Source organism: Pinus tabuliformis, chromosome 9 (assembly GCF_031772625.1).
Source record: "Pinus tabuliformis cultivar Carrire ecotype Pingquan chromosome 9, CPIR1, whole genome shotgun sequence".
Lineage (NCBI taxonomy): Eukaryota > Viridiplantae > Streptophyta > Pinopsida > Pinales > Pinaceae > Pinus > Pinus tabuliformis.
In genome coordinates, this window is record NC_142307.1 from 900,871,379 (window position 1) to 901,015,557 (window position 144,179).

Below are 144,179 nucleotides of genomic sequence, written 5' to 3' on the forward strand. Positions count from 1 at the left end.
TTGTTGGGGTATAGGAGGATCTGGGTAATTTGCGGAGCGAAGCTGGTGTGGTACTATGGTCAGAACAGTACCTAACAGGGCAAAACCAAGGATGAGGGATTTCAACAAGGAAAATCGAGACTCAGAGGGAGTCGAACCAAGAACTTCCAGACGAGAAGTTGAGACACTCAACGGAAGTCGAACAGAGGACTTCCCGGAGGGAAGTAGAGAGACACGGAGGAGTCGAAAGAAGAGCAGCATAATCGCTGTGAATGGACTGAGAGATCAGGATAGGTTGGACGAAGCATCCAACTTCGTGGTCTGGAAGGCCAGGATCTCGTCCATTCTAGACATATATCGCATCAAGGACTTCACCTTGAAAACAATAGTGATCCTAGTTGACCCAGCTAAAAATGAGAAGTGCGAGGAGGCAATGGCCAGAGCGAAGTGCATCATCCTTGATGGGGTCAAGGATCATGTGGTGCTGCATATTGCCGAAAAGGATACGACAAATGAGATGTGGGAGGCCCTGAAGAAATTATACCAACATCTTCGGTGCAGAGGAAGATGTTACTTGAAAATCAGTTGCAGTCATACCAGATGCAGAAGGGAGAGCAGATAGATGTCTTCCTCGGTCGATTGAAGGAGATCTGTGACCAGCTAACTTCCATAGGGGCCACGCCAGATCAGGAATTGATGGTAAGGACTACACTGAACATTGTCAAAGGATTGGGAGGTATTTGTCCAGAGCATACTGGGCAGGACGAGCCTTCCAGATTGGTAGGAACTGTGGGTGGCTCTTCGTCAAGAAGAGATCAAACAGGTGACCAAGGCAGGGATTAATGGAAAATGAGTCAGAATCAAGGAGGAGGAAGAAGAGGATGCAGCTCTATCATCTGCGGGAAAGCAGGAGGAAGAAATACGAAGGACCTCTCTAAGGTCAAATGCTTCCACTGTGGGGAATTGGATCATTTTGCGAACAAGTGTCCTAGGAAGAAGAGTAAGGGAGAGGCTTCTGAGACTAACGCAGTGCCAGCAAGGGTGGAGAAAGAAGTCAAGGAGGATGACGATTGTGCCATGAGTGCTCATGTGCCACTTAAGAAGTGGGGAGACATCGAGCTGTAGTCAAACGAACTACAGGTGATGAGGGGCAAGATCCTTGAGGTACCCAACCTCTTGGATAATACTTTGCTACGGGAGCCTCGAAGAGGAGTAGCAGGACTGACGGATGTCGATAGATACGGATGTGGATGGAGTGGCAGAGAGTGTTACAGTGCAGGAATCCTGGGACAGCACAAGGCTAGCAGGCTACAACAGTTCGAGAGGCACGGGAGTGTTGCACCAGTTCAGGATGGCACAGAGAGGTGTGCAACGGTGTGAAATGCAGGGAGTTGTTGCAGCAACGCAGAGGTCAGTAGAGGGAGCACTTGTTAGTGACAGAGGGAGCTTCAACATCGAGAGTGTCTCTAGCCTGACAGGGATGTCAGAGTTGGGTGGATCAGTTACTTACTTCTCAGTAACTAAGTTGCAGTGCAACAGTTAGCCGTGGCAGTGCTATGGGCAGCACGATGCAACATGATGAGAAGGGATGCAGTGCAGATGCAATGCTGGGAGGATGGACCAGTAGCAGTGCAGATGTAGTGCTGGGAGGATGGACCAGTAGTAGCACGGATGCAGAGGGAGTTGTCGTACAGATGCAGTAGTGGTAGTGGCAAGGCCATGGGTAGCAGTACAGGATGCGGCAGTGCAGAGGATGTTGGGTGGAGAGGCCTAGCATCAACACAGGGACCGATGCTGGATAATCAGAGTGATGCTCAGTGTGGAGTATTACTAGAGCACAGTCCTCGCTAAGAGTGTTGATTTGGGGTAGCATCAGATGTGCTCTAGCCATGAAAATTGGTGGAGAGGCTAAAGCACATGAGATCTCCAAGACCCAGAAATGGTTTGGGCAAATTCTAACCGACTTGGGAGATATTAAAATAATTAATATTTTTAATGGACTTCCTAAATCTAAACTTAGGAAAAATGAAATATTAATGGGTATTAATATAAAACTGGGTTAGAAGGTTCCAAAAGTCATGGATCAAGCCAAATCTAATCTTAGCCATTGATTATAAATTTAATCTCGGTTGTTGATGGACCAACGAGAAAAGTATAAGAGGAGGTTTGAGGGTCAGTTGGAGAATACACAAGAGTGATCAATGATTCTATTCTCTAGAGCGGGGTTTGCTAAGAGAGATAAAATCAGTGATCAGCAGCGAGGGGCAGTGAATACATAGGAGAGAGGCAGAGCTGGTACCAGAGAGACAGCGCAAAGCCTGGAGAGGTTGATGCAGAGGCAGCTAGGAGCTGCGCAGAGCCAGGAGAGGCCAGGGTGTGAGACGCAGAGGGTCTAGGGGCTGACGCAAAAGCTCCAGAAGCTGACACAGAGGCTAGCAGAGCCGACGCAGGGCCAAGAGGCAGTGCTAGAAGGATTTCATGGGACAAACTGGGTGCTAGTGAGCCGAGTAGGGTGACGCAGTCCCTATCAGAATGACGCAGAGCAGTGCGAGCTGCAATTGTTGCTGTGGGATTGTTCATCCAATGATTAATCAGCCGAAATATCTGTCTCCAAGGAGAGGTACTATTGCCAAGGGCATTCTCTGTTGGGTGAGCCATTTCTGACACCCTAGTTTTATTCTAAAAATTGCATAATAATAAAACCCTCTGAATAGCTGCATTGGTTTTCCCACATTGGGTTTTTTCGAGGACATTGGTCCAAAAAATAACGGTGTCACTTGTGTGTTTGTCTTCTTTCAGTTGATAATTTGTAGATGTTGATACTGTACTTGTGTTTATTTTCAGTATTTACATGGTAAATAACTTGTTAAGTAATTAAACAAGTAGGAAGAAATAAACCAGATAGTACAGGAAGAATTTCTAACGGGTTAAACTTAGAAATTCCAACAAGAGAATCTTGGAAGTTGGTGCTTCCTATTGATGCAATCTTTAAGACATATAAAGTGTTATATGGTTTTCTCCCGTTTGGATTTCCATGTAAAAATCTCATGTATTGTGTATGATGTTATGCATTGTTGAATGGTGTTGTTAATCTTTAATGTTTAATTGATATGATTAAAATGTTAAAAGGTGCCCAATATTGATTCACCCCCTCTCAATATTGGTGATTATTCCAACAGTGAAAATAATAGTCTAAATACAAGTGAAAATAATAGTATGTAAGAAGGGTAAACCCTAGAAAAGAGTGAAGCATTACCCAACACAAGAAGTAAAGGCAGATATAGACAAGGAAGTGGATCTATCCCTGTCACCCCCCTCTCAATATTGGTGATTATTCCAACAGTGAAAATAATAGTATGTAAGAAGGGTACACCCTAGAAAAGAGTGAAGCACTACTCAACACAAGAATAAAGGTAGATATAGACAAGGGAGTGGATCTATCCCTGTCAGGATCAATAGCTTTGAAGGTACCAATGAAAAGCCTAATAATGTCTTTTGGGAGTGCCTAGGGCTGAGTGGGCCTGCTTGGATGATCCTAGAGGAGCACAGGAGCAGTCAGCAGGTGGTCTCCCAATAGTAGAAGAACTTGTGCAGTTAGAACTTAGTATGCAATAAAATTACCACTAGCTTTGAGCATTAAGAAACGGAATTTTAGTGCATGAATCCCTGTATGCAAGCTGCATTCTAAGTTCTAACTTCCAGTGTTTTCCAGCCTGGGAACCAGTATGTTCTAAACAGGGAAAAAACTTGAAAATTGTTAAGTTGCCTGCCTTATCCATTTGACATTGGAGATAAAGGCACGAAATGAAAAATTGAACATCTCAACCATTAGCATATCTCCCAAACCGGTACTCCATGTGCTTTATTGAGACTAATGTCTTTAAAATTTCTAAACATTCATGATGTCCAGTGGAGATTAAAGGATAAAAAGTAACTACAAGCACATACAATCAGCCTATTCAAGTTAAAGTGAACTTCACAATATACGGTGCATAACATTCCCTATATATTTTAAAGATATTCACCTGCACAAATTGTTTTGCGTCTAGAAAATATTGTCATATGTTTCTGAGAGTTACACAATACATTTCCATTTAACCATGCTCAAATATATCACCAAGAAGTACGGTGCTCATTGGAAGAAAACAAAATTTCAAATCTACCTACAAATATATGAAATCTAATGAACCAGTCTCAATCTTTTCTGTTAGTCATCCTGGTTGGCTCAGAATTGTTTAGAGGAAAACTCAGGTATTGTTGTCAGCATTGTAGTAGCTCCACTAGTGACTAAAGCAATTCAAAATAGATCTTTCTCAGCTGGAAAATACATTTTGGTCACCAAATGTTTCATCTCTTGTACATAAGACACTCCATATCATTCACTATAATCAAGGTATATCTCATATTCCAGGCTAGGCTTTCTATCAGAATTTCTTCTCCCTGATCTTCTTTTTAACACAATCCTCTTTGACTTTCCTTCCTCTTTAATTTGCCTCTCAATATGGACTTTGAATATATGATTGACTGCATCTTCCAACTCAAAGATGCAAGCATCTCCTATATTAAGCTCATTATCTTTCGCAAAATATTTCCACCCTGGTCCCAGACCACATGATCTACGATCTCCTACAAATGTCACCGGCCACTTGCCACTCTGGCACGATAGCAGCACTCCTACTCTTCCCTGGGGAAACCAACATCTGCCAAAACTTTTTGGCCAGCCCTGGAACAAATCCAAGTTAATGAGGACTATGCTAATGTGTCTGCTAATCATAAATTATTGAAAAGAATAAACAGAAAACTAGAGTTATGCACAACATTTTTACAGTCTTGTTTTAACCTTAGTGTTAGATGTAGAAAATTTCTCCGTGCATTTCTGTGCCAATGTTTTGGGCTTGTCAGAACACCTAAAACAAGAGTGATAACAATCTCACCTGGAAGAGATTTAGTCCGCACTACGAAATTTTAAGCAAATTTGAGAGACTTGCTGGCTGTCTAACATATTAATCTGAAAATCACAAAAAGATATGGAGCTTTGTCTTCAAACTTAATATATGGCAATGATTTGTCAAAACAAATTGTTTATGACTGATAAAAACCTAGTTCTCATTTAAAGAGTGGACAAACTTCCGATTTATCGGGGATATAATATATCTAGTTCTCATCTTAAGTTTGGGCAAAGTTCTGATTTATCAGGGATGTAGCATATCTATAGGCCCAATAACATAATATGGAGGCCAGAAATCTAACATAAAAGACAATCATGGATGGCAGCTAAAGGATTTACCTCGACTCATTGTCACCAATCGTTGAGCTTTTGGCTAGTTCCATGCTAGCAGGTGCAGGCTTTGAATCCCTATGATTGAAACTCACTAGTCTACACCAATGGATTTACTAGGGATGCCATCCATAAATGTGGAGAAGTATCAATTGAGTTTCCCCATGAGGTTTTCCTTGAAATATAAAAAATAAAAAACACTCATGATCTTCAATAAGGACAACGAAAAGTATTAAATGAAAGAGTTCCTTCTATAAAAATCAGACTAGCAAACAAAGCCAAGATGAACTGTTCGAGGATCTCAAGTGAATGCATTCAAAACAATTCAAATGCAATCAAAAGATGGAAATCCTAGACAATATGATAAACCATAGAGGTGATAAAGAGTCAAGACCATAAAAATTGAAGTGGTTAACCCTTTTACCGCTCAAACTAGCAGGGGTCCTAGGAGGGGTTCCTATAGAGCAACTACTAGGTCAAGTGGCAACAATGGAGCAATAGCCCACTATCACTTCAGCTAAGGCCCCCTACTCTTTACAGACTTTCATCGATGGGAGGAGTCCCGATATAGAGGAAATCACTAAGAATGGTATTCAATGAAAAGGATGTAGTGATTTCAATAGCCTATTCAAGGAGATACTCTAGTGAAAGGGCTTACTTGCTCAAGAAGCAAAAAGATGAATGGTTCTCCAAGAAGGGCTAAAGGGAAACTAGACATAGGGATGAGGAGTATTTCTTGACGTAACGCACCCTAGACCTAAGAATCCTAAGAGAATAGGGTTCTCTAAGCAATCCTTGTGAAATTGGAGTGACAAGGTTGCGGGACCACAAAGAAACCCTAGCGGGCCCAAACAAGGTCAAGGGCTTACAGTGAAACTTCAAACAAAAGGTCTTGACCAAGTGAGGGAGAAGAAAGGATCAAAGAGATTAGATTTGACTTGATATTTTAATGCAATGATCCTTAATGGAGCCGCAAACCAAAGGAAAACTAGGTAGAATGGTTCTTGAGCAAGGGCTTGGCGAAACTTGAGATTCAACTGTTGGAATGGCTTCAAATTTGGAGGACCTATCAAGGACCCACCAACGTAGCGCTAGACCATATTTCATCAAGTTTGGATGGCTACAGTTGATTTTGTATGATGCCCTAGGAGACACCAGGGTTAGGGCTTAGAAAGAGAAAGAGAAAAGATGAAAAGATTTTTCATTTAGGTGATCACCAAGCATTAGACCAGTGCTTAGTCTATTGGGAGAATGGAGTCAATGAGATTTTAATGATTAGAGTTTCTTTTACCCAATCAAGGAGTTCCCCAGTAACTTCGCTTAGCCCTAAAGGCAACAATTAGGTTACTAGGAAAATTTATACTTCTTGATGCTGCAATTGATGACTTATCAAGGTAATTATGAAGATCATATACCCCTAGGAACATTCATTCACTATACCAAGCACGAAACATATGAAAAACCCTCACAAAACCTAGATTCAACAAATTCACATTTCGATTGGGCCAGCAACTCCAGCTTAAAGAGAGAAAATTTCATACATTTTTCATATGACATGAAATAGAAAATAGATCATGAAAATGACACTTACAAGTATAGCGAATATATCCAATCATCATTAGAGACAAAAAAATCGAATCTCTATGACCAAGAAAAGGTTCCCAAACATCAAAATGCATCATAGATATCCAATTCGTTCTCCAATAGCTATAGCGAAATTCTCAAGAAGAGATAAAGATCCAAATCCAAGTGATGATAAGAATCAAATGACCTCCCATCAATTTATATCATCCTCTAAGGTTTTGATTTTCCTAGTTAGGCCTAATGATGCCCCAACTAATAAAATAATGTGCAAAAATAACATTGCTTGGAGACAAGCCCACAAAGATAGCTCCATAATATAAAAATAAGCCTCTTAAGAGGTCAAAATGATAGATACAATAGGTCGAAGGGCCATTGAAGAGGAATGGTGGAGTCCAATATGTGCCACAATGATGGATGGGCTCCAAACATAGTGATAAAGGGAGTGGCCCCTTGATATCCAAGCAATTGACCAGTGGTGCCTCCAAGTGGCTGTGGGGGCACAAAACATCCTCATGGGTCTCCAAATCGATCGAAAAAGCATGTATCCCATATGTAAGGGCTGGAAGAATGATGCAAGCCCTCCCTTTGTCTCTCGTGGTGAGACACATCCTCATCTGGGCCCTGGATCAGTTGTCAAGTGTGTGGTGCAAGAGTGTAGCCAATTGGGCAAGGTGGTCTAGGTGCATCATCATTACCAAATAAATGGAACACGAGCAAGCATTTGAAGGATCCCATGATGTGGCAATCTACCCTTTGCTATGATGGAGGCCCATGGCTCTCAACGCTCACCCTGCAAATGCCAATCGGACCCTCTGCAGGACTTGGACCTCGTATAGAGAGACCAAACCCACGATGAAGACCCACATGCAATCCTATATAAGATCCAATGCATCCCATCACCTTCAAGTACAACAAATCATTAGTGCAATTGAGTAAATAAGCTTACAAATCATGGAATCAAGTGGACACTTCATAGTGGCATGCCCTTCCATAATGGTCCTTAGAATGTAAAAGTGTCTCCAAGTTCAAGAAGAAGGTTAACCAAGGACCCTATTAGGTGGTTTCAACCTCCAAGGGGAGTGACATGTCCATGATACATCAATCAAATGGTAGGTGGTATGTGATATATAAATGGAACGGAGTGGGGCATCAAGGGAAGGCTCCAAACCACATGCCACAGTACAAGGGCAGCTATAATGAAGGAAACCCACACTTGGGTGTATGAATGTATGAGGGAGCAATTGTGGTACATGAGTTACCAAAGGCCTTTTTTTTTCAACCCTTCTTCATATGCCCTTTCCCTTTTATTGATTTTTCTTTTTGTAATTGCTCGGGGCTCTAGGGGATGATAGCATGAAGTGCATGATGTAGCAGTGAATAGCCTCCTTAAGGTTGGGCAGTTCATCGCCCACCAGGGGTTGGGACAACCATGGGTTGCTTAGTGATGTAGGGAGCTCATATAGGGTCCCTAGGAACCAGGGTGATGGCCATAATGATAGGGGGTAGAGCTCATGTTGCCTTTTGCCCACATGTTAAATTTGTATGTCCAGGCCATCTTTTGCATTTTGTGGTACATTTCCTGTTCATAGTGGCCAAATTATATTTTTTAATTTCTTTTTAGCTGCATCAACCTCCAGGGCATCATTCCAGTCTTGACCCAGAGTGTGGGAAAAGGGAGGGGGAGTCTAACTCCTTATGGACCCAATGGACAAATGTGTTGATTTTTGGGTAGCATCGGATGTGCTCTAGCTTCAAAATTTTGTGGAGGGGCTAAAACACATGAGATCTCCAAGACCCATAAATCGCTTGGTGAAATTCCACCTGGATTGTATTTTATTAAAATAATTAATATTTTTAATGGGGTTCCTAAGACTAAACTTAGGAAAATTAAAATATTAATGGGTATTAATGAAAATATGGGTGAGAAACTTCTAAGAGACGAGGATCAAATCTAAATTAATCTTAGCCGTTGATTAGAGATTAGATCACGATCGTTGATATCTCAACAAGAAAAGTATAAATGAAGACTTGAGAGTCATTTGGAGACACATCGGGCAAATACTCAGTAACCCGAGGGAAATCGATTCTCAAGAAGTAAGAGTTCGTTTTCAAAGGGAAAGTTGCAGGGTGAAGGAAGAGGAGGGTATCAGCATCGGTCGAAGACTGAGGAGGAAGCGACGCAGTGCATCAGAGGGACAGTGTAGAGGGATAGCTCAGAGAGGCAAACCAGCAAGATACGCAGTCCTCACGCAAAGATGATGCAGAGGTGACGTAGTGAAGGCTGGAGGGTCTCTTGGGTGTCAGAATTTCTCCAAAGGGTGGAGGAAAATTATCTCAAGTGTTTTCAGAAAGGTGTCTCTATGTTCTGCAAATCATTCCTTGTAAAGAGATTGTCGCTGAAGAATAATAAATAAACCCTCATCTGCTGCACCTGTTTTCCCACATTGGGTTTTTCTAGGGACTATTGTCCAAAAACAACTGCGTTGATGTGATTAATTCTTGTGATTGTATTTCACTGTTCTTTTCTCTATGCTATTATGTGACAACTGTTGTTAGGATATTCCGACACATAGGAAATAGTTAAGTATAACTTGGTCTAGTGTAGAGTTAGGTAAAGTGTGTTTCTTTACTATGTACATTTGTAACTTACAGTCCGACGGTCACGATATGTTCTAGACATGAAGTGATCCGATGGTTCATTCTCTCCTCGATATTACCGACACTTGATCCGTGGCTTAACACCCAATTGGTCCATGATCTCTATTTAAAGAGCATGGAGAGTCATTTGTAGGGTGACCGTTCATGAGAGAAGCTTATGTAAATTTTCTTTCTTTTATTAATAAACTGCCTGAAGTGGCCGCGTTGGCTCAAGCCGTGGACTGTTTCACTCTCTGAGTGTTTTAACCATGTCAAGAATATTGGTGTATTGATCTGTGATCTGTTTGTGAGCAGTGTCCTTTGGTGTTCTATCTGAGGAACTTACCCTGTAAATTCCTACATGCCTTTTATGTCAGCTTAAGAAATCCCTTTATGGTCTCAAGCAAGCCCCTCGAGCTTGGTATGCCAAAATGGATAGCTTTCTTTTAGATACTGGCTTTTCTAGGTGTCATTCTGACAATATTGTCTACACCAAGAAAGTAGGTAAGTCTCTTATCATTCTTGTTCTTATGTTGATGATCTTATCCTTACTGGTAGTGATCCCAACCTTATAAACCATGTGAAGTCCAGGCTTAAAAAGAAGTTTGAAATGACAGACTTAGGACACTTGCATTATTTTCTTGGTCTTCAAGTCTTGCAATCCAAGGAAGGTATTTCCCTTTCCCAGTCCAGGTATGCCTGTGATCTTTTATGCCACTTTCACATGGAAGAATGTAAGCTAGCCCCTTCTCCCTTTCAGTCTGGAGCCAAACTTTCAGTCACTTGTACTTCCTCTGAAGTTGATGCTACCTTATACTGTCAGCTTGTAGGAAAACTTTTGTATCTGACCCATCCCTGTCCTGACCTTTCCTTTGTTGTTGGCCTTATTGCTCGGTTTATGCAAAACCCACATGAAAGTCATTGGAAAGCAGCTAAAAGAATACTTCGTTAAGTTCGAGGTATAGTTCAGTTTAGGATTCATTACAGTGCAGAAGAATCTCCTCTATTGGTTGGTTTCACTGATTCCGATTGGGCTGGTGACCCTGATGATCGGAAGCCTACTGCAGGTTACGTCTTCACTCTTGGTTTTGGACCTATTACATGGGCTTGCAAGAAACAAAGTGCCATTTCTCTTTCTTCAGCAGAAGCAAAGTATCGTGGCGTCATAGAAGCTAGTAAGGAAGCCTTTCGCTTCGTCAGATCCTTTCAGAGTTTGGCTTTCAGTAGCAACATCCGACTACACTTTGGTGTGATAATCAAAGTGCCATTCAACTATGCAAAGATCCAGTCCAACATCAGTGCAGCAAACACATTGAACTACACATGCACTTCATCAGAAAGCTCATTCATGACCATGTTCTTGAAGTGCAATATTGTTCAACTAATGATCAAGTTGTAGACATCTTTACAAAGGGTCTCACAGAGGTGAAGTTTACTACACTTTGATTTATTGTTGGAGTTCAGGAAGTTGTCACTAAGGGGGGATAGACTCTAATGCCTCCTTCCTTCTCCTATTGTGTCATATTTGTACATCCTTCAATCCTATCCCAAGTTGTTTTTAAGGGGGGATGTTAGGATATTCCGACACATAGGAAATAGTTAAGTATAACTGGGTCTAGTGTAGAGTTAGGTAAAGTGTGTTTCTTTACTATGTACATTTGCAACTTACAATCCGACGGTCACGATATGTTCTAGACATGAAGTGATCCGACGGTTCATTCTCTCCTCAGTATTACTGACATTTGATCCGTGGCTTAACACCCGATTGGTCCATGATTTCTATTTAAAGAGCATGGAGGGTCATTTGTAGGGTGACCGTTCATGAGAGAAGCTTCTGTAAATTTTCTTTCTTTTATTAATAAATTGCTTGAAGTGGTCGCATTGGCTCAGGCCGTGGACTATTTCCCTCTTTGAGGGTTTTAACCACGTTAAGAATACAAGTGTATTGATCTGTGATCTGTTTGTGAGCAGTGTCCTTTGGTGTTCTATCTGAGGAACTTACCCTGTAAATTCCTACAATGTAGTAGAATTTACTTTGATGTTTACTAAAGGGTTTTGTAAATAACTTATTGTGGAAAATAAGTAGGAAAAATAAATCAGTTACTATAGTAGAATTTCATGTTAGAGATTTTCACATGGTATCAGAGTTGAGATCGGACAACAGGATTAGAGAATCTGCAATGGGTCGTGAACATGATGCTAGAGCAACAACTCAAAAGGACTCACGCAGTTCTCCCGAAAGAGAGGAAAGAATGAAGAATATAATGGATCACAAAAATTCTGTGTTGGCTTCCACACTGGAAGAAGAAGTCACTTGCTTGTCAAGTTTTGTTTCCTCTAAGGTTTGGTATATTGATAGCGGGGCTTCTGCGCACATGATAGGAATATGAGAATGTTTCTCGAGCTATCAAGAAGAACAGATGAACTTCCAAATCACCATGGGAAATAAGTCAAAATGTACCCCCGTAGGAAGAGGTGCTATAGTTTTTCAAATAGAAGCAGGGGATCGGCTTCGAGCTACAAATGTGTTGCATGTACCTGGATTGGGGATGAACTTACTCTTTGTATCTCAGTTACAAAACAAGGGCTATGATGTTTACTTCATTGGGAAGAAAGTATATGTCAAACATCCAAGTTGGAAGAAGAAGGCCCAAATTGGAGTCAGAAGTAACAGACTGTATAAGTTACAGCTAGAATCTCCAATGGCACTGATAAGCAGCAGTGGTGAAACAGATTTAAATGAACTATGGCACAGAAGGATGGGGCACTTACACCATGGGGCTCTAAGAATTCTCAGAAGAACCGCCACAGGAGTTCCAGAATTCTGTATGCAGAGGTTGTGTATTGGGCAAGTACGCCAAAGCAACTTATTCTTGAAGTAACAATAGGGAAAAGAGTGTTCTGGGATTGATACACTCAGATATCTGTGGACCCATGTCCTCAAAAGCTCTTAGTGGTGTCGAATACTTCGTCATCTTCATTGATGACCATTCCAGGAAGACTTGGATCTACTTTCTAAAAAACAAGGATGAGGTTTTTGATCGATTCAAAGAGTTTAAAGCTCTGGTTTGAGAATCTGATAGGGAAAAGGATAAAATTGTTGCACTAAGACAATAGTGGAGAATATATTGATAAAGACTTCACTGAGTTCTGTGCAAGGGAAGGCATCAAGAGAGAATGGACAACATATAATCCGAAGCAAAATGGAGTAGCAGAGAGGAAGAACAAAACTATTGTTGAAGCAGTGAGGGCAATGTTGTATGATCAGGATATGCCCAAATTTTTATAGGCAAAAGCATGCAGCACAGCAGTATATGTTCAAAACAGGCCTTTTCACAGGGCATTAGGTAAGATTACTCTGGAGAGTGTCTTCACCGGTAAGAAGCCTGAAGTGAGTCATTTCAGAATATTTGGGAGCTTGGCATACTGCCATATACCTGAAGAAAAAGGATATCTTGTGGGATATAGCGAGAATGCTAAGGCGTATAGAATCTACCTTCCAGGCAATAGAAAGATCGTAGTACGACATGATGTAAAGTTCATGGAGGACAAAGCTTTTAGGAAATCCCGAGAAATGCCTTCTGAAGAGCAGTGAAAGGATGATCCATTGGTCCATCCACTTCGACCAGCAAAAACTAGCCCAATATTTCTCCAAAGGACAAAAATCCAAATGTATCACAGTGGGTGGAATCTCAGGAGGAGGAGCAAATAGATCCATCCACTACCAATGGAAGAACGAGCCAGGGACTTCGACAGATACTACGGGATGCAGAGGATTTCATTGGAGCTCCTAGGAACGAGAAAAGGGAGTGTAGACAACCAAATAGATACCAAGCTTTGGCGGCACAGGTTGGAGAATCCTCTAGTTTTGAGGAGGTTGTTCAGCATCAAATATGGGTAGATGCTATGGTGGAGGAATACAGTTCCATAACGATCAATGATGTCTGGGAAGTGGTACCTAGGCCTCAGTACAGATCAGTTGTAGGTTCGGGATGGATCTACAAGGTCAAATATGTTGCAGATGGTAGCGTGGAAAAATACAAAGCCAGGTTCATGGCTAAACGGTATGCTTGGAAGGAAGGGATAGACTACGAAGAAACCTTCGCCCCAGTAGCAAGGTATACTTCTATTAGATCTGTGATATCCCTTGCAGCACATCTGAGGTGGGAGATTCACCAAATGGACATCAAGACTACGTTCTTGAACGGGGTGATAGAAGAAGAAGTATAAATTGAACAACCAGAGGGTTTTGAGACACATGAGAAGAAAAATCAAGTATGTAGGCTGAAGAAAGCCTTGTATGGGCTTAAACAAGCACCTAGAGCATGGTACTCTCGAATTGATGGTTACTTGCAGAAGATGGGATTCGTCAAGAGTGACACAGATCCCAACCTCTACTATCTGATTGTAGAGAATGAGCCTCTAATTCTGGCGTTATATGTGGATGACCTTTTCCTGACGGGTACATCTAGGCTCATCAACGATTGCAACGAAAACCTAGCTACAGAATTTGACATGAAGGATTTGGGACGGATGCATTATTTTCTGGGGTTGGAAGTTTGGTCGCAGAAGGGTGGAATTTTCCTTGGACAAGGGAGATATGCTACAGAAATTTTAAAAGGGCTCAAAATGCAGGAATGTAAACCCATGGCTACTCCAATGATTACCAACTGGAAGAAGATTAATGCGACTGAAGATAAAGAAGTAGATCCCACCTTGTATAGGCAGCTCATAGGGTCCCTGATCTATCTATTCAATACCAGGTCAGACATTTGTTACGCTGTCAACGCCCTCAATCAATTCATGGTGGAACTGAAAAGGGCACACTGGGCAGCAACCAAGCATGTTCTCAGATATATACGAGGAATAGTCGAGCATGGATTAATGTACACCTGAGGCAATGATATCAGGCTGAGTGGGTTCACTGACGCAGATTGGGCTAGAAGTTCAGTAGATCGGAAAGTACCACTGGGTACTGTTTCAACATTGGATGAGGAATGACCTCCTGGTGTAGTAGGAAACAAAAGACTGTAGCTCTGAGCTCAGCTGAAGCTGAATATATGCCAGCTAGCACAGCATCGTGTGAATCCATATGGATTAGAAAGTTACATGTAAATCTATTCAGGAGAAGGATGGAAGCGACCAACATCTTGTGTGATAATCAAGGTTGCACAAGCTCTATGAGAATCCAGTTTTTCACGATCGGTTGAAGCACATTGACATCAGGTGTCACTTTATTAGAGACTGTGTCCAGCGAGGTGCAATATAGTTACAGTACACTCCGATAGGAGAAGAGGTGTTAGACATTCTCACCAAGGCTCTAGGAAGAACAAAGTTTGTTTATTTCAGGGAGAAGATGGGGATGATTGAGAATCTGTTTCAGTAGCAGAAATAAATAGTGCAGTTCTTAAGAGGGAGCTGCAGTACATATTCAACAGTGACAGTGGTAGTGTCATGGGCACCAGGACAGGTTGCAGCAGCGCAGTGGATGAAGGGCAGTAGGCCGAGCATCAGCAGCGCAGTGGATGAAGGGCAGTAGGCCGAGCATCAGCAGCACAGAGTACCGATATCGTAGATCAGTGTGATACTTTTGTTGGGAAGTATTGCTAGAGTACATTCCTCGCTAAGAGGGAGTGTTGATTTTTGGGTAGCATCGGATGTGTTCTAGCTCCGAAATTTTGTGGAGGGGCTAGAACACATGAGATCTCCAAGACCCAGAAATTGTTTGGTGAAATTCCACCTGGATTGTACTTTATTAAAATAATTAATATTTTTAATGGGGTTCCTAAGTCTAAACTTAGGAAAATTAAAATATTAATGGTATTAATGAAAATATGGGTGAGCAGCTTCTAAGAGACGACGATCAAGTCTAAATTAATCTTAGCCATTGATTAGAGATTAGATCACGGTTGTTGATATCTCAACAGGAAAAGTATAAATGAAGACTTGAGAGTCATTTGGAGACACACCGGGCAAATACTCAGTAACCCAAGGCAAATCAATTCTCAAGAAGTAAGAGTTCGCTTTCAGAGGGAGAGTTGCAGGGTGAAGGAAGAGGAGGGTATTAGCATCAATCAGATACTGAGGAGGAGGGGGCGCAGTGCACTAGAGGGACAGTGCAGAGGGATAGCTTAGAGAGGCAACGCAATGCACTAGAGGGACAATGCAGAGGGATAGCTTAGAGAGGCAACGCAACAAGGGACACAGTCCTCACGCAAAGATGACGCAGAGGTGACGCAACGAAGGCTGGAGGGTCCCTTGGGTGTCAGAATTTCTCCAAATGGTGGAGGAAAATTATCTCAAGGGTTTTCAGAAAGGTTTCTCTTTGTTCTGCAAATCATTCCTTGTAAAGAGATTGTTGCTAAAGAATAACAAATAAACCCTCATCTGCTGCACTAGTTTTCCCTCATTGGGTTTTTCCGAGGACTATTGTCCAAAAACAACCGCGTTGATGTGATTGATTCTTGTGCTTGTATTTCATTGTTCTTTTCTCTATGCTATTATGTGACCACTGTAGTAGACTTTACTTTGATGTTTACTGAAGACTTTTGTAAATAACTTATTGTGGAAAATAAGTAGGAGAAATAAATCAGTTACTGTAGTGGAATTTCATGTTAGAAATTTTCACAAAATGTGGACCCGGATGGGAAATATGTGAAAAGGGGTTATAATGAGCGGAGGGGAGTGATGTATGTGGTGTCGGGAAACATGACCACGCAACCAAAATCGGGATTTCCCATGTAGTGGCACTCCTAAAGCTAGTAACCAGTAAAGGAGATCCCACAGGACTAGGATACAAGGTTAACCACCAAATCGGACAAAGAGACAAGAGTGCAAACCAAGCCCATTCTTTCCACCAACTCCCCCCACTAACCCATGTTCAAAAGTGTCCATGACAAGTAAGCAAAAATACGCAACTACATAATGAAAGCCATACATTTGGGGTTGGAAGGCAGACCATCAAACATACGACAATAACAGATGGGCAACAAATCATAATAGTTGCTCAAGTGGCAGAGATGGTGGCACATCGAGCAATCTGGTGGCTGTGAGAGGGTGTTGGATGTCGACTGAGGACCATCTGGAGAAACATTTCTCCTATTGATGTCACCCATAGGTGGTGGGTAACATCTGGCTCCAACTGGGACATGATCTCTTAGAAGAGTGCATGAACGTACTCGAACGGGGACGTCATGAGAACACAAACAATCTCTTAGGAACGCAAACTTGTTACCTTTTATTTTTTGTAGCATTGGATGGTGTTCTAGTCTCAAAATTTTGTGGAGAGGCTAAAACACATGAGTTATCCAAAACCCAGAAATTGTTTCTAGAAATTCCACCTAGAGATGGCTCAATTAAATTAATTGACCATAATTAAAAATTTCATAAGTCTAACTTAGGAAAAATGGTTAATTAATAGTAATTAAATGAGAAAGTTGAGAATTCTCTAGAAACTCACACGGATCGACTTGGAAATGATCTCAATGATCGATTAAGTTTTAAACATGGCCTTTGGAGTCCCAACTAAAGATTATAAGAAGAGGTCGATGGGTAGATGCAGGATACACAAGTGCAGATACTCAGTTGCCCAAGCAGGTCAAATTCCCAGTATCGGGAGTGATTTAGTAGTGGAAGTCGAGCCAATGGGTGAGTAGTAGGTGGCAAGAGAGGTTGAGCGTATCCGGAGGAAGATTTTCCTGTTCCAAAGAGTAAGATTGAGGGAGTGCAAGTTTGCCCAGAAGCAACAGAAGCAATGCAGTTCAATCTAGCTAGAGGAGCAGTCGATTCAATAGTTAGTGGCCAAGATTTTGATCAAAGGGTCTAGTGAATAAGTTCCAAAGTTAAAGAGAAGCAGAGCTGCAGATTTCAAGAGTTTCCACGAGCAGCAGCAGGAAGGCCTGCGCAAGAACTACGCAGAGCCTAACGCAAAAGGAAGTGAAAATTATTGTGGGGCCATTTCTGGGAGCTGAAATCAGTTGTGGGGTGAGGAAAAATCCTCACAATAATTTTGCCATTGATTCTCTCATATTGGATTTCTAGGATTGGCATCCAAATTATTGTACTCAAATTTTCTGCTGCAAATAATAATATAAACCCTCAGTTGTTGCAACTAGTTTTCCCGCATTGGGTTTTTCCAGGGACTTTTGTCCAAAAGTAACGGTGTCATTTTTATGTGTGTGAAACCATTTCTTAGTTTCCATTTTCCACATAATTTTATTTGTGAAGATTGCAGTGTGATTAATTCGTTGTCGTCATACCAATAAACTGCATAATTAATTTACAGTTAGAAGAATTAATTCCAGTTGCTGTAATAGAATTTTCCTAGAAATTTTCACATTACCTACACATCACAAAGACCAAGCACATGGGGTAGCATGTTTTCGTGGTGTTTTATGATCACCCATGCTTAACATTAGGCCATAAAATCAACAAGAAATAAAATTTACTCTAGATGTAATTTTAATCTGAATGTAATTAATCTAGCATGATAATATCATGACATTAGTTCTAATGCGAAAATCAGCATGCAATGCAACCTATCCTAACATGCATGTTACATTATGCAAATTCTAAGTGTAATCATATAGCCAATGCAACTAGCATATTATTAAATCAATATAAAAGCATTTTCCCTTCTGAACCATCATGAGGCAAGGGACCCAAATCTCACTTCTTCCATTGCAAGATTTGCTCGATGAATGGTAAGGGTTGGGGACAGGAACATTTGAAGACCATGCATAAAGGGTCATGGATGAGGAGGGGAAAAGAAGAATCCACTCGTGTAACATTTCTTGTAACGAGAATATGGAGAACTCAACGACCAAGCTCATAAATTTTCAATGAATAGCATGCTCGGTTATATCCTCCTCATGGCACGAAGATATAGATGACTCACACAAGTCCACAATCACATCATCTTGATTATCGAGGAAGGAGCAAAGTGGACTAAAATCATTGTATCTTGCGAAGAACCACAACCCCATTTCAAGGCATTGGGAAAACTCCTCAATGTCGTGGCTCCCAAGAGATTCATTCAGAGGGGTGTCAAACTCCTCTTGGCTACTAATGACATCATGATCATTGGATCGAGGATCATTGTCTTGAAACATATAAAATAGGCCTCTCCAATGATCCATTTATTTCCATGCAAATTTTCATAAGATTTTAGATATGGAGTTGCCAGGGTGAACTGGAAATGCCTAGAGAGATGCTTGCTTCACCCTACAAGCATTGACCTTAAAGTTCAATGAAGAACTAGGGCTCCATTCTTCCAATGGAGTCACCAAAAGGATATGTCAATAATGTCATAAGGGAAAAAGACACACATCTCATGTCCCTGACAACGGCAACAAAAAAGTTACTGCTCAATCTAGCAGGGGTTCGAGGAGGGATTCCTATAGAGAAACTACTAGGTCAAGTGGAAACAATGGAGCAATAGCCCATAGTCACCTCAGCTAAACCTCCCTTCTCTTTACGGTCTTTCATCGATGGGAGGAGACGCGGTATAGGGGAAATGACTAAAAATGGTATTCAATGAATAGGACGTAGTGATTTCAATAGCCTATTCAAAGGAGAGACTCTAGTGAAAGGGCTTACTGTCTCAAGAAGTAAGATGAATGGCTCTCCAAGAAGGGCTAAAGGGAAACTAGACCTAGGGATGAGGAGTATTTCTTGATGTAAAGTTCCCTAGACCTAACAATCCTAAGAGAATAGGGTTCTCTAAGCAATCCTTGTGAAATTGAAGTGACAAGGTTGCAGGACCACAAAGAGACCCTATCGAGCCCAAACAAGGTCAAGGGCTTAGAGTGAAACTTCAAACAAAATCTCTTGACCGAGTGAGGGAGAAGAAAGGATCAAAGAGATTAGATTTGACTTGGGATTTTAATGCAATGATAATTAATGGAGCTGCTAACCAAAGGAAAACTAGGGAGAATGGTTCTTGAGCTAGGGCTTGACGAAACTTGAGATTCATACATTGGAATGGATTAAAAATTGGAAGACCTCTCAAGGACCCACCAGCGCAGCTATAGACCAGATTTCATCAAGTTTGGATGGCTACAATTGATTTCGTATGATGCCCTAGGAGACACTAGGGTTAGGGCTTAGAAAGAGAAAGAGAAAAGATGAAAAGATTTTTCGCTTAGGTGATCACCAAGGATTAAACCAATGCCTAGTCTATTGGGAGAATGGAGTCAATGAGATTTTAATGTTTGGAGCAGTGTTGCGGGGGAGCGCCCCCCCCCCCTTCGAACCCGCTCCCGAAGCGTGCTCCGGGCGGGAGCGGGTCGGGAGCGCGCTCCCAAAATCGCTCCCGGACGGGAGCGATTTTCGGGAGCGCGCTCCAGTAAAAAAATTTGCGCTCCCTGGTCTGTGAGGGAGCGATCGCTCCCGCGCTCCCGGAGCGTTTTTTAATGCCCGGGAGCGATTAAAAAACGCTCCGGGAGCGATTTTAGACGGGCCGGGAGCGGTTCGGCGGAAAAAAAAATCCGCCGGACCCGAAATTTCTAAAAATTTTAGAAATTTTTTTTTATTTTATAAGCCCAATGGGCCAAAAAAAATTCATTTCAACTTCATTGAGCAAGAGATTGAGAGCTGGAGCAAGAGCAAAGGAGCAAGGAGCAAGAGCTGAGGAGCAAGGAGCCAGAGCTGAGGAGCAAGGAGCCAGAGCTGAGGAGCGAGGAGCAAGCCTGCAGAGGTAAGTAACTTAATCATTTAGTTAGTTTAGCTGGTTAGGTAGTTAATTTGGTTAGTTTAATTTACCTGTTTGAGTTTAAAGATCATGTATTTAAATTAAATTAATAAATTAAATGAATTAATCCCAATAAACTAAATTAATTTGCAGATTCAAGACTCAAACCCTACAAACATCAAACACCATGGACCTGGGGATATTTATTGGCATTTTCCTCTTCCTGGTCCCTTTTATGGTTATTATGGTGGTGGAGAGTAGGAAACGGAGGGGGCCTGAAACTGAAGAGGTGGATGAAGAAGCCGGAGGAAGTAAAATGGGTGAAAACCCCAGTGAGGAGGAGGTGGAGGAGGGTGAACATGACCCTCAAAAAACTAAACAAGACCAAACTCCATTGTGGAAATATGTTCACAGGGCTGAAACAGGGAGAGGGGGTGGAACCACTAAATTTCATTTCCCCCATTGCAACACTGATTACACAGGCTCATACACCCGTGCTAGAAGACACCTCTACGGGAAAAGGCCATGGGATGGAGAGAAACAAATAGGAATCAAAACTTGTGCAGCGGTGTCAACAGCAGATAGAGCCAAATACATAAAGGAAGAGGAGGACGCCCAATACAGAACAAAAAGATCAAGGGGTTTCTTTGAACCAATCTCACCATCACAAAGAACTCCTTCAGCATCCTCCCAAGGCAGTGGATATGGACATGGAGGCACAGGGTCATCATCTTTAAGGCGTAGAACCATATCAGATTTCCTTGATGAGGGGTGTAGGAATGATGTGGATTCAAAAGTTTACAGGTTCCTCTATGCATGTGGGATACCATTCAATGTTCTACGCTCACCTTATTGGCACGAAATGGTTTCTGCCATAAATGATGCCCCTAAAGGATACAAGAGCCCTGGGTATGACAAGGCAAGAACTGTTGGCCTTGATCATGAAAAAGCAAAAATATCACATTCTTTGAATAAAATGACAAGTTCTTGGACTGACAATGGGGTGTCCATTGTATCTGATGGATGGACAAATGTAAAAGGCAAGCCATTGATAAGTGTTCTTGCTGTGTCCCGAAGTGGTCCCATCTTTCTAGCTGCACATGATTACTCAGACAAGTTCAAGACCGCTATCAACATTGCAGAAGCATTGCTTGAAACAATTGAGCGTATTGGCCCATACAATGTCATCCAAGTCATCACTGATAATGCTCCTAATTGTAAGGCAGCGGGAGCAATTACTGAGGATAAATACCCGAACATATTTTGGTCTGGATGTTTGGTTCACACATTGAACCTTCTGTTGCATGATATTGTCAAAAACAAAAATGAACAATACCAATGGATTGGTGATTTGTACAAGAAAGGAAAAAAAATGATAAAATTTATTACAAATCATAGCAATACCCATGGCCTTTTCCGCAGTCACTCGAGATTGGAGTTGCTGAAGATTGCGAGGACTAGATTTGGTAGCTATTACCTCACCTTCAGGCGCCTTTTGAAGGTAAGAGAGGCATTAGCTAGCATGGTATCAAGTCCACATTGGCAGGTGTTAAAGGAAAGGGCTACAAATGTAGCTGACATGGCAGGTTTTGAAACGGTGGAGGAGGCCGCTCTTGATGGGCAGTTTTGGACAACTGTGAGACAGGTATTGGATTTCACCAAGCCAATTTATAACATGATTCGGTTTGCAGATACAGACAAACCAGTGATTGGCGAGGTGTATGAGCAAATGGATACCATGTTGGAGGAAATAAAAGACATTGTTCATAATAAAGATCCCAACTTGTACAAACTGATTCATGATTGTGTGTGTGAACGGTGGAATAGGCTTAACCTTCCACTACATTGCTTGGCGTATATCCTTACGCCAAAATACTACTCAGAATCTTGGTTGGGCAAACCTGCAGCAGGGGGTGGTGTTAGGACCAAACCCCATTTAGATCAAGAGGTAACTAGAGGATATCTGGAAGCATTAGAAAAGTTGGTGCCTGACAGGGAGGAATGTGCAGCTGTGCGCCTTGAAATAGGCAGATACTTCAGTGGCAGTGGTTTGTATGGTAACTTCCATGCAATGGACGACAAAGATAAATTTGATTATCTCACATGGTGGGAAACATATGGCGGCCACGGAATTTTGCCAAAATTGGCAAAAAAAGTTCTTTCACAGGTTGTAAATTCTTCTTCTGCAGAGAGGTGTTGGAGCACCTACAGTTATATACATAATGTGAAAAGAAACAGGCTCAACGAAAACCGAGCAGAAAGCTTGGTTTATGTGCACTACAACTTGAGGTTGTTGAGCCATTACTGTGATCGGGCTAATGAAGATCCCACATATAAAATTTGGGACAATCACCCTGAGGACGACAATTTGGAGGATGGCATTGTACATATGGAAGAACTAGAAGAGGAGCTTGTACGGGATGAAAATGAAGCAGCTGCAGCAGCCATGCCACCTCCACCTCCACCATCCAGTAGCAGTTCTCGGGGCCCGAGTCTTGTTCCATTGCTGTCGCCACCTCCATCGACACCCTCGCGTGGAGGCTCTAGTTCTGGTCGTCGGTCTGTGCGGGAGACTCCTAGAAGACCACCACGACCTACTTATACTCCTGGAGACTCTCGTGGCAAGGGCCACTTGTAGATTTACAGTTTACTTGTCTTTTTTAGTTTCTATTAGACTTTAGTTTTCATAATTGTTGAGTTTTGAGTCCTTGACTCTTGACTCTTGACTCTTTCATATCATTATGACATTATGATATTTTTTGTAAACATTATATCACTGTGACAATGAAAATTTGAAGTTTGAAGTTGGGCCTTGGCAATTATAACTCATTGGTAATGATTGTGAATTATGAATATGATGCTTTGTGAAAGACTAAAGTTGTTTCATTTCATCTCATTATTCATGTTTCATTTTATAAATTTTTAACATTTTATATCATGTTAACAGTTAGAAGTTAGGACTTAGAAATATCTTCGATATTACTTCTTGTAATGGTTAAACTTGGCTTACAAGTACAACTTTGGTGATCAATGATGATAAATGTTATTGAATTTTCAATTCTGAAAGCTTGAAGTTGAAACTTTAATATTGAATTTGATGAATCATGATTTATAAGACTCAATATGTTGTAGTTGTAATATGTATTTTACTAACTTGTGGACATGGTTGATGACGATTATAATTTCTAGATGATTGATGTGATATGGTTCAATGATCAATTTATGTTTTTTTATGTTTTTTATGTCTATTTCATCATTCTACATGTTTTTGTTGACATATATGTATCAAAAATTAAAAATATAAAAATATATATATATTTTTAAAAAATCGCTCCCCGATTCGCTCCCAAACCGGGAGCTTCTGAAAATGGTCGCTCCCGCTCCCGCTTCCGCTCCCGCTCCCAAGTAACATTGGTTTGGAGTTTCATTTACCCAATCAAGGAGTTCCCCAGCAACGTCGCATAGCTCTAAAGGCAACAATTAGGTTAACAGGAAAATTTATACCTCTTGATGTTGCAATTGATGACTTATAAAGGTAATTATGAAGATCATATACCCCTAGGAACATTCATTCACTATACCAAGCATTAAACATATGAAAAACCCTCACAAAATCAGATTCAACAAATTTGAATTTCCATTGAGGCAGCAACTCCAGCTTCAAGAGTGGAAATTTCTGTAATGATCCTTAATAGGAATACAAGTGACAACAAGCAAATAATACATGCAGCAAATTACAAAAATGAAATATTCAGCAAACACCCATATAAAAGCTGCAAATGGAGAACTTCTGAGCCATTTTATTATATTTCTGCATGTCAAATACAATAGATGATGGAATAATGCACCTGGGCTTGTCTTAAAGGACAAGCAAGACCAAACCTAGGTAGGAAAATGGCTGAGCTGAAGCCTGCCCAGCTACTACACCAATCTGCAGTGCGTTGCCCAGACACTGCTGCTTTACTGAAGTTCGAACAGCTGGAAGGTGCACTGAAACTGCCTAGAAATTTATATGCTTTTAACCCCGGACTCCTTGGCCAAAACCCACAAAAACCAAGAAATGGTTTGGCCCGATTTGGACTTCCCAAAATAGACCCCCAAAGGCACTATTCAATTCCCAATAATTCTACATGTCTGTTACAGCTTAAAACCCCACCTCCGGTGCTCAGAAAATTATGAAACTTTATATTTGGGATCCTTATCAAAAACCCGGAAAGGATTTTGGCTGGTTTAGACTTATGATTTTCGACCCCCTTGTAGCCTTACCTCAGCTCTAGCTGCCAATTTCGACTCGTTGGAAACTGCTTGTAAATCCACTTGAAAACTTCTCCAAAATGTTGAGTTCACCCGTGTTATCCAATCCCTGACTCCCCGGATGATCTCTTGGCCAACTTAGTTGCTCCCAAGTAGCATGAAATCCTGTTGTGTGGACTACCCCAACCCAATAGTTCGAATTCCTGGAATGTTGGCTCAGCTGGCTGTAAAACGTAGCAAGAATGTTGGTCCAATGCTGCTACCTCAGCTCCACAACTCCTGGACAAGCGATCAGATATCTGCTTGCCTCAATTTCCCTCTACGTGTTTCCTGGCTGCCCAGAAATATGCACTCCTTGTTTTGCACTGGTTGGTGGTGCTATGTCACTGCCCCGGAACTCATGAAATCCTTGTAGAACTGCCTCCGAGGGTGGGCATGGATAGTGCCCCGAAGTAGAGGTTGAATCTCCCGCTTGAGAGATTCGTGGCTAAACAGTCGGTTGACTCAGCTAAACAGCAGAGTGAACAATCAAGTGATTTTGTTTGCAAGATGTATGAATCCCAAAATGAGAGTTGCTCCCTCCTTATAACTCCTTGGGCCTCACTTGCCTCATGTGGGCCCCTCCATCCACCTATTCGACTTTCCCTCCAAGCTATTCGAATGGGCCACTTCGAATTCCCATGTGGGTGGCCCCCACATTCCACTAGCAACCAAATTCAGTCGAATTGCCTCCTAAGTCCCTAAATCGAAAATGATGGGTTCTCTTCCTTAGCCAAAATTGTGCAAAATTGTGTAGCAGCACCCTGTTACGAATGTGTTTGAGAATGGACATCACAGTCCTACCCTCCCAAATGTTGCTTTCCCTCAAGCAACCTCAAAGATGGGTGCTCCAATATGTGCTCACCCTCCCAGGTGGCATCCTCATCTGGCAAGTTCTTCCAACGCTCCAAAAATCGCTTGTCCTCAAGCAATGCCTGAACGAGCATCCTCTCTAACTGTTGCTCCCCACTGTCACTACAACATGTGTCAGGGTCCCAGATGTGCCACTGAATCGTCCCTGACCTCAGCACTGTCTTGATATGAAAGAATCCTTCAATACCAGGATCCCAGGCCATCCTGTCCAACATGAAGCTCCCCTCGCTCCACTCACTATCCTGCTCGGTGCAAGTACCAGAAGTCCCTTGCTCCATCAGTGACTCGCTAAAGCCCAATGGAAGATATGTATGATCTCCCACTGCAGTAGCCGGCACATCCCTAAAGGTTATTGAGTTGTGAAGAGTTGTGACACCCCAGTTCCCTGCTAGTCCCAGAGTGGCGCTAGCATGCTGAAGCTGCGCTACTCTGATTATGTCATACTCCCCATCGTGCGCAGACAATATCTTCCTCTCCTGGAACTCGATGGTGGAATACTGAAAGAGGCGAGACACATCCTACTTGGGCATCTCCATGGCACTAAGGCCTACCCATCCAAATCTAACTTCGAACCTGTGCAGCAATAGAGAATGTATGCCTCCCCATATGATGAAACCCTCTGTGAACCCCCATGTGTCGTCCCAAGAGCGAACTATATCACTCTCTACCACGACTCCGCTCATCACGAGTGATCTATTGTTCAACTGAATCCCTGCATCCCATAGGCAGACCTGCTACGGCATAGCCCTGACAACCGATGGAATCCCTTTGGCCCTCATCTCTTGTCCCTGCATGCCACCCATATATAGGTTCCATACATCATGAACTAATCTAAGGCATGCTAAACTCTCTAGTGCCTGCCACTGTGTAGCACTGATGACCACTGGAAACCACGTGTGCCAAATAGCTACCCCTTGAATGCAACCAATAGATGGGTATCTAATACGTGTAATTGAATCAATGTATCAATGTTGCACGAAGCGGGGGCGAAGCGGAAGCGTTTTTTGGAAGCGGGGACGCGAAAGCGTCATTTTCCAAAAATCAAGGAAGCGAAGCGTTTGCTATATATATATATATGTTTGCATTTATACTCAAAACAAACATCCCAAATAGCAAATTAATTGTAGAAGACATGAAAACATGCATATTTTTGCATAAATCAAGATAGATATGGCATCCATGATTCCATTGTAGTTACTAGTATGTACAACAATCATCTATATTCTAGCTATTACAAACATACATCAAATTTTTAAGCATATTATAAAACATAAAACATAGAGCATATTATGATTTATCTAGCAAGTGAGCAATTGTCAACATTTGTCATGTCCAAAATTCAAATAATAATGTTTACAAAATATGTCACTTGGTCACTGCCAAGACAAAAAAGGTTCAAAATTCAAATTCACAAGCCTACAAGTCTAATGAGTAATCTATGACAAAAAGTAGTAGATTGTGAATATATCTACTAATCTCTCCTTCCACCACTATGAGAACATGTCGGCGGGCCTCCACGTGGTGGCAATAAAGAAGATGGTGCATGTGGAAGTTGTGGCACTGAAACTGATGAAGAAGAACCCCCTGTTGTTGGTGTTGAACCATGGAACCTAGGAACCAAGGGACCAGATGGGGGTGGGGGTGCCATATCAACACGATCATCATCATCCTGGAATCGCTCAAAAAATTCATGCAAAAAAAAAAACACTAGTTAACAAAAAAATTAAAAACATGAATTAGATAAATGCTTTATAAGAAAAAATTGGAAAATTCATACCACAATGGACATACCTGGATAAGTGCATCCTCTAATTGCTCTAATCGCAACACTCCATCCTCCAAATTGGGCTCCTCTAGATTCTTGTCCCAAATCAACAGGTCTTTATTAGACTTTGCATCTTCACAGTAATGGGACAACAATCGCAAGTTGTAATGAACATAAACCAAGCTCTCTGCCCGATCTAAACTCAACCTATTCTTTTTAACACTATGGATGAAAGAATAAGAGCTCCAACACCTCTCTGCAGAAGAAGTGTTTACCACCTGTGATAGCACCCGCAATGCCAAAGCCTGTAGAAGTTGAGTACCCCCTCCATGCATGTTCCACCACTCAAGAGAAGAAAAAGTCTCTCGATCTTTAATTGCATGCATGCTCCCAAATGGACCAGTGTTAAGCGTATAGTTGCTCACCTGTCTCCGTACCAATGCAACCTCCTCCTCATCAGGGATTAATTTACTCAATGCAGCCATATATTTTCTGTGAACCTCTTGATCTTGGTGTGGTTTTCTCCTGCTCCCCCCCCCCCAGGTGCTGGTGTTGAAAGCCATGATGGATGATAGTATTTAGGTGTCAAAACATATGCTAATGCATGCAATGGAACATTTAGCATTTCCCATCGGTTTTGCACCTCTACACGAATATAATTGTACAAGGTGGTATCTCTAGGCTCAACAATGTCTTTAATTTGCCCCAACATGCTATCCATTTGCTCATACACCTCCCCAATTACTGGTCGATCTGAATCTGCAAACTTGATCATGTAATAAATTGGTTTGGTGAATTGCAAAACATATTTAACTTGTGCCCAAAAGTAACTGTCAAGAATAGTGTCCTTGACTGCATTAGCACCATCTATGTCAGTGTTAATTTCATCCCATGTTTCAGCACACACCAGATTAGTTAAAGCTTGTCTCACCTTCACTAGCCGCCTAAAGGTGAGGTAATAACTAGCAAATCTTGTCTTTGCAATTTTAAGCAACTGCAACTTGGAGTAAGTGCCATAGAAGTAGTTTACCCTTGTATGCCCTGTGATGAATTTAATGAGTTGCTTCCCTCTCCTGTAAAGCTCAGTAATCCACCCACATTCTTTGTGCTTCACAATATCATGCATCAAAAGGTTCAATGTGTGAACCAGGCACCCAGACCAAAAGATGTGTGGATGAGTACGCTCAATAATTTTTCCTGCTGCCTTACAATTTGCTGCATTATCTGTGATCACTTGAACCACATTATTTGGACCAACATCTTTGATTGATTTCAATAGGAGATCTGCAATGTTTTGTGCAGATGCAGTGATGGAGGAGGAATCATGACATTTAATAAATACTGCACTACTAGAAGAAACACCAAGAACATTTATCAAATGTTGGTTTCTAATATTTGTCCACCCATCTGATACAATGGATACCCCAGAATCTACCCACTCATTTGTAAAACGTGTCAAAGCTCCTTGAAGTTTGAACCTTAGCTTTTTCGCTTTCTAATAACACTGTTCTAGCTTTCTCATAGTTGGGGGCCTTGTATCCTTTTGGGGCTTCATTGATGGCCTTTACCATTTCATGCCAATAGGAGAGCGAAGCACATTGAATGGTACACCGCAAGCACAAAGAAAACGGACTATCTTTCCATCCACATCATCCCTCCCAGCAACATTAAGGAAATCCCCTATTGTTCTTCTACCTCCAGAGCTTGCAGAAGTACCATGAGGAGATGAGCAGCTACCAAATTTAGAGGTTGCACTTGATTCAGAATGAGTTCTTTGTTTCTTGTTTTTTTGTTGTGCAGCCATCTCCATTTGGATGTCTTTTCTTCTTTCTTCAGTTGAAATGTTTGGGCAAATTTGTACCCCCACAGGACCCTTTTTTTCATCACTGTCCAGCACCCCACAAAGATGCCTCCTCAGACGGGTATATGAACCACAATATGGTTTTCCTTCATGACAACCACGAGGGCACACAAATTTGTAAGATCCACCACCCTTTCCCCCATCAAGTTTGGTCACATAGTTCCACAAGGGTGTTGATGTAGCTTTCCCATCTTGTGTTTCAGTGTCCCCTTCAGGTTCATCCCCTTCCTCTTCAAACCCTTCCTCCTCATCATACATTGGGTCACTCATATTGGGACCACTGTCCTCTTGTGTTTCTTCCCTTCTATTCCTATTCCCCTTTTCCATCATTAAAACCAAGAGTGGAATGATACATAGAAGCCAAAAGAACACCATCTTGGAATATGGATATAGGTGGTGGACAACCTGTAAGTAAAGGAGCAAGTAGAAACAATGGGAAAGAGTAGGAGAGGGAGGAGAAAAATAAATAAAAAATTGTCAAAAAAATAAGGGAGTTTGGGGTTTGAACTTACCTCTTTAGCTCTTGTAGATGAAGTCCTCCAAGCTCCTCCTCCTTCTCCTAGCTCCTCCTCCTTCACTCCTCCAAGCTCTCCTCTCTTCTCCTCTCCTTTCCTCTCTTCTCTTCTCCAACTCTCATAAACTCAAAGTGAGAAAATGAGGAATGAATGGGGGCTTTATTCTTTTCATTCCTAACCTTAACCTCACTCTAACCTCACCCCAACCCACCCCCTTTATGCTAAGTTAACATAAATTAAAAAAAAAAAAATGTTTTTTTGCCTTGCGCGCAGCCTCTTTCCCGAAGCGTATGAAAGCGTACGCTTCCTCCTCCAAAGCGTCGTACGAAGCGCGCTTCGGAGGCCTGGAAGCGGCGCTTCCGTACTGCACTTCCAAATTTCCAGGAAGCAGCAAAAAATGTCGAAGCAGCGCTTCCGAATTCGGAAGCGCCGCTTCGGGCCAAGCTTCCTAGGCGCTTCCGTACGGGACGCGCTTCGAGGCTTGGAACCAGCCGGGGGGGCGCTTCATGCAACATTGCAATGTATGCAAATCCATCATGCATCTGCCAACCATCGCCACTGGTTCGGCTACCCACCCCCTGGAGAATGTGTCGATACAATGTCGAGAACCTGGATACATACTGGACAACGATCTCAGCCGTACACGATATCCTCTACTCATGCATGGTCCGGACATGCCCTATGGAAAGAGTGAAACATGTCTCCCATGTGAGCAGCTCCCCAGGCATAGGATCAGTGATGAATGATATGTCATCCCTATCGGTGATCACCTCATCCCTCGACCTGTGGTTGTCAACTCGTGCACCGACTCAATGCCTCCGTTGAGAAGTCTCCCCTCTATTACACCAAGTGTCATCCAAATATCTTGGGTGAGCTCCCCGTCCCCTGCTGCTTGTGTCCAGAGTGTCAAAGGACAACAACCAGATCACCCGTTCCTATAAGTGACGTAGAAGAGGGTCAAGAGTGTGAGTCCCTGTGGATACCATCAAGTATCGCTCATCTGTGTCCCCATCGACCCTGGGTGAACTACACCCAAAGGTATGCCTGGTATCTCCGTCCATGGGTGTCCCTGGAGGCAAAAATCCAAAAACCTCATTGTGCAGCACCATACACCTCTGCCTACCACCAATCATCCCAGTACTCTTCGACATGCAACTGTACACCGCGCCTACCCCTGTACACTGTTGGATACCCTCAGCTACAACTATGCCATCCTGTACCATCATGCTTCCTACCTGTCACTGCACCTCTCACTCCCCACATGTACTCACTGCAATGTGAGACACTCCCACTCCGCAACGCAGTTCAACACACTATAACACACCACCATGCATCTCCATGCCCACCTATAAACCACTGCTCAACGCTAGATGCCCCCACACATTCCTGGATATGATGGCCTCGACCTATGTCTCTACGTGTCAGGCCACACCCGATCAGTATCATCACCTCCACCATCGCATCATTATCCCTGTTAATGAATGGATCTTCCCTCCAAATCCCCCCTGAGGGATCCGAGAAGTGACTTTCCCTATGTGTCAACAGTGATGCCACCACTGCTCCGCTCCTATGCGTCCTCTGTGCCCCGCACAAAATTGAAGATCCCCCAGCTCCATACGAGGCACCGTCTGGTAGCCAGCCAATGCCACCTCCTCCGACAAACTCCTGCCAGAGTATGTTGATCACCTAGTGATCTCGTGTACAAATGCCATACCAAGAAAACCAAAAGGGTTTGTCCATAAACTGGTCGACCACTGGTGCTGACCAAGACTCCCCTAGCGAACGTGCATGCTTAAATGCTAGGCCAACTGCACCATCCCTGTTGTAGTCAACCGACATACATGGGGAATGATAGGTGGTCCCTCCCAGATCCCAATTCCAGTCGGGGCTCCCAGCATCCCTAGTGCCTGGAAACTCCTGCTGAGCTCCACCTGGGTCCACTACCATCTCCATATTCCACTCCACCGGGTACCAACTCAGAATCTCTCGTCACCCAACCCCAAGAGAGGGATCGAATGCACGAACTCCCGCACATAGAACAACCCCAGCATGCGGGTGTTGCACCCTGTGCAACTCAGGTCGTCTCATCTCGCTATCCTGGTCAATACATACAATCTGACTAGGTAGCTTTGTCTCCCTCTGTCCAATGGGCCAAGGTAACCTAACAGTGCTGCCAGCCTTGTCTATGTATGCCCGAAGAGGGCTGCTCTCATGCTCCAACGTGCACTCTAGCTACACTAGTAGGGAATCCAGCTACTCCCCAACGTGAGTCAATTTGGTCGTGGACTTGGCACAAACCGCTCTTATGCCCTCCAGCTCCTCGTTCCGCTATAGAATTGCCTCTCGCACTAATGCGGCCTTCCTTTTTAATGCTAGAAGGTTGGCTTGGAACTGATAGAACTATCGTGGGCATCTATCACATGTAAACTCGGTCACGGCTCCAGATACCTCAACAACTGTTGGAATCTTGTCCAGGGATGGCACCCCCTCAACAAATGGCTCTATGCGAGTAGGCTTTATCCTCTCCACCAAGGTGTCAACAGGGGCTATCAAAGAAGTCTCTAATATAGGTGACTCCTGCGCCACACCAAGTATATCGATGTGCTCCTCACCATCCTGTGGGCTGTGAGCATCATGCTCAACCTCCTCCTCAGGCTTCTGATATCTAAAGCTAGGTCTCCACCAGCAAAAGCGCCCCCTGGTCTCACCCGCTAACTGTCTTTGTCCTGACTGCTCCTTTTCAGGAAATCTGGTGCCCTGATCTCGTCGACTTTCCACACACGATGTAGATGGCCCCACCCCCACGGCCTGCTAACCTCTAACGTGTTTGTTGTAAGGGTGAGGATGGATTTGGTCTATAACCTTCCTCAATTGGGCCAACCTCTCATCATCCCAATGAATTCTACCCCAGAATTTTTGCATACTGGATTTTCCTTGAGCCATGGGTTTGTCTCCGGTTTCACCCATCACTGTGCACTCATACCCAAAGTTTCCATCATCTTCTGGCTAATTTCCCACAGCTAGGCCAAGTTCATGCTCCAATACCATTGTAATGATCCTTAATAGGAATACAAGTGATAACAAGCAAATAATACATGCAGCAAATTACAAAAATGAAATATTCAGCGAACACCCATATAAAAGCTGCAAATGGAGAACTTCTGAGCCATTTTATTATATTTCTACAAGTCAAATACAATAGATGATGGAAGAGTGTACCTGGGCTTGTCTGAAAGGACAAGCAAGACCAAAACTAGGTAGGAAAATGGCTGAGTTGAAAGCTGCCCAGCTACTGCACCAATCTGCACTGCATTGCCTAGAAATTGTTGTTCTGCTGAAGTTCGAATGGCTGGAAGGGGCACTAAAACTTCCTAGAAATTTATATGCTTTTAACCCCAAACTCCTTGGCCAAAACCGACAAAAACCCAGAAATGGTTTGGCCCAATTTGGACTTCCCAAAATCGATCCCCAAAGGCACTATTCAATTCCCAATAATTCTACATTGTCTGCTGCAAATATACGGCTTAAAACCCCACCTCCGGTGCTCAAAAAATTATGAAACTTTATACTTGGGATCCTTATCAAAAACCCAGAAAAACACAGAAAGGATTTTGGCTGGTTTAGAATTATGATTTTTGACCCCCTTGGAGCCTCACCTCAGCTCTAGCTACCAATTATGACTCGCTGGAAACTGCCTGTAAATCCACCTGAAAAATTCTCCAAAATGTTGAGTTCACATGTGCTATCCAATCCCTACCTCCCCGGATGATCTCTTGGCCCAACTCAACTACTCCCAAGTACCACAAAAATCTGTTGTGTGGCTTATGCGCTGTCCCCCAGCCCAACAGTTAGAATTGCTGGAATGTTGGCTGAGCTGGCTGTAAAACCCAGCAAGAACATTGGTCTAGTGCTGCTACCTCAGCTCTCCAACTCCTGGACAAGCAATCAGATCTTTGCTTGCCTCAATCTCCCTCTGCGTGTTTCTTGGCTGCCCAGAAATACACACTCCTTGCTCTGCTCTGGTTGGTAGTGCTATGTCACTGCCTCGGAACTCCTGAAATCCTTGTAGAACTGCCTCTCTAGGGTGGGCACAGATGGTCCCCTGAAGTAGAGGTTGAATCTCCCGCTTGAGAGATTCGTGGCTAAACATCCGGTTGACTCAACTAAATAGCAAAATGAACAGTCAAGTGATTTTGTTTGCAAGATGTATGAATCAATCCCAAAATGAGAGTTGCTCCCTCCTTATAACTCCTTGGGCCTCCCTTGCCTTATATGGGCCCCTCCATCCACCTATTCGACTTTCCCTCTAAGCTATTCAAATGGGCCAATTCAAATTGCCATGTGGATGGCCCCCACATTCCACTAGCAACCAAATTAAGTTGAATTGCCTCTTAAGTCCGTAAGTCGAAAACGATGGGTTCTCTTCCTTAGCCAAAATTTTGCAAAATTGTGTAGCAACACCCTGTTACAAATGTGTTTGAGAAGGGACATGATAATTTCATACATTATACATGACATGAAATAGAAATGAGATCATGAAAATGACACTTACAAGTATGTCGAACATACCCAATCATCAATAGAGACAAAAAAATTGAAGCTCCAAGACCAAGACAAGATTCCCAAACATCAAAATGCATCATAGATATCCAATTCGTTCTCCAATAGTTATAGTGAAATTCTCAAGAAGCGATAAAGATCCAAATCCACGTGATGATAAGAATCAAATGACCTCTCATCAACTTATATCATCCTCTAAGGGTTCGATTTTCCTAATTAAGCCTAATGATGCCCCAACTAATAAAATAATGTGCAAAAATAACATTACTTGGTGACAAGCCCACCAAGATAGCTCCATAATATAAAAACAAACCTCTCAAGAGGGCAAAATGATAGATACAATAGGTTGAAGGGCCATTGAAGAGGCATGGTGGAGTCTAATATGTGTCACAATGAATGGATGGGCTCCAAACATAGTAATAAAGGGGGTGGCCACTTCATATCCAAGCAAATGACCAGTGGTGCCTCCAAGTGGCTATGGGAGCACAAAACATCCTCATGGGCCTCCAAATGGATAGAAAAAGCATGTATCCCATCTGTAAGGGCTGGAAGAATGATGCAAGCTCTCCCTTTGTCTCCCATGGTGAGACACATCTTCATATGGGCCCTGGATCAACTGCCAAGTTTGTGGTGCAAGACTTGGAGCACTTGGACCCCATATATGGAGACCAAACCCACGTCAAGACCCACCTGCAATCCTATATAAGATCCAATGCCTCCCCTCACCTTCAAGTACAACAAATCATCAATGCAATTGAGTAAATGAGTTTACAAATCATGGAATCAAGTGGACACTTCAAAGTGACATGCCCTTCCATAATGGGTTTTAGAATGTACAACTATCTCCAAGTTCAAGAAGAAGGTTAACCAAGGACCCTATTAGGTGGTTTCAACCTCCAAGGGGAGTGACATGTCCATGGTACATTCATCAAATGGCAGGTGGCATGTGATATAATGATGGAACGGAATGGGGCATCAGGGGAAGGCTCCAAGCCACATGTCACAGTACAAGGGTAGCTATAATGAAGGAAACCCACACTTGGGTGTATGAATGTAGGAGGGAGCAATCGTGGTACATGAGTTACCGCGACCTTTGTTTTTCCACCCTTCTTCATATGCATTGTGCCTTTTATTGATTTTTGTTTTTGTAACTGCTCGGGGTTCTAGGGTATGTGAGCATGAAGTTCATGATATAGCAATGAATACCCCCTTAAGGTTGGGGAGTTCATCTCCCACCAGGGGTTGGGACAACCATGGGTTCCTTAGTGATATAGGGGGCTCATATAGGGGCCCTAGGAACTAGGATGATGGCCATAATGATAGGGGGTAGAGCCTATGTTGGCTTTTGCCCACGCGGTAAATTTGTATGTCTCGTCCATCTTTTCCATTTTGTGGTACATTTCTTGTTGATAGTGGCCAAATTATGCTTTTTAATTTCTTTTTAGGTGCATCAACCTCCGAGGTGTTGACAACAGAAGTTCCACCTAAAATTTTTTAAGACTCCATGCCCGAAGATATGTCAAAGGCTTCATGTACCATCAAAGTTTTTAACTCTAACTTCTTCTCATCTTCTTCTATGTTGTACTAAGATTCCTCAGGTCCTACGGGGATGATGTAAAGTGATGCTAGTGTAATGAATTGAGTCATGTAACAGGCCTAGGTAACTTGGGACATTATCATTAAGTGAGTTTACTCTGGGAGGTTTTCTTTACTTGGTTAATCACTAGGTACTTTCGTGCACTTAATAATTAATTGAGTTTTTTCCTCCAAGCATAATCCTAAAGCTAGAGTGTGGCTTGATGTCAAGGCTTTGGGTGAGTCCTAGTGTCTAGAGTCATTGTATATTACCATACTAGATCACTCGTAAAGTTTCACGGAATTTGATTAGGTATAGGGGTCAGTTTTTAATTTTTTAAATTTCCCATAGGGCAGAAATTTTAATAAATTCTAATTGTAAAATGTAATAAATGATGTCTAGAGAAGTTGTATAGGGTATGTGTGTTGAAAAATCTAGGGCATGGATAGTTAAAAGATTTCTTTGCTTGATAATTGCTTGTGATATACTTTTACTTCTTAGCTTATAGTCTTTTCTTCATTATGTTATTATTGTGTTCTTTTCATCAAGACAATTACCAATATGCACAATAAAAGACAAGTGACATAGTATGTAGGCTTGTCAGCCAGGGCCAAAACCTCTCACCTCTTGAGAGGAAAACGTGATCAAAATTCTTCTTCTAGATCTTCAATTGATGAGTACCAAGACCATGACATAGTCCCTTGACTCTAGAATCCTCCCAAGAACCTTGTCACTATCCTTGATGCTCTTCCTCTTCCCTTTGACTTCCTTCTTGATCTGGAACTGCTCTCCTCGACTCCTTCTAGAGAAACTCGGTCTCTATCCTTCACACTGCTTCTTCTCGACTATTTCTAGAGAATCTCTGTCTCTAGGCTTTCACTGGTCTCCTCTAGAGAAGCTCGGTCTCTAGATCTCTATCTCGATCACCAGAAGAATACTTCTTTTACTACCCCAGAAGAAACTCTCCTTCTCTTGCCCAGAAGAAACCTCTTCTTTGCTTGCCCAGAAGAAACTCTTCTTCCTTGCCCCAAAAGAAACCGCTCTTCGTTGATCCCAGAAGAAACCTCTTCTTCACTGCCCCAAAAGAATCTCTCCTCATTGATACCAGAAGAAACCCTACTTCGCAATACCCAGAAGAATCTCCTTCGCTATACCTTCTCCGTACTTCTTTTCTGGACTCTACTTCGCACTTCTTCTAGATCGAATGCTTGTTGAGTTTCTTACTTTCAAGTGAGGCCGAGTTAGGATTTATATACACCTCATCTCATGTCCTTTAGGCCGACATGATCACTAGAGGTTAGGCCAACTTCTTCTAGCATGTTCTTCCATCGTTATAGGTCGACTTGAAGCGGATAAGTGACAAGTTCTTGGAGGATATTTTACATAGACAAGATTGACCTTTTACAAAGTGTAACATGACTTCATTACATGACAATGACTCTAACATTCTATGACTAGATGACAAATAAATCCTAAAGACTCTCAATGGGAATCTTGACTCAAAACTAAAATCTCATGCTCATGAAACCCATGAAGCAAGTCAATACAATAATTTTATTTTTCTTCTCTACATCTCATTACATAAAATCATAATTACATGTCATTATGAAGATCGAAACAAGTTACACTTTTCAACACTCCCTCTTAACTAGGGAGGTATTCATAATGGTACTTGGACTTTCTCAATCTAAAAAGTTTCTCATAAAAAGAATTCGGATTGGTAACTCATTTGTATAGCATCATATCAACCAGCATTGTTACATAGCAAGGCCTTGACTAACAGTTCCTTATCTCCAAAAGATCTGAACTCAATGCTGGCGAGACCAATGATTTATAGACACCTTCATCATTGTCTCTCTCAGAACATCCATGCCCGAGTACTCAGGGTGTGTTCCATGAGGACTATTCTTATCTTGGACTCCCAAGTCCTCAAAGAATATCGGTCCTCCATGACTACTCTTCCATTGGATGCCCTATCTCATCCCCAAAGAGTATCGGATGCCAAATGATTACCCAATCCTCCATTTTGTCTTCCCAGGTGAAGACCAGAATGACATGTCTATCTCTCCCTCTCAAATAGGGAGTTCATATTCCAATAAGGAATGTACTCATTCCTACAAAAGGAATGTACCTAAGCTCCCTCTTGGCTTAGGAATTTTCCATGTTTCTTCCAAGTAAGAAACTTCTTTTTTCGGCTCCCTCTTAACTAGGGACTTACAGTAGCTCCTCATGTGGAACAACCAGTTGCTTGAAGAACTCTTCTTTTTTTCGATGTCATCAAATTCTTTTCTCATGGAGTCTTCAACTTTTGGGGACTTCTTCATAGGGCACAGACCATCCATCACTTTCATCCATGAGTTAGTCATGTCCTCATTTTATCAGAAAGTGATCCATGAATTTTCTATCTGCCTTTGCTTCATGTCATTCTGCTTTCATGCCATATTTTCGGAAAGGATCTTACATCCTTCAATATGGTCCTCTTAAAAGTCATCCACATATCTTCCCTTTGGAAATCCTACATAAGCCCATCCAAATCTTAGTTCAAAAAATAAGAGATGAACACTTAAATCAAAATTACCTTTGTGATGGTCTTCCATCGTGACATCTTCTTGTAGGTATCAGCATCCTACATGCAGATTGACACATTTCCCAAAGATATCCATTGTCAAGGGTCTCCATTTTTTTCCGACTCCTATCAGAGTCTTCATATCTTTCTGAGAGATATTCTAGTCAAATCTTCTTGGACTTCGGATGTTGAATGCCTTCTACCTTTGTTGCATATTTTACGATCTCTTCCTTTCTTTTCACACTTCATTCCCAGGAGCTTTCAATCAGAGTTCCTCAATTGTAGTCAGCTTCCTCATGATTCATATGAGAACATATTATGTTGATTTCATCTAGTGTGACTTGTGTTTTTCTGCAATCTTTCAGAGGAGATCCTTTCTTCTTTTGATCATATTTTCCAAGATGGAAATAGTGATCCATATTGTCTACAACCATATGACATGACTTCCATAATAGCCTATGTAAGCATACATACGTCATCTTTTCTTTCAGTCATCCAGACTTCCTGTAGCAACTTCATTTGAACGAAAGAACTTTAACCTTTAGACCTGCTTTCTTGTGATGTCATCATACCATCATCCCTTGAATCCCACAAGTTGGAATTCCTGATGAAACTCTTTCTTCCTTTCTAAATCAGTGAATCCTTTGATAAGGAATCCATCAGAGAAACTTGAGGATCTTTCATATCCTCACCCGGCAGATGTTTCTTTATTATTTATTGTATGATGATCCTAGTCGATGATGACCTCTACTACTTTCTGTAAGTATCACTGGAGGTTTCCAAGAGCTCTCATTCTTTGTAAACAGTAGAATTTATTTCAAACATTCTTTTTCCTTCCCATGTCACAAGCTCTTACTTCCAATGCTTCTATCACAATGCTATTTTCTAATCTGATGCATCCTATCTTGCTTCTTATCTATAGATTACAAGTAGAAAGTACCTACTTGAAGAAGATCATCTCAGTGGTAGTAGAGAAATTTTTGCTTCTTCTTTCTTAAGCTTCTTTGTCTCAGGTTCTTTCACTTCCTTAGTAATATGGGCTTCTTCCCTATCCCTCTTGCGTTTAGGACAATCTCTTCTATAGTGCCCAAGTTTATGACAACCATAGCATCTTTCCTTAGCCATGTTCTTCTTTTTCTTTGGAGGATCAAACTTTCCAAATTTCCCTTTTCTTCTTGTTACTAATTGATCCCTTCTATTTGATCTTTTGTCACTTTCTTTCTTCAACCTGTCTTCTTCTACCTTGCAGAGAGACCATAATTTGATGAATGGGATAGCTTCATCTTCACTAGTAGATATGAGGTTACCTTGCTCATCAGTCAATGTATTTAGAATAACGAAGATCATTTCGTTGTCAGATACCATCTCTCCTAGATCCTGCAATTGACCTTTTATTTGAGATTCTTTTGAAAGGCATGACGATATCCCTTCATCCTTTTACACCTTCAATTTATATAGATCAGATCTAAGTGATATGATCTTTTCTATCGTGCTTTTAGAGAAAACTTCTCCCAGCTTCTCATATATTTCTTTAGATGTCCCCAACTCGGCTACATAGGAAATGAGAGGATCTCTGATAGACTCCTTAAGAATCTTTTGAGCCTTAAGATCCTCTTCCATGAATTCAGATAATGCTTGCTTTTCAGATGACTTGGAGACCTTTCCATAGACATGATCAATGACTTCATTTACTTCGAAGACTATGTCTATCCTTCTTTTCCATACAAGGAAGTTTGATATCCCAGCCAACTTTTGGTTCTCCTTGAAACATAAAGTCATTTTTACTAGAATAAGGAAAATGTATTTTCTTGTGAAGATAGAATCTTCTACTTGATAATGATGTTGCTTCAGATGATCCTTTCTTCAATAGAGAGAAGATTGCCTTTCAATCTAACCTTTCTTAGATTTGAAAAGCTTCCACTTTTTTGGTGATGTATGAGTGATGATCTATGAAGTGCTTCTTGGGTTTCGGTCTTTCTTCCTGCATCCTTCTTGAAGATAATTTCAAGGCTCTTGTTGGTGTAGATTTCTTCGATCTAGGGTTTTGAAGATATTGCCCTTGGTAGCCCTTGGATTTTCTACGATCCTTCTTTGAAGCTTGATTCTCATGTGTCTACTTGCTTGAATGCCCTTTCTTGACTTCAGCGCCTAAGCTCTGATTCCATGTTGAGAAATCTAGGGCATGGATAGTTAAAAGATTTCTCTGCTTGATAATTGCTTGTGATATACTTTTACTTCTTAGCTTATAGTCCTTTCTTCATTATGTTATTATTGTGTTCTTTTCATCAAGACAATTACCAATATGCACAATAAAAGACAAGCAACACGGTATGTAGGCTTGTTAGCCAGGGCCAAAGCCTCTCACCCCTTGACAGGAAAACGCGATCAAAATTCTTCTTCTAGATCTTCAATTGATGAGTATCAAGACCATGACACAGACCCTTGACTCTAGTATCCTCCCAAGAACCTTGTCACTATCCTTGATGTTCTTCCTCTTCCCTTTGACTTCCTTCTTGATCTGGAAATACTCTCCTCGGCTCCTTCAGAGAAACTCGGTCTCTATCGTTCACACTGCTTCTTCTCGACTTTTTCTAGAGAATCTTGGTCTCTAGGCTTTCACTGGTCTCTCCTAGAGAAACTAGCTCTCTAGATCTCTATCTCGGTCACCAGAAGAATTCTTCTTTTATTGCCCTAGAAGAAACCTCTCCTTCGCTCACCCAGAAGAAACCTCTTCTTCGCTTGCCCAGAAGAAACTCTTCTTCCCTGCCCAAGAAGAAACCTCTCTTCGTTGATCCCAAAAGAAACCTCTTCTTCGTTGCCCCAGAAGAATCTCTCCTCATTGATCCCAGAAGAAAACCTACTTCGCAATACCCAAAAGAATCTCCTTCACTATACCTTCTTCGTACTTCTTTTCTAGACTCTATTTCGCACTTCTTCTAGATTGAATGCTTGTCGATTTTCTTGCTTTCAAGTGAGGCCGAGTTAGGCTTTATATACACCTCATCTCATGTCCTTTAGGCCGACATGATCACTTGAGGTTAGGCCGACTCTTCTAGCATATTCTTCCATCGTTGTAGATCGACTTGAAGAGGATAAGTGACAAGCTCTTAGAGGATATTTTACATAGACAAGATTGACCTTTTACAAAGTGTAACATGACTGCATTACATGACAATGACTCTAACATTTTATGACTAGATGACAAATATATCCTAAAGACTCTTAATGGGAGTCTTGACTCAAAAATAAAATCTCTTGCTCATGAAACCCCTGAAGCAAGTCAATACAATAATTTTATTTTTTTTCTTTACATCTCATTACATAAAATCATAATTACATGTCATTATGAAGACCGAACCTAGTTACACTTTTCGACAATGTGTGCTCAAGGTTACACCTCTCACCCTCAACTTTCTGCTAAGACGGACTTTGAAGGGTAAAAAATAAGTTCTAGACCCTCAAAACCCACTTTTCCTAATTTTAGTGGAAAATGTGGCAATAAAATAGCCCATAAATAAATTAAATGTAGAAAAATAAATAACTCTGTGTGACAAAATGACATGGAAATGACTTGAAAATTATCTAAAGTCAAGAGTCAAGTCAAAGCACAAGTGGAAGATGATTTGGCACATGATATCATTAAGGCATTGAGCACATGCCGAAATTGATTTCCTTGCTACAAAAGAGGAATTTGATTTGGTGACTTGGCAAATCGAATTTTTTGGAGATAAATTCATATTGGAGAATATCTTAAGGAATATTTCGATGGAGAGATTAGTGGAGCTTTGTCTCCACTCCCACTACACTTAGCTCCTACACATGGCAAGGAACTCCACTCCAAGCCCCACGCAGTATCTAAGGAAGGACCACACATTTCTTGTTGGAGGTTCAACGCATGGCAAGAGGAGATGTGTCAATCATTCGATTTGGTGGTTGAGTTAACATGAGAGGTAACTCTCTCTTGTTTCACACTCGGCATTTCTTCGCTTCACACATGAGAAGTTCTTCCTTCTTGGAGCATGGTATGATCTTGTGTTTATTTTGTTGAAGAATGTAACTAGGTTCGGTCTTCATAAATTGTACTCGAGTCAAAATGTAATATATTTGTCAAAAGAAAAGCAAAAAGAATTTTATTATTATTGAATTGACTTGTTAAAGCATGGGTTTCATGCTTGGGTCATTTGTCATAGGTAAAGCCTCCATTGTAGGCTTTAGGATTATTTATTTGGGTCAAAGTCATTTTGTTGATCGGCCAAAAATTCCTCCATCAAGTGTCCTTTTGTCAACATCAAATAGACCATCATCAAGTCGGCTACGTTCAAGTGAAGTCGTGTCGGCCTAACCTTAAATGAAGACACAGCTGTTCATGAAGTCATGTCGGCCTATTTCAAGAAGAAACCACTATAAATACAAGCCTAAGGTCTTCGCTCAAATACAAGTTCGGACAATAATTTCAGAGACAAAGTGTTTCGGTGTCATTACAGGGAAGAGCTCGGATAGGGTACAGAGATGATCTCAGTGCTACCACAGTAACCTCAGTTCGGTGCTACCACAGTGAGAAGGGTTTGGTGCCATCACAGTAAGAAGGTCTCACAGTTTCGGTGCCATTACAGTTCGGTGTTACCACAGTGAGAAAGTCTCAATGCTACCAAAGAGAGAAGGTCACAGTGCAACTACAGTGATGAGGTCTCGATGTAATTACAGTGATAAGATCTCAGTGCTATTACAGTGATGAGATCTCGGTGTTATTACTGTGATGAGGTCTCAGTGCAACACAGTGACAAGTATTCAATGCTAACACAGTGACATGGATTTTGGTATATCTTAGAATACAAGTTCAATGCAAACACAGTGAAAGGAAGTCGGTTCTCGGAAGATCAAACAAGGGTGACTTGATGGAGGGAGTCTCTAGTCTAAGTTGTAAGGGTCTTGGTCGTCTCATTTTTTTTTTTCACATAGGAAAATCTGGGCAAATCAACCCCAAAGGGAATCAAATCCCACCGGCCAGACTATCAAGGCCTAACCCCAAGGGCGTCGAGGAGAATTGACCATGTGACCTCCCGATCTGGCGAGGCACTTAACATTGGTCATCTCATATTGAATCTACTGAAGGAAGAATTTTGACCGGGTTTTCCCCTAGAGTGGGGTTTTTCCCTGGCTACGTGCCTACATCTTGTACCCTCTTCTATTTGTTGCTTGGCATTAGTCTTGATGATAAGAAAAGATAAATTGAATGTAATGTCCCAGATGAAGAAAATTTGGAACAAGCTCTTCAAATAAAATTACTATTCATTTAACAGAAGATTGCCATGTAAAATTAAATAGAAAAACCACTGCAATCCCATAACACAATGAACAGGAACAACCTCAACTTTATTATATTAGATAAACAGGGGTTTACATGCACATATAACCCATATAGCTGAGATAAACTGGCCTCAAACAGATCTACAATAATGTCGCAATCGACCTCCAAAACAAACTAAAAACCAATAAACTACAACCTGTGAATCCTGAATGGATTCACCAAGGGAAGAGATGGGTGCTCGCCCACTCTCACTGAATCACTCGAGGGTTTCCGTCCTAGGGCTGCTGCTGGAGTAGAGAACCGGGTTCTCAACCTCTCATACAAGAAACAATATCAGAACCAAGATGTCATCCAATGGTCTCCTCCTCCTCTTTTATAGATTTCATGGACTCCTTTAGAACCTTCTATTTTAGTATTATTTTAATCATGGAGCACTTTTCCCTCTTTTATTTCATTTAAAATATTCTTTTTAATGCGGGAAAATGGTAAATTGGCCACCACATCTCCTCAGGTCACTGAAAATCATATCTAACCATCCTATCCTGTAGATCTTCTCGTTCCGGTTCCAACGAGTTATTACACTGAGGTGTTATACCATGTATTCCTCTCAGAATACCACCTTAAGCATAATTAATTGAGTCAACCCCACTAATAACTCAGTGTTCTAAAAGTTGTTGGAATGCGCCGAAACGAAAGGCAAACTGTGCGAATGATGGAATATACCAAGTGAATGCCATCAGACCTCATAGAAACTCCTCAAAACTCCATCGAGACACCTGATGACATAAACTACTCCACTGACCTGGCCATCCCCTGCCCTGGAAATCCATCCTAGCTGTACTATGAAGAAGAATAAAAATGGGGACATGACATTGAAAGAACAAATAATAATAACGAAAACATCACAAGATAATGTCATATTAAGAGAATTCATTTAACTGCCACACTTTGGATTTCTCAACATGGTATTAGAGTTAAGGTCATGATCAAAAGGCAGTGTACTTATGCATCTTTGAAGTATTTTCAATAAAAGGTTATGTTTAAGATCAAGTCAGAAGTTTGGATCATTTTAGTTCGTGGAAAGGCATTGATGAGTTCAGAAACAAGTTCTATATTAATCTCAACAAGCAATTCAGTGATGCATTTCGGTGTATGTGAATAAGACAAGTCTGAATCAATCTCAGAGAAGGAGTTCAGTGTAAATCACAGTCACAATCATAAAGGAGAATTCAAGCTCTGCGATATGTATGGTCAAAACAGTGGCTTGTACATAGGCTAAAAGCATTGGTAAGAAGCAATGATGTTTATAAGGGCTAAAACAGTGATAAGGACATACCTTTGGGCTGAAGTAATACAAGTTCAATAAAGAAGTACATTCAACTTGTTAAAGAAAAGGGACTCGGTACGACTACCTGTGGAGATCTACCAATGATCTAAGGTCTATTGTTGAAGACAACGAAAGGAGAATCTGATAAAAGCAAAAGTATTCATTTGAAGACTATCCAAGTGCTATACGAACTCAAGCACAAGGAACCAACGTAAAGGAAACACTCTTTGAGGATCTGAGTACAAGGTACCAGCTCAAGGAAATCAAGTAGGTACTGTCACTTAATAAAATGCACTTGCAACAAGTCTAATGAAATCAGAGGTATGTAAACTAAAGGTACATATGTTCATAAGCTTTTAAATTTTCAAAGTATCCAATCTTAAATGGTTCATATAATCCTTGTTTATAGCTAGTATAGGATAAAAATTGTACTCTCTAGATAACATACTAAAATCTCATAAGATTCCATCCTCCATGATTACATAGAAGATCTAATTTGAGATATTAAATCATGTTCTTGTATCACATGTTTTGCTTGAAAATATGTATTACAGGTATAAAGATCATGGTTGAATACAACAGGAACACTTCAAGGAATCCTTACAAGGTTTGTTAAGGAACATCTCCAAGTATGGCTTAGACTATACACCTTATAAAATTGTCTTAAAAGTATGCCTATCTTATTTTTGAAATTTGTGTTATATTACTAACATCATTATGTCTAGTCGTCTTGAATCATAAAGATTCTTGTTTAGGGTGATTCATCTTTTGATAAATCTACCCTCCTCATATCTTTGATTGTCTGTTTAAGAACCCTAGAATGGGAAAATTTGAAGGATGGAAAATTATCTTTAAGTTTAAAAACATTGGTGAATCTCAGTAGTCCCCAATATGCAAACTATAAAATGTTTATTGATATATTTTTAAAATTATTGAAATTTATAATGATTTTATATATATTCTCTATAACATGTTGGCGATTTTTAAGGTAAAATAATTTATATTGTAAAATTTGGGCGAATCATTTTTAGAAAAAATGGAAATTGGCGATTTTTTTTTTGGAAAAATCATGGAGAATTAGCCCACTTGCGAATATTAGCCCCTAAAATTTTCCATGCCTAGAAAGGTTCTCTGGAAAACCCTAACTTAAGGGTATGCTAATGATAAATGAATGAAACCCTAAAACTACTTAGGGTTATTGGGAAATGTTATTTGAAGTTTTTGTTGAAGACATCATGTTTGGGGTTTCGGTATGATCATGAAAACCCTAACTTGTTAAGGTTGAATGATGCTATCTAAGATCCCAAACCTTTGAAGTTTTGGTATAGTAGGGTAACGGGTTTGCTCGACTATGTTATGAAACCCTAAATCATTAAGGTTTGGTTGGGTCTATAAGAAAAACCTTTGTTATGAATTTAAAGTCCTAGCCTGGTCTAGGTCAGTATATGCCTAATGTATTAATGTTGTCTGACATATGATATGCTTATGCCTGATAATGAATTCCTAGATATGTGTGTTGACCTAACTATTGATGGTCATAAGTCGTAGGATTTAATCTAAACCCTTGTCTGAGTTTGATATTCTAGGATGATGTTGTTTGGGAAATCTAGGGTTTTGCAACTAAAACCTAGTAGTAGTTAAATTCTCTAGTATGTACAATATGACAATCTGAAATCTATGAATATATATAGTGATTGTTCAGATTGTGTAAATGAGAAATTTGGGTGTACATCAAACCCTAGTAGAAGCTAGTTTTGTTGTTGATTAAGTTGTGATCAGTCTTGATTGTTGAAGCTCATGTATGAAATCTAGGATATGTATGAAATCCTAGTGAGGAGTCTAACATATAAATTCTGATAGTTGTTAGACACATTACTTGTTTGAAATGTTTCTAGGGTTTGCTATACGAAAGAACTTGTCATATCGTTGAAAGAATATCGAACCCCTAGATGAGTTTAATATTTTGAGTTGTTGATGTGATTTAGGGTTTAACTAAACCTAGGCAAGAAGTTGATATATAGTCTCTTGCTAATTATGTTTGTAAAGTCTAATGCTTCCATTATTATTTTGATATGGCTAACTTCATGCTTCTATAGTTTTGGTTGTACTTGCTATCTAAGTTGTGCAGGTACATCATCTTCAAGATAGTGAAGGTGATCGTAAGTAAAGTTGATGTGATAAGCATGATATATGAATGACTCTGATAAGAAGGATGGAAGCCATGAAATATTCTCTAATAAGAAGACGATGATCTTCCTAGGTTAAGAGGGAGCCTGGATAGAAGAGATCTCCCTGAGATTAAGAGGGAGCCTGGATAGAAGAAATATCTCTGATTGAGAGGGAGGGCATAGACTGGAGAATGCATTTTGAAGGATATGTGTTGCATGAGAAGTAGGAAAGGAAAGTGTATGATTGAGGAATCTTCTGTCAAAGATTCAATTAATAATCCTACTATGATAAGTTGAAAAGCAACATCTAGTTGTCTGGAAGACCCCGAAGGTTTGTATTTGATTATGTACATTTGAAAGTGTACTACTGATTGGGGTTGTGTTTGTACAGGTAAATCTCTCGAAGTTTTGATAGCATGTTGGTTACCGATCAGTTTGATCGGGAGAGATTTGTTGTCCTTGATCTGTTGGATCAAGGAGTGTTGAGGCTTTGTGAGTGAAGCATTGCCTGGGAGGACATTTGGCCAACACTTTGTGTTGATGTCTAGGTCCCGAAGTTGGGAGGGTGGTGTTGGTCATAGAGCTCTGACCTCGGATACACACCTAGATCCCTGGGTTGATGGTTAACAAGTAAGCCTGATGGTACCTAGAGAGGCTGAAAGCTTGAGTCCATCTTAGTCCCACTCAGATAGATTGCCCTGGTCAAGAATCTAGTCCGTGGCATTGCGGTGCCTAAATTGTTGAGAGACCTTGGATAGATTGCCCTGGTCAGGAATCTAGTCCATGGCATTGCGGTGCCTAAACTTCTTCGTAGATGATGTGTTTTGAGATCTTCCATGTACCTCTTTGATTATATGTAAATATGAATACCTCCCTAGTTAAGAGGGAGTGTTGAAGAATGTAACTAGGTTCGGTCTTCATAAATTGTACTTGAGTCAAAATGTAATATATTTTTCAAAAGAAAAGAAAAAAGAATTTTTCTTATTATTGAATTGTGTAATGTCCCAAATGCAAAAAATTTGGGTTTCCTCAATATTTTAACTCAAAATTTCTTCAAACGGAACTTTCATTCATAAATAGAAGATTGCCATGTAAAATTTAACACCATAGAACTGTAAATAACAATAAAGGGCAAAAATAATCTCAGCTTTATTCATAATATATAAACTGGCGTTACATGCACATACAACCAAAGAGCTGAGATGGAAAGTTGGCTAGCCTCCAAGATAATATGCTACACCGCTATGTTGGCCCTCCAAACTGAACTGAACTGTACTGCTGAGCTCTCTTGCGAATTCTAGATGAATTCACCAAGGGGAGATGGGTACTTGCCCAATCTCACTGAGTCACCCGAGGGTTTCCGTCCTGGGGCTACCAATGGAGTAGAGAACCAGGTTCTCAACCACACATACAGGAAACAATATCAAATCCAAGATGTCCCCTAATGGCCTCCTCCTCCTTTTTTTATAGATCTGATGGACCCCTCTAGAAGCTCTTATTTTATTATTATTTTAAGCATTGGGCACATTTCCCTTAATTAAAATATTCTTTTTAAAGTGGGAAAATGGTAAATTGGCCACCATGCCTCCTCAAGCCACCGAAAATCACTTCTAGTCATCCCATCCTATATATTCTAATTTCGGTTCCAACAAGCTATTACACTAAGGTGTTATGCTAAGTATTCCTCTCGAAATGCCACCTCAAATGTAATTAATTGAGTCAGGCCCGTTAATAACTCATTTTTTTAAAGTTGTCGGAAAGCAACAAAACGAAAGGCAGACTGTGCGGATGATGGAATATACCAAGTGAATGCCATTGGACCTCATAAAAGCTCCTCAAAACCCCATGAAATACCTCCAGAAACCCCTGGGACCACTGATGAAGTAAACATGCACCTGTGATCTGTCTACCCCAACCTTGAAAGTCCATCCTAACCATGCCATGAGGAACACCAGAAAAAGGAACATTACAAGTCCTCCCGCCCCAAGATTACTTTCACTCAAGCAATCCAAACCTATGGACTAGTGTGGCCCAATGCAGCGGAGACCCAATGCCCAGATCCCAAACAAACTGCTGGGTGAGGCTATGCCTCTGTGTCGACCCACCAAGAACGAATCCCTCAATGCCCGAATCCCAGACCAATCTCTGACTGAATCTGTCATCAATAAACCCTCTTAGATCCCAATGCCACCAAGCATCAATGCTCCATAGCTCTTGCTAGCTCTGACTGTGAATGTTGCCCCATCGTCTGCATGCCAACTCATTACCTCTCTCCAATCCAACCTTTGGCATAGATCAAGGTCAACCCTACTTTGTTGATGCTGGGCTAGTGCTACTGAAATGATGAAGAAATGTCGATCCACAACCCACTGCCTGCTGGAACATGTAATAACCCTCTCGTCTAAGGGTTCCCGTTGTGTTTTACCCCGAACTAAGAATGATACTCCATCAATAAGATACCAACTCATGATCTCCCGCCAATCTAATGTATGGACCCCTATGCAAGGAATGTGTCTACTATGTTGATACTAGTCTATGCTTAACTCCTGATTCTCTACCCAATCAATCAAAACATGTCTGAGAAATCCTGCCTCTCCCTCTAATGGGAAAAAGTGGGCAAGTTGTGCTGCAAGCCCTATCTATGTACTCCAGGAGAGGGTTGTTGCCTGAAAATGTTGCAGCTTAACTAGCTGCCACTACATATGTTTGCACCTCATCAATGGGTAGACCCAAATATGAATGCACTGCCACCTCCCTCGTCCAATAGGAAACTCCACGCTCCTCCAGTCCACCAATCTCCTGCAAAATTGTCCTGTCATACTCCAACACCTCCTAAAGACATGTGTCTGCAAATGTTGCCACCCTGCTAGCTGTCTGTACATCTGTCTGCTCCTCATCAATGGTTGGCCCCAAGGATGGTTGCTCATCCTCCATCATGGGATCAACGTGAACCTCCAAGTGGCTCTCCCCAAAAGGCTCATCATGCATATTGTGCATATCATGCTCCTGAGCTAACTCATGCACCACCATATGCTCCTGCTGAATCATCACTAGTGACCTATCATTCCAAATGTCTCCCATAGGGTCCACCGACTGCTCAACATACACACTAGAATATACACCAAGTCTGATGTCAATAACTCCACATGACTCATGCTCCTCAGAGGTATCCTCATATGAACCCGTGGATTCATCCAAAGAAGAGTCCTCACCCTGAAAGACAGAAGGAATATCCTCCTGCTCTACCTTTATCATCTCCCCAATGTCACTCGAGCATCAGTGGTAAGGTCCCCAAGGTCCCTTGCAAACAAAGCAAAGTCCCTTCCTGCTCAACTCATTCTTACTACATGATCCCCCAAACCTGAGCAGCTCCTCCCTAGTCAACTGTCTCCTGAACAACCCAATGTTCTGCTCAACCAACCTCTCGACTAGTTTATAAGCAGCAGGTGAGACCAACTTTTCTCTCCTACAAACAGACAACAATTGAGACTGCAACTCTCGACAAATGACATCACAACCTCTCATACATGATGACAAGATGGACTGCATGTGTGCTATGACTGTGTGAGGATGATGTTTCCTAATTCTAAAGAAGCATTGGAACATTTGTAGGATCAAACCATCACACTCTAGATCAAACATGATTTCATAAGTCCTAGTCATGGCCATAGCTTCTAAAATATCAAGCTTCTTTCCAAAGGTAGAGCCGACAGCAAGAGAACCATACACCAACATGCAAAGCCATGCATGTCCAAACTAGCTAGGAAATCACACATGCAAAAGGTTACCTGCAAGTATTCCTACTGAAGCTGTTTGATCCTGCTTTCCTTCCTTGATCCTTGCTTTCCTTCCTTTCCCTTTGCTTACATTTCCTTGATCCAAACTAGAGTGCTCCAAGAAAACTCTAAGTGACCAAGAGTGAGAGAGAGAGAGAGAGAGAATAATGAGAGAGCTCCAAACTGTCATGTCCCTTCTCAAACACATTAGTAACAGAGTGCTACTACACAATTTTGCACATTTTCTACTAAGGAAGAGGGCCCCACACTTTCGACTTAGTGACCTAGGGGCCAAATCGACTTTATTTAGATGTTATTGGAATGTGGGCGCCACCCACATAGGAGTTCGAATTAGCCATTCGATATGCTTGGAGGGAAAAGAGAATGGGTGGATGGAGGGGCCCACAAGAGGCTAAGGGGGTGCAAGGAGTTAGAAAGAGAGATCAGCTCTCATTTTGTTTTCATCTTTGACATTTGCAAACAAACACATATTTGTTCACTCTGTTGTTTAGAGAGTCTACCGGCAGTTTAGCCACGAGCCTCTCACGCGAGAGATTCAACGTCTACTTCGGGGGTCCATCCATACCCGTCCTAGGGATGCTGTTCTATAGGAGTTTGCAGGAGTTCCGGAGCAGTGACGCACATCAGAAACAACGCAAAGGAAGGGAGTGCGTATTTCTGCGCAGCCAGGAATCACGCAAAGGGAGTTTGATACCAACCGGAATCACACAGCTTGCCGAGAGGTGAGGGAGCTAAGGTAGCAGCATTGGACAGGCATTTTCGTTGGAGCTTTCAACCAGCTGAGCCAGCATTCCAGCAATTCGCATTTCTGGGTTGAGAGACAGCACAGAGGCCACATAGCAGAATTTCGTGGTGCTTGGAGAGCAGCTAGGTCGGGCCAAGAGTTCATTCAGGGAGTTAGGAGTTGGATAGCAAGGGTAAACCCAACATTTTGGAGGAGTTTGCAGGTGGATTTGCAGCCAGTTTCCAGCAGGTCGAATTTGGCAGCCATAGTTGGGGTGAGGCTCCAAGGGGGTCGAAAAACCAAAGTCAAAACCAGCTAAAATCCCTTCTGGGTTTTTTTGGGTTTTGGCCAAGGAGTTTGGGGTTAAAAGGATATAATTTTCTGGGCGGTTTTAGTACCCATTCCAGCCATTCGAACTTCAATAGAGCAGTGGTTTTCTAGGCAGCGCAGTGCAGAGTGGTGCAGCAGCTAGGAAGCCTTCAGCTCAGCCCTTTTCCTACTTGGGTTTGGTCCTGCTTGTCCATTGAGACAAGCCCAGGTGCACCATTCCATCATCTATTGTATTTGGCTTGCAGAAAATTAATAAAATGGCTCAGAAGTTCTCCATTTACAATTTTTATATGGGTGTTTGTTGAACATTTCGTTTTTGTATTTTGCTGCGTAGAATATTTTGTTGATTTAGGGTAGCATTGGATGTGCTCTAGCCACAAAATTTGGTGGAGAGGTTGGGCCACATGAGATCTCCAATACCCAAAAAGGGTTTGGACAGATTCTAAACAGATCAGGAGATATTAAAATTTAAAATAATTAATATTTTTAATGGAGTCCCTAAGTCTAAACTTAGGGAAAATAAAATATTAATGTATATTAATATGAATTTGTGTTAGAATGGGCCAAAAGACATGGATCAAGCCAGATCTAATCTTAGCCGTTGATTAGGGACTTAATCTCGACCCTTGAGATGTCAACAGGAAAAGTATAAGAGGAGGCTTGAGGGTCACTTGGAGAGTACACAAGAGTGATCAGTCATTCTATTCTCTAGAGTGGGGTTTGCTAAGAGAGATAGAATCAGTGATCGGGAGAGTAGCTAAGGGGCATTGAGTACAGAGAGGCAGAGATAGTGTCAGGATAGCAGCAAAGCAGACAGAGAGAGAGACGCAGGAGCAGCTAGTGCCCACGCAGGGCCACGCAAAGGCAGCTGAGTGCTGCGCAGAACACCAGAGGGGCCAACGTAGCTGACACAGAGGCTCAGAGAGCTGACGCAAGGTCTGCTGGGGCAGACGCAAGCCAAGATAGGCTGACACAGTGCCAGCGCTGGGCTAGGAGAGGCTAATGCAGTCTAGATTGGGCAGAGGCTGGGGTTTCTGGGGCAGATTGGTGCTGAGTAGCTGCCGGAAGGATTATCTAGGGTTTCCGCCAATAGATTTGTCAGAAACAGAGAGGTATTACTGCTAAGGAAATTCTCTGTTGGGTAGGCCTGTTTCAGCACCCAGATTGTACTCTTATATTGCTTAATAAGAAAACCCTCAGATAGCTGCACCGGTTTTCCCACATTGGGTTTTTCCAAGGACATTAGTCCAAAAATAATGGTGTCATGTGGTGTTTATATTCAGTATTTACATTGTAAATAACTTGTTAAGGAAAATAACAGGTAGGCAGGAATAAATCAGATAAAGTGCATGGAGGGTTTCTAACTAAGTAAACTTAGAAACTTCAACATGGTATCAGAGCATGATTGCAAATCACAGGAGGACTAAAAGACATTAGCCGAGCGAAGCAATAGCAGCAAAGAACAGCTGTCCGGAGGTGACAGAAGCTGTTTCTAGCAGTGTAGAAGCCAAGGAGTGTGACGCAGAGCCAGCCAGGGCCACACAGAGGAAGCCGGGAGCTACGCAGAGCCTCAGAGAGGCCAGCGTTGCTAACGCAGAGGGCCAAAGGGCTGACGCAGGGCATCCCAGGGCTGACGCAGACCCATCCGGGGTGACACAGGGCCAGCGTGAGGCAGAGAGGAGCTAACGCAGTTCACAGAGAGGCAGTTGTTGGGGTCTAGAAGGCTACAGGAATATTGCAAAGTGGAGCTGGTGAGGAACTATAGTCAGAACAGTACCTGACAGAGCAAGGCTAGAGGAGTTGTTACAGAGGGTTTCTAGCCGAGGAACCCAGATCAAAAGTGCAGCTGCACAAGTCGATCAGAGCAGGGAGCATCTCGACAAGCAGCAAAAGGATTTCCAGGAGGGAATGAGGACTCAGAGGGAGTCCAAAATAGAACTTCCAGACGGGAAGTAGAGACTCAGAGGAGTCGAACAAAGAACTTCCAGGAGGGAAGCAGAGGAGCATCATGGCACTACACGGGGTAAGAGACCAGGATAGACTGGACGAAGCATCGAACTTCGCAGTATGGAAGGCCAGAATCTTATCAGTGCTTAACAGGAATCGTGTCAAGAACTTCGCCTTGAAGGTAATAGCTGTCCCAGTCGACCCCAATGATAATGACAGGTACGAAAAGGCAATGGTGAGGGCCAAGCGCATTATCCTTGACGGGGTCAACGATCATGTTGTACCACATATAGCCGAGAAGGAAACGGCATTTGAGATGTGGGAGGCTCTCAAGAAGCTGTATCAGCATACTTCTGTGCAGAGAAGAATGCTGGTCGAGAATCAGATGAGGTCGTACCAGATGAAGGGGCAATCGATTGACACTTTCTTCGGAGGATTGAATGAGATCCAAGACCAGTTGACTGTTATAGGAGCGACACCGGATCAGGAGATGATGGTGAGGACAGCCTTGAACGCTATCTCAGAAGACTGGGAAGTGTTTGTCTAGAGTATACTGGGCAGAGGGACACTTCCACTGTGGGACGAGATATGGGCAGCTCTTCGCTAGGAAGAGATCAGACGGCAGTCGAAGACAGGTAGCAGCAGCAAGGGGATCAAAGTGAAGTAGGAGGAGGAAGATGTGGCCCTAGCAAATGAGGGGAAGCAGGACAAGCAGAAGAAGAAAGATCTCTCCAAGATCAAGTGCTTCCACTATGGGGAGCTGGGTCATTATGCGACCTAGTGTCCAAGGAAGAAGAGTAAGGGAGGGTCTTCCGAGACTAAGGCAGCGCCAGCACGGGCAGAGAAGGAAGTTTTGACAGACGATGACTATGCCATGAGTACACACGCACCACTTAAGCGGAAGTGGGAAGACATCGAGTTGTATTCAGGAGGACTACAGGCGATGAGGGGCAGGATCCTTGAGGTACCCAACCTCTTGGATTAGACCTTGCTACGGGAGCCTCGACAAGGAGTAGCAGGATTGGCTGAGTGGGTAGAGACGGATGCGGATGGAGTGGCAGAGAGAGCTACAGTGCAGGAGTCCCGAGACAACGCAGAGCTAGCAGGCTGCAGCAGTGCGAGAGGCACAGGAGTGTTGCACCAGTGCAGGAAGGCACAGAGAGGTGTGCAACGGTGTGAGATGCAGGGAGTTGTTGCAGCAGCGCAGAGGTCAGAGAGAGGGAGCACTTGTCAGCGGCAAAGGGAGCTTCAGCATCAGAGGGTGTTTCTAGCCCAACAGGGAGGTCAGTTGGGAGATCAGTTACTTACTTCTCAGTAACTGAGTTGCAGTGCAGCAGTGGACAGCACGATGCAACATGATGAGAGGAGGTGCAGTGCAGATGTAGTGCTGGGAGGAAGGACCAACAGCAGCACGGATGTAGAGGGAGTTGTCGTACAGATGCAGCAGTGGCAGTGGCAGAACCATGGGCAGCAGTATAGGATGCAACAGTGCAGAGGATGTTGGGCAGGAAGGCCTAGCATCAACACAGGTACCGATGCCGGATGATCAGAGTAATACTCAGTGAGGAGTATTGTTAGAGCACAGTCCTCGCTAAGAGGGAGTGTTGATTTGGGGTAGCATCGGATGTGCTCTAGCAACGAAATTTGGTGGAGAGGTTGGGGCAAATGAGATCTCCAATACCTAGAAAGGGTTTGGGCAGATTCTAAATAGATCAGGAGATATTAAAATAATTAATATTTTTAATGGAGTCCCTAAGTCTAAACTTAGGGAAAATAAAATATTAACGTGTATTAATATGAATCTGTGTTAGAATGGTCCAAAAGACATGGATCAAGCCAGATCTAATCTTAGCCATTGATTAGGGACTTAATCTCAGTCGTTGAGATATCAACAGGAAAAGTATAAGAGGAGGCTTGAGGGTCACTTGGAGAGTACACAAGAGTGATCAGTGATTCTATTCTCTAGAGTGGGGTTTGCTAAGAGAGATAGAATTAGTGATCGGGAGAGCAAATGAGGGGCATTGAGTACAAAGAGATAGAAAGCCAGAGATAGTGCCGAGATAGCAGCAAAGCAGCCAAAGGGAGAGACGCAGGAGCAACCAGTGCTCACGTTGGGCCACGCAGAGGCAGCTAAGTGCTGTGAAGAGTACCAGAGGGGCCAGCGTAGCTGACGCAGAGGCTCACAGAGCTGACGCCGGGTCTCCTGGGGCTAATGCAGGCCAAGATAGGCTGACGCAATGCCAGCGCTGGGCTAGGAGAGGCTGACGCAGTCCAGATTGGGCAGACGTTGGGGTTTTTGGGGCAGATTGGTGCTGAGTAGTTGCCGGAAGGATTATCTGGGGTTTCAGCCAGTAGATTTGTCAAAAACCGAGAGGTATTACTGCTAAGGAAATTCTCTATTGGGTAGGCCAGTTTCGGCACCCAAATTGTACTCTGATATTGCTTAATAAGAAAACCCTCAGATAGCTGCACCGGTTTTCCCACATTGGGTTTTTCTGGGGACATTAGTCCAAAAATAATGGTGTCATGTGGTGTGTTTGTTCTTGTTTCTTTTAGTTGTTGATCTGTAATATGTTGAGCATGCACTGGTGTTTATTTTTAGTATTTACATTGTAAATAACTTGTTAAGGAAAATAACAAGTAGGTGGGAATAAATCAGATAAAGTGCATGGAGGGTTTCTAACTAAGTAAACTTAGAAACTTCAACATATTTGTTGTTATCACTTGTATTTCCTATTTAGGATCATTATAGTGGTATCAGAGCATAATCTTGGCCCATCTGTGGGTAACCAGTAAGATCATGGGAGATTTGGGCATGTATGTACAGTGAGGAGTTACTCCGTACAATACCCATGGCTCAAGGGAGATTCAGTATGCAGGAATTCTAGGGTGGAATCAGCTGGAGTGATGAGAGGTTGGCTCAATTGAGGAAGGTGTGAGACCATATCCATCCTTGTCCTTACAACATAGACACTAGAGGTGCACAAGCCGTGGGAGTACAACCATCTACACTATGTGGGGAAAGCCGACAGAATCAGGGCACCAGATCTCCTGAAAAGGAGCAAGCAAGCCAGAGTGAGTTAGAGGATGAGTCAAGGAGACAATTTTGTTGGTGCAGACCTAGTCTTAAACATCAGGGGCCTGAGAAGGAGATTGAACATGAGGTAGAGGACACGCGGGAGTGTGAGGATCACATTGGTATACCCAGTGTTGAAATTTCTAAGTCTGACACATTAGAAATCCCTACTGCATTATCTGGTTTAATATCTCCTACTTCTTTCCATTAACAAGTTATTTATAAATATAAATACCGAAATAAACACAAATGCAGCCTTAACACATGTATAGATCAAAAACTAAAATAACTGAGACAAACACACAAGGGACGCCATTAATTTTGGACAATCGTCCCCAGAAAAACCCAATGCGGGAAAACCGGTGCAGTAGATATGAGGGTTTTATTATTATGCAGTTTTCTGAATACAACTAGGGTGCCAGAAATGGCTCAACCTTCAGAGAATTTCCTTGGAAGAAGTACCTCTCCTAGGAGACAAATATTCCGGCTGATCAGCTGCCCGATGATCGATCCCACATTAACTACAACAGCTTATTAGTTGGACAACAAAAGCTGCTCCAAGCTTCTCCACTGCTCTGTGTCACTCTCCAAGGTCTGTGTCACCCTCTCAACTCTAGTCTGCCCCACGAAAATTTCCAGCGCTGCCTCTTGGCCCTACGTTAGCTCTGCTAGCCTCTGCGTAGCTACTGCTGCCTTTGCGTCAACCCTCTGACCCTCTACGTCACCCACACTAGCCTCCTCAACCTTTGCGTCAATCCCAACTGCCTCTGCGTCAGCCTTCCCAGGCTCTGCGCTGCCTCTCTAGCACTATCTCTGCCTCTCTGCTATGTATTCTCGGCCTTCTGTCGAACTACCCCTCGCTACAACAGATCACTAGCTCGATTCTCTCAGCAAACTCCACTCCAGAAAATCGCACTGACTGATCAACTCGGTGTATCTCCAACTAACCCTCAAGCCTCCTCTTATACTTTAATTTTTGAGTCTTCAACGTCCGAGATTAAGTCCCTAATCAATGGTTAAGATTAGATTTGGCTTGATCCTCGTTTCTTGGAACCTTCTAACCCAAAATTATATTAATACACATTAATATTTTAATTAAAAAAATAATTATTTTAATATCTCCTCATCCAGGTAGAATTTCTATAAACGATTTCTGGCTTTTGGAGATCTCATATGCTTTAGTCTCTCCACCAATTTTCATGGCTAAAGCACATTTGATGCTACCACCTGTCTTGATCCCTTAGTCCGTTCACTGCCATTTCAGCGCCTCTTTTGGACTCCCTCTAAGTTTCAACTCCCCTCCTAGAAAGCTCCCTCTAAGTCCTGATTTCCCTCCAAGAAATCCTCTGGCCACTTGTCGAACCGCTCCTCTCCAATCCTCCTTGCAACTGCAACTTGGATCTGGATTCCTTGGCTAGAAATCCGTCGAGGTAGTGACTCCCTCTACCTTGATCCTGCCTCCTTAGACACTGTTCTGCTTCGACAAAAACAACATCCCACCATCTCCTCAAATCACAATCTGCCCATAGCTCCCCAAGTCCCAACAACTGAAGAAACTGAGCCCTTCAGGCTCTGGCAATCCTAGCAAAGGCTGAATCTGCTCCTCTTAGCCACAGCTTCAATCTTTCCTGGCTGAGAAAGATGACCGGGCAATGCGTAGGTCTGATTTGCCCCTCTGCCTCTGCGCTGACCCTCCTCCTGGCTCGAAATGATGACGCAGGCTCTGCGTCACTTCTTCTCTTGCTGCTTCTGCTTTGGAACAACGCTGACTCTCGGGACAGCTGCAAATTTCAGATTTTTGTTGGTGCCTTCAGTCCTCCTGTGATTTGCAATGCTCCAATACCATGTTGAAATTTCTAAGTCTGAAACATCAGAAATCTCTACTGCATTATCTGGTTTATTATCTCCTACTTGTTTTTTCCATTAACAAGTTATTTATAAATATAAACACCGAAATAAACACAAATGCAGCCTTAACACATATACAGATCAGAAATTGAAATAACTGAGACAAACACACAAGGGACACCGTTATTTTTTGTCAATCCTCCCCGTAAAAACCCAATGTAGGAAAATCGGTGCAGCAGATATGAGGGTTTTATTATTATGCAATTTTCTGAATACAACTAGGGTGCCAGAAATGGCTCACCCTTCAGAGAATTTCCTTGGCAGAAGTACCTCTCCTCAGAGACAGATATTTCGGTTGATCAGCTACCTGATGATCGATCCCATAGTAACTACGACAGCTTCTTAGCTTGGATAGCGAAAGCTTATCCAAGCTTCTCCACTGCTCTGCGTCACTCTCTAGGGACTGCGTCACCCTCTCAACTCTAGTCTGCCCCACGAAAATTTCCTGCAATGCCTCTTGGCCCTGCATCAACTTTGCTAGCCTCTGCGCAGCGACTGCTGCCTCTACATCAACCACTTGGCTCTCTGCGTCAGTCCTCTAGCCCTCTGTCACCCACGCTGGCCTCCTCTGCGTCAGTCCCAGCTGCCTATGTGTCAGCCTTCCCAGGCTCTGTGCTGCCTATGTGTCAGCCTTCCCAGGCTTTGTGCTGCCTCTCTGGCACTATCTCTGCCTCTCTGCTATGTATTCTCGACCTTCTGCCGAATTGCCCCTCGCTGCAACTGATCACTAGCTCGATTCTCTCAGCAAATCCCGCTCCAGAAAATCGTACTAATTGATCAACTTGGTGTATTTCCAACTAACCCTCAAGCCTCCTCTTATACTTTTCCAGTTGAGTCTTCAACGACCGAGATTAAGTCCCTAATCAACGGCTAAGATTAGATTTGGCTTGATCCTCGTCTCTTGGAACCTTCTAACCCAAAATTATATTAATACACATTAATATTTTAATTTTCCTAAGTTTATACTTAGGACCCCATTAAAAATATTAATTATTTTAATATCTCCTCATCCGGGTAGAATTTCTCCAAAGGATTTATGGGTTTTGGAGATCTCATGTGCTTTAGCCTCTCCACCAATTTTCATTGCTAGAGCACATCCGATGCTACTACAAATCAACACCCATTGTGGCACAAGAGTCACCATTGTTAGAGGCCTCTTTGATAGCACCAATTGACACCTTGGGGGAGAAAGTAGAGCATACACCCATAGGACCATCCATTGATGAGGTGCCAGGAGACACAGACATGTCTAGCATTGAGAAGGTGACATCTGTTGTTGAGATATCTGGGGTCATGACTGAGTTTTTAGGTGATTGCAGCACACGACAGGATGATGAGGTGCCGAGAGACATCACCACCCTTGATGAGGAGTCGACAGGTACAAAGGCACCTAGATCTATGATAGAGTTGCGGGATGACAATCACCTACAAGAACATGGAGAGCACAGAGGGGCATGAGCTAGTCAAGGAGGGGCAATTCGTGACTCACGTTGAGCCCATGGTGGAGGAGGACGAGCAGTCTTCTTTGGGGCCCACCACTGACTTAGAGTTGTTAGATGCACAGACCGTCAATAGAGTTGTATTACTTCCTAATAATAGCTCTCTCTGAGCTTATATAGATGGGGCTTGCAACATTGCTAAACTACCTTTGCACCACGGAGAGAGAGATGCAGAGACTCCCTGACAAATTTTATGTGTTGACCAGGATGGTGAGTTGAGGCGACATGAGTTGCGCAAGGTGCAACACTCGCAGGATGGAGGGCTTGTTCTATGTGCTAGAGTTTGTGCATTCGATCCCTCTCTTGGGGTTGGATGGCAAGAGATTCTGAGTTGGTACCCAATGGAGTGGGCTAGACTCATGGAGATGGCCATAGTCCGAAGTAAATTTCAGTGGGAGTTCTCAGACATTGAGGGTGCTAGAGGCTCAGGTTGGCATTGGGATCCAGGCAGGGCTTCCTATCCGATATCAAACATGCGAGAAGCCTATGGCATTGATGAGGTAGTCAACCCCGTGCTTGAGCGCATGCATTCCTTAGGGGAGTTCCAGTTGATGCTAGTGGCCAGGTGGTTTGTGAGCAGACTCCATTGGTTGTTTTGGCATGTTGGTTACGCATGGGGGCGCAGGATGATTAGCATTCTCTGGCAAGAGTTGGTTGGAGGAGGTGGCATGGGTATGCCACCAGACCGGATCTTGTATGGAGACGATGTTCTCCCATTGAGGTTTAGGACTCAGGGGTCACAGAGGATCGGCATAGCAGAAATACCCCCCCGAGCAGGAGTGGAGTTAGGGTGCTCAGGTCTACCAGGATGGATGAGGGGACATGACACGTGTCATGGTGGGGTCACTATCAGAGTGGCGGACACTTTGGCACATGCGGGATACCATATGTTACAGGGTGGTATGATAGTACACAAGGCTACACAGAGTCAGGCCGTAGCGTCCGGTTTTATATAGAGGGATGTGGCGTGATGCATACAGACACAATTCTAGGCCATAACACCCAGTGGTGTGCAAGGCTATGCAGCGAGGAGCAGTGGCCTGCAAAGGAGCATGCAAATACATGGTGGTATACCACAGCGTGTCGGTTGACACTGTGGGGTAGGAGGAGTGACTCGCATCTCATTGAGGACGTGCGGGAAGTGATAGGTGCAATAACACAGGTAGGACACAGGACGATACAGGATCGTATGGCTGTAGCCGAGGGTATTCCATGGTGTACAGAGACAGGTTGCGGTATACAGTGGCATGTCGATGAGTGCGGTGATACTGGGTGGTATGCAGTGGCAGATGATGCAGTGCAGTGGGCGCTTGGAGTGTTACCTCCAAGGAGACTTATGGATAGGGGCAGTAGGTGTACCATTGGATGCATCTCACCTAGGATCGATGAGGACATGGTTGAGCATCTGGTGACACCATGTTTAGCGGAGATAGGGCCTCGAGGGGGTTGTTAGCAGATCCAAGGCAGAGAGAGGGACGTCCGTAGGATTACTCTTGAGCATTCTAGCAGACTCTTGATCATACCCTTTGGGACATACCCACCCATCCTCCTTCGGTGTTGCTTACAGTCACATAGTGTTTGGTTGTTGCCCCTTGACACTCTCCATTCAGACAGCAAGGCATGGGAGACTCACCCAAGGCAGTGGGATGAGACACCGCGTGTCATGTGCTGGGAGGAGACTCTCCAGTTGAGACACTTCGTAGGTGCACGAGTTGACAGATACAGGCTTAGGGATAGCATGGTTGATTGTTGAGGTAGCATAAGTTCCACCCCTAGGCTCACACTTGGGGAGGTGACCGAGAGGGAATTGTATGGTGCTTTTCCAACGCGACAACTTGAGACATTAGGTGAGCATGAGGTGTGAGGGATGGTAGCCCTTGTTGGTAGGATGATGCCTAGGCTTCCAGCAGGATCAGGGCACATCATCAAGAGTTGGAACTTGGGATAGTAGATCTTGCTATGTGATTTGGCAGGCGCGGAGCAGTTGGTTATTCGCAACATGGGTTCTTGATGCTCAATGCCTACCTATTGGATACCTACAGGAGTCAAAGACAGGGCATGGAGGAGTCCCAACAGCTAGCAACATATCACAGCGACAAGCAAAGAGGATTGGGGGTTGTGGACCTCTAGTACAGTTATGCGATCTAGGGATCCAGTGGATTGGTGGGATACTCTACTCCTCAGTGAGCATGGGCAAGATAACATGCGAATTGATTCATTCACAGGCAGACACATGGGGAATCACCGAAGCCATCATCATAGGGCGAGGTAGATTGTTGCTCAAGATTGGGGTCAACGATGGAGCGATAGGCATTGACACTATTGGGTCGCGTTGGAAAGTTGGGCTTAACCTCGATCATCGCATAGATTGTGGTCGAGACCTATGCGAGAGGAGACTCTGGTACGAGCATGTTAGATAGTTAGTGATGACCAGGGTGTCGTGGAGTCAGTAGGACAGTTTCTTGTTGCGTTTGGGCATGGGACCCTAGTGTCATAATACTTAGCAACTCAGATACCCATAGGGGTGAGCTAGTTTCTATAGGGGAGGGTCATCAAGATTCTCCATCGAGTTTCAGTGATTTGCTAAGGACGTGGGAGACTTCATCAACATGGCAGGATGGCCAATAACAGGATTTCAGGAGGAGCTCATGCAGGAGAGGCTTCATTCGCATAGGGATTGAGTTGTATCTTCAAGGGCCCACAATCAGAGTGCATGGGGTGGACTATTCGGTAGAGCAACTTCATGAGGATTTGGGCAGAGTTTTACATCGTCAGGATGCTCTACTTATTGGTGATAGACACAGGGGTTCTAATGCCCATATCTGGCAGGATAGTGAGTGGAGCAAGGGGGGCTTCACGTTGATCAGGTTGGCTTGGGATCCTGGTATCGAGGGACTCCTTCACTATAGGATAGTACAACGATCAGGGACGATCCAATGGCACATTTGGGACCCTAGTGAAGTTTGCAGTGATAGTGGGGGTCCACAGTCAGAGAGGGTGTTTGTTCAAGCATTGCTTGAGGACAAGCGATGTTTGGTGCATTGGAAGAACTTGCCAGATGAGGATGCCACCTAGGAGGGTGAGCATATTTTGGAGCACCCAGCTTTGAGGTTGCTTGAGGGCAAGCAACATTTGGGAGGGGAGGACTGTCATGTCCCTTCTCAAACACATTAGTAACAGGGTGCTGCTACACAATTTTGCACATTTTTTACTAAGGAAGAGGGCCCCACACTTTTGACTTAGGGACTTAGGGGCCAAATCGACTTTATTTAGTTGTTAGTGGAATGTGGGGGCCACCCACATAGGAGTTCGAATTAGCCATTCAATATGCTTGGAGGGAAAATCGAATGGGTGGATGGAGGGGCCCACATGAGGCTAAGGGGGCCCAAGGAGTTATAAAGAGAGATCAGCTCTCATTTTGTTTTCATCTTTGACATTTGCAAACAAACACACATTTGTTCACTCTGTTGTTTAGCGAGTCTACCAGCTGTTTAGCCACGAGTCTCTCACGTGGGAGATTCAACCTCTACTTCGGGGGACCATCCGTGCCCGCCCTAGGGAGGTTGTTCTACAGGAGTTTTCAGGAGTTCCAGGGCAGTGACACACATCAGCAACAACGCAGAGGAAGGGAGTGCGTATTTCTGGGTAGTCAGGAATCACGCAGAGGGAGTTTGAGACTAGCAAGGATCACACAGCTTGTCGAGAGGTGAGGGAGCTGAGGTAACAACATTGGATAGGAATTTTCACTGGAGCTTTCAACCAGCTGAGCCAGCATTCCAGCAATTCGCATTTCTGGGCTAAGAGACAGCACAGAGGCCACACAGAAGAATTTCGTGGTGCTTGGAGAGCAGCTAGGACGGGCCAAGAGTTCATTCGGTGAGTTAGGAGTTGGATAGCAAGGGTAAACCCAACATTTTGGAGGATTTTGCAGGTGGATTTGCAGCCAGTTTCCAGCAAGTCGAATTTGGCAGCCATAGCTGGGGTGAGGCTCCAAGGGGGTCAAAAACCCAAATTCAAAACCAGCTAAAATCCCTTCTGGGTTTTTCTAGATTTTGGCCAAGGAGTCCAGGGTTAAAAGGATATGATTTTCTAGGCAGTTTTAGTACCCATTACAGCCATTCGAACTTCAGCAAAGCAGCAATTTTCTGGGCGGCGCAGTGCAAAGTAGTGCAGCAATTAGGCAGCCTTCAACTTAGCCCTTTTCCTACCTAGGTTTGGTCCTGCTTGTCCATTGAGACAAGCCCAGGTACACAATTCCATCATCTATTGTATTTGGCTTGCAGAAAATTAATAAAATGGCTCAAAAGTTCTCCATTTACAGTTTTTATATGGGTGCCTGCTGAACATTTCGTTTTTGTATTTTACTGCATAGAATATTTGTTGTTATCACTTGTATGTCCTATTTAGGATCATTACACAAACTTGAACTGACAAAAGGTTAGCAAAAGCTTGCCCACTGATCCTCAGAAGCCCTTTTATTAATGAGGCCTCTATTTTCTTCATTTTCCATTATTTTCCTTCAATTTCCTCCTCACATGCAACCTGTGACCTTTTACCTTTCTTTTCTCCTATTTTCCGTTATTTTCATAAATAAATGTGCCAAAAATGTATTTTTCCCTTTTAATGCCTTTGCCTTAGCCTTTGCCAATTTTCCTTAGCCAAAACACACTTCCAATGATGCCCACTAGGATATGTTTGCCCAACATTCAACTGGAATAAGTGTCCCTTACCCGTGGTCTTATTTTTCCTTTATTAACTTTAATTACATGAAATTTTCACCAGGGTTGTTAAAGAGCAACTGGAGCAAATATATCATCATAATCCTCTCCCTCTCTTTGGGAGAACCCTCAGGCTATGAACCTTGCCTTGAACTTTTCGATGCTTCCATCAGCCCCATGCTTGATTTTGTAGAGCCATTTTGAAGTCACCACAGATTTTCCCTTTGATCTCGGCACAACATCCCGTACATTATTCTTCATAATTGACTCGTATTCTTTGGCCATAGCATCCTTCCAAACTTGTTCTTTCAAAGCTTCTTCAAAGGTGGGAGGCTTTGCTTAAATCATATTGATCATGAGAAAATTCCAAAACTGGAATCCTATTACAGAAACTGGTATTATTTCTTCTAACTGATAAATTAATTATTCAGTTTACTGCTACGGCAACATCGAAATAAACACACTACAACCTTCACAAATAAAAACTGCTGAAATAATAGCGCTAGAACTGAGAAAATACTAGCACACAATAAAAATGACAACGTTATTTTTGGACAAATGTCCCCAGAAAAACCCAACTTGGAAACACAGGTGCAGTAGTGAGGGTTTTTATTATTATGCAGCAATGAAAATTTGAGTACAATCAATAGATGCCCAACTGGCAATCCAAACAGCAAGAAAATCTGGGAAAATTTATTTTAAGGGAAATACGCTTCTTCCACAAGCAATCTCGGCACAACTTCCTTCAAAAAACTCGACCTCCTAGACCCTTTGCATCAGCCTCTGTGTTGCTCTACGCAGACCCTATGACATCAAGTCTCCAACCTGCCTCTAATGAAGTCGTTCTCCTATCTCTGCTAAGGAAATTGCCTCTCCGGTACTTTGGACTCTCTGCCTGGCCTCTAGAACTGAGAACGAATTCCTCCTAGACCCTCTGTGTCAGCCTCTGCATTGCTCTGCGCAGACCCTATGACATCAAGCCTCCAACCTGCCTTTGATGAAGTTTGTATGCCTATCTCTGCTGAGGAAATTACCTCTCTGGCACTCTGGACCCTCTGCCTGGCCTTTGGAACTGAGAACGAATTTCTCTCCAGCAAATCAAACTGCTTCTCTGAAGCAACTGCGCAGTCCTCTACGTTGCCTCACTAGGAATAACTCTGCCTACTTGCTGCTGCCTCTCCAGATCTGGAAAACTTCCTCTGGATCATTGTCCCTACCCCTCACTATCTTTGTTGCCTCACTGAAGCTCGAACTCTCCGGCAACTAACTGCTGCTACTCTAGAAAATTGAATTCTCCAAATGACTGATGCATTCTCCATCGCCACATCAATCCCTTCTTATATCTTCCTATTGGAACTCCAACGGCCAAGATTAAATCTTAATCGATGGCTCAGATCATTTTTGGATTGATCCGTGTGAGTTTCTAGAGAATTCTCACCTTGACTTAATTAATTTTGATTAATTAGCCATATTCCCTAAGTTTAGACTTAGGAAATATTTTAAAATTGGCTAATAATCTAATTAAGAAATCTCTATGTGGAATTTCCAGAAACGATTTTTGGGTTTTGGAGATCTCATGTATTCTATCCTTTCCACCAAATTTTGTGGCTAGAACACATCGGATGCTACAAAAACTAACACTCCCTCTTAGCGAGGAATGTGTTCTAGTGCTGCACATCCTGCTACAACACCCTGTCTCTGTATCACATCTTGCACGTTGTTGATGTCTGGCTACTGTGATTACCTGCCACTGCCCACCAACCACTGCGCAACTCTAATGTTGCATCTGTGCTACTGCTGACCCTACTATACTGCTGCCAACACTACATCTATACTGTAACTCCCTCTCATCTGTTGTTGTTACAACTGCAACTACTGCGATTGAAAAGCATCCAAAATACTGAATCAACTGTGTTCATTATGATGCATCAGTCTCCCAAGTCCTAACTGCTACTAACTTCTGCGGTGTCACTAAAGTATCTGCGTCGCTGCTGACTCTGCACTACTGCCAACTTTGCACTGCGCTCCTCAGTATCTGACTGCTACTAGTCTGCAACTGTCACTCTGGTTCTGACTGCACCTCTAACACCGTTCCATCTTGCTACTGAATACTATGGGCCCCCCATAGCCAGGGAATGATCCATGAGGTGGACTCCTCAAGGACGTTGCCCAATTTGTATCTCTCTGGGGCTACAACTCCAAGTCACCCCACCTAACTCCTAAAGGTATGTGGGAAATCATAGCGAAGTCTTCCTCCAACCTGGAGAATAGCCTATCTATCTCAGCATGCATTGTTGCCTAGTCCTGCTTCTCCTACTAGTCCTTCTTCCTAAGGGGACATTGCATGTTGTAGTGACCGAGCTCATTACATCTGAAGCACTTGACCTTTGATAGGTCCTTCTTCTTCTTCTACTCCCCCTACCCCTGACTGGGACCCTTTGATGTGAGGGCCACATTCTCCTCCTTCACACCCTTCGATCTATTGCTACTGCTGCCATAGATGGAGCTCTTTAGAAGAGCTCGCGTCAACTCCTCCTACTGCAAGTTGGACCACATCCTGTCCCATTATGGTAGCTTGTCTCAACCCAATATACTTTGGACAAAGACTTACCAATCCTCTGAGACACTGTTTAGTGCCAACCGCACTAGCTCTGTTGGTTGAGGCGCTGCCCCAACAACTGCAAGTTGATCTCAGACCTCTTGAATCCTAGTGAGGAAGGGATCTATGCCTTCCCCTTTCTGCATCCTAATGCATCTCAGCTTTTCTTCTAGAAACATCTTTCGTTGCTCAGAAGTACCCTGATATAGTTGGGCGAGAGCATCCCACATCTGTTTGGAAGTATCCTTGCCAGATATATGTGAGACTATATGGTCCCGGACTCCATCCAGGATCAACCGCTTCACCTTCACCATTTCCCTCTGGTATTCCTTCAGCTGATCTGCATCCTGGGGAACTGCCACAACGTTGTCTATGTAGAGCTTCAGGCCATATTCATCTAACAGGAAGGACATCCTGGCCTTCCAGATGACATAGTTAGAGGAACCCTCCAACCTATCCTGATCTCTAAGCCCTGTTGTGGCCATCTCGATTCTGTCGAAAACTCCCTCTTTCCCTCTGCTTGGCTGCTACTCACACTCCCTTTTGGAGTGAGGAGATTTGCTCACAACTACTGCCAATTTGCAAGGAAAAATCGAACTTCTAAGACTCGAAGTTCCTTGAGAGAAATTTTCCCTCTGTTGTGTGTGCTTTTCTCTTCCACCTGACGTTGGATCTGTTGCTAGAAAACCCTCTACGTCCAACCAAAGAATCTATTTAGCAAAAATCTGAGTTGCAACTACTCCCTCTGACTGCCTGAATCACTCTCCTGGGCAAATCGAATTTTTTGCACCCTTGCAACTGAAAATTGAACTATTGGCCCAGCAATTCGGCCTGCCTGTTTAAGCACTGCGCTGCCTTAAGAATTTCGGCCTGCTGCTCCCTTTGAGCAGCGAAATTATCACCTTCGCTTCTGAGCTTCCCATATGATCACTCACGATCTAATACCATGTGAAAATTCCAAAATTGGAATCCTATTGCAGCAACTAGTATTATTTCTTCTATACTAATAAATTAATTATTCAGTTTATGGCTACGGCAACATCGAAATAAACACAATGCAACCTTCACAAATAGAAATTGCGGAAATAATAGCACTGGAAACTGAGAAAATACTAACGCACAATAAAAATGACTCCATTATTTTTGGACAAATGTCCCTGGAAAAAAACAAACTTGGGAAAATCGGCGCAGCAGTGAGGGTTTTTATTATTATGCAGTAGTGAAAATCTGAGTACAATCTATGGATGCCCAACTGGCAATCCAAACAACAAGAAAATCTGGGCAAATTATTTTAAGGGAAATACCCTTCTTCCACAAGCAATCCCGGCACAACTTCCTTCAAAAAACTCGACCTCCTAGACCCTTTGCTCAGCCTCTGTGCTACTATGTGCAGACCCTATGATGTCAAGCTTCCAACTTGCCTCTGACGAAGTCGTTCTGCGTATCTCTGCTGAGGAAATCGCCTCTTCGGCATTCTGGACCCTCTGCCCGGCCTTTGGAACTGAGAACTAATTCCTCCTGGACCCTCTTCGTTCCTCTACACAGACACTATGAAGTCAAACCTCCAACCTGCCTCTGATGAACTCTTTCCCCCTGTCTCTGCTGAGGAAATCGCCTCTCCGGCACTTTGGACCCTCTGCCTGACCTTTGGAACTGAGAACGAATTTCTCTCTAGCAAATCGAATTGCTTCTCTAAAGCAACTGCGCAGTCCTCTACATTGCCTCACTCGGAATAACTTGCCCCTATTGTTGTTGCCTCTCCGAATCTAGAAAACTTTCTTGGGATCATTGTGCCTACCCCTCACTATCTTTCTTGCCTCACTGAAGCTCGAACTCTCCAGCATCTAACTGTTGCTACTCTGGAAAATTGAATTCTCCAAGTGACTTTGGTGCATTCTCCATCACCACATCGATCCCTTCTTATATCTCCCTGTTGGAACTCTAACGGCCAAGATTAAATCTTAATCGATGGCTCAGATCATTTCTGGATCGATCCATGTGAGTTTCTAAAGAATTCCCACCTTCACTTAATTAATTTTGATTAATTAGCCATATTCCCTAAGTTTAGACTTAGGAAATATTTAAAGATTGGCTACTAATCTAATTAAGCCATCTCTATGTGGAATTTCCATAAACTATTTCTGTTTTTTGGAGATCTCATGTATTCTAGCCTCCCCACCAAATTTCGTGGCTAGAACACATCTAATGCTGCAAAAACTAACAGCTCATTGCCACCACATATCCTTGGTACCTACATAGCTTCTTGCTCTCTCTAAAGGTCCCTGTGGCGGGAATGTGTCTCATGGCATCCTGTAATGTGTCACAAAGCCAAAGTGGCCTCTTCTTGGCAGGAGGGTCATATGGAGGAGGATCCAAGGAGTCCATAGGCTCCACAGGATCATCAACAATGTCTCTCTCAAATTCAAGCATGGATGGACCTAGAATATCCATGTCATCACTCTTCTTCTCAGGAGGAGGGGATGGAAGGTCCCTTGCTTTTCTAAGGGCGACATCTTCATCGAACGTTACATCCCTGCTAATTTCAAGTTTCAACCTTCCTTTGACCAGGAATATATATTCTAAATGCTTTATAATCTTCACAATATCCAACAAACGTACCTTTTCTTCCAGAGGCTTCCAGGATGTTTTTTTTGTGCTTCGGCACATGGAAATATATGGAGGTGACCAATGACGGGCTTGACCCCTGTGAATACTTCTTTGGGGGTCTTGTTGTCCAATGGTTGATGAGGCACCTTGTTTTGAACATATACCGTTGTATTTGTTGCTTCTCCCCAAAGGAACTTCGGCAGCTTTTGATCATAGACCGGTTCTTTCTCTCAGCCACTCCATTTTTTTCGGGATTATAGAGCACAATAGTCTCCTTCTCGATACCTTCCTTCTTGCAAAAGTCTATGAATTCATTTGAGATGTATTCCCCACCGCTATCGGACTTGAAAATCTTAATTCTTTTTCCAAATTTGATTTTTGACCAAAGCTTTGAACTCCTTGAACATTTTGAAGGCCTCATCCTTGTGCTTCAAATAATATATCCATGTCTTTCTTAAGAAATCATCAATGAAGGTAATGTAATAGAGATGGCCACCAAGTGAGTGTACGAGCATCGAACCACATATATCAGAATGAATGAGATGGAGGATTTCTTTTGTCTTATTCTCGCTAGAGGGGAATGGTCATCTTGTCTTCTTTCCACTGGCACACCCTGGACATACTCCATCATGATGAGCTTGAACATCGGGAATCCCAGAGACTAACTTCTTCAATTTCAGAAGTGCTTCATAGTGAAGATGGGTCAGCCTTTGGTGCCACAACTCGCTTTGATGATTTGTATCATGGACCATTGCTAGAAGAGGTATTCCAGTGACTCTATAGAGTCCTTCAAATCTGACTCCCAATGCAAAAGCATCTCTCATAAAGGATCCAACATGCGAAGTAAGTACTTTTCCTTTGATGAAAGCAACCCTCATTCCTTTGTCTTCCAAAGAAAATATGGATACCAAATTCTTCTTCAATCCCGGCACATACATCACATCATGAAGCAAATAGATTCCCCAGAGTCCAAGTGAAATTTGACAGACCCAAAGCCTTTGTCGGGTTGAGTGAAGTTATCTCCAAGAATATCTTCAAGCTTGACTCCCTCTCCCAAATTAGAGAGAACTTCCTTATACTCAAAGAAATGATGAGACGCCCACTATCAACCAACCAACTATCCCAAGTATCCGGAGGAGAGAAACTAGAAAGTGCACAAATAAGGATATATTCAAATTGATTAGTAGCATTACTTTCATACCTGGAATTTCTTGACCTCTTTTGTGGACAATAGCCTTCTTCACGATCATCGGGAGAATCTCTTCTTCTATCATTCCTTCTTCAATCTCTTCTATCATCTCTTCTACCATATGACCTCTTGTTGTTGTAGCCATGGTTATTTTTATAGGACCTTGAAGTGTTTCTTCTTGAAGCATCTCTCTTCTCAGGGCCATCTCGAGCAGTGACCTTTTCGATGACAATTGTCTCATTTGCCATCTCTATCTCGTCTTCTTGAGTCCTTGGAGTCCCGATTGGATTGAGGAGGTCTTCTTGAATTAGACGGCTTTCCCTTTCCTTTCTTTTTATTCTTCTTCCTCCCTTGAGCAACGAAGGTTGTAGGCTCTCCTTCATTTGGCCTTTGAATTCTCCCCCTTGATATCATCATCCTTTCCTCTTGATTGCATAAGGCAAGTACATTATCAAAAGAAGGGATCCTTTCCCTATTGTTGATAGAAGTAATGAACATGTCCCATGATGAAGGAAGACCATTAAGGGTAGTCATCATTAACTCCCTATCAAGTACAATTGCCAGAGCAGTCCAGAGTTGATCCATGATTTCAGTGATTCTCATGAAGAATGATTGTATAGTCTCTCCCTTACGCATCTTAGATTCCTTGAGTTGATTTTTCAAATCCATAATGTGGCTCAAATTGTTCACTTCATACATGCCCACAATCTTATTGTACATTTCCTTGGATGTCTTAAATGAAGAAATATAAACAAGTAGATGATCTCTTAAGGAATCAATAATGATCTTCTTAGCTTTAATCTCACCTTTCTTGTACTTGGATTTCATAGCTTGGGGAGCATTTTCTAGAGGAGCTGAAATATTTGCTTCCACGTATTCCAAGACATCATACTCATCTAAGGTGACATTGATCCTGGTCTTCCAAGTTGCAAAGCCAGATGCATCAACTAACTTTTCATTATCCTTGAAGTATGAGGTAGACATTTTTTACCAGACCAAAATTCAGCTGCTAGAAGATGGATGCTCTTGCTCTATGTCTCTTGGGCTTGTCTTCACCTCACCTCTAGGCTCTGATACCATGTTAATTTTTCATCAAGAATTGTTCTATGTTGCAACTATCACTTCAACAATTTCCAATAGCATCCAAATTACAATTTCCACTTCTTCAATTAACCAATAACAGTAGGGAAATAGTAGATAGAACAATGTGCACAATGAAAGACAGCCAAGAGACAAGAGAAACAATATTTGGTCAATGACCAGGGAAAAACCCCCACAAGAAGGAAAACCCTTTGCACTTCTACTATTATCAGATTGTCTTCAAATGTTCAGTAGAGAGAGTACATCATCCAAGAGTCAAAGTCAATCTTTGACTATTCATTATCCAAAAACCAATATCCAACCAAGTCAATATGCCAAGTAACTTATCCAAAAATAGAGACAAGAGAGAGAGAGTCAACAGAAGTCAACTCTTGTGCAAATCTATCCAAGTCAACAGCAGCAATGTGTACCCTAACCAAACAACAAAATAGTCCTCCAAGAGCTCAGTCAAAGGTCAATGAATTTGGCCTTCTTTGCTGGTCAACCAGAAGTCAAAACAGTCCAAATATGAGCAGTCAAACTTGGTCAAAACAGCGATGTACCCTGCGGTCAAAGTCTGCAATAGGTCTGTGGTCAAAGTTCCCACACTTCCTCGGTTTTTGTGCCAAAAAATGTGGCCTGCTCAATCAAAAATATGCCCAAAAGGCCAAACCAAAATTCACCCCAGAAATTCAAAGTCAACGCTAGTCAAAGTTGTAGTCGGCTCAGTCAACAGTCAACTGTCCTTCAACTCTATCTAGTAGCCTGATATTTGCCTCCAAAAGATCAGTCAAACGCAGTCAAAACAGCTAGCAAAACGTCCTCCAAAATATTCAAAGTCAATGTCAACTCCTGCGGTCAAAGGGAAGCAAAAGGTCTGCGGTCAAAGCTGGTCAATGTGCTCGAATATTCAGACTGCCTTCCTTCCTGAATTCGGCCTTCTCAAACAGATCCAAAACCCAAAAATCCAAATCAACCCAATGCCAAAAGACTCAAGTCAAACCAAATAAAAGAAGACAAATGTTGGTCAATGTCCTTTCTCTTTCCTGTAGCTCGCATGTGTGGACACTTCTGCAGTCAAATCAGAAGTAGCGAATTACTTATGAAAGATCTGATGAGTGATCGATGGCTCCAAATGACTCCAAGTGTAACAAATATATACTAGCCCTAGGAGGGCTAATATCTTAGGCTGACTTTTACTTTTGCTCCAAAATCATTAATGACATAAAATAATATATCTTCAAGTGCTCAAATGAATCTGCTCTAGCCTTTTGGGGTTCATTGGGTTTCCAATGGGGAAATTACCCCTCTAGCTGCCAAATTAACAATCACTAAGTATTCATAAAGTTATTTAAATCTGGAAATTGTTACTCAGATTTAAGGGTCCAATCCCCAAGGGTTGAATGTAATATTCCTAATTAGCCATAGCTAATTGGAATATTCGATTTTGCTCAATTTTGCCTTCTATAGCTATTTATAAATAAAAAGGTGAGGAAAGGGGGACATACTCACTTTATGAATAAAGACACTCCCTAGTAGCACATCGTTGTAACTTAAAAGATGAGCCAAGGGGGGCCAAAGAACCACGTAGAGGAGGGGCCCACGTAGACACTTGGAGTGACTGCGCAGATGATGAGGAACACGTGGCAAGAGGAAGGCTACGTTGGAGGAGGTGAGCCTTGGGATTGAGAGAGGCCAACGCTATAAAGGAGAGAGGAGCCTCCTCATTTTGTCATTCGATTATGAGCATTTGAGCTAGTCACTTCGACTTGGAGCACACTAGTTGTTTAGCCTGTCTGCAGCACTGTTTAGTGCGCTGAGTGTCTCTGTTTGGAGATCTCACCCTTAGCCCCGTGGGACTTCAAGTGCCTACTCGGGCAAAGTATTTCCATCAGTATTTTTGCAGTAGTTTCATTAGCATTTTGGCAGGAGGAGTTGAGTTGGGATATTGAGCAAGGGATCAGCTCTTGCATATTGGAGTGGTTTGGCAGAGTTTCAGGCAGTATTTTGGAGGATTCTACTTAGTGGCAGCGTAGGGCCTTGAGGGATTGCGTGATTCCCCAAGGGGGCGATTTTCGGGGGTCGGCCATTTCAGAAAAGTTTTCTGGGTTTTTCTGGGTTTTCTAAGTAGGGGCGGATTCCAGAGTTTCAACATTTTCTGAGGAGGGGAACAGCCCCAAATCCACATTTGATTTCCAGTAGTAGCAGCAGCACGGCAGTTTTCCAGCAGCATCCACGCAGAGGCCATTCCTTTGTTATTTTGAGTGTATTTCTTCACTTGCCTGGTGCAAGTCGAGGTGCCATCCTTCTGATCACCTCCTGTACTCATTCCATTACTCAGTATAATAAAATGGCTTAGCATTTCTCTCTGCATTTTTCGAGTATCTGCTTATATTTCATGCTTATATTATTATATGTTACACCACTGTTATTTTTATCATTTTGAGTTTCCCGGTTATTATATTATTTGTGCATATTTGGTTGGAGTTTACTGGGGTTTTGGGGAAAATCTCTGAAACGGGATATTATAGTGGTATCAGAGCATAGATCTGGCTCAGCCTGTGGAGCTAGCAATCTATGACACCGGGGGAAAAACCCTACATTTTTTACAGAGGTAGGAGATACAGAGACACTGAGCGTAGGTTGGAGAACACCTATGGAGAGGGAGACTGTGTTCTGGTGGTGGACGCAGAACAGGAGGAGCCTGTGGTGGACGCAGAACAGAAGGAGCCTGTGGTGGACGCAGAGCAGGAGGATCCAATGGCAGACGAGGACAGGAAGAGATTTGCGGATATGCTCCTCAAATCAGTGCAAGATCTGTCGAGGCAGACTGAGGTGATGGGGTAGAGATTCACGGCAGTAGAGGCTAGACAGCGTGAGAGCCCACAGGTTTTCCAGGTTGGTGAGGGATCGGGTGCATCCCACCATTTGCTAGAGCAGCGTGATACTACTCAGCAGGTGGCCTCACATGCCCCTACATGCTCTACCATGCCCACTTTCTTAGGAGCAGACATTGGGGCCGGAGCCTAGCAGGAGGCAGAGCCTGGTCATATGGGCGATTATTTTGCAGAGTACCAGGCCTATGGGCAGGAGTCCAAGGAGGCTCTGTCATTCAGAGACTTTGTTTAGCTCCAGCGGGATAATAGACCCTGCGACCATCACAGAGGATACCGGCATTATCATGATGGTGACACCCATCGTGCAGGTAGTAGATTCCACTTGCCTACGTTTGATGGTTCATCAAATAGTTCGGCAAAGTCTTGGGTGGAGAAGCTGGACATTTACTTCCAACTTAACCAGATATCGGAGGCAGAGGCCATCAAGGTGGCGACATTACATTTGGATGGTGAGGCCCAGGATTGGTGGTTCCATGGGATGGTTACACTCGGGCATTCCACAGTGACGACGTATACCAAGTTCACCAGGAGATTGATGGACAGGTTTGACCAGAGGGATCCGGAACAGCACTTTGTTGAGCTAACGAGGCTCAAACAGACAGGGATCCCAGAGACCTACATTGTGGACATTTTGAGGGTTTCAGTGATGGTGCTAGATCTATCCACAGCACGGAGGATCTACATGTATGTTGAGGGGTTAGCAGAGCCACTTCGGGGTCTAGTCAGATCCGCTAGACCAACCACCCTTCAGGATGCTATTAGCAGGACTCGGGACTTACAGGATGTCTTACCCAGGACCCGGACACCTTACCCCCAGCGACAGGCTTTTCAGCCTAAGGGGAAGGATGTGAGGATTCCGCCTCCAAAGGGGAATCCAGGACGAGTACAGATTGATGATGATGCCAGGAGGGAGTTGAAGAAGAAGCGGTTGTGCTTCACTATCAGGAGCCATGGGCACCAGGACATAGATGTGTTGTAGGCAAAGCACATTTTATTGAGGTCTTCTCCGAGAGCAGCGGGGAAGAGGATGAGGAAGATGATGTGGAGGTAGGAGACAGTCATGCCATGCAGGGTCCCTTGCCGCCTCCACCACCACCAGCAGGTGGTGCAGCTTTTGCACCTACCAAAGGAGCCCTTGCAGCATTGCGAGGAGTTCCCAAGTATTTGACACTGCGCGTACGGGGGACAGTACGTGGCCAGCGAGTATCAGTTTTGGTTGACAGTGGGGCCACCCACAACTTCATCGATGCATAGATGGTTGAGCGGAGAGGTATACCGACAGAGAGCTTCGATGGATTTTCAGTTTTGGTCCCAGGAGATCAGACCATGGTGTGTGCTCGTTATGTTCTAGAGTTATCAGTGACGATGGGCACCTACACACTGACTGACCACTTCTTCGTGGTCAATATTCCAGACACCAACATAGTACTGGGTGTTCAGTGGCTCATCACTCTAGGGAAGGTCACTACAGATTGGAAGGCCCTAGAGATGGAGTGGGATGATGAGAAGACAGGGAGGCATGAGAAGATACGGGGACAGCACACATATCCACCTCAGACTGTTTCGGCTCATCAGATGGAGGCAGTCTTCCGGAAGGGAGACGTAGAGTGGGCAGTGGAGCTGCGTGCATCAGAGGCAGGGACTACAGGGCAGATGGTGCACCCAGAGATACAGTCCATCCTTGACCGGTATGCCATAGTATTTGGGGAGATTCCGCCAGGACAGCCACTAGACCGGGGGTTTGAGCACACCATTGAGTTTGAGCAGGGCATACAAGCAGTGATTACTATCCCCTATAGGCATCCCAAGGCCTATCGGGATGAGATTGAGCGGGCCATTTAGGAGTTGCTAGCTCTTGGGCACATTCGGCCGAGCACGAGTCCTTTTGCTTCTTCCGTGGTGTTGGTGAAGAAGAAGAACGGCATATTGAGGATGTGCATTGACTATAGGGCCCTGAACAAGAAGACCCTGAAGAACAGATACCCCATACCGAGGATCGATGAGTTGATGGACGAGTTGAGAAGAGCACGGTTCTTCTCAAAGATTGATTTGAGATCTGGGTACCATCAGATTCGCGTGAGGGAGCAGGACATTCCCAAGACCACCTTCAGGTGTCACTATGGGCACTTTGAGTTTTTGGCGATGCCCTTCGGGCTAACCAATGCCCCAACTACATTTCAGTCTTGCTTGAATCACATCTTCCGTAGTCACTTAAGGAAGTTTGTGTTAGTGTTCTTTGATGATATCCTCATTTACAGCAGGACTTGGGAGGAGCATCTCCAGCACATTGAGACAATATTACGCATCTTGGAGGAGCAACAGTTCTATGCCAAGCTCTCCAAATGTGAGTTCGAGTTGACGGAGATGTTATACTTGGGACACATCATAGGAGTGGACGGAGTGAGGGTCCACGAGGAAAATATCAGGGCCATCAGGGATTGGCCAGAGCCGAGAAACGTGACAGAACTTTGAGGATTCATTGGCATTTGTACTTACTACCGGAAGTTCGTCAAGGGTTTCTCACAGCTTGTTGCACCCCTGACAGATTTGACGAGGAAGGGGACATTCAGTTGGTCGGATACAGCGCAGCGAGCCTTTGACAGGCTCAAGGAGGTTATGAGCAGCTGCCTAGTGCTTGCGTTGCCAGATTTTCGGAATGGATGAGCGACTTCGTCCCTCTCCTCTCCCTTATGGTCGAGCACCTAAAGGTCCTTAGCAGTCGAGCCGATGGCGGCCAGTCGAGCATGCTTACGCATCCTGTCGGTTCAATTTACTGCCATTTAGAGGAGCTGTATGAATCCCGGGATTTCGCCTTTTACCCGGGCTAATACGAGGAGTTGTTCGTTTCCAAAGGTGCAGGTAAGGTTGTATCCTAGCCACTTTAGCACCTCGAACCTTTCCGGCCCGATCTCTGCTACAGAATAGGGAGAAGGTGCCCGCAGCCATTTGTTTTGGAGTGTGATGCATCGGGAGAGGGGATCGGCGCAGTGTTGATGCAGGGACGTCACCCTATAGCCTTTGAGAGTCGGAAGCTCCTTCCGCACGAGAGGTTGTATTCTATATACGACAAGGAGATGTTGGCCATCATGCATGCATTGGCCAAATACCGGCAGTATTTGGTAGGTAACAGGTTTAGGGTGAGGACTGATCACAACAGCCTCAAGTTCTTTTTGGAGCAGAAGCAACTACAGGAGAGGCAACAGAGGTGGATCAGCAAGATCCAAGCATATGACTTTGACATTGAGTATATCAAGGGTAAGAACAACGTGGTAGCAGATGCCCTTTCACGTAGACCAGCCATGTTGTCTCTTATGAGCTTGGACGCAAAGTGGAGGGCTCAACTCTTAGTAGAGTACTCCAAGGACAGATTTGCATGTGAGGTTCTGGATGGGCAGGTGGCGGATGATAGGTACAGGGTGATCGATGAGATCATCTACTACAGGGACCCGATCTTCTTGACTGAGGGGTCTCAGCTCAAGAAGAAGATACTTCAAGTGTCACATGATTCACCATTGGCAGGTCATCAGGGGTTTACGAAAACCTACAAGGCCATTAGAGAGAGGTTCTCATGGAAGGGCCTCAAGGAGGACATACTCCAACATGTCCGGGAGTGCGATGTTTGCCAGAGGAACAAGGGGGAGATGAACCATCCAGCAGGACTATTGCAGCCTTTTCCCATTCCGGAGGGGAAATGGGAGTGTATTTCGATGGACTTCATCACAGGGTTGCCCATGGTACAGGGCAAGGACTGCATCTTTGTCGTCGTTGATCGGCTGACAAAGTACTCACACTTTTTCGCCATATCCGCACACTACACAGCAACGCAAGTGGCCGAGCTGTTCTTCAGAGAGATTTTTAGGTTACATGGTCTTCCCAAGACCATCACCAGTGACAGGGACAGCCATTTCATGGGCGGATTTTGGCAGGAGCTTTTCCGGTTGGTGGGGACGGAGTTGACACCGAGTACTAGTTATCACCCACAGACGGATGAGCAAACAGAGATAGTTAACAAGTGGCTGGAGGGCTACTTGCGTAACTATGTCAGTGGGCAGCAGCTAGCATGGCTGAAGTGGCTGCATCTGGGGGAGTACTGCTACAAAACTACACATCACATGTCCATTGGTATGTCACCATTTTATGCTTTGTATCGATATCATCCTTTATCTTTTGCTAACGTGATGTTTGGTGCTAGCAAGGCTCCGAGGGCCAAGATTTGGATCCAAGAGAGTCAGGATATTCTCCGAGCTCTCAAGGATAATATGGCTATAACACAAAACCAGCAGAAGCTGTATGCTGACAAGGGTCGGATGGAGAGACAATTTGAGGTAGGGCACCTGGTCTATCTACAATTACAGCCATACCGACAGTCGTCACTGAAGCAGAAGGGGGTTGAGAAGCTCAAGCCCCGCTTTTATGGGCCATACAGGGTGATACGCAGGATTGGACAGGTTGCATATGAGTTGGAGCTGCCCCAAGGCAGCAAGATTCATAACATTTTTCATGTATCATGCCTGAAGAAGGCATTGGGGCAGCATGTGATAGTGACAGATGAGCTACCACCCACGGATGATGAGGGGCATTTGGTGTTGCAGCCAGAGGCTATTATTGATACCAGGGAGAGGCGGCTGCGAAGTAGGACAGTCCAGGAATTCTTGGTGAGGTGGAAGAATTTACCGGATGAGGATGCCACTTGGGAGAGTGAGAAGATCTTGCAGCATCCATCACTTCAGTTACTTGAGGACAAGCAACATTTTGCCGAGGGAGACTGTAATATTCCTAATTAGCCATGGCTAATTGGAATATTCGATTTTGCTCAATTTTTCCTTCTATAGCTATTTATAAATAAAAAGGTGAGGAAAGGGGGACATACTCACTATATGAATAAAGACACTCCCTAGTAGCACAACGTTGTAACTTAAAAGATGAGCCAAGGGGGGCCAAAGAACCACGTAGAGGAGGGGCCCACGTAGAAACTTGGAGTGACTGCATAGATGATGAGGAACACGTGGCAAGAGTAAGGCTACGTTGGAGGAGGTGAGCCTTGGGATTGAGAGAGGCCAATGCTATAAAGGATAGAGGAGCCTCCTCATTTTGTCATTCGATTATGAGCATTTGAGCTAGTCACTTCGGCTTGGAGCATGCTGGCTGTTTAGCCTGTCTGCAGCACTGTTTAGTGCACTGAGTGTCTCCGTTCGGAGATCTCACCCTTAGCCCCGGGGGACTTCGAGTGCCTACTCGAGCAAGGTATTTCCATCAGTGTTTTTGCAGTAGTTTCGTCAGCATTTTGGCAGGAGGAGTTGAGCTGGGATATTGAGCAAGGGATCAGCTCTTGCATATTGGAGTGGTTTGGCAGAGTTTCAGGCAGTATTTTGGAGGATTCTACTCAGTGGCAGCGCATGGGCCTTGAGGGATTGCATGATTCCCCAAGGGGGCGATTCTCGAGGGTCAGCCATTTCAGAAAAGATTTCTGGGTTTTTTGGGTTTTCTGAGTAGGGGCGGATTCCAGAGTTTCAGCATTTTCTGAGGAGGGGAACAGCACCAAATCCACATTTGATTTCCAGTAGTAGCCGCAGCACGGCAGTTTTCCAGCAGCATCCACGCAGAGGCCATTCCTTTGTTATTTTGAGTGTATTTCTTCACTTGCCTGGTGCAAGTCGAGGTGCCATGCTTCTGATCACCTCCTGTACTCATTCCATTACTCAGTATAATAAAATGGCTTAGCATTTCTCTCTGCATTTCTCGTGTATCTGCTTATATTTCATGATTATATTATCATTTTGAGTTTCCCAGTTATTATATTATTTGTGTGTATTTGGTTGGAGTTTACTGGGGTTTTGGGGAAAATCTCTGAAACGGGATATTACATTGAAAAATAAAAGTGTCCCAATTAAGAAGAAACCTATTGCAATTGTTAGTACAACTAAAAACACTTCCAAAGATGAGTAATTTTTCAATTAAAATACTTTAGAAACGCAAAATAAATTGAAACCCTCGATGGGGAGCTCTAGGGCATAGCCCAACAAAGAGAAACAAACCTTACCTTACACCAACAAGAGAGATGTGTGAGTAAAAACTTTGGACATACCCCTCCAACCGAAAAAGTTTCCCTCCAAATGGATCGATCTAATTAGCCTTGTAGTCTTCTTTAGCTATACACAAATTTCCTTACAAAAATATTTGATCTCAACCAAGAAAGAAAAACTCCAAGATGAACACCAGACCTTTCATGAAAATAATTCACATTATGGCAAATGATCTCAACTATTCACAACAATTCGCTGAGGGAGAGATCTCTATTTATAAATGAGGCTCTCACCACTTGTCCTCGTGACTTGTCATCCACAATATGCTTGGAAACTAAGTGAAATTATAGAATTTTACTTTTACAGTGCTTAAAACCCTCAAAGAGGTGATACGTCCCATCAAAGGAGGTTCAATTTGACAGAAAGGAGGGCCAATTTGGCCTTAGAGTACAAGGTTCACTTGGAAGCTTGCTTGATTTGACTTGAAATAATTTTGGAAATGATTGGAGACCTCAATGACCTCCTTATTTGCCTCAACATTCCTCAAACTTGACTTCACATTGCTCCAAAAGCTAGTAAAACCTAGATGACTTCTCTCTTTTGGTCCAAATGCTTGCTTATTGTGTGCATTAACACTCCATTTTGCCTGCTTTTAGGTTGATCTTGGTCAAATTGACTATATTTGACTTGCTTTGACATCTTGCTTACTCAACATATGCACCACGTTGCCTCTTTTAACCTCACAATTACCTCGAAGGCGAATTCGGCCCCTCTAAAAGGTACCCAAAAGCTGGAAAAGGCACTTTTATGAGGGTGTTTGGAGTGCTTTGACTTGGAGGTTGCAACAAACCCTTCCACTACATTGGAGGAAGTGGGATGTTGCCTTGGAGAGCACAAATGCATTGTGAACTATGACACTATCATGAAGAATGATGACCATGGCCAAAGAGGTGTGCATACACAGGGAGATGGTCCATGTGGGGAACAAGAGAGATGCTCTAGGATAACGGAAAATGAGGGGAAGAATACAATGAGTGATCACCTTTATAGGGATAAACAATAAGTGTTCTCATAAATCATGAGTCCTAGTAGGTCCACCTCCATAATGCTCACAGACCACCCTAGGAGGACATAAGAATACCCATCAAGGCAAGGAGTTACCGCCCACCAAGGGGATGTCAGCAATGCAGTAAAATCAAGCACCATGAAAATGAAGCTAAAAGGACTGGCCATGACCATCCACCATCGGGGATTAAGGAGACGCTTTCACAAAAGACACCCACATGGCCTTACAGGGCTATCAATTGCACACATTTAGGTTTACAAATAGCATGGTCAAAAGTTCTAGAGTTCCCCTGCTAGAAGAGCGGTAACAAGGAAGATACACGGATGACTCCTTTCCAATAGTATGGAGGTACAGATGTGCTCTAGATGACCCACAGCATGCCAATTGGAAGCCTCGGCATTACAAACAACGATATTTAATTATGTCCTGACCTATTACTGCACTAAATTAGAGTTGACCTATATGTTAGTAATTGTGCTTGGACTAACCTTGATTGGTGGGCAAGGAAACTACTATTTATATACACTCATAGTACACCCTTTTGAGATGTAACATGAATTGATTTGAAATATTTCAGTGCCCTGGCTACAAGTACCCATAGAAATTAGGCAAACAAAATTCTACCATCATAACTAAAGGTCTGATCATATGGTTGGGGATTTTCCTATTGTGGTAATTTAGCCATCATGACAATTGTACATTCAACCTCTTTGCAAGTAGAAATGTTTCAAAAGATTTGCTTTCAGTCTGTTCTCGGGCAGTGATTTACCTTGAGAAATTAAGGGTTATTTGTCGCAAATTCATTGCAGTGAAACCTTTCATAGTTGAAAATGGGTTGGAAACATATTAGCAGCACAATTTCCCACAAAATAAACCTTAGATCGTCCTTCGCAGAAGATGGATCATAAAGCATTATCATTGAGCAACAAAAACAATAATCGAATGTTTGGTTGTGTTGACATGAATCTTTTCCACGGTCATGTACAAACAGATATGAGTCCTTATCACTCTGCTACAAGACATTTATGGTAATAAGAAAACTGAGAAAAGAGATCTGGGATGCCTTCTATGATAATATGATAAAAAGTTGTGGCATGATTCACTCCAACGCATCAATTGGGACAGTCTTAGCATCAATTACCTAAGAAAAGGAGTAGTATAAAGCTCAAGGTGGATTACAAAGAGCGGGATTTGAAGGTATCCTATCAAACGGAAAGTGCGCACCACCTGGGGGTTTGACTTTCAAATCATAATGAGTTGTTCTATATAAAAGGAATTACAATGATAGTACGATAAGTCACTAAGGAGTTTATCCAGCCTGGAGAGAAAGCCACCTGCCCAACAAAAAAGCTGCAATGTATATGTGAGTTGAGCCCTGATGTTGTGCATGTTTCAAAATCGCCTTTGTGTGTTAAAATTTTTTGAAGGGTTGCACTAGGTGATCAATGTAAAAAAGAAGCCGATATATATATATAAGTGGTCTCCCTCTTAATGCCAGCTTCTCTACAATAGTCATTGAATTCATTTGACTCATATTCAGTCCCATTATTGGTCCTCAATATTTTGATCTTCTTCCCTGTTTGATTCTTGACCAAGGCTTTGAAAGAGCGAAACCATTTGAACACTTCGTCCTTCTTCTTTAAGAAATAGATCCATGTTTTGCGAGAGAAGTCATCCACAAAAATAGCATAGTACAAATATCCACCCAAAGATGTCATGGGCAACATACCTAATAGATCAGAATGAACCAATTGAAGAATATTGGTGGTTTGAGTTTCACTTGAGGGGAATGGTCCCCTTGTATGTTTTCCAGCTTCACAACCCTGACAAACACCTTCATGATCTAAGTTGAATTCGGGCATACCTGTGACCATCTTCCTTACATCAGGTAAGGCTTTGAAATGAAGGTGAGCAAATCTTCAGTGCCATAATTCGGATTGAAGAGAAGTATCACAAGTCATTGCTCCCAACAGACTTCCTCCAACCTGATAGAGACCTTCAACCCTGAATCCAAGAGTGAATGCATCTCTTGGGTTCCTTTGCCAAACATGAACCTTCCCATCAATGAATATCACCTTGAAACCTTTATCTTCCATCACAGAAATAGAGACCAAATTCTTTTTCAAATCAAGTACATACAATACTTCTTGTAAATGAAGGGTTTGACCTTGATTTAAGTGAAGAGTAACAGTCCCAATTCCTTTCACAAGATAAGTGGCATTATCCCCAAGTATAATCTCCATATTTGTCTTCTTTTTAATCAAGTTTGAGAGAGCCTCTTTGTACCCAGTGAAGTGTCTTGAGGCACCACTATCAATCAACCAATGATCCAATGTATCCGGAGGAGTGGCAGTGGTGAGGACAGAAATAAGATAAAACTCTTTTTGCTTTTTACCTACATTAACTTCTTCATACCTGGAGTTTCTCGCCTTCTTGGGAGGACGACCATTTCCATTTCGAGCAGCGGGAGAATTCCTCTTTCCTTTGTTGTTGAACCTGCTGTTCCTTTGATTTCCATTTCCCTTGTAATTGTTGTTATGGTTGTCATCATCTCTTGGAGTATCCTTCTTGTGAGGACACTCTCTAGCGAAGTGGCCAAACCTGTTACAATTGAAGCATCTTCCTTTTCTTCCTTCTTTGAATCCCGGCTTGAACCCTTGACCTTGTCTTCTTGGACCAGCATTGTTCTTCCTCTTAGCATGAGCGGAGAAGGCGATAGGATTGCTTCCATTGGAGGGCTTGTCTCTTTCCATCATCCTTATTTCTTCTTGAGTGCATCTAGCCAATAATTCATCAAATCCCGGAATCCTATCATTGTTGAGGATGGTAGTGTTGAACACATCCCATTCTCTTGTAAGGCCTCCAAGTGCAATAAGAGTGAGCTCCCTGTCACCAATGACTTCTCCAATAGATAAGAGATCATTCTTGATCTCGGTAATCCTCATGAAGTAGGATTGGATGGATTCTCCTCTATTCATCTTGATGTCTTTCAACTTGTTTTTGAGAAATAGAACTTGATTTACATATTTACATTGAACATCCCAACCAGCTTGTCGTACATCTCCTTGGATGTTTCCAAATCAGAAATATAGGCAACCAAAGGCTTGTGAATAGAATCAACAATAATTTTCTTAGCTTTAACCTCACCTTTCTTGTACTTTGTTTGTGCAGTTGCAAATGCAATATGCATTTGAAGGAGGCTCCACTACTCTTCCTTTGACATAGTCCATGGCATCATTTTCTTCCAATGTCAAATCTAGAGACATCTTCCATGCATGATGGTTGGACTTGTCCTTAAGCTTGTCCATGGATTTGAAGTAAGATGTAGTTGTCATTGGCACTAGTTCCAAGTTCTTGTCCAACAGCTTCCCTTAGTGATTGCTTTTCCTCACTCTTGCTTGGGCTTTGTCTTCACCTGGGCTCTGATTCCATGTTAATTTTTGATAACAATGGTATATTCTATGCTTTAGCACAATTTACTTTATTGTTCCTTATCATCCCAATGACAATTTCCAATTATTTCTAGTAGCAATCACATTAACTTAAACACATTGATAGTAAATGTAGATAGAACATAAAAACATGTGCAGAAGACAAGCCAAGACAAGAGGACACAAGATTTGGTGGATGCCAGGGAAAAACCCCAATGTGGGGAAAACCATTTGATCAAAATCTTCTTATTAATATTCAATAGTTCAGGAGAGAGAGAGAGTACAAATATCACATTTACTTGCCCAAAACAGTCCTGTCAAAATCAGCAGTCAACTGCAGCCCTAACCAAAAAGTCAATGTTGGTCAAAGCAGCACCAAAATGTCCTCCAAGCAACTTGGTCAACAGTAGTCTCATACGGCCTTCCAGGAGAGTCAAAGTCAGCCCAAAACAATTTTGTCAAACCCAGTCAAACACTGTTGTAATTTCTGCAGTCAAATGCTGCAGTCAACCCAAGTCAAATTGTCCCAATCACCTCGATTCTTGTGCCAATAAATGTGCCCTCTAAAGATCAAACTTTTGCCCTCAAAATCAAAGTCAACATAGGTCAAATAAGCCTTGGTCAACGCTGGTCTGTTTTCCTGAAATTCAGCCTGTTCTACCCTAGAAGAATTCGGCCTCCTGCCACACGTGCGAAGTAAAGAGAGGTTGCCTCCAAGCTGTACGAACCAATCAAGAGAGGAGAGAGAGAGATGTGTGATGTGATGAGTGATGTCCAAATGAGGAGAGAGGTCACTCCTATTTATACAAATCGTTGAGGGTGAGGAGACACATCTATTGGGCTTTTGAGCCTACATTTGACTGAGGTCGACCTTGACAATTTGTGCATGAGAGAGAATAAATTCAAAATTCCACTTCTACTTGTCAAAATGAAATGATCTTTATATCAAAATTGGACCTCTCGAAAAGAGGAATCCAATGCAATAATCATCTCCATCATATGAGCTGTCCTAAGGTGGAGTTTGGCCCTAGTTGCCAATTTTAACACACGTCCATTCACCCAAGACAGACTATTACATAAAGGCAACTCAACCTCCTCCATTTGGACATTCGCATTCTCTTTCAAAAGACAATTTTTGGGCAAGCAAGTGAAGTACAAGAAGGACGAAGTAGGATGAAGAAGAAGGCTGAAATTTCTCTCTTCTCTTTCTCTCTAGCAACTCGCACGTGTGGATTGATCTCTCTCTCTATGGTTCGCATTTTTCTGGGGCAACTGTTGCAGGGGGCCGAAATTTCTTGGTTAATGGGGCCACTGTTGCAAGGCTGAAATTCTAAGGCAATAGGGCAAGAGGGCTGGAATTTTGGGCTAGACATGGAAAGCGAAGTGCAGGGTTAGACTGGGTGACTTGACTTGGAGGAGAAGACCAGGTTTGACCATAGGTCAAGGTGTGTCTTTCATTGAAAAGGAAGAATATCTCTATTGAAAAAGGTTGTTGGGTTTTCCCCTTTGTGGGTTTTCCCAAGGTAAATCTTGTCTTCTTTGTGTTATAAGCTCTATTGTTCCACTGTTCTTTATGGTTGAATTTTTGTAGTCGTTGAATGATATATTGAAATAAGTTAAAAGAAGATCTACATCAAAAGTAATTATCAGAATTTCAGAAAAATTGTGCTAACCCTAATTGCACTAAAAAAATCAACAACAATAGCCATCTGCAAGTAAGATATTGCAATAAATGAACAAGTAGACCAATGCCAATATGTAAGGTAAAAGCAAACAATCCAAGTAAAGAAGATAACTTTAAGTGTAAAGCTTGGAAATAATTGCTTCAAAAGATAGATGCCCAAGAAAAGTAAATGCTTTTGAAAGTAAATGTTGCAATAAGATAAGAAATCTCAATATGAGATACTTGAAAATGTAAATGCTTAGACCAAGATGCTTGCAAATAAAAGTGTGTACTCGAAGAAATGATGGTTGCCTCAAAATAAATGAACTTTGCGAAATATGAAGCAAATGAAATGAAAGTTCAAATATCAATTATGCAAGATAGATGTAGTGAAAAATGCTCTTGGTTTATTTTAAGTTAGGTTAGATTGGATGGATTAGTTGCAAAACTAAAGCAAGTTTCTATTGAACTTCTTCCCCAAAGCTTATCCTCGTCGGGGTTCCTATCTTAGAATAAGAAGTCAATAGGGGGAGAAGGGTCCCTAAGTTACTACTTCAACCAGCAAAGCTAAAGGCAAATTAATTATTGCAAAATGGAAAACCAACTATTGAAAGATTTAATTCGATCTAGAGAGTTGCTTGCAAAGTAATGCTTGAAATGCAAAACAAAACAACTAAACTAGATATCAAAAAAGAAAAGGTTAAGTTAGATTGATGCAATGAAGTAAGAAATGAGTGAGTGAATTGCAAGAAACAACTAAATCATAAGTTAACTAAGTTGCATGAAATAAATAAAAGGATTGCTTGAGAGAAACTAAATGCATAAATGAGAACTAGCCACCTATTTAGTGTGATTAGGCTACTCTACTTTAGTTTAGCAAAACAAATAAAAATCACCCAAGCGCCATAGGACAAACTTCCCCAAATAGGAAAAGGGGGATGCCTAAGGGGAATATCCCCTAACTCCCAAGAAAAAATGTCTTCTTCATTAGATCCCTCTTATAGAATGACGGATGTAGAGATATGATGTTACAATGGATCTCTTTGGGAAAGGGATTTCAAGAAGAGATTTTTTGGGAAAGAGCTTATAACAAGATTCCCTCAAAGGGATCAAATGTTCTTTTCCAAACAAGTGCAAGTTAAAAAAGAAAAAATATTGAGGATGTTATAAATGAGTCCCTTTTGAAAAAGGGATTGAAAGATTTAGAGAAAAAAAGTTACAATAACCCCCCTTTTAAGAAAAGGGAAAAATAATGTTCTCTAAAACGTTGGAAATTAGAAGCAATTACATAAAAGTTACAATTGGCCTTTGAGCAAACCCAAAAGGAATCTCCTTTTACAAAGGTACAATGGCTTCCTTGAAGAATCTTTGGATGAAGAAGCCCCCTTAAAGGGACTTGCAAGATTGTTTCAATCTTCAAAGGTTTAGCACAATCCACCAATTTTCCTTCTTGCATTCAATGGCCTGCAAAACAAATCAGCAAAATTGCAAGGTGAAAGATAGCAAATGAGCTTTGGACATCCGTATTGTTAGTAGCAAATCTTGATCAAAATAAAATTACAAGCAAACTCTAAGTTAAATAAATGAAATCCTACTCTAGGGCATCCAAGAAGAGTTGAATGAAATCAGCTTTTATTGGCTGATTTGTGACTGTTAGGACAGCCACAAAATAGCCTTAGAATGCTAGATAATCAATGAGCTCATGGACAAAGTAACCACAAGAAATATTTGTGAATTTGAAGGAAGAAAGAAAGAGGTATTGGGCTGCTTGAAAGCCCTTCTTTGGATCTCTTTGGCAGCCCTTGAATGTGGTGAAATCATGACTCCTTGGCGCTTTGAGGTTGGTTGATCTAGCCAACGATTTGGCCAACCTCAAACCCTAGAAGGCAACCTATGGTATAGCTCAAAAGAGTCGCTCACAATTATTAGTAAATATTAGGAAATAAATTGCAAGAAGAAGAGATGATTTATGCTATTCACAATTACATAAGATCATCTAATCTAATTTCAAAACCATCAAAGGATAAACAAGTAATTGCCTATCCTTCCCTTGGGCAATACTTCCCCTACTTGGACCTAAATCTACTAAAGGAGAACAATTTGAAAGAATTTAACAAGCACAAAATTTACCTCATACCCAAGAAGATATCACCAAGACAATACCAACCTAGAACCTCCAAAGACTTTTTTATTATAACAATGAGCAAATACAAATTGACAGAGTGTACCCAAGCCTCAAGCTTCCAACCCCTCTTGAACAATGAGAGTTGGGTTACATTTCTAGAAAAATGGGAGAAGATCCCAATAGGAAGCAATGCAACAAGTGGCATAGGGTTGATCATCCCAAGGAAATTTGAACCCTCCAAGTGGCTGAGACAACCCAAGGTTGTTGTGCGTTGAGGCTGTTAGTGGAAATATACTAGTTGTAGCAAAAGACAGTGTAGATCCTCTTGTCCCTGAGCGTATTCTCCTTGTGAACAAGTGTGCAATGAAGTAGAGATAAGGGGGAGCACATCCCTCAGTTAACTATTGTTGTCCCCACATATATCAGCCCCACAACAAGTGCACCCATTTTTAACTAGACATTGTTGTGTGGAGACTAATCAAGCCTGCGAGGAGACTGCTTGGTTGGCTGAGTGTCGATCTTTTACGTGGTTGCCTGTTGTCTTAAGTTAACAAGTGTAGAAGGAGGGGGGATGAGGTAAGAGTTAACTCCCCCTCTTTGCCACCTATCAAATAGTTGGGCACTCATCCCCTAGAAGAGAGGCACTCGACCCCCCTAGACAACCAATCGACTTAGCTTATGTGGCAGCCACAACTCGTGCTTGATTTGTTGGCCTATTTGGCCTATAAGTCAGCCATCCAACTACTACTTTGACTTCCAAATCATCCTACTTATCGTGACTTCCTTTGACTAGGAACACATTTTTATTATGTCCCCAGTTATTAATTTATTGAATTTGCTTGTCTTTTTCTCCTCACTTTTAAGTAAAAGTGGGTTTTTGTGGGAAACAATCATTTCTTGACCCCCAAAGTGGGTACTAGGATAATGTTGGTGCTCTGAGCATGAATTTTGAGCACCCACGTGCCACCAACATTTCTTAGTTACATTATTACATAGCAATTTAATTAAAAATCTCATCCTATGGGAATTTTTAATTATTTAAAAAATCCTAGAAAGACTTGGTCAAATTCCATAAGACTCTAGATATGACCTAGCATATTAATATACATTCACCCTAGACATTAGGACACATTCAAGTCCTAGCTATTAAACCGCACTCCAGCTTTGGAGGTATATGAGAGAAAAAACTCGACTAGTTATTTATCGCTAAAAGCGAAAATAATTAGTGAAGTGAAAAAAACACGCTAGAGTGGACTCACTTAGTAACTAGGTTCCAAATTGCCTAAGTATGTTACATAAGTTCATCATGCTAGCATTCATTTATTACAATTCCCCCGCAGGGGTGTGGAATTTGAGAGAAGAAGAGAGAGAAAGTAGAGAGAATGGGCCAGATGCCCTATTGGCCTTCTGATCTTCTGAAAAATGTTATGAGTGTCTCGCCCATTGGGCAATGAAATTTTCATTCCCTTCCATGTGCATATGAGCAGGTAACAGTGATCTTCCTAAAGGTTGCCCTCAGATTGTACCTTGTAGATCAAGGTTTTCATCATTATGTACAATTTGGAAGGTAACACGTAGGTGTAGGAACTCTAGATCTTACATGGAGTCGGCTCCAAACCCAACGATTCTTCGCACATTCCTAGGAATTTCTCTCTCCTCCCAAAAAAATTCCATTCAAGCTTAGAAGGATAAAGGTGGTATTCTTGCTCTTGTCGATTTGTAGCTTTCGAGGGTTCCATTTTCTAGTAAGGTAGTCTCTTTGGTCCATTAGTTGAAATCCCTCTGTATCAATAGTAATACAAGTATGAAGGTCAAGGATTCCATAGGCAATGCTCCATATTTTTCTACAAGGATGGCTTTCAGCCTTGTTACCCACCACCAGTGGGTGACCCCATATGAGAAATTTTCTCCTAGATTTGTCTTCAAGTCGAGAGCCCTTGACAGCCACCAATGTAGCTAATATATTGTGCCATTTGATCTCCGCTCCCTGAGCCATTCATATGTCCCCTCACCCATCCGTCGAGAGTGTATGTTTGAAGGTAGTCCATCCAATCCTAAAGGTATGTTTTTCATTGTGCAATCGGATGCTTATGCTTGTTTTTCCTTGGGCACATTGGGTATGGATTATTCGGTGACTTCGAAGAAGGAAGGGTTTTGACTGTAGTCTTGTTCTCTCACCTTAAATGGGGGGTTAATCCTCAATCTTAGTCTCATGGGATCTCCCCTATTGGCTTATAGCTTTAGGATGGGCACTACTTGGGAAACCCCGATTTTGGTAGCGCGGTTCTGTTTTCCCATTTAACATTTTTCACTCCCCTCTGCACATTAAATGCCCTATTTCATCACCTTTCCTCTCTGGGTCCACATGACCACTGCATCCACAAGCCTCTAGTACATCCCCTCCCCTTGTCCACATGTTTGGGTCAAGCCTAGAAATGTTGCCCCGGAGGTTGATGCAACTAAAAAAAAAGGTTAAAATCATATCATGGCCACAAGCAAGAAACAAAAGAAAAGAATATTATAAAATGCAAAAGATGGTCGGGACATTATATTAGCACGTGGGCAAAATCCAAACATGAGCTCTACCCCTTCATTATGGCCATCACCCTGGTTCCTAGGGCCCCATGAGTGCCCCCACATCATTAAGGAACCCATACACGTCCCAACCCTTGGTGGGCGATGAACTACCTCAGCTTAAGGGGGTAATAAATGCTTATTTCATACATAGCATGCTCTCATCTCCTGGAGCTCTGAGCATTGATAATAAAGAAAAGGCGGAAGGAAAATGAAGAAGGGTGGAAAAACAAAGGCCGGGGTAACTCATGTACCATGGTTTCTCCCTCCTACATCTATACACCCAAATGTGTGGACATCCCTCATCACTACCACCCTTGAACCCATGGCATTTGGCCCTAAGACCCCTATGTCCCAATCCACCTCATCATTATCCACATGACCCTTATCACTTGAAGGATGTAACTTGGACATGTCTTTCCCTTTAGGGGCTGGGAACACCTAATAGGGTTGTTTATTAGCCACTCCTACCTAGGGAGGTAACACTATTACATGCTCAAAGCCCCAAATTTGGAAGGGAAGCCCATTATGAAGTCTCATTTGTGCCCTTGATTAACAAGCTTGGTTCACTTAGATGCAATTATTGTACCTAATGGTGAGGAGACGCATTGATCTTATATGTAATTGGCAGGTGGTTTCATCATGGCCTGGGCAACTTAATTGGGGCCCAAGCCCACCAGAGGATCATATTGACATTTGTAGGGGATGCGTTGAGAGCCATGGGACTCCATCATGTGTATTAGCACCATTCCACGCCACGGGCACCCTCAGCACCTTGTTCATTGCCCCACATTATTCATGATATGATGCACTTGGACCAGTGTGACCCATCCAGCTTAGCATGATCACAGCAGTTGATCCAAGGCCCAAAGGAGGTTTATCTCGCCCTTCAGACATGGGAGGGAAGGCACCATCTTCAGAGCACTCATTTGAAGCAGTCTACAGGCTTATATTTCATCAAGAGACCCATGAGACCCATAATTGTGCCCTAGGACCACCTTAGAGCACCACATGATGACTTACATAGAGATAAAGGGAACATCCCCTTATCCATCATTCATGGAGCCCTCTCTCATTATGGCACCTAGAGGACTCAACGAGGCCCTCCCACGACCCTTCTTCATCATGACGTCATCATTTCGATTCGCTTGTGGATGGCTTTTTCATTACTTATGATGGCTACTTGGTTGGCTTGTAACCAAGACTTGTTATTAGCACATTATTTTATAATTTTTGGGGCTAATTAGGCTAAATCGAATTAGAAGAGACTCATATAAATAGAGATAAGTCTCATTTGTAAAAGAACTCGCACTTTTACTTTGGTGACTATTGGAGATTTATTTGATGCATTTTGACATTTGGAGCTGAAATTTTCAATTTTATTTGGAGCTATCTCATGATTTGTGGATGGATATATCATATTGTCATCCTGTAAGTGCTTATTCTTGAATATTTACTTGGAATTATGTCTAATGTATGGAATTGTTGCAAGTAGGTTAATGCTATTGTGCCCTAATTGTTGAAAATCATTTCTGGAAAGCTTCTTGGTTGGAAATTGCATATCTTACTCATTGTATGGCAAATGATGAATGTTCCTAGTGGATGAAATTTTGTCTTTCTTCCATAAAACTCCATAAATCTTGAGTGGGTAAATGTTAAACGTTGGTTTCTCGGGCATCAATCTTTAGCCTCTTTAAGGACAGTTTTGGCCAATTTTAAATCATCTAAGACTCCATAGCCCAAAGGACTAGGCACTAGTCCAAGAAGTTTGGTGATCAACTCTTCTCTTCTCCATATTTTCTCCTCCTAAATTTTGTTCCCCTAAAGGTAGGGCGGAAATCTAGGGCTTGCAATGAAATTTTAGGAAGGTGATTTTTCGGGAATCCAAGGGTCCACACATCAAGTTGAGGGTCTAGGCTACCTATGCTTCAAGTTTGGTGGGCATCCGCCCGAGTTTCATCCATAAAATCTCTTGCCCTAAGTGCCACTCCAAGAGGGAAAACCTAGGTCTTTCTCTCTCACCTTGGGGACTTCTTTGAGGGTTGTATGAGCTTAGTATTCATTGGAATAAATCATAAGAAGCCCTTTCTCCTCCCTTGCCTTGACCTAGCGAGTACCTTGGAAGTATTTCTTCCCACGATTATTCATAAAACCCTAGGTCTAGTGCAAGCCTTTCTTAGGTCTTTCAAAGAGAGTGAAGGGCATTTTGGAAGTGTTAAATCATTACATAGAGCTCCTTTGAGAGGTCCTACTTCATCTCCTAGAGTCTTGACCTTAGGAATACATATTACCATTGCATATCTCAAACCCTAGGTCTTGATCTTCTCACCCCAAGGTCTTTCTTGGAGAGCATGTTAGCTTCTTTGAAGCATTGAGCCTTTATTGTGTCTCTCCTTGAATGGGCTTTGCTAAATCACTTAGTACCTAGTTATTGACATATTCATTTCAAGTGATTTCTCTCCTACCAAGACTCCTCCCATCAATGAAAGTCCATAAAGAGCAAGGGACATTGACTGAGGTGATAGTGGGTCTCTATCCCATTGTTGTCGCTTAGTATAGTAGTTGTCCCATAGGTTCCCATCCTAGGGCCCTGCTAGATGGTGTGGTAATAGGGCCTTGACCTTGTGAATACCTATTACCATCGAGAAACCGAAACCTCAAAACCCTAGGTCTTGTGCCTTCTTTCCTAGGGTTTTTCTTAGAAAGCGGTTGGCTTCTTACAAGCCTCATAACTTTATTGAGCCTCTCTTAGAATGAGCTCTAGTTCCATCACTTTGAACCTTCAAACCTAGAATATCTATTATAGGTGATCACAATCATACCGAGACTCCTCCCATCGGTGAAAATCTATAAAGAGCAGGGGGCATTGACTGTGGTGACAATGGGTCATTGTCCCATTGTTATCACTTGGTCTAGTTCTTTGTCCTATATGGTTTCTCTTCTTAGGGCCTGCTAGATTGTGGCGTAACAAACCTCATGGAGACTGATGATTGTTTTGGTGTTTTGTACCCAAGTATTGATTCCTCAAAAGAGGATTTCTAGGGGAAACCATCTTACAGGATATAAAAGATTTTCTCATTTCCTTTGCCAATGGAGGCTTGCAGTTTAAGTGATCATGTGTCTGCTGGCAGAGTTGTTAATCCATTTTTGGATAATCCCCCCATGGACTTTCTAGGGTTCCTCAACCACCAAAAGAAGGGTTCATAAGAAATTAAGGCTACAAAAATCTCATCGTCAATGGCTATTTGTTCTTCTATGCTAGACGTTGTCTCAAATATCTCAGCTCCAGAGCTCAACCGCAATCCATAAAGGTAAGACAAGTTAGAGTAAACAAAGGTAAGGAAACACGCTACACCTTTTGAATACTCACCATTGAGCTCGTAGACCAAGAAAGAAAGGTTCCATGGCCTCATGTGGTTATTCTGTTCATTACTATTGAACCTCTTAAGGGTAGAGTGGACTTGAATTCTCTGATGATCTCAGTCTCCTTGTTGAGGAGGTCTGGGCATTCACACTTTTAAGAGTTTGAATCTGTTTTGCTTATGTGATCTGATTATGTAGACCTACGTGATCAGTAAATGACTAAGGTAGTTCCCAGGGCTTTCACACAACTGTAGAGGCTATATGCATGAATGGATAAAGGGCAAAAGAGCCAAATATGCTATGCATTCATGTAGCTCTGGTTGTTTTGGGATCAACTGTATCCATGGGCAGTGTGTGCAGATTTGTAACACTGTTTTTTTCTGAAAATAACATGATGTTTTTTCATCGAAAAACATATGTAATATATATAATATGCATGACAGAGAAAAAGGAGTGAAACTTACAAGCCAAAATGGCGCTGCGACTGCAGTCTTCTTCATCACCAGTGAGAGTTTTGGTTTATTTCTTTTAACAGAATTGGAAGCTTTAAGATCCTTTACTTGCATATCAGGACATATATCACCTGCCAATAATGGAAAACAAGGCATTGCTCTCTTCTAGTAATGGCAAATGATACATTACTCTCCGTCCTCAATTTTTAGCATATAAATAACTTGCTAGGCTTAACACAATTTTATATCTTACCCCGAGATGACAATTTCTCTTGAAGTTTTTCAGAACCAGAATGACAATATACAATTGTGTCTTGATCATGGCTATATGCTGGGGAAGCTTGAGAATCAGGTTCATCTTCGCTGTCTAAAATGATTGGTTGCTTTGCACACAAACCCACTTGATTTTCAGAGTTCCACTTTGAGTTTTGAACCCTAGACGCATTTTTCACACTGATCTTACAGTGGTCGAGTAATTCATGGTTTTTAGGAGAAAAAGATTTACGATTGGGAATAGAAGTTTCCACACAAGTCTCAGTGATGTGCACCTTCAATCCTGTGCCTTGAATAAATCTTTTCTTTGTATTTTCAACATCGCTGATGGCATACTTGAGGGGATTTCTTGTAGGCCTCTCCTGTTCAAAAATAGATTTTTCTGTGATGTTCTTCTTATCTATATAGCTATTATGGTTGCAAATTGTGGACATGCCTCGCTTATTCAAATGGCAAGATTCAGAATTTTTAACAGTGAAAGAGCTTTGTTTCTCATAACCACTTGATTCAAATATTTGCACAAGAAAATGCACATCATTCACATGCCTAAAAACAATAATATTGTTAGGCTGTATCAAATGATCAGAAACAAATATTTCCCAGCCGTCTTTGAAAAATGCTGAGGTACCAGAACGGGAACCATATATCCTCACATGCCATAAGTAACCGCTTGGCCCTTCCAAAATTGCATCTCTGCAATCCTTAATTTGAATATGTTCAGAACATTCTGAAGGGATCTCCTGTAAAATAAGATGGAATTTGTATCAATTGTGAATGTAGAACTTTGCAGTACATATGCCAGAATGGATTTATCATTTCATTTTCATACATGCCAAGCCAGCACAAAAGGTAAGAGATTTTCAAACAAACCAGATAAATTTTTAGAAATAGAAAGTGTTAACACACAAACTTTCTATTGACAGTAAGTGACTTAGAAGCTTGGAGATAGAATCAATACTAGACCTAGCAAATCCTGCCAAACAACAAGACATATTGAGAAATTATCAAGAAAAATATGAAATAACTAGAATGTGTGTATCATGTTGATAAAAGCTCTGAAAAGGCATATTGTATTCTTCTCTAACCCTTTCAAAGAAAATTGACAGGATATTTAACCACACCTAACTATCAAATTTTACAGAAACGAGCATATTTCGTCAGAATTCCTTTAGAACTAAATGCAAGATAATATTTAAGCAGATTTCCAGATTTCATAGGCACAGATAAATGTCTTGAATTGATAGTTTTTTTTCCAAATAACAAGAAGCAAATAAACAGGCAAACAAAAATCACTTCTAAACTTCCCTCACCAATTTTTGAATTGTTTGTCTGGCTAAAATCTTTTATAAAAATATAAAATGTGGAAAAGGATGAAAATACCTAAAAGCATTTGTATGGAAGAAAATAGAAGTGCATCAACTAAATTGCTAAAATTATTATGATTAAAAAAAATTCCAAAAATGGATTAAAACACCCCAGAAAATTTAAATGGAAATAAAGAGTACTGCATAAACAAAATTGGTAAGAACTTCAAAAACAGAGAGAGTGGTCGGGGTGGTGGGGAGGAGGATGTGAGATGGGCTGGGTGAGTGATTGTGGAGAAATTCTAGATGTAACACTACCAGTGCTTACAATGGGGCAATTACAATGGAGCACCTGAGTGATGGGGTCAATCAGTAGCCCAAATGGCAAACATAAGATAGATGGATTGGCCGCCCAAATGGCAAACAGCTTATGGGGGTTTTTCTTGGAAAGCTAGAATCCTGATCTCCAATATCATTCTTTCGTCTCCTCCTCCTTGCCGACGTGTTCGAGCTTCATGCACTAAGTGGATGTCGGGTGGCCAGCTTGGAGGAGCAGTCTTGTTGACCATTTAATACCCAATGGTGGCATTAAGAGACGATAGTGCACCAATTTCGACATCTTCAGCAATTGGCCCGATTAATCCTTATGTTTGTCTCATTTCAGCACAAGGAAGATTGAATTAAATCGTCATTTACTACAATATGGAAAGTCAGTCCCCGAATTGGGATCTGGATTTAGATATCGAGAGTCTCATTGATGTAATGGTCGCTGCTGAAAATGACATGGAAAATAGGAAACACCTGCAAAAATAAAACAAAAATGAAGTATGGGGAGTGCAAGGTTGATGGTCGCATCTTCCATAAAGATGGCCCTATAAAATTTCTCAATAATAATCATAACTTGGGGGTGGCAGGACCGGATTCAGGGTCTAGGAAGACCGGGCCGGAGGAACCACAAATTCTCTAGGATTTTCAACAGAGGAAAACAAAAGACAAAAGCAAAAAACCATGTAAGGCACAGGATGAGATTCAGAAGTTAATTCTGGGGGTCGACCTGTATTGGGAAAATGTTGCCAGACTAAGGAAAAGAATGTTAGTAGACAGATGGGAATTCATAAGGATGAACGGAGTTCAAATCAAAGAATGGGCCCAAAATGGTTGGGCCTCACTTCTAGGATATAGACCAAAAATTAGTGTGTTGGTAAATGGGTGGTTTGGCTTTCACTTCGTAGAGGAGGAGGATGCGAACAAGATAGCATCATTACCTTGGGTAAAAGGACGTGGTTTTCTTGTCCTGCAGAACTGGAAGGTTGGTCTTGACCTGGTGTCGGAAGTCCCCAAGAGGAAGATAATTTGGGCAAAGCCCCCTGGTCTCCCTATCAAGTTATGGACGAAGGGGGCGATTTGAGAAATAGCAAGAAAGATAGGAAAATTGTATTATGTGGATGAGGGGTGCACGAGATCACTGGCTAAGAAGGCTGCTTGTTTTCTTGTGGAAGTAGATTTGTCAGGGGGTTTACCAGCAGCGAACGATTTATTCTGGGCCACTTATTCTATCAAACAGGAGATAGATTACTGGGGAATTTCATTTAGATGTCTAGAATGTCATAACACTAGGCATTTGATAATTAATTGTCCTAATCGACATAGAAGCAAGGATTGGATGTCTAAGGATCTCATCATGGTTAATAGGAAGCCTAATCGGATGTCAGCTAGATCAGGTTAAGAGGGGAATTCCCAGAGATCTCTGAGGTCATTCTCGGCTACCAAGGGCTCAAATTCGAATCCATCTGCTCCGCTACACGGGAAGTGGAAATAGGTGGTAGGGATGGGTCTTTGGGCGGCTAGGGACAGACTCCTACAAAAAGAAAGCACAAGGATAATGGAGTCGGGGGACAAAACTCTAGTAAACTTTCATTACTATCTCCCATTCACAGTAGGCGGGAATGTGGGGAAGAAGCTTCTCCTACTTCTGATGATGAGGATCTTCTAGCTCTGGCTGGGAATCCTGGTCTAGGACTTGAGCCCATCTCTATCAAGAAACACTTTGTATACAATTTGGGATCGGATGGTCGGGGCAAGAAGATGACAGAGACAAGTAGAAAGAGGAGAAGAGAGACTAAACATAAAAGTTTGTCGCGATGTGGTGGTCCTGGAGGTTGGGACTGACTTAAACTCAAGATTTGCGGAAGCCATGGAGGAGGCTCTTTACCCATCCTTTGACCCTGGACCTTCAAATCAATAAAATGAAGTACTGGTAGGATCACATTTCCGGGACCTTAGAGCAAGTTTTCCCAATTCAATTGATTTCCAATGAGAGTAATGTCCCTTAATGTTAGAGGCCTGGGATCTGCCCAATCCAGAAGATCCTTGAAGTATAATATTAAATCAAAATCCCCTTCCATTGTCATGCTTCAAGAAACGATGATGGAAAAGAATAGGACTATGGAAATTTTGCTAAAGATATGCCCACATTGGCGGGGTTGCGCAACAAATGCAATAGTAACTCAGGTGGCCTCGCAGTAGTATTGGATCCGGTAATCTTTAAATTGCAGGCATTTAGTTCAAGTGCTGGAATTGTTCTGACTGGTCGTTGCAGGGGATATCCATTCAAATTTCGGTTATTAAATATATATGCACCTTACTCCAATCGCAGAGCTTTCTGGGATATGATCGAGACATCAGGCATTCTTGATATTCGTCCACTGATCATAGCAGGAGACTTGAACTTCACAATGGATGAGAGCGAATGTTGGGGCTGCAAGGCATAGGTGAATCCAATGGAAAAACACTTCAAAGAGCTATTTAGCAGAAAGGACCTCAGAGATGTTGCTTTGGTTCCGTTGTGCCCTACATGGAGGAATGGATGCTCAAGAGAGGAAGGAATTGCAAAGAGAATAGACAGATTTTTGGTAGACTCAATATCATGTCAGAGGCTTAATCAGTTGCAATCCTGAACATTCTTTTCAAACATTTCAAATCAAGATGCCATAATGTTGGATTGGCTGAAGGAGTTGGACGATCTTAAGAGGCCATTCAAATTTAACCGGTGTGGTTGGGGGAGCAGGACTTTCAGCTATTGGTTCGGCAATCTTGGACTTCTACTAACCATCCTATTTCAGACAACCCTTCTCTGATGGTTAGAGATAAACTTAATAGACTAAGAAAAGAAGCCAGAGTATGGATAAAGAATTGTAGGAAAGCTCTTACATAAGAATTGCTAACCATTGATGCAGAAATCGCTCAAATATGGGATCCGATAGCTCCTGGCCTTTTCTCCACTCATAAATAGAGGGCAATCTTGAATCTTGTGTTGAAAAGGGACCAAATCCTCAAAATTCAAGAAGAGGAATGGAGACAAAAAAGTAGGCTAGCGTGGATAAAGGGCAGTGATCGAAATACCAAGTTCTTTCATAAAGCTTCTACCAAGAGGAACCATATAAACGCCATCTAGGCCATTAAAGACGATTCTAGGAACATCCACTCCTCGAACAAAGGAATCAATAGGGAGGCATATCAATTCTTCAGAAATCAATTCAGGGAAAGAGTGGGAGACTTCTTGATGGAAAAATTGAGGTTTGCAAATATGTTTTCAATGATGGTCAATGACGAGCACATTTCTCTGATGGACAAGCCTATTTAGAGGAAGAGCTACTCCTATCAATCAAGGAGATGGCCAGGGACAAGAGCCCTAGTCCTGATGGATGGCCTATCAAAATATTCAACTTATTTTCGAGTTGATGGGTTCGGACCTGGTGAGTATGGCAAAGGAGGTTAGACTATCCGGATACATCCCAAGTGCTATAAACTCAACCTTTCTTACTTTTGTCCCTAAGAAAAAATAACTCTCTCTCTTTCTCAGATTTCAAACCCATTTGATTATGTAACTCTGTTTATAAGATGATGTCCAAACTTCTTGCAAACAGAATTAAAAAGATTATATCTCCTCACATTTCTATGGAGCAGTTTGGTTTCTTGTCAAACATGAGGATTCAAGATGCAATCGTCATTGCACAAGAGTGTATCCACTTGATCAAATCGAAAAAACTCAAGCATGTCTCATGAAGATTGATCTACATAGGGCTCAGTGTTACTTGGGAGCGGGAGCGGGAGCGGGGAGCGGAAGCGGGAGCGGGAGCGACCATTTTCAGAAGCTCCCGGTTTGGGAGCGAATCCCGGAGCGATTTTTTAAAAATATATATATATTTTATATTTTTTAATTTTTGATACATATATGTCAACAAAAACATGTAGAATGATGAAATAGACATAAAAAACATAAAAAAACATAAATTGATCATTGAACCATATCACATCAATCATCTAGAAATTATAATCGTCATCAACCTTAGTAAAATAATAAATTAAAATAACATTCAATTCAATAACATTTATCATCATTGATCACCAAAGTAACAAGTTGTACTTGTAAGCCAAGTTTAACCATTACAAGAAGTAATATCGAAGATATTTCTAAGTCCTAACTTCTAACTGTTAACATGATATGAAATGTTAAAAATTTATAAAATGAAACATGAATAATGAGATGAAATGAAACAACTTTAGTCTTTCACAAAGCATCATATTCATAATTCACAATCATTACCAATGAGTTATAATTGCCAAGGCCCAACTTCAAACTTCAAATTTTCATTGTCACAGTGATATAATGTTTACAAAAAATATCATAATGTCATAATGATATGAAAGAGTCAAGAGTCAAGAGTCAAGGACTCAAAACTCAACACTGAACAGTTATGAAAACTAAAGTGACAAGTCTAATAGAAACTAAAAAAGACAAGTAAACTGTAAATCTACAAGTGGCCCTTGCCACGAGAGTCTCCAGGAGTATAAGTAGGTCGTGGCGGTCTTCTAGGAGTCTCCCGCCCAGACCGACGACCAGAACTAGAGCCTCCACGCGAGGGTGTCGATGGAGGTGGCGACAGCAATGGAACAAGACTCGGGCCCCGAGAACTGCTACTGGATGGTGGAGGTGGAGGTGGCATGGTTGCTGCAGCTACTTCAGCTTCATCCCGTACAAGCTCATCTTCTAGTTCTTCCATATGTACAATGCCATCCTCCAAATTGTCGTCCTCAGGGTGATTGTCCCAAATTTTATATGTGGGATCTTCATTAGCCCGATCACAGTAATGGCTCAACAACCTCAAATTGTAGTGCACATAAACCAAGCTTTCTGCTCGGTTTTCGTTGAGCCTGTTTCTTTTCACATTATGTATATAACTGTAGGTGCTCCAACACCTCTCTGCAGAAGAAGAATTTACAACCTGTGCAAGAACTTTCAATGCCAATTTTCGCAAAAGTCCGTCGCCGCCATATGTTTCCCACCATGTGAGAGAATCAAATTTATCTTTGTCGTCCATTGCATGGAAGTTACCATACAAACCACTGCCAGTGAAGTATCTGCCTATTTCAAGGCACACAGCTGCACATTCCTCCCTGTCAGGCACCAACTTTTCTAATGCATCCAGATATCCTTTAGTTACCTCTCGATCTAAATGGGGTTTGGTCCTAACACCACCCCCTGCTGCACGTTTGCCCAACCAAGAATCTGAGTAGTATTTTGGCGTAAGGATATACGCCAAGCAATGTAGTGGAAGGTTAAGCCTTTTCCACCGTTCACACACACAATCGTGAATCAGATTGTACAAGTCGGGATCTCTGTTATTAACAATGTCTTTTATTTCCCCCAACATGGTATCCATTTGCTCATACACCTCGCCAATCACTGGTTTGTCTGTATCTGCAAACCGAATCATGTTATAAATTGGCTTGGTGAAATCCAATACCTGTCTCACAGTTGTCCAAAACTGCCCATCAAGAGCGGCCTCCTCCACCGTTTCAAAACCTGCAATGTCAGCTACATTTGTAGCCCTTTCCTTTAACACCTGCCAATTTGGACTTGATACCATGCTAGCTAAACCCTCTCTTACCTTCAAAAGGCGCCTGAAGGTGAGGTAATAGCTACCAAATCTAGTCCTCGCAATCTTCAGCAACTCCAATCTCGAGTGACTGCGGAAAAGGCCATGGGTATTGCTATGATTTGTAATAAATTTTATCATTTTTTTTCCTCTCTTGTACAAATCACCAATCCATTGGTATTGTTCATTTTTGTTTTTGACAATATCATGCAACAGAAGGTTCAATGTGTGAACCAAACATCCAGACCAAAATATGTTCGGGTATCTATCCTCAATAATTGCTCCCGCTGCCTTACAATTAGGAGCATTATCAGTGATGACTTGGATGACATTGTATGGGCCAATACGCTCAATTGTTTCAAGCAATGCTTCTGCAATGTTGATAGCGGTCTTGAACTTGTCTGAGTAATCATGTGCAGCTAGAAAAATGGGACCACTTCGGGACACAGCAAGAACACTTATCAATGGCTTGCCTTTTACATTTGTCCATCCATCAGATACAATGGACACCCCATTGTCAGTCCAAGAACTTGTCATTTTATTCAAAGAATGTGATATTTTTGCTTTTTCATGATCAAGGCCAACTGTTCTTGCCTTGTCATACCCAGGGCTCTTGTATCCTTTAGGGGCATCATTTATGGCAGAAACCATTTCGTGCCAATAAGGTGAGCGTAGAACATTGAATGGTATCCCATTTGCATAGAGGAACCTGTAAATTTTTGAATCCACATCATTCCTACACCCCTCATCAAGGAAATCTGATATGGTTCTACGGCGTAAAGATGATGACCCTGAGCCTCCATGTCCATATCCACTGCCTTGGGAGGATGCTGAAGGAGTTCTTTGTGAGCTTTCAAAGAAACCCCTTGATCTTTTTGCTTTGTATTGGGCGTCCTCCTCTTCCTTTATGTATTTGGCTCTATCTGCTGTTGACACCGCGTCGCAAGTTCTGATTCCTATTTGTTTCTCTCCATCCCATGCCCTTTTCCCGCAAAGGTGTCTTCTCAAACGGGTGTATGAGCCTGTGTAATCAGTGTTGCAATGGGGGCAATGAAATTTAGTGGTTCCACCCCCTCTCCCTGTTTCAGGCCTCTGAACATATTTCCACAATGGAGTTTGGTCTTGTTTAGTTTTTTGACCCTCATGTCCACCCTCCTCCACATCCTCCTCACTGGGGTTTTCACCTATTTGACTTCCTCCGGCTTCTTCATCCACCTCTTCAGTTTCAGGCCCCCTCTGTTTCCTACTCTCCACCACCATAATAACCAGAAAAGGGACCAGGAAGAGGAAAATGCCAATAAAAATCCCCAGGTCCATCGTGTTTGATGTTTGTAGGGTTTGAGTCTTGAATCTGCAAATTAATTTAGTTTATTGGGATTAATTCATTTAATTTATTAATTTAATTTAAATTAATGATCTTTAAACTCAAACAGGTAAATTAAACTAAACAAACTAACTACCTAACCAACTAAACTAACTAAATGATTAAGTTACTTACCTCTGCAAGCTTGCTCCTCGCTCCTTGGCACTTGCTCCTCGCTCCTTGGCACTTGCTCCTCGCTCCTCAGCTCTGGCTCCTTGCTCCTCAGCTCTTGCTCCTTGCTCCTTTGCTCTTCCTCAGCTCTCAAGCTCAAGCTCAATCTCATTGAAATGATTTTTTTTTGGCCCATTGGGCTTATAAACCAAAAAAAATTAGTTAATTTTTTTTGTTTTTTCGGGTCCGGCGGAATTTTTTTCCGCCGAACCGCTCCCGGAATTTTAAAATTCGCTCCCGGAGCGTTTTTTAATGCCCGGGAGCGATCAGGGAGCGATCGCTCCCCGATCGCTCCCGGGCATTAAAAAGCGCTCCGGGAGCGCGGGAGCGATCGCTCCCTGAAGCGCTCCCTCACAGACCAGGGAGCGCAAATTTTTTTACGGGAGCGCGCTCCCGAAAATCGCTCTCGTCCGGGAGCGATTTGGGGAGCGCGCTCCCAACCCGCTCCCGCCCGGAGCGCGCTTCGGGAGCGGGTTCGAAGGGGGGGGGGGCGCTCCCCCGCAACACTGATAGGGCTTATGACTGTGTGGATTGGGAGTTCCTCACAATGATATTATATAAAATTGGTTTCCAGCATAAACATGTCTTATGGATGAGGGCATGCTTATCATCAACTTCTATGGCGGTCCTCATTAATAGTGAGCCGACACAATTCTTCAAAGTTCAAAGGGGCCTTAGACAAGGATGCGCCTTATCTCCACTCTTATTCATACTCATCATGGACACCTTCAGTAGAGGTATTAAGTCCAAAACTAAAGTGGGTGCCATTCAGGGATGTGGGATCTCTAGACGATGCAATCTTACCCATCTAATGTTCGTTGACGATGTATTATGTGGTGGAGTTGTTAAGCTTTCGGTGTGGGAATCATTCTACAAGATATTTGAAGACTTTGGTAAAGCTTCTGGTCTTTTCATCAACAAAAATAAAACATAATTAATTTCAGACAATGTGGAAGATCCTGAGACTCTAGAAATAGCTTATCTTTTTGGGGTCAAGATAAGTCCAATGGAAGGAGGTTTCAGATATTTGGGATGTTTCCTAAAGCCTTGCAAATATTCCAGACAAGACTGGGAATGGATCATTACAAAGTTTAATAAGAAATTGACTTGCTAGGATCAGAGGTGGCTAACGCTGGGTGGCAGAGTAATTATGATTAAGGCGGTCCTGCTTAGCATACCTGTATATTGGATGCATCTTTTCCACTTGCCCCAAGCTGTCATTAAAAAAATAGATTCCATAATTGCTAAATTTCTATGGTCGAGTGTTGTAGCTGGTAAGAAGATACATTTAATTGGATTGAAGAAAATTGCTAGGCCCATTAAAGATGGAGGATGGGGTATAATTGACTCCAAAAGTTTCAATTTGGGTCTCTTGACAACGAATTTATGGAGACTATTCTATGTCCAGGGTGTGAAAATTCGGAATCCCCGAATCACTACTGCAACAACTGATTATATTTCTCCTACGAAATCAAGTTATTTATAGTGTTATACAGTAAACATCGAAATAAATACAACTGCAGCCTTCACAACTTAAATAATATGCGGAAACAGTGTTGCGGGGGAGCGCCCCCCCCCCCCTCGCTCCCGCTCCCGATCCGCGCTTCGGGCGGGAGCGACTCGGGAGCGGGTCGGGAGCGCGCTCCCTAAAAAAAATTTCGCTCCCTGCCTTTTCGGGAGCGTTTTGCCTTTTTTGCATTTTTTTTTTTGTAGTAATGTTCGAAATGCAATTTTTTTTGAAAGAAACAAATAGTTTTTGAGTGGGGCAACTTAATGATCAAGTCTAGGCCCTAGTATTGATATGCTATTCATGGTAATGTTAAATTCTTAAAGTAAAAGTGACATTTTCTTTAATTTTCATTTTCATCCTTTTACTTAAATTTTTAACATTACCATGAAATGACTCAGGATGTTTGAGAGTGGTTTCATCCTCATTGGATTTCATATGGAGAAAGTAGAATTTTAGATTTCATTCAAAATCCAGCAGACTTATCAGTTTTTCAGGATTTCAGGATTGGGGGATTGCAATGTTTCCATTGAATTTTGTCATGTATTAGGGTATGGAACTCATATTTAATCAAGAGTACCAATCCCTCTATGTACCTTGATGTTAGTGACATTGGTTGTCGAACTCCTCTATCATGACCCTTCTAAAAATGTACGCATCACTCAAACAAAATCTTGACTTGACATGCTATGCTTTTTCTATCTTATGTTAATGCTTAGAGGGTGATATTAATGACAAAGATCCCTATACAGATACAAAGGTAATGACAAAGATACCTCTGGATATTAATGCTTGGAGGGTGATATTAATGACAAAGATCCTGATTTTGCAACAAGACTAAAAAATTAGACATTTCTCGTGGTGGCAAGAGGCCCAAGCATAAGAAATAGATAATAGATTTACTTCTCTTTTCTAGTTTCTAGTAGCTTTTATAACTATTGACTCTTTCATATTTATTATGATATTTTTTTAAACAATATATGACAATTTAAGTTTGAAGTTGGCAATTATAACTCATTAGTAATGAATTATGAATATGATGCTTCATGAAAGTTGAAAGTTGTTTCATTTCATTTCATTTTATAACATTTCATTTCATGTTAGATATTATTTGTTGTAATGGTTACACTTAGCTTACAAGTACAACTTTGGTGATCAATGATGATAAATGTTATATATTGAATTTTGAAAGCTTGAAACTTTAAGATTGATGAATCATGAGACTCAATATGTTGTATGTTACTATGTTACTAACTTGCGGACGTGGTTGATGAAGATTATAACTTCTAGATGATTGTTGTTATATGGTTCAATCTATGCTTTTTTATGTTTTTTATATCTAATTCATCATTCTACATGTTTTTGTTGACATATATGTATCAAAAATTAAAAAATATAAAATATATATATTTTTAAAAAATCGCTCCGGGATTCGCTCCCAAACCGGGAGCTTCTGAAAATGGTCGCTCCCGCTCCCGCTTCCGCTCCCGCTCCCAAGTAACATTGTGCGGAAACAAGAACTGAGCAAGAAAGAAATAGCACACACAAGTGACACCATTGTTTTTGGACAAATGTCCCCAGAAAAACCCAATGTGGGAAAACCGGTGCAGCAGCTGAGGATTTGTATTATTATGCAATAATTTATGAGTACAATTCTTCGGATGCCCAAACTAGCAATCCTATACAGAGATCTAACTGGACAAAAAGATAGTGAGATGATCTCACCCTGTCACTGGGAAATCTGGCACTGATCTGTGTTGGAGAAGAGCCTTTGCGCTGTCTCTACGCAATGTCTGCGCAATACTGCATCACACCCACGCAGTTACTACGTCACTGCAGTTGGGATTGTGCTACACCTCCTCTCGATCCTCTGCTCGCTGGAAACTTCGGCCCTCTAGCCTCCCAGTCTCACACCCCAGCTCCGGCACTAGATCCCAACTATTCCCCAGCAGAAATATGGACTCCCTCTAAAGCTCTGCACTGCCACAATGTAGCTCTACATTGCCTCTGCGTGGCCCAGCGCTACCTCTCCAGACTACTCTCTGCCCTCTCTACTTTGCACTCTCTGGATCAGGAAAACTTCCTCTGGAAAATTATCCCTACTCCTCACTGCAAGAAATCTCCTCAATCACCTTCTCCAGCAACTGTCGTGCTACTCTCTTGAGAAAATCGATCTCTGATCTCTCACCCGATGTGTCTTCCAAATACCCATCAAGCCTCTTCTTATAATCCTCTCATTGACCAATCAACAACCCAGATTAGATTCTAATCAATGGCTCAGATCATTTTGACTTGATCCTCGTCTTCTTCTAGAAGTTTCACCCCCAGTTTAATTAATACCCTTTAATTATTTTAATTTCCTAAGTTTAGACTTAGGCATCCATTAAAAATAATTAATTATTTTAATAAAATTGTCTCCGGGTGGAATTTCCCAAAACAATTTCTGGGTATTCTGGAATACATGTGTCCTAGCCTCCCTGCAAATTTTGAGGCTTAGAGCACATCCGATGCTACCAAAAATCAACACTCCCTCTTAGCAAGGAATGTGCTCTAGTAATGCAACCTGCTGAAGCATCACCCTAACTCTATAACATCTCCCTCTGCGTTGCTGATGTCTGACATCACTGCCCACCAACTACTACGCAAAAGTTGCATCTATGTTATTGCTGCCAACTGCATCTGCACTGCAACTCTGCTCCAACTACGGTTGTTGCCTTCTGCAACAATTGCAACAGAAAAAACATCCAAAATACTGAACCAACTGTGTTCAGTATCATGCATATGTCGTCCGAGTTCTAACTGCTACTAGCCTCTACGTTGTCACTAAAGTCTCAGAGGTGGCCAACACTAGCCCTACGCTGCTCAGTATCTGACTACTACTAGCCACTGCATCTGTCACTCTAGCACCTGACTGCACCACCTGACATTGGTCCATCCTGCTACTGCTGATTATGGGCTCCCATAGCAAGGTCTTGATCCAAGAGGTGGACTCCTCAAGGATCCTGCCCATCTATGGTTCATTTAAACTACAGTACTAGATCACCCCACCTCTCCCCTAGAGGTATCTGGGCATCATGGCAAACTCCTCCTCGATCTTTACGGTTGCAGCCTGTGGATCAAGTTTCTCGTCCTTGTCCTTCTTCTTGAGAGGACACAACATAGCGTAGTGACCAAATTCACCACACCAGAAACATTTGAACTTTGAGACGTCCTTCTTCCGCCTTCACTGCTCCTGTTGCCCCTTTGATGAAAGGGTTGCATTCTCCTCCTCCTCCTTGGGCTTCGTCCCACTATTGTTGTTGCCATCAAGTTTGCACTTGATTAAGTCTCACCTCATCTCTTCCTGTTGAAGAGCGGCCCACATCCCTTCCCAATCCGGCAATTTCTCTCTGCCCAGGATACTCTGGACAAATACTTGCCATTCTTCTGAGACTGAATTCAGGGCCAACCTCACCATCTCTATAGGTTGAGGTGATGACCCTATAGCTGCCAACTGATCTCGGACTTCCTGAAGCTTCGATAAGAACGAATCAATGCATTCCCCCTTATGTGTTGAAGAACCTAGGGCAAATAGGATTAGTAAGATTCTTCTAGACTTGATAAAAAAAATTGAAGTGTTGTTACAATTTATCTTAGCTTGATCTTCTTCTTATTATTAGAGAGTGTGTTTATTTCATCAAATTGCTACCAAAAATAAAGAGACAAGAACACAAGATGTTGGCATTCTGCCAGGGCCAAAACCTCTCCCTCTTGGAGAGGAAAACCCACACGAAATTCTTCTTATGGAGATTCAATTGACGAACACCAAGACCATAACCCTTGACCTACTAGGCCACTCCAAGACCAAGTCACCAATCCTCTTCTTGTTGTTGAGATCATCATCAACACCTTCACTGAATTCATCATTCATGCACCTTCACTGAGATATTCATCACAATAATGAGACCATAACTGTTGCACCATATCTCCATCTTCTTTTAGATTATTACTACACTTTTCTCTGAGATCATCATTATGTAGATGAGGCTTCCATACTGAGACATCTATGTGAATGCTTCACTGAGGTATTCATTATTATCCTCCATACTTCTTCGAGATTCTAATGTGTCCGAGATGGCATAGTGAGATCATAATTATGTTGAGACTTGTCCGAGTATACCAAGACTGTGAGCATGATGACCCTCAGAGAAGACAGTAATATTGTGCCTACAAGCTTAACCAAAATATAGTCATCCTATACCTTGTCCGAGATACTGCCTTCACTGGGCTATCCGAGATTTTCTGTCTTACTGTGCTATCCGAAGTCCTGTACCATACCTCCGAAAACTTCAGAGATGTTTGAGATTTTTTCTGTCTTTTGCGGATACCCCAGCTGGGTATATATAGTGGTTATGTCTCCAGTTTGAGCCAACTTATCCAGGTGAACCGACATGTCATCCTTTAGTTATTTAATATATTTTTGCAAACTGACATGATGTCTTTTCATAGCTTTGTTTGCATGCTTCTTCTTTGAAGGATGGTGCTTGTCTTAGAGGGTTGCTTGACAGTAGGTTGACTCATGTTCATTACATAAATGCTCAAGAAGAGCTCTTCAATATAATTTTGACTTTTTGACTTTCCTAGACCTATAGAATGAGCGAGAAACTCATTCATATAATCTATAAAAATAATAATTCTTTTTCTTGACAAGTACAAAGATCAAAATTACATTGACAAATACCGAACCTATTACCCTTTTCTTCAACATTCTGCATCCTCGTGGATCTCATTTTCTCCTCCAAGTACATCTTCCACTGCTCGAAAGATCCTTGATACAACGTAGACAAGGCATCCCACATCTCTTTGGCCATCCCTTTGCCAGCAATGTGACATACAACGAGATCCCTCACTCCATCGAGGATCAAGCGCTTGGCCTTCGCCATCTCAGCCTTGTACTTCTTGAGTGGATCTGCATCGGCAGATTCAGCTACCACACTATCGACATAAGTTTTGAGATCATGCTCATCCAGAACGCAGGAGATCCTAGCCTTGCAGATCACATGGTTGGATGCTCCATCCAATCGATCTTGATCTCTCAGCCCATTAGCTATCGTCTCTACCAATAAAATTTCAAACTGCCTCCTCTCTCCTCTACGCTGCTACTAGGCTGGCCTACGCACTCCCTACTGGAGTTAGTAGATCTACTCCTCTCTACTGCTACTCAGCAATTGAGAAATCGAATTCCCTGGCTAGGAATTCACTGAGGAAGAAATACCCTCAAAAGGTGTCTTCTTCCTTCTTCTGACGGTTTTCTACCCCAACAACTGCTGTAGAAAACTGCATCTCACCTGAAGACTATAGTGCGTTGAAGCTTCTGCTGCGCTGCTCTCTTTGCCACTGACAAATCTCGATCTGGAAATCTTACCTCTCTGTCAACTCACTCAGAGAGAGATCTTCCTTAAGAATCTTGCCCCCCTGGCCTGGACTGCGCAATCCTTCTGGGGATTCGATCTGCTGCCTACGCAGCACTTCAATCTCCCTCCTTCTCTTCAACGTTGGGCTCTTCTGGTCTGCTCTCTTGCTTCACCTATGCTCTAATACCATGTGAAAATTCGAAATCCCCGAATCACTACTGCAGCAACTGATTATATTTCTCTTACTAAATCAAGTTATTTACAGTATTATACAGTAAACATAGAAATAAATACAACTGCAGCCTTCAAAACTTAAATAACATGCGAAAACAAGAACTGAGCAAGAAAGAAATAGTAGACACAAGTGACATCGTTGTTTTTCGACAAATGTCCCTCGAAAAATCCAATGTGGGAAAACCAGTGCAGCAACTGAAGTTTTGTATTATTATGCAGTAATTTCTGAGTACAATTCTTCGGATGCCCAAACTGGCAATCCTATACAAAGATCTAACTGGACAAAAATATAGTGAGATGATCTCACCCTATCACTGGGAAATCTGACACTGATCTACGTTGGAGATGAGCCTTTGCGCAATCTCTACGCAGTCTCTGCACAGTACTGCATCACACCCACGTAGTTACTGCATCACTGCTCCTGGGACTATGTTGCACCTCCTCTCGATCCTCTACTTGCTAGAAACTTCGACCCTCTGGCCTCCCGGTCTCACACCCCGGCTCCGACACTAGATCCCAATTGTTCCTCAGCAGAAATACGGACTCCCTCTGAAGCTCTGCGTTGCCACAGTGTAGCTCTACGCTACCTTTGTGTGGCCCAGCGCTGCCTCTCTGGACTACTCTCTGCCTTGCACTCTCCGGATTAGGAAAACTTCCTCTAGAAAATTATCCCTGCCCCTCACTACAAGAAATCTCCTTGACCACCTTCTCCAATCATTGTTGCGCTGCGTTCTTGAGAAAAGCGATCTTTGATCTCTCACTCGATGTGTCTTCCAAATGCCCATCAAGTCTGTTCTTATAATCCTCTCGTTGATCAATCAACAACCCAGATCATTTTGACTTGATCCTTGTCTTCTTCTACAAGTTTCACCCCAGTTTAATTAAAACCCTTTAGTTATTTTAATTTCCTAAGTTTAGACTTAGGCATCCATTAAAAATAATTAATTATTTTAATAAAATTATCTCCGGGTGGAATTTCCCAAAATGATTTATGGGTATTCTGGAATACATGTGTCCTAACCTCCGTTGCAAATTTTGAGACTTGGAGCACATCCAATGCTACCAGAAATCAATACAGGGTCTGTGGCAAGGTATCACGTTTGATAAATACATTCATCAGGCTGATTTGGAGGAGTGTATTGTTGCGGGGGTGCCATCAACAGCCAGATCTTCAATTATTTGGTGGAACCTCTGTATTGCCATTCCTTAGCTCTATAGCAACCTTAGTTGGATGGTAGGCGATGGGAAGAATATTAAAATTGGTCTGGATGTCATTAAAGGTTTTAGTGGCAGCCATCTACTATCTTTTCCTATCATCAACCTTCTCAACTCATAGGGGATTGATTTCCTGGCCAGATTGTGGAAGAGAACTTGTCACTCCTGTGTTGCATCCTCTTGGCCTCATGCTTGGCAGATTAGCCTCCCGGCGGAAATGAGGGCTGAGTGGGAAGAATATCGGAGCAATCTGTACTTGGCAGGAATTAGGCTTTGTCAGCGACCAGATAAGCCTGTGTGTGGTGGGCTTATTGGAAACCACAGGATTCCAGTCAAGGAGGCATATGATCCTATTACTTCGTCCTTCCAATCGCTGCCCTTCTCGGAGTGCACTTCCAAGATGTGGAAGTGGCATGCCCCTTTAAAAATCAAATGTTTCTCATGGTTAGTCATTCACAATTATATCTTGGCATGGGAAAACTTACTCAGGAGAGGATTTGTGGGTCCAGACAGATGCTCGTTGTGTAGCAGGGCCTCAGAGGACACCATACATTTATTTTGACATTGTCCTTTTGCTATTGGGGTGTGGGAGGAGGTTTCCTCCCTCTTAGGAGTTCATCTTGTCAGAGATTCTTCTTCTATTCAAGATTGTATTGGTCAATGGAGTCTCAGAGCGAAAGCACATAGGACGGTGCCCCTTTACGTCCTGTGGGGTATTTGGAGATCCAGGGACGCTCTTACTTTTGAAGCAAAAGTTCTAGTGATCAAGGATGTCGCTCTGGGCATAGTGGCATATTTCAATGAAATTGGGCCCTGAACTCCTCAGCCCCCCATAGATCCTTTTCACAGATTGCAGTGGATGGGATTTATCCCATCTGCTATTTCGACAGGGCCTCATCTATGGGGGTTTGTGGTTGTGGAGTCTCGATCCACATTGATCCATCAGTGTATTATCACTTCACTTGGAATGCTGGCAGGGGGGATAACTCAAAGTTGAATTAATTGCTCTGTGGGGTGCCCTTCAATGCTCATTGTGGCTTGGGATTGACTGCATTCACATCATTGGGCATTCACTCACCATGATCAATTGGATTCAGGGGAAGTTTTCTCTCGAGGTTCCCTCTCTATGCAATTGGAGGCAGCTGATTCAGAGTATCAAACTTAACTTCATGAAGGTTACTTTCCAGCACGTCTACAGGAAACAAAACAGGGAGGCAGATATGCTTTCCAAACGTGGTCTCTCCCTATGTCCCGGTTTTTTGTTTTTCAAAATGTTCTCTGAAGGCAGTGGCAGTGGTATGGGATCGTTCGAGCCATAACTTGGCATAGAAAGCAGCTGATTCAGAGCGTTAAGCCTAACTTCATGAAGGTTACTTTCCAGCACGTCTACAGGGAACAAAACAGGGAGGCAGATATGCTTTCCAAACGTGGTCTCTCCCTATGTGCCGGTTTTTTTTTCGAAATATTCTCTGAAGGCAGTGGCATGGGATCGTTCGAGCTATAATTTTCTTCCTGCTCCTGGTTCTTTTTGGTTCTTTCTGGCGATCTTCGATTGAATATTTGTTCCTCTTCAGATTTCCTCTGTTATAAGTCTATCCTCTCGCCTACTGTGGAGGGGTTCCGATCCTCACTTAGGTTCATTTTGCCATCTGATTTCTGTTTTAATTTGTGATGTTTTCTGGATAGGTTCCAGTCAGATATGATGAATGCTACAGAATCAAGTCATTGTAAATCTTTCTCTTAATTGAACGAAAGCTCAGTTTTTTTCCTCTGAAAAAAAGACACTACCAGTGCTTGTCCAGCTGAAAACATGTTGAAAGTAAATTGTGAAAGGGATGAAAATACACAATAAAAAATTGAAGGGAAATAAACGATATTGAAGAAACTAAACTGTTATAACATTCCCAGTGTCTGTCCAGCTAAAACTTGTTAAAAGTTTTTAGTAGACTGTAAAAAGTGATGAAAACGCTGGAAACAAACAGTACTGAATAAACTAAATTTCTAAGAATATAACGTTTTACATTTTAGCCATAACAGCACCAGTGACAGCAATAATTTTTTTCTTACCAAATATGATGAAAACTCTGCCCCCATGACCTTGAAAAACGATGAACCGTGTGTAAACTCATGCCTAGTATGATGATTTCTGAAACATTTCTCACAGCAAGCCCTGCAACACTCCATTACACTTTTAGCAATTAATGATTGCCCCAACTTTTTGAGCACCAGTATACTCTTTATGTTGCAGAGCATAAATAAGCGTACACCATCTTTTTTCACTTCACATAAGCCCAAAATGCTCTGTCTACCAAAATCTCCATTGACGTCATGGAGATGAATATGAACTGAAATAAATCTCCCATTCCCATTGCCATTGCCATTGCCAATACAATTACCTCTTGGATCAGAAAATCATCCCCATCAAATCCCATCATTGCCTTATATATTTTCAATCCAGCAGAGATGAATAATTTTCTGATCCGCAACACGGTTGATTCCTGTATCATACATCGTACACCCATCCCGAAATTGAAGAATACAGAAGCTAGAAGTTAAAAGTTTACAGTTTGATATATGATTTTAAAAATGGTACTTTTTAACAGTGTTCATGAATAGTCTGAAAAAAAATAACAGGTGTCCATCGATGTAAGACTAGTCAGTGCTTTGTCGTTAGTGGATCTGTTATATAGCATTGAATGGTAAAATTTTAAAGATTTCCGTACTTTGTACCAGAGCAAGGATGGAGTTTCAAGGCTTTTTATGTATTTATTTAAATAAAATTTTAAATTTTATGTTGTGGTTTATTTAAAAAAACTTTGCTGAAATTTGTTTATATTTGTTGTTTTTTTGGAAAAGTAATCCCGGAAAAATAGTACTTCCAAAATTATTTTGGGTGTTTTCATTAAACAGATTTTATCTCAAAATTATTCATTCATTTATCTGTTCGTGAAAAGTTAGGAGTGTTTATTGTGAGGTTTCACAAAAAAAGGGTTGAATACATCGATTAGATGAAAAAGCAATATGTATAGGCTATCTTTAGCCTCATGGAAGTTAAAATAATTTTCTTTCATTGTTCTAAATAAACACATTGATGTCTAACTCAATACATGAAGTTTAAAAATTTAGAGACTAGAGTGCTTAGCTCTAGTGGTAGTGGTAGGGATGGTGGTTTGCCATCTTATTCACTCACATTCAAGGCCCCAGAGACATGGCTCGTGATAGTAACACTGGAAGGATAGGCGTTTAGTTGGAGTCTGGGATCCTCACTCCAGTTCCGGTAATTTTTGGAAGTCTCGGTCTTAGACTGAACTATGAATTCCTAATATATGTGGCTTGCAAACTATTACATATATATGAGGAGATTACTAATTCCCATCAAAATTTAGGTTTAAAAAAAAATACAAAAAATACAATTCTCAAACAAATCTTTTATCACGACCAGGCCACGACTTCTTTTACACATCTACAAGCGAAAAGATTAAATTATCAATATATGCTAACCACTGCCACTTCAAAAAAAAAAAAAAAAAAAGCAAAATAACTATTCAATTTAATTCATGTTTTTATGAAAAAGTTAATTCTAAAATATTTATTTAAAATTAAAAATAATTAATTATTTTATACATTTGCGGTAAACTTGGAAAATCCTTAGCTAATATTAACAATACAAAACTTTTTAATGAGAAATTCATATAAATTACCAATTTAGTTGAAAGTAATTTTACAAAACATCGTAATATAGTTTATTTTATTAAATTACAACAAGGGTTCCCCACAGATTGGACAAGTAGTCTGGCAATACCTCTTTTCAAGAGCGATAACGTCAATAATCCCTCCAATTATAGGACCATTATGATAAACTCTTTGTTTGCAAAGCTATTTGGAAGCATGTTAGAAAATAAAATTAGCAAGTGGGCAGAGGAAAGAGATAAGTGTGCTAAAGGGCAAGCAGGTTTTAGACCCAAACATTCCGCAGTTGATCATTATATAACTTTAAGGCACATTCTTGAAAAAGTTTGGGAGAAAAAGGAAGAAGTCTTTTGTTGTTTTGTTGATTTCAGAAAAGTGTTTGACTCAGTTCCTAGGGATAAGCTTTGGCACAGAATGGAGGAACTTGGGGTTCCTAAACATTTGAGAGCAGTTGTGCATAGGCTGTATGAAGAGGTGAAAGTCAAAATTAGAACTTCAGCGGGCATTTCTGAAAGTTTTAGAAGTGATATCGGGATCAAGCAAAGTTTCCCACTGTCTCCTACCATTTTTCGTTTATATATCGACAAGCTTGAGGAGTGGTTAAATTCGCAAGGGGGTGATGGTATCTATTTGGGCAGGTTTGTTATAAGGCTTCTTTTGTATGCAAATGACCTTATTCTGATTGTTAAATCAGCTCTTGGTTTGCAAAATCACTTACTATCCTTGAGCATTTTTTTAGAAGTGTGAGGACGCAAGTCAATGTTAGCAAAACGAAAGTAGTGGTTTTCTCTAAGAAAAGAAAACATAACCAGCATAAGTTCTAATTTGAAGGCAACATTCTGGAAGAAGTTGCAGATTACAAATACCTCGGAATTTACTTCAACAAAAATCTAAGCTGGGATGGTTTTAGAAAGAAAAGAACTTTGGGGGGTTGGAAAGCATTTTATGCTTTTCAAAATAGGTGTAGAGAGGCAGAGTTATGAGACTGGAAAACCACTCAAACTCTTTTTGGGCTTCTAGTGATTCTGGTGATTTTCTATGGTTGTGAACTATGGGCCAACAGTACATCCGACATGCAATGGAGACAAATTGAGAAAATTCAGAAACGTTTGATTACAAACAAATTCAAGATTAAAAGTGCAGTTCCTTATGCTATCTTGTTAACTGAAACATGGGCTACTCTTATTGAAGCAATTGCTATGGTGCGAGTCATAAGGTATTTAAAAAAAATTGAGCAAATGGAAGAGGGTAGATGGCCTAAGGTTGTCTTTAATGATAGATTGTGCAAAAAAAAACAAAAACAAAAAACAAAACAAAACAAAAAAAACTTGGATGCAGCAAAATAACAAATGGTTTAGTAAATGGGATATTTGCTTGAACACGTGTCCCATAAACAACAAAGAGATAAAAGTTTTTGTTATGGATAAGGAGCTAGGAAGAAAGAAAAAATACTACATTGAAGTGTTTAATCTCACTCATAATCATCAACCCAAAGCATACATAGAGGCCAATATCTCTTGGAGAGCCAAAATTCTTATTGCTGAGTTAAGGACTAATTCTGATCAACTCCGTTGTGAAGCAGGGCGCTGGAAAAGGTCAAAAGAAGTGTGGGAGGAAATAGTATGCAGTTTTTGTTCTTCTGGAAAAGTGGAAACAAAAAAAACATTTCATTTTAGAATGTGAGGCCTTCAAAGACAACAAGGAAAGTTTTTGTTCTTCCCTAAAAGTGGAAACAAAAAAAACATTTCATTTTAGAATGTGAGTCCTTCAAAGACAACAAGGAAAGTTATGCAGATAAGCCGGCACCTAGCTCTTGAGATAATCTATTTAGCTAGGGGTTTGTCTAGAAGCTGGGAGCATTTATTGTGAAGTTTCACAGAAAAAATATGGAATACATCAAGCAAATGAAGAAGCAATCTATCCCATAGACTATCTTTAACTTGGTACACTTTAAAATAATTTCTTTTTTATTTCTTTCTATAATAATTTTAAAAATTATTTATATTATTAAACAAAATAAAAAAATTATAAATTATAAATAAGTATAATGGTAAAACTACTTTGAATATGATCAAATACCGAAATAGAAATTATTAAAATAAAAATAATCATTATATTATATATTTTAAGATTATTTTATAAAAATAAATTAAATAAATATTAAAATTTAAATTAAAAATATATATATTATTATTAAATTTTAAAATTTTATTATTTTAAAATTTAAAATTTATATATTAAAATAAATTTTTATGTTTTTTCATAGACGTTCGTTAATTTCTTAAAAATAACTTTCCATTCTTGACTTTAAAATTTGAATCTGAAACCTGTTAACAACTACACCTCTTTACACTATTTAATTTAGTCTTTATAAATATATTAAAATAAATATATTTATATTAAATTATTATTATTATTGATTATTTTAATTTTTATTATTTATATTTAAAGGTTAAATCTTTCATTTTCACATGGTCAAATCAAATAAAAAAGCGAAATTATCCATAGTATTAGATCCACTTTATTGAATATGAATAATAACTTTTTTTAAAACATTACAATGATTGTACATTTTATTGTTTGATTTTTTAACATTATAAAGATTGTACATTTTATATAAAAGTAATCATGGTTTATAATGTGAAGTTTTTATTTTTTATATAAAAGTAACTATAGTTTATAATTGGGTACTTTTTGAATATGGTACAACCATTTTTTTTTAATTACATAAAGATTATATGTTTTTATTTTATTTTATTATATATGTGTGTGGGGTGTAGTCTAATTTATCAATGAAATGGTTTTTTTCAAGATTTTTTTCTGGTTAATTTTAATTAAAATTTAGCAAAGATTTTAAAAAATTTGAAGTTAGGAGGAAGAGGACCGGCAAGATCATTGCAGGGGGGGTAAGGAGCGAAGCAGAAATGTAGAAGGCTGGGAGACCCAACAAACCAGTGACGAGCAGCTAGGACAGCGGGGAGGAAAGGTAAGGCAGAGCGGCAGACAGAGGGGAAGAAGAGGTGCGGGAAGCGGGATGGAACCGAGCAGCAAGAGAGGCAGAGGAACGAGCAGATACCGAGGAGAAAGGGGAGGACGACAAGGGCAGAGAGGGAGACCGGGCAAAAAGACAAGCCAGTCGTTGGATAAGAAAATTCAGCAAGCAGAGAAGGCATATAACCAGAACACGAACCCAAGAATTAGAAGAATTATCTAGAATATGGAGGAAGACGCCCTACAAGCTCAGTCCGACTCCGAGATGGAGGATTGGGAGTTCCTACTCCACGACCCTGGTAACACTAGGGGTAGAATGTCTTTATTTAAACAGTCCTTGCATATATACTGGGTGATGAAAAGATTGCTGGCTAAAGCTCTGGAGCAAGCTGCAACAGAGATGGCTGAACTGGCGCAAGGAGTCCCCAACCTGAGGAGGGAGCTCAGAATTATTCAGATTACATTGGAGATGCAGGAAAAGAAGCTTGAGGAGATTCAGCAAATGATAAAGGAAGGAAATCAGAATGCAAACAAGGAGACTACCCAGCGACCAAAGGCAGAAGCTGATTAATTATAGATATGTATTAATTTTGATGAAACTGCATAGTATAGATAATTTCAGTTTGTTTCAAATATTAGAAGTAGAAAATCGTTATATGCATGCAAGTAGGATTAGAAACCTGAAAGACTGTTTAGTGTATTTAGCCTGGATAAACAGACTATGGATCTTTTATTTTTGGTCGGCTATTAAGAACTTTAGGTGGCTTAAATACTCGGTTTCCCCAAGAGGGCGAGTTGAAGGCAACCTTACTTTTGATGTTTATTTTGATTTGAAGTAATAGAAAAAAAGAGCAACACCGTAGCTTACAAAAATAAAAAATAAAAAAAAATTGAAGTTAAGTAGGCTCAATTTATTAAGATTTTTTTAAAATTGAGTTTGAAATTTCAAAAATTTTGACTCAGTAAATGTGATTTTTACCATGAGTTTAAGTTGCTTAATATGTAGAATTCTAGTAGACGTAGTCTAACTCATAGACGAAATAGACTTTTTGACCCAAATCCGACAAAACAATTTCAAAAAAGAATGTGATTCTTTGTTGTTTAAAATGCATTTTTGAATGCATAAATGAGTTCAGCACCTAAAAAACCCCCTGGGTTGCTTTAATTCTACATATTAAACAACTTAAACTCAAGTTTTAAAAAAATGTCTATCAGATTATGGTTTATATTAATGAGAAAAAATGTTGTGAAAAAGGTCATTTCGTCTAAAACAATTTCAAAAAAAGAATGTGATTCTTTGTTGTTTAAAATGCATTTTTGAATGCATAAATGGGTTCATCACCTTGAAAAACCCCGGGGGCACTCTAATTCTAGAGATTAAACAACTTAAACTCAAGTTTTTTAAAAACTCTCTATCGGATTATGGTTTAAATTAATGAGAACATTTCGTCTATAAGTTAGACTCGGTAGAATTCTAATATATATTTTTCAAGGTGTTGAATCCATTTATGCATTCAAAGTGTATTTTAAACAACAAAAAATCACATTCTTGTGAAAAAAGGTTATTTCATTTGTAAGCTAGACTAGGTTATTTCATATATATATATAATTAACAAAATAAAATGTGAAAAAGGGAAGAAACTCAAAATAAAAGTTAATCATTTAGGGAAACCAATATTATTCAACACCCTAACTCAAAGTAACTAAAAATAAAAATAAAATTAGAGTTAATGGAAAAAAGAATAAGTCCCATAAACTCCAATTATTAAGGAAATATATATATATATATATATAATATATATATATATATATATATATATATATAAGATCAAACACATTAGTGTTGAGAAATCTAGGGTAGCTAGACTAAGTGATTTCTCTTTCTTTGTTAACTCCTTGTGATGTATTTTTACTTAACTTGATTAGCTTCTTCTTTCACTTAATTATTATTAGTGTTCTCTATAATCAAACAACTGCCAAACAATAAAGATCAATGAGACAAGAGGACACAAAATGTAGGTTGCAAGTCAGGGCCAAAACCTCTCCTCTTGAGAGGAAAACCCACAAGAATTCTTCTCTTCTCGTAGAACTTCAAATGATGAATTCCAATACCTAAGATGCTTGTCAAAGGCCCTTCCAAGTCCAATTCAAATTTCTCCTTGATGAACTTGCTTCTCACAAAGTCAACCCAATTCAAACTTGCCTTATAGCAACTGCAACTTCTCCTTCGACCAAGATTTCGGACCTACAACTTTGCCTATAATTTTCAGCCTCCTTGACCTACAATTTTCAGCCTCTTCTGGAGAAACCCTAGATTGGCACGTGTGGGAAAAAATGGAGAAATTTGTCTTCTCCTTCCTTCGCTTGGAGAGCACTTTCTTCCTTAATAATTTGGCTTCCAAAATAAGTCTTCTTGGCAACAAATGTGACTTCTTAATGGCTGTGCAATTCAGTCTTCTTGCAGCAGATAGATGCCCTAATTTGCTTCGCATGTGTGAGAGGATTTAGCCTAGAATAGTCCTTAAGAAATTCAGTTTCTTCTTCCTTTTGATCTCGTCCTTCTTCGCTTTCTTTTTAGTCTTTTTCTTTTCCTCAGTCGAACTTGGTTGGTACTTCTCCAAATGAGGTTGAGCTCTTATATATAGACTCCTTGTGGTGGTTGAATAGTTGTTCATGAGTTCGACTTGTCATTTCTTGTAGGTCGACTTGTTCTTTGCATGTTGACAAGGTATTGGAGGGTCTATATGACACTTTTAACTTTACATGAATTTTCTTTTACATGATATCACATGCACAAAGGGGTATTACATGCATGACAATGACTCTTTTGGCTTCTTGACTCAATAACAAAACCTAGAAGCACTCAATGGGTGCTTGACCTACAAATAAAAACAGCCTTGAGCATGAAACCCATGCTTCAAAATAATAATAAAATTCATTTTTCTCTTTTCATCAAATATATCAAATCATGATTATATTAGACATTATGAAGACTGAACCTAGTTTCACATTTCAACACTCCATCTTAACTAGGGAGGTATTCATAATCCATACAAGGTACTTGGACATTCTCATAGTGAATAATTCTCATAAGAAGAGTCGGATTGGTAAGCCATCGAATAATTTATCATGTTAACTTATATCAGTGCATCTCATCATATCAACTAGCATTTTCATATAGCAAGGACTTGACTAACAATTCTATCTCTTCACAAGATTAGAGCACAGTGCTGGGGATACCAATGATTCATTGACACCTTCATCATTGTTTTTCAAGGCACATACCCCATCCGGATGTTCACAAGGTACGTCCTTCTAGGAAAATTCTTCTCTTGGATTAACAAATCCTCAAAGAATTTCCTCTTCGACTAGTCTTACCTATTGGATTCCCTGCCACATCCACAAAGAGTATCAGAATTCAGATGCTTACCCAATCCTCCATTCTTTCTTCATAAATAAGATAAGAATGATGTGTCTATCTCTCCCTCTACTCTAGGGAGGATCTACTCATTTTTTTAAAAGGAATATACCGAAGTTCCCTCTTAACTAGGGAATTGTTACCAACAATAGTTATATGCTCATTGGTGGAGATCATGGTACTATCAACTACTTGTAGAGCTCCTACTTTTTGCATCAGTATGTCATGAATGATCTTCAAATTCTTCATTATGGAGCCATCTTCACCATAAATTCTTCGTAGGTGTAACACCCTGCTTCCACACTTAACCAAGCTTACTGGTCCACCATGGTAAATGTGTGACAAAGAGTTACTATGATATGATTCAACTCCCTAATTGTAGTTAAGGAAGTGGAACCGACAAACCAACACTTTACAGACCTCCCTCAGGTGCTACAAGACCCCCGAGAGCTAATCCACCACTCCAGGTGCCCAACCCCTGAGTTAACCTAGAATTTCAATGAATTAAACCCCCATTCACTCCCATGACATGGGCATGCATGCAATTGGGACCCTTCGTTCTCTCCCACAAATCCTGCAAGGGAGAGACTACAGTCTTTTTCAGCCAGTTCTGTGCCAAATACTACGAGATTTAAGCAACTTTTTTAGGGCTAGTCTCCATACCACTACCTGGAACTTGATGATATTTTCCAAGACAATAAATGACACAAATACAAAGCTTCTAACACAATAATTGATCAAGGAATTGACCTAACCAAGCCCCATCATGATAATCATTTCATCCAACATATCACAAATATGAAATCTACAAGTTTCAACAACATATTTGAGCACATGGGTCTCATACTTATCTGAGAATCGTCAAGAATGATTGATGCCTTCTCACATTAGTTGGATTATCATCTATTAGGTCATCCATTCATTATTGTTTCACATACTAATCAAAACATGATGATATTCATACATCATAATTGTCATAAAACCTACTCATAACCAGCATATATCGAACATAAATAACAAGGATATAACAACCATAAAAATCACATATAAACAAGTATATTTACCCATCAGATATAAGAGGAAAAAAGCTCTTATTACTTATGTAAAATGCAACCAGGTCTGGGACTTCCACGTACCGCCCGACCATAGACTAGGCTGAACCAAATCTCTCTTTCAGCCAGTCAACCCCATGCCATATTCCAAGCATGAATGTGGGATCTCATGGAATAAACCAACCAAAACCAAACCAGGGCTTCCAAAGGCCAAACCACCTCAACCCTCAACCAGTGATTCCACCTCACGGTCGAACATCACTAACCATCACCAGATCAGTCTCTACCCAAGTTGTCCAGGGCTCTAGAGCGTTTGTTCCAACTTGACTTCCAGGACTAGTAACTCAACCCACGACTGTTGTCGGGCTCTAGAGCATTTTTCCAACCAAGGCTCCAGGACTAGTAACTCAACCCACAGTTGCTACCAAGATTTAGAGCATTTGTCCACCAAGGCTCCAGGACTAGTAACTCAACCCACCAAGGGCTACAGAGAGTTTGTCCAACCAAGGCTTCCAGGACTAGTAACTCAACCCAAGTTGTTATAGGGCTTCTAGAGAATTTTTTCCAACCAAGACTTCCTTACTAGTAACTCAACCTAATTCGTTATAGGGCTTCCAGAGCGTTTGTCCAGCCAAGGCTTCGAGGAACTAATAACTCAACCCACATCTAAAGGAGCATGAGTACCAACCAGAAAAACAAAGATAAAACCCACAACACCATGGCTATCCAGAAAATGGAAAGGCTAGGCAAAACCACCGTCAATCCAGGCATCCTCCATGGCAATGACAGATCATAACCAAGAAACCACATGCATGTGTCATGCATGCCAAATCTAGCAAGGAAACCATACATGTAACTCAATACTTGTTGTTGAAAAAGAAATGATAAAAATAGAATCTAGAATATTCCAATTTTAATTCGTCCTTGAATTAAAATTGTGAATTAAATTCGAATTTAGTCTCACCGGCTGCTTGGAATTAATCAATTAATTCATTATGGATTAATTAGTTGGAGAAATTCAAGTTAGAAGTCTTTCTGCAGTATGAAACAATTATCCCTTAAATTAAGGAGATTATCCCTTAATTAAGGAGATAAGATTGAGTTATATTTGAGTTGTAGTTAGTTAATTCAATTTACTGAGTTAAGTCCAATTAAATTAGTTCCAAACTATTTGAGGAACTAATTGTGAGTTATCAGTGAGTTGATGCATGCATGCACTCAACTAGTGTACTCCAGATAACTGAAGATTCCCTCATCAGAAACTCATGCATGTCTATTCTGAGAAAGACCCAATTGAGCTAAATGTCAAGGACAATGTACTATCAGTTGCATGTGTTTTCCTATAAAGGAAACCAATGCATGCAGTCAAGGTTCCTTGAGGATTGCGCAGTTCTGACAGGGTGTAGGATCAGTGTGAGTGATCAGTCTTCCACTTGGTAACAGGAGGATCACCCAAGAGAAACTGTGCAAGGAAATAGGAGCTTGGAGGGCAGAGGAGAAGGCTTGTGAGAAGCTTTGATTACCTGTGAGCATCCAGGAGGATTGTACTGAGAGCTGGCTAGCTGTGAGAGCTAAGGCTTTGTATAATTCTGATGTATTTCCACCTTGTATGATAATATAGAGGCTATCCCCTGAGTATTTTTTGTGTTTCAAGTGTATTGATTCTTCTTCTTCTAGTTATATGTGTTCTGCTCTGATTCAGCTCGATCTTTAAGCTTCCGCAAGTTTGATAGTACAAGTATATTATAGTATTTTGCTTTGGTATATTGCATTATCAAGTTAATCTACAGTCAGATTTTCTACATAGATCTCAAAGGTAGATTTGTAGAGAATTTGCAGGAAATTCTACATGGTATCGGAGCTCAGTTTATTGAAGCTGTGAACAGTATACAGAGAAGAGAATTCGAAGTTTGAAGTTCGAGGTTGCAGGTGCAAATTGCATTCTTATCATACTTCAAGGTTGGCCAATGGCGTTCTATGGCTTGAGACTCGAGTATGCCCTGGAAGGTAGCTCGAATTACATAGCATGGAAAGATCGCATGGAAGTTGTATTAGAAGACAACGACTTGAAGGATTTCAATGATCAAGAAATCCCAAAGCCAGGTTCAACTAATGCACAAGAGTTGGCTGAATGGAAGAAGTGTGTGGTGAGGGCGAGACGGATCATCCTTGAGGGAGTTCGAGACCATATTGTCTCGAGCCTCCATGGGAAGGATACTCCATATTCAATGTGGAAGACATTGAAGGACCTCTACCAGAACATAAGCGACCAGAGGAAATTTGCGCTCAAGGATAAGCTTCGAAGAATCAAGATGGAGAACGACGATACTATTTCGACATATCTGAACAAGCTCACCGCCTGTAGAGATGAGCTTGGAAGTGTGGGAATAACTATTGTCGATGATGATATGGTGAGCCTCACTCTCCTTGGCCTTCAAAAGAGCTGGAATAGCTACCAAGGCTTTGTGAATGGAAGGGAGAAACTGCCAGATTGGGAACTACTGTGGTCGGATCTCATGCAGGAGGAGATTTGGAGGAGCACACGAGATGGTTCTTCATCCAAGGATGATGATGAAGAAAATCTGGCCTTAGCAAGTAAGGCAAGGAAAGGGAAGGGGAAGGCATCCCATTCTGAATCAAATTCTTCTCATGGAGGGAAGAAGGTTGACAAGTCTAAAGTGAGATGCTTTAATTGTCACAAGATGGGTCATTATGCGACTAATTGCTCATTGAAGAAGTCTAAGAAGGGATCCTCAGAAGGATTGGAAGGTGAGGCATTAGCCTCTCAGTTCAAAATGGACTTCACCCTCATCGCATGCATGGTGTCATCAATGATGGGTTGTGGTTGGTATCTTGACAGTGGAGCCTCATTCCACATGACCGACGATAAAAGTTTATTCAGTACCTTGGAGGAGAAAGACCTTAAGATGCGCATAGAGATGGGTGACGACAAAAGGTTTAATGTTTCTGGAGTGGGCACGATTGCTTTTCAGAGAGAGCATGGAGCTCCTATCACCTTGACAGATGTGAAGTAAGTGCCTGGACTGAAGAAGAACTTGGTATTGGTCGTGATGTTGGAGGACAAAGGCTACGATGTTGTCTTCAGTAAGGGAAAGGTTTTCCTTAGACACATCACCACGAGACAGGTGAAACAGATCGGTTCACGAGTCAAGAACCTGTATGCTCTTGAGGTTCAAGATGCATGCAAAGCCTTGAGGAGCAAGGCAAATGTTAGAGACTTGGTGGTTGAGAGGGAGAGTAAATTACCTCTCAACATGCAGTCCCAGAAGAAGTCTCAGACAATTGTGGAGGAGCCACAATTAGAGTCAGCAGAGGGATCACATGCAGCCATACCTCCAGGTGTGAGGTGGGGCGATGTGAAGTGATAGTCCCAAGAAGGCTGAAATTGGGCAGGGTCCATTGAGAGGTTTTATCTCATGGATCATACCTTGCTACGGGATCCCAAAGTACATAGTAGCAGGAGGAATCAGTGGGATTGATGCAGTTAGAGATCAAAGTGACAGAGGCTAGAGCAGTCGGATATTGAAGAGCGCAGAGAAGGACTGACAACAGTGCAGAAAGGCAGAGTCAGTAGAAGTGCAAAGTTTTCAGTTGACAGAGGCATTAGTAGTTAGAGACTTTGATGACAGATGCATCATACTGATTCAGGTTGGATTTTTTTTTTTTTTGGAGTTGCTGGAGCTACAACACTCTAGAGATGTGTTGCATGCAGAACATTCCAAAGGTTCAGGATCAGGATCGAGTTGAATTCCTTTCTTGTTGAGAGGGAGTGTTGAAAATAGCAACAAGAAATGATAAAAATAGAATCCAGAATATTCCAATTTTAATTTGTCCTTGAATTAAAATTGTGAATTAAATCCAAATTTAGTCTCACTAGCTGCTTGGAATTAATTAATTAATACATCATGGATTAATTAGTTGGAGAAATTCAAGTTAGAAGTCTTTCTGCAGTCATGCAACAGTTATCCCTTAAATTAAGGAGATTATCCCTTAATTAAGGAGATAAGATTGAGTTATATTTGAGTTTTTATTAGTTAACTCAGTTTACTGAGTTAAGTCCAATTAAATTAGTTCCAAACTGTCTGAGGAACTAATTGTGAGTTATCAGTCAGTTGATGCATGCATGCACTCAACCAGTGTACTCCAAATAACTGAAGATTCCCTCATTAGAAACTCATGCATGTCTATTCTAAGAAAGACCCAATTGAGCTAAATGTCAAGGACAATGTACTATCAATTGCATGTGTTTTCCTATAAAGGAAACCAATGCATGCAGTCAAGGTAAGTTTCCTTGAGGATTGCATAGTTCTTACAGGGTGTAGGATCAGTGTGAGTGATCAGTCTTCCACTTGGTAACAGAAGGATCACCCAGGAGAAACTGTGCAAGGAAATAGGAGCTTGGAGGGCAGAGGAGAAGGCTTGTGAGAAGCTTTGATTGCTTGTGAGCATCCAGGAGGATTGTACTAAGAGCTGGCTAGCTGTGAGAGCTAAGGCTTTGTATAATTCTGATATATTTCCACCTTGTATGATAATACAGATAGTGGGGTTTTTAGCTGAGGCTTTCCCCTGAGTATTTTCTGTGTTTCATGTGTATTGATTCTTCTTCTTCTCATTATATGTGTTCTGCTCAGATTCAACTCGATCTTTAAGCTTCTGCAAGTTTGATAGTAGAAGTAGATTATATTATTTTTCTTTGATATATTGCATTATCGAGTTAATCTACAGTCAGATTTTCTACATAGATCTCAGAGGTAGATTTGTAGAGAATTTGCAGGAAATTCTACACTTGCAAAGAAATCCAGTTGTAGTTGTTAATCCCATTGTCCCCTTGTGCTTTCCTGCTTTCCTTTGCCTTCTTTCTCCAAATCCAAGTATGCCACACTCCTCCAAGAGTGCTCTAAGAAAACTTAAAGTGTCCAAGAGTATGAGAGAGAAATAATAGAGAGAGATCTCCAACACTAAATTAACAAAAGTCTACCAACTAATCCTCATAAGCCTTTTTATCAATGAGGCCTCTATTTTCTTCAATTTCCATTATTTTTCCTTCATTTTCCTCCTCACATGCAACCTGTGACCTTTCACCTTCCTTTTCTCCTATTTTCCATTATTTTCATAAATAAAATGTAAATTGATGCTTTAAGCTTTTCCAAAGCCTTTGCCATTTCCTTAGCCATTAATAAATCGAAATGACACCCCACTATGATCTTTTACCCACCATTCAGCTTGGAATATGTGTCCCATGACCTTGGTCTTATATTTCTTTTACATGAATTTTTATCAGGGTTGTTACAGAACCCTCCCCCTTGGGGGAACACCGTCCTCGATGTTCAATGACACCTACAACTAGCAAGACCAGTGAAAAGCAAAACATACTGCCCATGGAGCTTTATAACACAACTCGTTATAGTATTTACAATGACCACTGCGAAATATATGACCATCATACCTTTTACTGAAGATTTATAATGCAATTCATTACGATATTTACAATAATAACTACATATACGCTCATGCACATTTGCTTCAACCAACAAATAACTATAATTTCATGGAGCCTTATAAATCCAACTCGATACAATATTTACATTTATATACACATATGCACATTTTCTCAACCAACAAATAAAAGGATATGATGCCCGTATCAACAACAAGGGAATCTAGAAGCTCACACCTTCACCCTCAAGTAATACCAGGATTCACCTCCTTCCCAGTAAGTCCAGAATCCACTGCCAAATTCAAGGTTGCATCCAATGTCCAACGCTACAATCCTGCGCCACTTGTCCTCTCAGTGAATAGTTATTGACTCATTGTTCCAGGGAACACTCCCAATGTGCATCTGATTCCATATGGAAATGCTAATGACCAAAACAAATCCATCCCCGACCTTCCCTTCTTTGCTACATAGTCCCTCGGGAAATCCAGTCACCCCCTTCCATGCAGTCACACACCTTCCAAGTTCTATTGGCACCCCCATCCCGGGTAGTCCATCCCTTGGAAAGGTTTCCTTGCATCAGAAGGTCCAAAAACTAAGGCATGTCCCTGCCTCAAAACCATCATACCAGTCATAGAATGCTCATGGAAATCAATGGACACTATTGGGTACCAATGTCCCACAGTGACCCTACTCCTGAAGTGCTTTACCAACATACTGTTGCATGTCCCAATTCCTTTCACTGACGCTACTAATTGTTGCAGTAAATTTGAACCACCCAACTAGGCATTTCATGCATTCCTGTACCAAGCACATAATTTCCATTTGAACTAAAACGAATTGAAATAAATTCAAATCATACCTCATTGATGGCCTGTCAATAAGATACACTTGCAATCTTGTTTACTTCATGTCACAACAAGTCAAACTAGTTGTTTGATCAAATCATCATGTATAAACATATCACATCCGGTTAGCTCAAAACACAACCATCATAGATCAAAATCATGAATCACATGCAATCATCATAAACCAAAACCATATACTACATGTAACCATCATAAATCAGAATCATAGATCACATGCATAATAAAACTGAAATAATGTATCAATACTTATCCTTCATCAGTCTTTACTTTTTCCTTTGTTCTTTCTGTACACACACTGGATTGGTTCCCACACCCGGCAAGCACCCAATGCCTTTGCTTCTCTTCAATCATGTACACATACACATAGTGTACCTCACAACATGTACATCCACACATGGCATACAATTCCATACAATAAATACATGCACTTACACCTAACATACAACACATACACCTACACCCAGCGTACAACACAACACATACACCTACACCCAATGTACAACACAACACAATACATAAGCCTACACCCAATATACGGCACAACACAATACATACACCTACACCTGGTGTACAACATAATACATATACATACATAGAGTACAACACAACGAATACACATGTCATGATACCATGACTACATGATGCACATTCACAATACCACACATACACAAAACAACATGTACATCATGCACACAATACCACATATACACAACATAGTATGTATGACATGCACACAATACCACATGTACAACATGTACACAATACCACCTATACACAACACCGCATGCACAACATCAACACCACATGTACGCAACACCACCTGCACAACGTGTACACAACACCACATGTACACAACACCACCCACACAACGTGTACACAACACCACATGTACACAACACCATATGCACGACATGTACACATCACCACATGTACACAACGCCACATGCATGACATGTACACAGCACCACCTGCACACAACACCCCATGTACAACATGTACATGACACCACATGCACACAACACCACATGTATAATCATACATACAACACCACATGTACATAGCACCATATGTACAACATGCACACCATACCATATGTACACAACACCGCATATGTGACATGCACAAAGCACCATATGCACACAACACTGCATATCCAATATGCACTCAATACAATATGTACACAACACCACATATCCAACATGTACATAGCACCATCTATACCCAACATTGCATAAACAACATGTACACAACACCATCTATACATAACATTGCATAAACAACATATACATAGTATCATATATACACAAAACTGCATGCACACAATATCACAAGTACAACATGTACAACATATACACAACAGTAGTACTGGACATCCATAGACCACACAATGACTCTACCAAGCAACCTTGCTTCTAGGGTCCTTTCACTATTCATGCATGTTCCATCATGCTGCCAATCACACTGCTTCCATTCTGCTGATGTATCCCATAACATTACATGTCCATAACATAAACATAGGCATAGTACAATCATATAATATCAATTCATATCCACATGATATTGCCCATGTAGATATGTCAAGGCTACTCTTCCCAATTGATTCCTCGTAAACCAGGAACCTCTTCATACTATTCACCTTCATAAGCAATCATTCCTCCACGAGAATAATTCTTGATGACCCTGTCAGACAACGACATAAATACATATATATATATATATATATATATATATACATATAAACATCAGCATGAAAACAATCCTAATGACCTTGTCAACCAACGACATACATATATGCATATATAAACATCAACATAATCATAATCACAGCATAATTACTGGATATCATAAGGTTTAGGTTAAGAGAACTTCCTTTATCTGTGCACAACAGACATAATATTGATAACAATAGTTCCCCACATAGCCAAGGCATCTATCATCTTAAGCCCATGTACTTTTCCTTTCATGTTACCTTTCTCATGATTGTCCTCCCACCATCCATTTATCTCAGTTTACCCAACCAAATCAACCGGTTATCATACTCTTGCCTTCAACTGCCCTTTACTCTTGCACCAGGCTTCATCTGAGTCTTTCATTACCTGATGGGTTTCATTCAATTCTTCCCAAGCTCCATTAAATTTCCTCTTTCCCAACCAATTCCCAAGACCCTCAAAACATAAAAGGCAATAACAAGAAGCAACTAACAAGAAAACCATGAAGACCAGTAGCAATACGACACCACAAACAAAGTGGCATGGCCATACACTAGACATAAACAAAATTGCAAACCAAGCAAAACAAATCACAAAAGACCGAAAGCACAAAACTAGCAATAGACACCATGACTCAATTCCCCATGGGTTCCCAATGCTTCCAAGGGAAAGCTCAACCCGAGCCTTCTTCAAGATTTCATGTCAATCTCTTTTTCCATGCAATCCCCTACATCATACTTCCATAAACACATCACTGCCAGTACTTCCAGTGCATAAATAGATATAAAATATACTAGTTACCTTACCTTAGTGTGCCCAAGCATGCTGACTTGTAACTGAACATGTACAAAAATCAACTCTCAAGGGACTCCAATTCCTTGCCAAATCCAACTATAACTAGGAAACCAATTGTTATACCTATCAAATACATGTTCATGAATATAATGCATATCCTCGTAATGTCAGACAAGATTAGGGTTAAGAAGACTTTTTGTATTCAAAGAATTCATTCATTTGGAATTGCGGTATCCAAACATAGTCCAAAAAATTTGGAACTCAGGTGACTTAAGTTGTTTCCAAATAGTAGCGGACATCACACAGGTGGATGCACCTTTGTCAATAATGCATCGGGATATGATGGCATTACGGACTCAGACTGGTATTTGGAAAGCAATGAATGAAGGCAATGGGGGATGTTCTAATGTATCAACAGGGAAGACAATCAGACGATTGTCGGAAGGATCTACTACACCCAAGGCAGTTAGTAGAGCTTTCTTTTGAGATGGCCATGACTGGAGGACTTCCAGCGTCGACATGGCAGCAGGTGATTGTGCCAAGTCATCTACTATACTATATGTATGGGCAGCTCGGTTAGAAGCCACATTATAGCGTAATGGTCCCTTTGGGATCTTGGGAATGGCCTCAACTTTAGGTTAAGGGATCTGTAACAGACCATTTGGTGTCGTAAGAGGCTCAACAGATACTTTGGTTTTGGACTCGGTGGCGGACGAAGTCAATGGCTTGTCATATTGATGCAACCGAGTTTGCAAGTTGATATCGGAGGGATTAACCTCATCAGAATTCATCATAAGGATTTAGTAGTCACCATGACCAAAAGGTTGGGAGCGATGGGCTACTTGACCTGGTTAAGGTTGAGTAGCAACAAATCCTTTCTGAGGGAAAGGATTTGTGAGCACTATCGGTTGAGATGCGCGGGATTTTGAGGCGATTGTTGACCTCTAGAAGTTGCTTGAGCTTCCCACATTTTGCGCATTTGGGGTAAGAGAAGACACTCATGTGTATAATGGCCATGTACACCACAACATGCACAAGGCTTGTTCGTATGAATAGCCTTTTTCTGCTTGGGTTGGCTTCCCTGTTGCTGATTGTTGGTATTAGGCTGGTTCCCTTGGGGTTCACTAGGTTGATTACCTTGATTACTCTGGTTACCCTTGTTACCCTTCCCCTTATTCTTTTTCTTTGAATTTTGGGGATTGGTCACACTCTGCTACGCAAACACTTGACCTTGAGGGGGTGGTGCTATTGGGGCTGAGGATGCATGGGAGGTTGAGACGTTAATGCTTGAGGGGCTGGAGTGCTCGATTGCGAATAAGGAGGAGCAACAGTTTTGTAGACAGGTTGGGGTCCTAAAAACATGTTGCTAGTAGGAGGGGCATAAGTTTTAGAGGAACTGGTGCCCCCCTGCAGACAACCATAACTTTGTTGAGTATGTGGCGAAGGGTGTGAAACGGTTCCAATAATACCATTGGCAGAATGAGATGCCCCCGGTGCATTGGCACTTCCAGGATGAGGGAGGTCTGGAATGACAATATAGACATAACCGAATTACACATAAATCAGGTCATATCTTAGAGCAGTTTGGAGAGCTTCTTCCTTGGTCTGAGGAAATGGGACGTGACATATTTCCCAATGGGTGATAAAAGCCTCCTAAGAAACCAATCTAGGTAGACACGATCTTCGAAGGGTGGAGCACGACATGTGCTCCTCCTTCGATGCCACTCTTGAACATGGTCAGAAAGGCGAGTGGTGGAGGACTGACGGAATGAGGTCAATAGCTCTATACCAGTGTCGTACCGAAGAGGTAACTGGAAATATGAGAGGAACGCTTTAGCAAGTGTCACGAAAATGGAATGAGATGTGGCGGGTTGGTCTACATACCATTTTGCAATGTCTCCAGTGAGCATGCGTTGGAATAGCCGAAGACGAATGGAGTCATCGGTAATGGAGTTGGAAAAGCACCACATGTGAAAGGATCAAACATGGTTGATAGGATCCTCTATAGTATTACCCTCAAATTTTGGGATGTCTGAGGGAAGCTTAGTTGGCATAGAAGGCCAACCAGCATCGTAGTGTATGGGGTCGTTTATCAACTGGTTAAAATCCGGTAGACTTAACCCAACCATAAAAGGGAGCATGGGGGTTGCCAGAATGGTTCCTGAGACTGTTGTGCTTGATGTGACCATTGGGATAGAACCGGAGCCAACACCAGGTTGGGTTCCTACACCAACTGTGGGTCCAAACATGGTGATGATATGTAGTGAAGGAGGCTTGGAATCAGATGAACCAGAGAAGAGTTGGTATGGGGACTTAGAGGGCTATGAAATCGAACTCGATGAGGAGGGGTAATATGCCCAAGCGGAAACTGGGGGTGGAGGCCTAATAGTCTCCACGAAAAACACCTTAGTGGCGTAATGGTGGTAAGACACACGTGACAGGGAAATGGTGAAGGGAGATCAACAATATTCCTTTGTCTCAATGAGGGGACATAAATTTATTATGTTAAGTCTTGGCTTGGTGGTGTAAACTAAGTGCCCTTCGCTTAAGGTGTGCTTGTTTGTGCAATTGTATTTATTGATTAAGCCCAGATTGTGTTTGTAAAAAAGGAAAAAAGTTTGCTGAAAATAAACTGAAATTAACAACAGAAAATGAACAGCAAAACAATTAACTAAACCCCACCCAAACTGGGTTTGCAAACACTGTGCTGGTTGGTGGCTAAATCGATGGAAAATACACTAAAATGGTCAAGAGATCTAAATGTCGGTGTGACTGGGATCAAGTGACACTAAGTTGTTGGAAAGTGGTGCAACAACAACAAAAAACCAGAGAGGAAGATCGCTGCAAAAAGATAGGGAGATGGGTGAAACACCTAGGGCAACTGATGGGACCCTAAGGTCAATGACCAAACAAGTTGTAATGTGAAACTATGGATGGTAACAGCATATCTTTATAGATCTGAAACAGAAGGGTACAAACCTAGAAAATATGGCTGAAAGCGTTGTAGAAACTCAAACTACTCACTCAGCTAAACTCCTCCTATAAAGGTGGAAGTGTACTAGAAGCCCTAGGGGGGCTAAATTCAACTTCGACGAGTAAATCAGAGTAGATCAAGGCCTAAGCGGGATGGGATAGAGGTCAGACAACCCAGCAGACATCTCTCTGCAAAACCCAGAAACCCAGAAATCGCAGGTACTGACTTATTTTTCAGGTGGGATTGCACTTTTTGGGCGAATAAGTGCGCTCTGGCCTCCAAATCGCACTTTTTGGGCTAAAAAGTGTGATTTTTTCTTTGTGGATCCCGGTCAGTAAATTTTGGAAAAAAAAATTGTCACCTTTGTCATGGCTGGTTCTTGTGACCTGCGAAAAAGATCAGAAAGCTTGCAGAAGTAAAAAATTTAACAGATCTAGGGTTAGAAAAACTAGGAAACATTAAGAGAATTGAAAAAGAAGAAACCCTAAGATGAAAACCGAAGGTCACCCAGGTTTCTGGATCTGAAGTATAATCCCCAGTGGAGTCGCCAATCTTGTTGTAGTGTTTTCTTCTCAAAGATGTACGAAAATAACCCACTTAAGATTATGTATGACAAACAATCTCAATAATATAAATGGCTGCTAAAAATTGTAGATCTGCACCAACTGATAGAAACAAAACCTTCCAAAATTTTGATGTATGCCACAATCATGGTTAAACAACAAAAATAAAGAGTAATAACTCCAATCATCGAATGGAAACCATATATACAAAGAATAGTTTTTATTATAACACCTGTGAAGGGAACAAATAGATGTTACCAGTCCCCCTCTATGGGATGGATTCTTGGCTATCCTCAAACGTCTTCAGCTTGTGTAGAGTCTCTCTCCTCTATAATGTGTAAACCCAAAAAAAATATGGTGTGCGGCAATGAAAATAATCAGAGTTACAACAATTAGTGCAACAATGAAAATAATCAAAAGTGAATGATGAATGGAAAACCCTTCTATTTATAACAAAATATTGAGTTATCCTCGAATAATGAGCAATAATAAAATATTATTAACCTCATTCTTGGAATAACCACCTGGAATATTTTATTATATTTGGTTACGAGGGAAAAAATATTTAAACTTTTATTTAGAAATAATAAATAAATAAATGATTTATTTATCATCTCAAGGAATTGGTTAAGGAATAATAAATAAATAAGGATTTATTTAATTATTCCTAAAGGATTTAGTCGAATTTGACAAAGAATAATAATTACTTAGTGATTAATTAATTATTCTTAGAGAAAAATAAGATAATTAATGATTTTTCTGTTTATTTTTCATGATTGAGTCAAATATGACAAGGAATAATAATTGAACGATGGTTTAATTAATTATTCCTAGAAGAAAATTAAATAAATAGTGATTTATTTAATTATTCTTCACGAGTTTAATTATAAATTACTTAACAAAGGTGATTTATTAAGTAATTTCTCACAGTGAAAGCAAATTTACTATGGTAAAATTGGCTTTATATGGTGTACTTCGATCCATCTAGTAAATTAGGCTAGATGATCAATTTTTTGGTGATAACACTTACTATGTACTGTCACATCACCCAATTGTTATAAACACATCAATTATTACCTTGTCATGCTAATACCAAGCATATTTCCCTACAACTACTGACACATGTCGATCACATGTTCCAAACATCAAGACAACATATATATGAATTTGAAATCAGCCTTTACAAAGTCTAACAACCATGTCATAATCAACAATCAACTCACATTCACCGTTCATAATACATAATACTACAACTATCACCTACTTACACTCAAGTACATATCAGTTGTCTCAACACATATGTATTAGTACAACCATATTAAAACAAGATCATTACGTCATGCAATCTTATAGACAAATACTCATATCATGCAATTGATCAAACATTCAAACAATAAATAGACAACATAATAGACACCAAACACTCAAATACCAATAAATTACATGATCAAACATTCAAGCACCAAGTAGACGACATAAGCAAACTCATACCTTAATGTATCTTAGTAGAGGCTATCTTGTCTACACAATCAATCTAGATTAGCACGATATACCTTCACAACATATCAACTCAAACATAAATAAGGACATGATATCCACAACAGTAACTAGCTAACATGTTCACATCATCAGCTCATAAACAACTGCCATTCATGCATAACAATCACATATGCACAATCAGTCTAGATTATTTCAACACACTATCACCAATATATTAACTCATACATCAATGTCATAACCATAATCATATGAATAGGTCAATCCAAATTAGCACAAAACACAACAACATCAAGAGCTCAGCTGCAATGATCACAATCATCATGCATATGACCACAATGCGTATAACAACAAGTTACTATCATTCATGACAATTCGACACGTGTATATGACCACATTGATTCACTATCATCTACCATGCATGTAACCACAACAAAAATAAAATGACAAACATGTATATAACCCTAATACATATAACAACCATTAACCACATACCTACATGCCAAACATACAAACCTATATGATGATATGCTCTTACCCTGAAGTCTAGTGCTGCAACCTCACTCTGATAGTCTGCATCTCCTGCTCTATCTCAACCAACGCATCAACATCATAACAACCAACATCATCATGATGACACAAACTACATGCAATGACCTCACAATGCATGCTTGACCTACTATATATGCATAAATATAACCAAGACAATGCATACATAACAACATATAGACACTGACATGCATAAAAAATGTATAACTGACATGCACTCATGACGACCACATCCAACAATAACACCATAAACTTCCACATGATAACACAACTATAATATTGACCATTACCATGCACACATAACAAGCATATAAACCACAAGTATAATGAACACATATGCAACCGACATGTATGCATGACAAACACATTCTGCCCATCCAGTCCAATTGTTGAACCATGCTCTGATACCACTCTGTAACACCCTCCTCCCAAACTTAGCCAATCTTACAGGTACACTGGGGTAAATATGTGATGAAGAGTTACTATTATATGATTCAACTCCATAAGTGTAATGAAGGAAGTGGAATCGACGAACCAACACTTTACAGACCTCCCTCAGGTGCTACAGGACCCCCAGGAGCTAATCTAGCACTCCAGGTGCCCAACCCCTGAGTTAACCTAACCATTCAATGAATTAAACCCCAAGTCTCTCCCATGAAATGGGAATGCATGTGAATGGGACTCTCCAGTCGCTCCCAAAATTCCTGCAAGGGAGAGACTATAGTCTTTTTGAGCCAGTTTTGTGTCAGAGACTGTGAGATTTAAGCCACTTTTGCTAGTCTCCAAATCACTGCCCAGAACTTGGTGAGATTTTCCGAGACAATAAATGACCCCAAGACAAAGCCTCTAACACAAAACTTGACAAAGGAATTGAACTAACCAAGCCCCACCATGACAGTCATTTCGTCAAACATATCACAAATATGAAATCTACAAGTTTCAATAACAGATCTGAGCAGAGGGGTCTCATAATTATCTGAGAATCATCAAGAAGAATTGATGCCTTCTCACATTAGTTTAATTATCATCTATTAGGTCATCCATTCATTATTTTTTAACATACTAATCAAAACATGACGAGAGCCATACATCATAATTGTCATAAAACTTTCTCATAACCAACATATATCGAACAAAATTAACAAGGATGTAAAAACCATAAAAATCACATATAAACAAATATATTACCCATTAGATACAAGAGGAAAATATGTCTTATTAACTTACGTAAAATGCAACTAGGTCTAGGACATCCATGTACCACCCGAACATAGACTAGGTTGAACCAAATCTCTCTTTCATCCAATCACCCTCGTGCCATATTCCAAGAAAGAATGTGGGACCTCATGGAATAAACCAACCAAAACCAAACTAGGGCTTCCAGAGGCCAAACCACCTCAACCCTCAACCAGTGATTCCACCTCACAGTCGGACATCACTAACCATCACTAGATCGGTCTCTACCCAAGTTGTCCAAGGCTTCAGAGCGTTTGTTCCAACCCGGCTTCCAAGACTAGTAACTCAACCCATGACTGTTATCGGGCTCTAGAGCATTTGTCCAACCAAGGCTCCATGACTAGTAACTCAAACCACAACTGCTGTCGAGATCCAGAGTGTTTTCCAACCAAGGCTCTAGGACTAGTAACTCAACCCACAGTTGTTGTCGGGCTCCAGAGCGTTTGTCCAACCAAGAATTCTAGGACTAGTAACTAAACCCAAGTTGTTACAGGTCTTCCAAAGCATTTGTCCAACGAGGGCTTCTGGGACTAGTAATTCAACCTAAGTTGTTACAGGTCTTCCAGAGCCTTTGTCCAACCAAGGCTTCCAGGAACTAATAACTCAACCCACAACCAAAGGAACATGAGCACCAACCAGAAAATAAAAGATAAAGCCCACAACACCATGGCTATCCAGGAAATGGAAAGGCTAGGCAAAACCACCGTCAATCCATGCATCCTCCATGCCAATGACATATCATAACTAAGAAACCACAAGCATGTGCCATGAATGCAAAACTAGCAAGGAAACCATACATGAAACTCAATACCTAACAAAGAAATCCATTTGTAGTTGTTGATCACATTGTCCCCTTGCACTTTCCTGCTTTCCTTTGCCTTCTTTCTCCAAATCCAAGTATGCCACACTCCTCCAAGAGTGCTCCAAGAAAACTCTAAGTGTCCAAGAATATGAGAGAGAGAGAGAATAGAGAGAGAGCTCCAACATTGAACTGAAAAAAGTCTACCAATTGATCCTTAGAAGCCTTTTTATCAATGATTCCTCTATTTTCTTCAATTCCCATTATTTTTCTTTCATTTTCCTCCTCACATGCAACATGTGACATTTCACCTTCCTTTTCTCCTATTTCCCATTATTTTCATAAATAAAATGCCAATTAATGCCTCATGCCTTTCCAAATCCTTTGCCATTGCCTTTTCCAATTTCCTTAGCCATTAATAAACTAAAGTGACACCCCACTAGGATGTTTTACCCACGATTCGACTTGGAATATGTGTCCCATGACCATGGTCTTATATTTTTTTTACATGAATTTTTACCAGGGCTGTTACAGTAGGGCATCAACCATCTTCTACATCACTTTATTTTCAATGAAACATAATGTTGAACCAATAGTCATGTCATCCTTCTCTTCATTAGAAAATGATCTTCTATTCCACATTTGGCTATCCTTCATATAACTACCTCTTCCAAGTCATGTTTCTTTCAGGATCTTCCATCCAATATCATGAGTACTAGTTGTAGGTGACTTCTACAACCCTCTTTTGGTAGCCCTGTTTTAATCCAACTAGATGTTTTCAAAAATCAAAATGAACATCAAATCAAAGTTACCTTTTTATGATGGCCTTTTGTCATGACATCAACTTCTTGCAACATCAACATCCTGCACATGTATGAATCCATCTCCAAGACATTCATTACCAAGATTTTTCTTTTGCAGTATACATATCAGGGTCTTCATACCTTCTTCTTCCATGGAGATGTCATAGTTAATTCTTCTAGTTATTGGATGTTGATCACTTATCTTATCTTACGTGACTATAGTTTCATCTTTCACGAACTCTTCTTCCTTTCTTCACATTTTTCTACCCCAGGAACTTACTATACATAGTTCCTTCATCATAGGAACCATAGTTTCCAACCACCTCATATTCTCCATGAGGTCATATTATGTTGATTTTATTTTGTCAATATGTAGAAGAGTTCAAGTCACATTGTATACATGCCTTCATGCATCATTCAAAAGGAAGAGTCCCTTCTTCTTCAGTCATGCTCATGAGATAGAGCATTCAACCATTCTATCTACAACCATATGATGACATGACTTTATCTATATATTACCAAATATATACATACATATTCCTTCATGTGGTCATCCAAACTTCCTTTGGTAGCTTCCTTTCCTTGTTTGAAGACGAAATTACTTCAACCAACTTGACATGTTGCATTCCTTTGTCACCATACCATCATCCTTCTACACAAGGCGAAATGTAAACTATCAGCAAGGCACTTGCTTCTTCCAAGTAGAGGTGAACCTTCTAATGAAGATTCCAATGGAGGATTTTTTACTATCATCAATTTGCAAATTCTCCTTCCTTATCTTGCAAGATGACTTTCTTCCAACCATATATATTGCTACTTTAGTTGTCCTTATATGCTTCCAATGGAGATGCCATGAGCTACTTTCTTTCTATCATGATGACTGCTACAACTATGTAGACTTTCTACTTCAGCTATCTTCCATGCTTCTATGAGGATTTCATCTCTAATGCATCTATCATACTTGATGATCCCTACATTTACTTGTTAACTTCTATGTACATGAAAATATGTGAGAGACCATCTAATAGTGGAATTCTATTACTTCCTCCTTCTTTTCTTTTTCTTCCACTTCTTCATTGATATGGCTTCATTTATTTCGTTTCTCTTCTTTTTGTCCTTCTTGAGTTTAGGACAATTCCTCTTGAAATTCCCATATTCATTACATTCATAGCTTTAGATATTGGACATGTCAATTTTCTTCCTTTTCCGAGGATCAAACTTTCCAAACTTCCCTTCTTGCTTGTCATAGTTGTATATGCTTGAGTTTTTTCACTTGATTCGACATCACTTTTTTCTTTTAAACTAGTTTCTTCAATCTTACATAATGACAAAAGTTCATTGAAAGGAGTGGCTTCCTTCTTTCCATAGATACTTGATAGAAATTTTCCCCATTTATCTGGTAGTGCATTGAGCATAACAATGGTCATTTCTTTATCGGACATTATTTCCCCCAGCTCTTGTAGTTGATCTCTTATTTGAGATACCCTCATAAGGTATGAGGATACCCCTTCTTCCTTTGATACCTTCATCTTGTATAGTTCAGTTCTTAATGATATAACTTCTCCTGCAATGCTTACGAAAAAAAAAAAAAAATTAAAAAAAAATAAATCTACCAACTTTTCATAGATTTCTTTCAATGTCTCCATCTTTGCTACATAAGGGATGAGTGAATCCTTGATTGATTCTATGAGGATTCTTTGAGCCCTTACTTCCCCTTTCATGTATTTTGATAGTAATTGAGATTTCCCTTGAGATGGTTTTGAGATTGAACCCTTAACATATTCAATAACTTCATTCTCTATGAGGATCAAATCTATTGTTGGATGATTTAATTGTGAGTTAAATCCCTGTCATTAAATTGTCAACCCGGGGTTCGTGAAATGATGAGGTATACATGTACCATATATACTAGGTGACTATTTCTCAGAATAGATTAATCTAATGCAAGAAACTTGAAACTAATTACAAAGCAAATAATGAAAGAAAATGAAAAGTAAGTGCACACGTTCTCTCTCAAATACTAGCTCTACGAAAACCAACAACTCTAATTGAAGCTATGAAATGAAAAATTAATTTAATCTAGTAGCCTATGAGATTACTAATGTGATATTACTAGTGTGCCAATCTAATCCAAACATAAGGAAATTAAATCAATCTTAACAAAACAACATTAATGAAATCCAATCCAATCCAAACATAAAGAAATTAAATCAATCTTAACAAAACAACATAATACATATAATCAAAATAACGTAAAAGAAGCTAAACTAAACTTGCATAAATGAAATAACATAAATATTTACAACAAAGGAAAGAGGTGTGCAAGCTGCAA

At 41.3% G+C, this 144,179-nt stretch overlaps 1 protein-coding gene across 2 annotated transcripts; it reads right to left on the reverse strand.

Annotated features, from left to right (window-relative positions):
- Nucleotides 1-4,088: 4,088 nt before the first annotated feature.
- Nucleotides 4,089-115,994, reverse strand: LOC149151680 (B3 domain-containing protein Os01g0723500-like). Of its 2 annotated transcripts, XM_089441621.1 has the most exons (5): nucleotides 115,844-115,992; nucleotides 115,515-115,617; nucleotides 96,302-97,061; nucleotides 96,061-96,179; nucleotides 4,089-4,702 (listed from the first exon to the last, which is right to left on the reverse strand). In XM_089441621.1, exons 2-5 carry the CDS (start codon nucleotides 115,539-115,541, stop codon nucleotides 4,355-4,357), a joined length of 1,254 nt encoding a protein of 417 aa, XP_089297747.1. In that variant the 5' UTR covers nucleotides 115,542-115,617; nucleotides 115,844-115,992; the 3' UTR covers nucleotides 4,089-4,354. The 2 variants fall into 2 exon arrangements, with proteins under 2 accessions (XP_089297747.1, XP_089297746.1); XM_089441620.1 differs by having other exon boundaries at nucleotides 115,515-115,994.
- Nucleotides 115,995-144,179: the final 28,185 nt, after the last annotated feature.

Bases quoted from the DNA above. Each gene is read 5' to 3' on its own strand.
- LOC149151680 (XM_089441620.1), bottom strand. From the start codon at position 115,700: ATGCTCTGCAACATAAAGAGTATACTGGTGCTCAAAAAGTTGGGGCAA. The intron at 96,180-96,301 runs GTAAGATATAAA...CATTATTGGCAG, and splicing joins AGAGAAATTGTCATCTCGGG to GTGATATATGTCCTGATATG. The intron at 4,703-96,060 runs GTAAGTTTCACT...GATTTGTTCCAG, and splicing joins TCGCAGCGCCATTTTGGCTT to GGCTGGCCAAAAAGTTTTGG.